This window comes from Rosa chinensis, chromosome 2 (genome assembly GCF_002994745.2).
Source record: "Rosa chinensis cultivar Old Blush chromosome 2, RchiOBHm-V2, whole genome shotgun sequence".
In the NCBI taxonomy this organism is placed as follows: domain Eukaryota; kingdom Viridiplantae; phylum Streptophyta; class Magnoliopsida; order Rosales; family Rosaceae; genus Rosa; species Rosa chinensis.
This window is the reverse complement of record NC_037089.1, coordinates 56,312,974-56,456,345: the sequence shown is the minus strand read 5'-3', so window position 1 is coordinate 56,456,345 and position 143,372 is coordinate 56,312,974. Positions and strand designations below refer to the sequence as shown.

The following is a 143,372-nucleotide window of genomic DNA, read 5'->3' as shown; positions in this document are numbered from 1 at the left end:
ATGACCTCAATGTTTTGATTATTTGTTCAGGCTATTGTAACTGGAAAGGGACCTGTTGAGAGCCTCTTTGACCATGTTGCTGATCCAGCGGCTAACAATGCATGGTCTTATGCCACCAACTTCGTCCCCGGAAAGTGAAGATATTCGTAACTTGATGGCTTGTGTTGAGGTTCTCTTTGTTTGTGCTCCCTTGCTTCTGATGTGAATTATTAGTAGAAACTGCTGTATTGAAATGGTTGTATCCTGTACCCATGCCACTATCCAGTAAAAATTCCTTTGCGGTTGAGTTGCTTATTTTTTGAAATGTACTGAACATTCAAGTGCTTTCGTTGACAAATGCATGCTTTGCTGCAATAGGAGGTATATCTAAACCATAAATGACACAAAAGGCTACTTCATTACGCAGTTAATAACCCACAATGAAAAAAATTTGCTTCTTTCGCTCTGTAGACTTTCTCTCTAGAAAGAGGAAACTTCCTTATGCTCACAGATCCATCAAATCCTTGCTATTTGAACAAATGAAGAACTGTGAATAGTAATGGAAAAGAGGCACTCAAGTGTTTGAAATTTATCCTGTGCCAGCAATTTAGTTCCTGAACACACCATTCGTGGGCCTTGTCTCTGTGATTTCAGGAGTAAAGAACGTGAGTTTATAGAAATTGAACTTACACTAGCTTATACATGCCACTTGCAACAGCAGCTGCCAACTCTCCCAGCCATTGACACTCAACACACCAGCAATCTCAATATTTGGTGCTTACTGCAAAAAGACCTCTACAGCATTACCATTGTATAGAATTGCAAAAGGATCTCTCTCTTCTCTTTTTGATACACAATGTTTAATAGATTCAAATTATTAAAGAACTATATAAACAAGAAGAAGAAGAAGAAGCACAGTGCAGTTATATATTTGATTCAGCTATAGTGAGCTACAATTGCTTCTGTTTTATGGCATGTGCACTTTTTACAGGGACCTAAATCAAGTAGAAGATGCATATACAAATGAATATATACTATTAGTACTAGGAATAAGTCAGAAAACGCACCGGATAAGGGATTTGGTCACTTTGGAATGAGTGAGGCCTGGAAAAAAAGCCTCAAATTGATCCCCTCTAGATACTGCAAAAGAAACTTAAGGTGGCGTTCGGTAATGTTTTCAAGTCATCTTTTCCATTTTATAAAATGAAAATGGCTTGAAAATGTGTTTGTTAATTGGTCTGTTTTCAAAAATGCAGAAAATAAAAATTGAAAATGTGTTGTAGAGAATTGGATAACTGTATTGTATTCATCTCACCATGAGGTTTATATAGGGTTACATCATGTATACAAAAAGCAATACATAATAGCTATACTAATCAATCGCACATTACAAGTATGTCAATCACATACATTACGAGTCTGTCAATTGCATACATTAAGCAATACATATTGCATGAATAGTCATTATCATTTACAATACTCCCCCTTGGATATTCCATGTCAATAGTGTTGCATCTGCTATGCGCTTCTAAGTTGTCTCGTCAAAAACCTTGCCAAGTAATAAAAACCCTGTGGGAAAAAACAACCTTGGTCGAAGGAGAAAAAGAGCACAACACTCATGAATGTGGAGTAGTCGACATCCTTCCACACTCCCCCTTGTGCAGCTCAAACTCGGTGATGGCGTTTTTGATCGTTGCCTCACTAAAAACTTTGCCAAGTAATTAACAAAAACGCTGTGGGATAAAAATAACCATGGTCAAAGGGCAAAAAGAGCACAACACATCCTTCACTTTTCGAGATCAAACATGTAGACATCATACCTCCCCCTGATGTCAAGGTCTCCCCCTAATTTCTACAATTATGGGAGTTCGGATAACTTTCTTAATCTGGTGCTCTTCACATGTTTCTCGAAGGTGGATGTAGGTAACGACTTGGTAAACAAGTCCGCTACATTATCCTCTGAACGGATTTGATTCACTTCAATATTTAGAAGTGTTTGTTGTTGCTGATTGTAAAAGAACTTAGGCGATATATGCTTGGTGTTGTCGCCCTTGATGAAACCTAACTTCATTTGCTCAATACAAGCTGCATTATCTTCATAAATGCATGTATGTTCATCTGTGGTAGACTTCAAACCACAAGTTCCTCGAATGTGTCTAACTACAGGCCTTAGCCATATGCATTCTCGCACGGCTTCATGTAGAGCGATAATCTCTGCATGATTTGAGGAAGTAGCAACAAGAGGTCTTCTTTGTAGACCTCTAAGATATCGCAGTGCTTCCCATGGTAAAGACATAACCCATTTGGGAGAGCCCTTTGTGAGGGTCAGAGAGATACCCTGCATCAGCAAAACCCATCAAGACATCGTTGCCATTTTGATGGAAAGGAGGAGGAGCACGGAAGGTGGTGTTTTGCCTTGTGGAGTCTGATCCCACACTTCCGTTATTTCTTTTCTCTCTGTAGGGATAGAACAAGCTCATATCAATCGTACCTCTCAAGTATCGAAATATTGTCTTTATGCCAATCCAATGACGGCGTGTTGGCAACAAGTTCACTGCGAATGAGATGTTCGATCTTGTGCATTGAGCTAAGTACAATATTGCGCCTATTGCACTTAGATAGGGCACTTCAGTCTTCGTCCTCATCCCTTGGAAAAAACGGATCTTTTTCAGGCTCAAGACTACCACCAATCATGGGAGTACTCACAAGCTTTCCTTTATCTTCATTAAATCGCCTTAATGAATCATAATCCCTAAACAAGTATATGTTGACTGATGGATCATAATCCCATCACTATGGTGCTCGAGTTCTAGTCCGAGGTAAAACCGTGTTTTCCCAAGATCTTTCATTTCAAATTCGGATTTCAAGTACTTAGCAGTTTCCTTTAACTCATCTAGAGTTCTAATTAGGTTCATGTCATCGACATAAATTGCTACAATTGCAAATCCAAAACTTGTCCTCTTTATAAACACGCATGGGCATATTTCATTGTTGACATATCCCTTCCCAATCAAGTAGTCACTTAGACAGTTATAAAGACGCATGTGGTTAACCGTCCGGATTGTTTCAATCCATATAGTGAGCGTCTCAATCTTATTGAAAACGCGCTCCGTAGTTTAGAGCCACTTGACTTGAGTAATTGAAGTCCATCTGGAACCTTCATATATATCTCTGAATCTAGATCCCCATAGAGATATGTTGTAACCACATCCAGAAGCTGCATGTCAAGTTTTTCGGAAACTACCAAACTGACAAGGTAGCGGAACGTTATAACATCCATTACTGGAGAATATGTCTCTTCGTAGTCGATTCCAGGGCGTTGTGAGAAACCTTGCACCACAAGGTGGGCTTTGTATCTAACAACCTCATTTTTCTCATTACGCTTTCTAACAAAGACCCATTTATGACCAATAGGCTTTATACTTGGGGGTGTCAGCGTTATAGGCCCAAATACCTGTCTCTTTGTTAGTGAATCCAATTCAACCTGGATTGTATCTTTCCATTTAGGCCAGTCTGCTCTTCGTTGACATTCCTCAATGGAGCGAGGTTCGATATCATCGTGTTCTATAATTCCTTGAGCAATAGAATATGAAAACACATCATCAAGGATAATAGAATCTTGATTCAACGTCTCATGTACACTAGTGTAATTCATGGAGATCTCCCTATTCCCTGGAATTGGTTCTAACATTGGAGCGTACCCAATGATGTCTCTTGGATAACCATAATCCGGAATATCTTCATGAGACGGGTTATTTATGTCGATGATTAATGGATCTTTCTGTGCCAAACTCGCTTTCTTTCTCAGGCAAGAATCCATCGAACCTTTGGGCCTCCCATGTTTCCTTGCTAGGAGCCCGGCCTGAGCCACATTGTCATCACTATTAATGGTGGAGGCGCCACGCCGAATAACCCTAGGGGTCGCGCCATGTCCATGATTTTTAGGGACATCAATCCTTGCAGGCACGTTTGCAGCAGGTATATGTGATATTGTCACTTTAGCGATATCAGAAAATGCATCAGGCATAGAGTCTGCTACGTTCTGAAGATCGAGAATTCTCCGTACTTTAATTTCAGAATGTGCGGTTCGGGGATCAAGATGAGACAAAATGGGGACAGACCACGACAATTCATGTCGTTCTTGTTGAACATTATTGTTCCTATCTCCCCCTAACGACGGGAAGACTGTCTCATCAAAGTGACAATCCGCAAATCTAGCTGTAAATAGATCGCCTGTCAAGGGTTCTAAGTAGTAGATAATGGTTGGAAAGTCATATCCAACATAAATTCCTAATCGTCTTTGAGGACCCATTTTGGTGCGCTGTGGCGGCGCAATTGGCACATAAACTGTACACCCAAATATGCATAAGTGTGAGACATCAGGCTCATATCCAGTAACCATCTGGGACATAGAAAAGGGTTAAGTAGTAGTAGGCCTCAAACGAATTAGCACAGCTGCCTATAATATTGCATAGCCCCCAGCAGAAACAGGGAGATTGGTGCGCATAACCAATGCTCTAGTGACCATTTGAAGTCTTTTAATGGCAAATTCTGCGAGACCATTTTGGGTGTGAACATGAGGAACAGGGTGTTCAACCTCAATCCCAATGGACATGCAATAGTCATCAAACATTTTTTTATGTAAACACTCCAACATTGTCAAGACAAATTGACTTAATGGGATGATCAGGGTGGTGAGCCCTTAATTTAATGATTTATGCTAGGATTTTAGCAAATACAGCATTTCTTGTGGACAATAGCATGACATGTGACCATCGTGTCGATGCATCAACCAACACCATAAAATATCTAAATGGTCCGCAAGTTGGTTGAATAGGTCCACAAATATCATCTTGGATTCTTTGTAAGAATGAAATATTTTCTTTAGTGTCCTTTGCATAGAATGGTCTCGATCCTAATTTTGTTAAAGAGCAGGCTTTGCAAAATGAAAGATGGGCTTTAGAAGCAACCAGGGAAGTATCCGGTTGAGCCACAAAGTCACAATTGACTTTAGAAGTAGAAAAATGAACCAAGGAGGTATTGGTGGCGTCAATACCACTTTTGGGCCGCAGGGGGTAGGCGGCGCCAGCCCTACCTTAGACCGAATTTTAGTTCTGACTTCTTTTCGTTTTGAAAAATGGATGTCCGTGTGAAGTCTTTAATATACGGATCATCATATCACGACCTGGGTGTCCCAAATGGTCATGCCAAAGCCTATATGTGTCAGAATCCCATAAGTCATCTCTCATGACATGGTTGGATTCAATAATTCAAATAGTGGTTGCATACAACCAACTAGATCGACACATAAGTTTCTCTAACACTCGTTTATGTCCGTAGTCATTAGAGGTGATGCAAAGGAACTCTTGTCCATTCTCACAATGTGTTTCCACATGAAAACCATTGGCTCTTATATCTTTAAAACTCAATAGGGTCCTTCCAGCCCTAGGAGCATATAGAGCTTCGGTGACATTAATACTTGTGCCATTTGGCAACATAAATTGACCTGGTCCTCGACCATGAATCAATTGTGATGGTGCAACCATCGTAGTCACAGAAGATCGACTAGGCATCATCCATAGAAATAGTTTTCTATGTCGCAATATAGTATGTGTGGTGCCACTATCAACAAGGCATTTCAACTCTCTAGGAAACATACTGAAAAATAATAAAGTTCGGAATTAAAACATGTCCATGACATCGAATAATAATATGATACTTTATTAATAAAGATAGTCAATGATTACATCAAATGTCCCAAAAAGTCTAATCCAAAATAAAAGCAAACTAAGACACATTGTAGTCACTCTATCCGTTTGGTAACTCCAATAAAATATGACCAGGAAAGTAGAGAGAGATGTTGGTGGAGCGATGCTCTCTTAAGTACCATTAATCTCAATGACTTTCCTAGACATCATATTTCATTCGGTTCACCACATAAGAAAGAGTTTAATACAATTTTCATTTATTGACTAAGGCATATTGCCATAAATTCTTGGAAAATAAAATGACTAATCTAATCAAAGTCTGCGGCATCCTTGTGCACTTCATCATCAGCTTTGAAGTCATCTATGGTGAGATGGATGTCTCCACCATTTTCTTCTTCTTCTGCAAGGTACACTTCTTGCTCCCTCAGGTCCCTGTATGCCCTGTATCTTGAAGCTAGTTGCTCGCTTGCCTTGCATTGCTTGAACCAATGCTTACTTGATCCACATCGATGACACATGTCATTATGGTTGCCTCCCTTTAACTAAGGTGCACATTGTGGGCGTTCCCTATAAGGGTTGGTATCACCACCACGACCCATGGCGCCTCCACCACGACCCATGGATACCACGACCACCTCTCCAACGTGTGGCATTGCCACCACGTGTATCCGCACCAAACCTGCGGTTTCCTTCCTTGTTAGGGCAGTTATATAGACCCATACGTCCCTCATATTCCTTATTCTTAGGGTTCCGCTCCTTGCGCCCTCTTTCGGGTGCATTATAATTCGCCTCATGAACGCTTTTAGTTCTAATGGGCCTTGAATTATAATTCCTCACGAGTATATATGTTATCATGTTTCTCAGCTACAGATATGAGATTGATAAGCTGATGAAACCTCGTGATCCGTCCAACATTGACTTCAGTGCGATATTGCTTTGATACCACAATGGATGAAATGGGGAAGGTGGAGAGAGTTTCTCAATTAGCTCTTGCTCTGTGACAGGTTGTCCAAAAAACCTCATCATGGACTGTAAGCAAAGAGCTTCTGAATTATATTCAGCAACAGACTTGAAATCAGCAAAGCGTAGATTGTTCAATTGAACTTTCAAGTCAGGGAGGAGGGAATTTTGGACATTGTCAAAGCACTCTTCTAGCGCTACCCATAGATCTCTTGCATCCTTGATCGACATATACTCCAATCTGAGTGCCTTGTCCATATGGCGTCGCATCAAGATAACTGCTTGAGCATGTTTTGTATGTGTTCGCACGAACACACGATCCGGTTTAGGTGCCTGGATTATAGGTAATATTCCCTTTGAAGTGAGGTGGTTATGAACATCGGTTACCCAACTGTGGTAATCCGAGCCAGTTGAGTCAAGCATGGGAAAGTCAAGTCTAGGTTCATTCGACATCCTGAAAATAAGAAGAGAAAATATATTAGTTTCGGAGCTAAACTTCCACGAAAACTAAAATAATAAGATTTTCGAGCTATGCTACCAAGAAAACAATTTCCAAGAATCTCTTTTAGATTAGACCAAACAATAATGTTTTAATATGGTCACAATTTGATGCTTACGGACGCTCTTAGTCCGAGCATTATGAACACTCTTAGTTCATACGAACACTCTTAGTTCGTTAAGCGTGAATCCCCACAATTCCGCTTTATTAAATAATCGAACCCATTTTCGTATATTGAAAATCCTGCAGAAAATAAAGGAATTTAAAAGATAAGAAAGCAGGAACTTTAATCTTTAAAACATGTTGAAATTCGGAGCAGATTTTCTTCTAAACAGCTCCCACTTCGAATGGTATACAGATCTCAAAATGACTCCAATAGGGCTAAAATTTTGAGGTCATATAGAAGAGGAAGAGACGAACAACTTTGATGAAGGAAGGATTTTAAATCTAAGATCCCGATAAAGATGTTTCAAGGCTTGCAAACAGGCTGATCTGCACAGGAACCAGCGTGCTGCTGTGTTGCAGGGGCAGCAAGCGTGCGACAATGCTTCAGGGGCAGTAGGAGTCACACGGGTGCTCAAGTGTTGCAGGAGCAGCGCACAGTATGGCTAGCAAGGGCTAGGAGCATGCAGCAGGTTTTGGTGAAAGAAATTTCAGGTGTTAGGGTTTTTTTTTCTGACTAGGGCTTGGGTTAGAGTATCATGCTGATAACGTGTTGTAGAGAATTGGATAATTGTATTGTATTCATCTCACCATGAGGTTTATATAGGGTTACATCATGTATACAAAAGGCAATACATAATAGCTATACTAATCAATCTCACATTACAAGTATGTCAATCGCATACATTACGAGTCTGTCAATCGCATACATTACGAGTCTGTCAATCGCATACATTAAGTAATACCTATTGCATGAATAGTCATTATCATTTACAACAAAATGATTTTTTATTTTACTCGTAAAACAGGAAAACGACAAATAGACATTTTCACCTTTTCATTCTCATATTTTAAAAAACATGGAGATATATTTTCCAAAACAAAGAAGAAAAAGAACGTGCTCTCTTCCATATTCTCATGTCGCTCTCTTCTTCTCAGGTCTCTCTCTCATCTCTAGTCGCCATCTTCTCTCGTTGCTCTCTTCTTCCATCACCAGTAGTCTTCATCAAAAATCTTTTTATATCAATTACTTGTGATGTTTTATTTTTATTTTTTTTATATACATGCAGAGAATGATTTGAACTAGAAGAGCTAACACTATCGTCGTCTTGCTACGGTATGTATTTCTTAAGTAATCAATCGAAGCTCTTATAAGAATCTCTATAAGTTTGTATTCAAATCTGTTTGCTGTCTAGAAAAAAATATATGAGAGTATATGTTTTAGGGTTTAAGTTTTGGAATACCTACATATGATTTAGGGTTTAAGGTTTATCGATTGACAGTGTTGATCTCCATTCAGTTTGGTTATTCTTTGTTCTTATAATTTGACTTGTGTTGTACGATTTTTTTTCCCTTGCCGTTCGCTTTTATTTGCATTTGTTTGGTCTATTATATGAAGGTCTTTAAATTGCATGTGAAGCTGGGTTATACTAATGCTTAGCTTGGCCATAATTTGCAATCATGAATCCTGTAGGTTTTATTTAAATTATAAAGTTAGGTTATACACTAAATATTGAAAATTGAGATTTTAAAAATACTATAACCGAATACATTTTCATTTTTTTTGTATTTTCATATGGTAGTACCAAACGCGTTTTTGCCGTTCTCGTTTTTGAAAATTGTTTTTGGAATAAACTACATGACACATTTTCGGATCTCAAAAATCCAATGTTCCTTGGGCCCTTTGGGTCCCCAGCTAATCCACAAAAAAAAAAGGGTCATCAGATCATCCATTCTATGCTTCTTCCCTCACAATTTTTGCACCAACAGGATATTTCTTCTCTCCCTCCCTCTCTCTCTCTCTCTCATATCTGTCTTTTCCTTTAAATCATTCAATCATCCATCCAGCTTCCCATTCATTCTTTTTCCTACCCAGAAACCAGAAATCTTGGGATTTTGGGATTTTTTTTATAGCCATTCTGGGATTTGGTAGTTCTAAACATTGCATGCAAAAGTGGAGTCATCAATGGAATAGGATGCTTGGGTCAAATCAGCGATGAGATATTTGAGTTGCCCAGAAAATGCACTGTTGCTGACAGTGAGGGAGAGCAGCAGTTCGCAGTTGCAGCCTTTGATTAGAAGAAATTAGGCGGCGTCTATGCCATGCAGATGGTGAGGAGCATGGTGGCGAGTGCCTTTGAAAGCTGAATTTTGCAAGATTTTATCAATTTTTGAGATGGGTAGTTTTGTTTTTGAGATTCAAATTATGGGTCTTCGGTGATTTGAAAAACTTAATTGTATCTCGGAGTGTTTGAAGTGATGTTTCAGCTACAAGCCTCCATCTTCAGAGCAAAAAAATTGAGTGTGTGTTTGTGGAATTTGGTGTGTTATTTGTGCTTACACTAATTGTTTTTCTGAGAATTATGAGACGGTTTTTCTGGGTTTCAAATTCGATGTGATGAGTTCTTGAGGTATGGGGGATTGGTCTGAGTCTGCTTTGCTGAATGATTTTGAGAGTTCATGATGACGATGATTGATGATGAACTGACCATAGAGAAGGAAGGAGGAGAAAATAATCATTAATAGCTCCGTGTTTTTTAAGTTGCCTTCCGCAAAAGCCATTTTCAAAAGCTACTGAAAGTAGCTTCTGATTTTCTGCTGCGCGCAGAAGCGCTTCTGCCTAAAAGCATTCTGGAGTTTACCAAACAGCATCAGTTTGCACCAGAAGCGCTTTTGGTCCAAAAGCAGGCTCCAAAAGCAATGCCAAACTAAGCCTTAGTCACTTTCATTGTAATGTTGATATGTGGTTATTTTGTTTAGCTTTTTTTTCATTCATTTATTTTGTAAATAATTTGTGATTATAGATCTGTTTCATCATTTCCTTTTTTTTTTTTTTCCGATAGTAATATTAGTGGGGATCTTTTTATTTTTTGAATAATAGTGGGGAGCTTTAGAATTTTTATTTCCTGAAAATTTCTGCTTTAGTCACTTTCATTGTAATGTTGATATGTGGTTATTTTGTTTAGCTTTTTTTTTTATTCATTTATTTTGTAAATAATTTGTGATCATAGATCTGTTTCATCATTTCCTTCTTTCTTTCTTTTTTCCGATAGTAATATTAGTGGAGACCTTTTTTATTTTTGGAGGTTATTTATATGTTTTTGTTCCCCCTGTTTTCAGAGTCTGGGTGGCGCCACCTCTTGGTCATGTCAAGGTTAACTTTGATTGTGCCTGGCGGTCGTTAACCAGGAAGTGTGATGCCTGCATTCTGGCCAGAGATTCCGACAGGGGCCGCTTAGCTGTTCGTGTTGTTTCTCATGTTTCTGAGAATATTCTGGATGGTCTCTGCTATGCTGCTGTTTGTGGTTCGTTCATTTTGGAGAGCCAGTCTGCATCATTGTACGAGGCTGTTGACTGCTGCGTCAGCTGCTCGTGTTGCACACCTGCGCTCCCTTCATCTGAACTGGTCCTTGGTGGGTAATGCATAGAACCACGTTGCTCATCGGTTGGCCTACATGTCTATGAAGGAGACATTGCCAATTAACTGGGCCGAGCAACTTGAGATTCGATATCCTGCTTGAGTAGTTTAGTGGGTATTGCTTAGGTTTTTTTTATTTTTAAAATGTGTATTAAGTAAATGACATTTCTAAGACCTTTCTGAGTAATTCATCACCAATCGATTAACTCTGGTTTCCCCAGTCGAAAAAAATCCCTATTTGCTCCTTGAGCAACAAACCTGACAGGATGATACTGACTTAACTTACTCCCATAGCAAAATAAAGAGTCTGATAACTTGCAAGTCATGTGTGGGATATTGGCCCTGCCCTTGTGGTATCAGCACTGAAATCATCCCCATTAATTCAGTTATCCTTTCAATAAATCATGCTCCAGAAGCAATGTGTCACCTAATGACTGTAATATCAATAAATTCAGTTCGATCTTCTCCAACAAACTCAACAGAAGTCCCAGTCAACGTGCTCCAAGTAATAACTACACAATGCTAATGTTCATTGGCTCACAACTCCCCTGCTGAAATATAAGTTTGATGTGAAGCTATGCATTTATTGAGCAACTTGTTTATGAAACCATGGATCAAGGTGCCCAACATCTTTCTCAAGAGAGAAAAGGTTTAATGCTTCAATGGCAAACTTACTTCAGTCAGTGAGATATATATGCACCCTCGATAAATTTATAGATAAGATGAAATTGATTGAATTGGATAAAACTTCAGGAACATGAAAAAATTTATGTACATGTTAGAACTATAATCAAAGGTGGGTGTGGTGAAAGGTCTGTAACATATATAATCAACTTCCAGTGATCCAACATTAATTTCCTAGTTATGACTCAGTTGGAGCCTAGTAGTGAGCATGTCAGAAGACGAGAAAGCTGATCTAAATTCAACAGAGACTTTCCCTTTCTAACAGTAATCATTACTACATTGAAAAATATTTTAAATACTCATTTTCTTTTAGATATCGACAGGATCAGCACATCTTCTCTATACTATTCTAACAGTCATGAGTGAACATAGATTGAATCGTTTGCTCTACAGAATGGCCGATTAACTTGACAATGTTGTTGGAGTAAACTGAACCAACAACATTTATGATTTTCTACCTATTGCATTAGGTAGAGAGTAATGCAATAGGTAGAGAGTTATGAATCATAGATACTCTCTACCTATTGCATTAGACAGATGTCATAGAATCATAGATACTCTCTACCTATTGCATTACTCATTTTAGCTCCTATTTTACAGTCGAAGTCATGGTGGAAAGCAGATATATGATGAGCAATATGTAGAATTGTCAAAAAATATTCATTTCATCAGTCTCTAAGGGGAAGTTTCGAGGCAATTAATAAACGAATTATGAAACTGGTGTTTTAAATTCCTTAGATAAAACTCAACATTGAACAATTCGAGCAAGCAGAAATAATGAACCTGCGGAATAGCAGAGAATAGAAAAACGCAGCAATAAAACCTGCAGAATAGCAGAGAATCAAAAAAAAAAAAAAAATTGGACCATTGCTCGATTTATGCGTGTCATCCTTGCGCAGGGGCCATGCTAATCTTCTCTGTATCGTTCCAATTTTATCAGATGTCCCCAAAGGGACAAGCTAATTTGCGAGCTACTTTTATAAAAACGTCTTGTGCTGGCATTACTTCACGATGTGGGACTAAGAGAGATTTTTCCTAAAAATGGTTGGTAAATGTTTATATAACTAACCTATTTTAACAGCTCATATCATCTACTTAAGTCAGTAGTTGTGACCAATCATTATATCAATCTGAAGGTCTTGTTACATGCTTCAAGGTGATTGTAATATTATGTAATGATTTAAAGTTTTTATAAACTAAAATTGAACTTGAAAAGTCGTGTTAATACACTAATAAAATCATGTTTTTATCTCGTCTTCCTTCAAATTTTCATTCCATAGACTTCCCTTTCTTTAACAGCTCACTACTCGTATCCTTGTCATGCTCACCACTGCATCAAGTCATCATAGTGCTCTTCTTTGGTCCTATGAACAATTTTTTGTCTTCCCCCTCTTACGAGACTAAGGAAGGATGGTGACATGGAGAACTGAACTTCAAGAACAATGAAAATAGGGTACTTGACCAAAAGCACCAAAATAAGCAATAATTATCCCACTTACCCCAGCAACAGATTTTTATTCCCACATACACAATCTAACAGCAAATGACTATTTTGCCCTCAAAAAATTAAAAAATTACCAACATTCCCACTCTGTCTCTCTCCTCCATCTGCAGCAGCGATCTTCTCTCTCTTCCAGAAAGCGCCGACCCGTGGAACTCCATCATCACCGCCGCGGCCACCGGCGGCCTCCTCCAGATGCGACCTCCGACAATCTGCTCTCTCTCTCTCTCTCTCTCTCCTCCATAAGCCTGCGATTCCGATTAAGATTAGAAGAGTAATCTCCTTCTTCGCCGAGATTGATCTCTGTCTTCACCAAGATCGATCTCCGTCTCCTCCGAGATCGAGCTTGTCCTGGCTATATAAAATGAAGACTGTGATTGTGAACAGATTATGATGGAGACTATGATTGTGAAGTAGAACCAGAAAGTGAACGAGCTTTGAACATCTTGGGGTGATGTTGATGGTGGCGTAGTCAGAGTCGGAGTCGGAGACAATGAACTGACTGTGATTATGAACAGATTATGATGGAGACTATGATTGTGAAGTAGAACCAGAAAGTGAACGAGCTTTGAACATCTTGGGGTGATTTTAATGGTGGCGGAGTCGGAGTCGGAGACGACGAACTGGGTTTTGATTTTTTTGAAAGGTGGGTTGGTTTGGTGCTTGGTGAGGTTTGGGGTCTCGTTTTTGGTCGTCTTCTTCCTCTCTGATGATCGTCGGCGCTCCGAAGTCAAGCCCATCTGGGACTCCGCCAATTGCAGAGACTCCCGAGATTGCGGCAAACCCCATCTTCCTCGAGCACTCCTTCGTCTGAAACTCCGTCAGAGTCGCCGACGATGTTCTCATTGAGCAGTAGCCCACCAAATCCGACGCCGGCAGGTTTATCGCCTGAGGGTGCTTTGGTCTTGGGTGCCCAGAGCATTTTCTGGGTGCCCAAATCATTTTTTGTTGTTGTAAATTGTGGGAAGAAATCCGAGAAGGAAAGGAAAAAAAAAGGAAAAAAGTTGTATTGGGGGGCAAATCAAAATGGTGCTACTTCTGTTTTGCAACATAAGGCCCGAAAGGAAAGAAAACAGGAAAAATAATATTCTATTGCTCTCTAATAGACATCTATTGGGGGGCAATATACGTCTATTGGGGAGCAATGGACATTTGAATTGATGTAATCTACTTATTTTTTGCTTAATCAAAGTTTTATTTATCTAATTTTATGAAGATTAGTTCCAATTTCCGGAGATTGGAAGTTCTATTGGGGGGCAATAGATGTCTATTGGGGGGCAATAGATGTCTATTGGGGGGTAATACATGACTGATAGTCGTCTATTGGGAGGGTAATACATGGTTAATAGACGTCTATTGGGAGGCAATACATGGTTGATAGTCGTCTATTGCCCCTTTATTGGGGGGCAATAGACGTCTATTGGGGGGCAATACATGGCTGATAGTCGTCTATTGGGGGGCAATAGACGTCTATTAGGGGGCAATAGACGTCTATTGGGGGCAAAAAAACTTTCCGGTGGGTGGTAGCCGGTGATCGGAATCCGGCGGCCGGTGACCGGATTCCGGCGACCTCTCACCGGAATCCGGCGAAGTTGGCCGGAATCCGGCGGCCGGTGACCGAAATCCGGCTGCCGGTAATCGGACTCCGGCGAAGTCCCCTATGGTTTCTCTCTCTTCCATTCTCTCTCTCTCTCTCTAAGTAACAAAGGTGAGGGTAAAATGGTATTAAAAAATAATAAAAACAAAAAAAAAATCTTAATGGGGTATTAGGGAAGATCTCCTTAGAGTGTTGTGGGTAAGAGGGAATTAAAAAAACTTAGTGGGGTAAGTGGGAAAAAAATCTCTAAAAATGGTGTAAATGGACAAAAACCCATGAAAATAATCAGCAACCATCTCGCATACATACTTTAGATATTTCACCAAATTGATGATAGAACCTTCCAGTAAAGCATTCTCCACTTCCAATAAGGAGACTGGAGAAAGCAGCAGTTAGACAGCTAAGGAGGTCTTGCTGCAAATTTTGAGAGAAACTTAGATGAAGATCATAGACGTAGATCTAGGTTGAGCAGTAAACAGTTTTTGAAAATAGGTATAGCCGTATAGCAATCTCCTTCATAACAGAGTTTTCAGTTCGCCAAACATCAATTTCATCATTCAAACCCACGGGGAACAAAGGACGTGCAGCATCCTTCTTGTTAGGTTGTGTGGGTTTTTAGGTGTAAAATCCTTGTCAACTTAATCCAGCTATTGCGATAACAATGTCATAATATTCGAGAAATATGCGCCTAATTTTATGAGGAAAAGGGGCCAACAAGACTGCAGATTCAACGTTCTTGGGACAAAAGTGAGACCTTAACCAATTCCTTCGGCCTATTGTTCTTTCAAAATTCCGGTTACAAATCACCAAGTAATCAGTATCATATCCTATATCATAGTTTTTGTAGACCAATTTGTATATGTATCTATAGTTCATCTTTAGCAACTTCATCTTTGGCTTTCACATGTTTGTTGATTGATGTGGCCAGGTCCTTCAAGCTGGTTTTCGTAGAAAGCTTGATCTGCAAATTTTAAAAGAATTTCATATATAAAATGGTCTTTTATGGTTTGAAGAGTAAGTAACAGCAAAAATGGAATATGTTGTGACTGATTACCGGGTTCTCTTTATTATTGGCTGCATAAAATAAGAGTGTTGGATAGTCATCTACCTGCAATTGCGAACAATCAAAACACACACTAGCATCATATCATCTATAAAGTTCATTGTCATTTGATTTTCATCAATAACATGTCAGGAATTATTGAATTCATAAGAAATAAGGACTAACTTGATGGCTTGTACTATTTCTAAGGCACCCAAACAAGGACTAACAGAATGCCTTGTACTATTCTAAAGGATCCAAATAAGAACTAACAGCAATGATTGGATTGCACCAATCACAAAGCTATTAAGGAAAAAAGATGAGCAGACCTCTAACAGTAGCACAGCAAGAGTAGACAATCTAAATTACTGAAACAAGGTTTGCTCAGAGATAGTCCTCACAGCTACGACCACAAAGTTGTAATAAGTTCACATCCATATCTCTTTAATGCTTATCCGACATCTAATCTCCTAGATTCCATGAAATGCTAGGTTTTCAATTAAATGTTATAAACAAAAACATGATGCCAAAAATAACACATACTTTCAGTTTTGGATGTTCATTTGCAGAAGCATCTATCTTTGCGAAGAATAAGCTATCCAAATTTTTGAAATGCTTAGCCAACTTCTCGACGCGCTTGCTAGTGGTCTCACATGTGACGCACCATGGTGTGAACACCTGTTTCACAACAGTGATGAGAATTATATGTGAATAGGCAATATAATCTGTCTCTATAGATAATATAGGAATTCTTTAGACAATTAAGGTCGTTTCTTCCACTCTTTTTTTTCTCTTTCTTTTTCTTTAGGAAAATAAGCGGGAAGGGCTTGAGTGATGAAGATGTAAAGCATATTCCAAAAATGTATGTTATTTTGAACAACTCTATACTTTGTTTCAAGTTGGTCATCTTTTGTTTTCAGACATACGGTACTTCAGCTTAGATGATAATAGTAGAACATTAGCAGGAGAATAATGTACATACCTCTAGTAGAACATTCTTGTGGTTATTCAAAACCAAGTCATCAAATGTCTTTCCAACAGCGACATGGACGGTTTCATTGGCCTGCAAATTCACAGCAGTACAGAGTAGTATAAAATTTAGATACAGGATGTTTTTCATAAACTGTCTAAGAAAGAGTTGACGATTCACAGCTTTTGAGCGACTTAAACCAACAATTTGCATGTGATAGATCTATCAGATTATGAAATTAGCATTGAGATTATTCATTGTTTCATTGATTCTGCCATAAAATAAACTTATTCAGGTGAAAGATAATGTAACACACAAAGAAGCAAACTATATAACTATTGTCAAAAGCATAAAAGAAATTTGGAAGCTTTCCAAGACTAGTTTATCATCTTTGATCCAAAAGCTTTTAAGGGAAAAAAACTACTCACGTTATTAGGTATTGCTTGTGATTTGAAGTATGGAGACAAAGTGCCATGCAGAAGCCCTGAGCAGAACTCCTACAAAAGCCACACCAGAAGTTTTAGGTACCAACGTACTTATTTTTCATAAGGAAAATATGGTACATGAAGAAACTGTTACCTCTATATTGCTTGGTGTTGGATTTGACTCTAATAGATATTTAGAGTTGACTCGGACATCAAAAGCAGCCACCTGTGCAGAAAACAAACAAAACAAGATAAGTTATAGCCTTGGTAAATATTATTTTGCACAGAGCAAAACTTCATAGCCAACATGCATGTCATTCACAAGTTGAAAACTAACCACAGTGCTCTCTGCTTCTTCAAGCCCAAATAACGTTAAATAAGGCTTGGCAAGGTTTTCATCTGTGATGTCTATATATATAAACATTATCTGGATCAAGAAAGTGATAACGTCATCAGTCGATCTACCCAATTCATTCAACAGTTTCAAATTTAGTCCATTTATGTACCTCTGACTTGAATTGTCGAGCAATATCCTGAAGAGGCTCCAGAAGCTTCTTGAATTCATCTTCTTCTGCAAAGACAATGACCTAGGCAACAATGAAAATGAGTCGCTAGATCAATAACCTTTAAGTGTTTTCCCACTTCCACTTATATTGGCTTCACAAAAAGTACAATTCTCAACAGTTAATCTAAGCCCAAATATAGTTGTTTGATATATAATCTGCATATTGTCATTTTAAGCATCTTGAATTACTGAAAGAGTGAATGGAGAGAAATATGTCCCTAATATTAAAAGATGCACAAATTGTTAGAAAATCCTAAACTTAATTATGGATTATTGTTTCTAAAATAATTAATTTCAAGAAGGTCTGGTTTCAGTTTATTTAAGTTATATTCTGAGTCAGATTTATATATGATGACATTGATTCAAGCAGTTCTAAGCAGCCTCCCAACATACTATTTATCTCTATTCCAAATTCCAGTGGGAGTGGCAAAGAGATTAGAATCTCTTCTGAAATTTTTTTTTCTGGGATGGAGTCGGAGAGGGTAAGAAGAACCATCTAGTTCGTTGGGAGATAGTGTTGAAAAGCAAACAAAGAGGAGGGCTGGGAATCGGGAATCTACTAGCAAAAAATAAGTCTTTCCTAGGGAAATGGCTTTGGAGATTTCCTTTGGAGAGAGAGTCCTTATGGCATGCTGTAATAAGGAGCAAATATGGATATGATGTGAATGGGTGGGACACAAAGCCAAGTTTGGGTGGATCAAGTAGAAGTCCTTGGAAGGATATTTCAGCAGGAATAAGCCAATATTATCTCTGTCATAAACTAATTGTGGGCAATGGCAAAAGAGTGAGGTTCTGGGAAGACTCTTGGCTAGAGGATCAACCCTTAAAATTCTACTTTCCAAGGTTGTTCAGACTATCAAGACACACCAACTATTCAGTGGAAAGGTTACCTATCCCTCTCAATTTTCCGATGAGCTGGGACTTTGGGTTCAGAAGAAGCTTAAATGATCAAGAGATTGAGGAGTTTGCCTCGCTGATGGTTAAGCTAGAATATGTCTGATTAGTGGAGTCCAAACCAGATGAAAGGAGGTGGAAGCTTGAGCCTAATGGGAAATTCTCTTGCAAATCTTTCCATAGCTTCTTAATTAGTGGTGGATCAGATCCAATTTTTGCTCCTGCAAAGTTTATTTGGAAGGTCAAGGTCCCTACTAAGGTGAAGATTTTGGGATGGCTTGTGGTACTGGGGAAGACGAATACATGTGATGTTCTTCAAAGGAGAAGACCGGGAAGTTGTTTTTCTCCTCACTGGTGCATTTTATGCAAATCTCAAGGGGAAAGTGCTGATCATGTCTTCGTGCATTGTGAAGTGGTTAATTTCTTATGGAAAAAATTATTTAGGGAGCCAAGAGTGGACTGGACAACTCCATTAGAGAGAAATGACTTGCTAAGAGAAAACCCCATAGCGTTTGGTAAAGGTAAAAAGGCCAGAACCCTTTGGGGTTGTGGGGTGCTAGCTGTAGTTTGGGTGGTCTGGATGGAAAGAAATAAAAGATTATTTGAAAACTATGGAGGGGTGGAGAAGGAAGACCTGTGTAAGAGAGTCAAGTTCTGGGCATCCTTATGGGTTTCTATTTCTAAGGAATTCAAGGATTATAATCTTTCTTCCATTATACTTAACTGGCAAGCAGCTGTAGCATAAGCCCCAAAGCCTTGATTAGTATTATTAGACGAGATGCTAGGCCTATAGCCCTAGCTGCCCTCTTTAGATCATTAAAGCGGACTCCTTGTCCGCCTCCCTGTATCTCGATTTTTGCTTTTTTAATAAAAAGCTGTTTCTTCTAAAAAAATGATTTATATATGATCTATCTTTTCTTTTTCAATACTATTTCCCAAACTTCAAATTTCTATTTGTGACAAGGTACACGGTAAAGAAAACTAAATTAAACATACACATATTTATGTATCTACATATGTAAGTAATAAAATGTTGAAAGAGGTAAGTATATCATAAGTATCAGAAACCTGAAGTTTAAGAGGGCTGGAGTAAACTGTGGCAGAATTTGATTCAGTCAGTTTGTTAACTAATGGAAACTTGTTATAGTCCAAGAACTTCAATATTTGCTCCATCTCAAATGTCCCTTCTGCAAACCAAACAAATTAACAATTACATCATCGAATTTTGACTCACTGGCATAATTTCAGGAAATGTGAAAAAGGAAACAGTCAACTATGCAAGTTAGCAATACCCAGTTCAGCCTCGTTACATGTTTTCACATAATATAAACTCCAGTTGAATACAGATATATGCAAGGAAAAGTCAACTTTCCTCACCTATTTTATGTGTAGGTGAGGAACAACAACAATAACAACAAAGTTAAGCTAGACACAGTGCAAAATTCTGTGAAAAGAGTCGGTAACAAATAAAGGTACCTATTTGCCAACTCACCATACGCAGTGTATCTTTCAGCCTCAGATTTCACAATTCCAAGGAAAAGATTAGCTGGTTTTACATTCGGAAAGAGAACATTGGCAACACCGATGTCGGTTACTTCTACGAATTGAATTGCATTGTCAGCTGTTGCTGCTTTTACAAATTCTTCATAGTTTGACCCCTAATTCCATAACCAAAGAAAAGGCCCAAAATGTCAATAATATGCAAACAGATCGACAATCAAGGCAGAGACCACACAAAACATCCCATACAAGAAACCAGCATGTACCTCAAATTTTTCAAACAAACCAACAACAAACATATGATGCTTCTTGAGAAATTCTTCTGCCGCTGGCACCGAGCTTATCCTAATAACAGGCTCACCAGTCTTCTTCCTTGCCCATATCACTATTTCTTCCCTGAATCAAGATTTGCCCCACAAACACATTAGTATGGCATTTAGGTCTAAGATATTCATAAATTGATTTCTATACATACCAATGAATGCAAATTGTTTGAAGACAAGTTGAAAAGTAGGCAGCAAAAAGTGATATTCAACCGCTACTGATAGAGTTACTTGATTGAAGTTGAACACATATATCCAATACAAGAGACAATAACAAGCACAAAGATTCCGGCAATGACAAGAGACAGTGATATAACTGACCAAACTAACATTCATTTAGCTAATCCCAATTATTTTAACACAAACATATTCACAATTGAACAGTTTTGGCAAAAGTTATAAGCCCACTTACGCAGAAAATCCACCGGTGTACACTTGAGATGTGCCATTGACAAACAGAAGCAGGGTAGGGAACCCTTTGATCTCAAGCAGTGACGCCGTTTTGGGATACCGCTCTGCATCAAGCTTAGCCATCACAAGAGGACTCCCCAATTCACTGAGTGAAGTTGCAGCCTCAGCAAATTGAGGCATAAGCTCAGCACTTCTGGCACACCAAGGAGCATACCCAAGAACCAGAACAAACTCATTCTTGTCAATCACCCTTTTGGTATTGTCATGGTTAAGCTCAAGAACAATCCTCTGGGCTTTGGTTAACAGCTCTGCCTCTGAAGACCTCACATTAGGAGCCCCTCCTTGCTCTTCTTCTTCTTGTTCCACTTCATCATCTAATGCTAGTAACTCCTCCAATTCATTATCTTCACTTTCAGAAGTGGTGGGTTCAGAGGCTGTGATTGAAGCTAGGAAATTGACTAGTAGGAGAAGGGTGAGGGCTAAAAGGATGAATCTTGATGTGGGTTTTGGTCTAAACATGGTGGTGAGCAATGTGTGAATGTGGGTTTGTGAGATCTATGGAGTGAAAGATAGGATCTTTGTAGAACAGGGAAAAGGGGTGTGTGTGAAAATTGAAAGCAGGATCTAAATGTGAAGGTCTAGTATCAGTCAAAATATATTGGAAAGGTCGTGCAGTCTACCGCCTTTAATGCCTTGAATGATGCTATTGCGTAATATATTGTGATGTGTATTACGATATTACCTCATTTCATTTTTGGAAATGAAAAAATTAAAAAATGGACCGTCTATTTTTGCATAGAAGATTGATGGCCATGCGTATCGTGGTAGCCACTACTACAACCTTGCCATATTATTATACTTGGTTGAACTTGATAATTGAGTTTGTTCATAACCCAACCCCTCTTGTTTGTTGTCCTATAATCCTATATTACCGTGAAACTTGTGTTTTACATGGCTCGCTTAGGAAAAGAAAATTCATGTGGAGTTTGGTTGCACTGTCTTTGTGTTTGCTTGTGAAGATGTGTCGTGTAGTTTCATCCTCTTGTTATTTTGATCAATGCGCTTTGCTTTGCCGATATAAATTTTTTACATGATGCGGTTGCTAGCTTGACTATCTCCTTGGAATAACCATTTTGGTCTCCTATTTGTTTTGGGCAAGCCGTATGATAATTTGATCGAAGTATGTAGTCCTCTAACAGATGCAATTGGTCCCGTTTAACAGATACATGAATTGGGATGCATTGCCCTTGAGAGTCCCCCATCTTTTATACTGTTGTACATGTATATGTGGATTCATACATTCACAACATATATGGTAGAAACAATACCATCTCATTCATGTAACGTACGTTTACACAAGTTCAACCTATTTACATCCATTTATTTGCACTTTTGCACAAATGCATTACACAAAAGCAAATTATCAAAACTAGTCCTGCAGTAACAGATTCTCAAAGTAGGGTTGTTGCTTCAACAATGATGCTCATTGAGGTATGGACTATAGATATATGTCAGTCGTAAGTGCATGAACTCTGTTTCAACTTGAGGGCTTTGGTGACAGTGGGATCTATAACCAAAGGACATGAGATTGCCCTTATGTGCTTGGTTTTCACTAGATGTCCAACGACGTAGCCTCGAGACTTGATTTCAAAATTTAAAGTTACTGGAATTGGAGCCAAAGCACCAGTCGAAGAGTATTTCAAACTTGATCCAGCCCCATACAGAGGAACCTTGGTTCCTTCAAAGATCACTGATACTGTTCGGGAGCTCTTTCTTGGCTGGTAGTATTTCTTTAACTTCAATAACAAAAGTAAACGAAAAGTTACTTACCATGATGAGCTTCCAATGCAATTGGTTTAAGAAGCTTTACTAGTGGGTTCAAACCCGTGACGTATGTTAATCCTAACTATATGTGTACAATTCAACCCTCAAGTGAACTGGCCAAATTGAAACCTTTAGTATGGCTAAAAAGGGTTTTGGTTTTTGAAATCAATTAAACCCTTTAGTGTGAACTGACCAATTATATTTCGATTAGTTATGAATTGCTTGATAATAAATGGAGATTCAGGGCGTAGAGAGTTTCTAACCTGACCAGTTGCAACAGAAATGTCTGAATAGAGACAGGGGCGGATCCAGGATTCCACCTTCGGTAGGGCTTGGATTTCTTAACAAAGTGAAGGAAAAAAAAATAGTAGAGAATCTCGACGGTGCGAGAGAATTTTATTAATTGAAAAAATGATACACCTAGTCAGGGGGGACATAATGAGCCTTACCCCTCTAATGCATATACAAAATTAAAAAACAAACTCAATAATCAAATAAACGTGCAATGCAATATAATACAAGAGCATAACCTAACTAAATCTAACTCTACGAGTACATGAAGCTTCAAACTCTTTTATCACCTCATCATTGTCAATAGATTCAGCATACTCTTTCTCAATGTGAAGGACCATACAATCACCAAGAAACTCATCTTCCATTTTGTTTCTGAGTTTATTTTTAACAATGTTTATAGCTGAAAATGCTCTTTCAATGGTTGCCGTAGAAACAGGAATGGTCAAAATCAAACAAATCAATCTATGAAGCATAGGGAAAAATCAAGTAATCAACATCAACTCAACAATTCGTAATCAACATCAACTCATCAATTCGTTTCTGCAATTATATCATTTCTGCAAATCTGCAATTTTTGCAATTATACCAAATCTGCAATTTCTGCAATTATATCATTTCTGCAAATCTGGGAATTTCTGCAAATCTGCAATTTAGCAATTATATAACTACCCAATCACTCAATCAGTATCATTACCTTTATTAAAATCAAGTAATCAACATCAACTCATCAATTCGTTTGTGCAATTATATCATTTCTGCAAATCTGCAATTTCTGCAATTTCTGCAATTATATCATTTCTGCAAATCTGGGAATTTCTGCAAATCTGCAATTTAGCAATTATACCATCAACATCAGTATTCAGTAAGACAGTAGCACCAAGTCACCAACCGAAATCGAAACCATTGGCCATTACCCATAACCCATCCCATTTCAATTTTCAATTTTCAAGTTTTCAACTATAAACCTTAAAAACCAACAAGAACTCAGAACTGATATAGACATATAGATTAAATGGAAGACAAGAAAATGAAGAAATCAAGAATCACAACTTCACAGTTCACAAGATCAATCATCAAATCATTCAAAATTTCAAATGGAAATCAGAACTTCAGAAAATCAGAAATCAGAACTAGGGAGAGAAGAATGGTGAGGTACCACGGTCCACGGAGTGACGGAGACAACCAGAGGGGTTGCTGGTGGAGTGGTGGGCTGGAGGCGCCGTGGCGGTGCCGCGGTGGGGATCTCGGAGCCTCGGAGACCGGATTACCGGAGATGGGTTGCTCAGTTGCTGGTTCCAGGCTTCCAGCCTTGCACTTTTGCAGATCGCCGGGTGACCCGGGTCGCTGAGTGAGTCAGATTGCTCTGCCGCCTCTGCGCCTCTGTGCTCCAGCGGCCAGCCTCCAAGAGTCCGAGAGTCCAAGTCGGCAAGACGGCAAGTCGCGGCTGTAGCCTGTAGGGCTTGAAACGAGATGACTGGTACAAAAAAAAAAAAAACATATGTATATACCTAATTTTTTTTTTGGGCCCAAAAAGTCCGGTAGGGCTTGAGCCCTACCAAGCCTGTGGTTGGATCCGCCCCTGAATAGAGAAGATTGATGGGTGTGGAGCTAACATGAATGCCAAAAATTGAAGCAGGGTTGTGTACAGTGAATCTTAGTGAGCCATTCACTGTCAGCATCTTTGTTGGAACCCCTGAAAAGTCTGAACCCTCGCCAACGTAGACATTGCTAACTGTCAAGCTCTGCACATTGAATCATAAATTCTTCGTTTAGGGATTGATTTTCCGCAGAAAAAGATAACAAGACAGAAACCAGTGTGTGCAAATAGGTAAAACCGCCCAAGGAGCTTCAAGGGCAGGGGTTTGTGTTCCAGTACACGTAGTTATGTCAAGTCAGTAATATTGCTGTTCCAAGCTCCCCAAATAGACCATTCAATCTTAACATATTAGCAACAAATCACTAAATACTAAAGCATAAACTGAATACCATCATACATGTAGGCATAAGCCTTGGAACTGCATGCGTAGTCTTGAATGTACGCACAATGTCAACACATAAAAAAGCAGCATAATATCATATTCACTTTCCTTTTTGCTAAATAAACCAACTTGCGAGGTATTTAAAGAAGGAAACCTAAAATGTCCAATACTTACAGGCACCTCTTAGCATCACTATGTGTCTATGTAGACCTTGGAAAAAATTCACCAAGAAATTTTCATAATGACTTGAACATTTTGGAAAACTTGAACTAAAAATTAGACAATAAGTTCTCAATTAGCATACCTTGACTAAAACCTCAGCTTTGAAAGGCTTGCTTGCTCCCCAAATGATTAAGCAGAAGATAGTAAACAACACCACAAAGCCAAAGAGAGCAATCAAGATCTGCATACGCCTCGACAAAGCCTTATCAAGATCATCATAATCCCCTTCTTCCATAATCACTTTACACTCCGGCCACCCCTTGTCATTGTTCCTCTGCTGCTTCCGGCTGCCTTTCCTCCCTGAGGAGGACCTGAAAATCCCTGAGAACCGGCTCGCGGAGGAGTTCCTTGAGTGCCGGCCGAAGGAGGGGTGGGAGGGTGACTCCATAGGGCTATTATTGTAAATTGGAGTGGCCTGCATTGAGGAGGACTTGTCTCCATCATGTGAGACTTGTGAATCCCTTGAAGGGCTTTGAACATAGTACACAGGAACCTTTGGGGACCTTGATGGTGATGATGGAGCTAAGCTAGTCATATCGGACTCTGACTTTGCTGAAAGCATGATTGCTTGTAATAACTGAATGCAGGAAAATCACCGAGTCTCAAAATAGTTGGAAAGGAACAAGAAGATACTAGTAAACTGAGTTGAATTTCACCAAAGGTCTTAGTATCTTAGCAGATTCTCTGATAACCTGAAAAGGTTCAGAAAGATATCAACATCTTTCCATGCTATAGTGAGAAATTGAAGAACTAGACCAAAGCAGGGAACAGAAATTTGAAACTCTTTATGAAACTTACAAGACAAGCTTTGAAACGGTTCTGCACAGATTCGAAGAGCAAGAAGATACAAGTAATTTGAGTGAAAATTCACACAAAGTTTCAATCTTTCAGCATATTCTCAGACACCCAGAAATTGTTTTCAGAAGATAGTGAACTAAAGTTGAATTCTGTACTAGAGAAAAACTGGAAATTCCCTGTACGATACTCTCTATCGCAGTGAAAGGACAATAATCAAGAGCTATCTACTTTCTCGATCTCTCTGTCTCTGTCTGCCCCTATGTATGCAAAGCAAAGAGAGCAAGTGAAGTGAAGCTTTCCATTTTCTCTCAACAACCAATAAGAGAAGCCAAAGGAAGTCCCACTTGACACTCACCACATCTTGTTCTTTAGGCTTTAGAAAAGACCATGCCACCAGTTGTATTTGGAGCCTGCTTAAGTGTCGGCAGCCCTCAAATTTTCATATAAAATTCATAATTGACAAACTAGTTTAAATGAAGAGATAATATAATCTGTGGATGTGTGACAACGATGCTCTAATGAGACTTATTTGTTAGATGGAGGTTTTGACAAAGTACCTACCAAGATTCGAGCATGGCGGTGCTCGGTGTCCTCTTCTTCTTCAACATGTTTTAATTAAATGGAAAAATTGGTTAGTTCTCTTGTATGGACGTATGGTCACTATGGTGTTTCACGTTTATGACTTTTTGTGGGGTAGTACATCTGGAAATGTGAATTTATATGTGCATTGTGTTCTAAATTTCTAATCATGACATCGAGCTCTCATAAGAGCTATGAGACTTTATGAACCACATAACCAGGTACGTCTGTGCAATTGTGCAAATGCCAAGTACTTACTCTTGGCACGTGCGAAGTCCGCATGCCGTGGACGATGAGGATCAAGTTCTAGAAATGCATTTCACGAAAAGATTTAATTGAAACAAGAAATTAGGGAGAATAATCTTGTAATATGCAATTACAATATTGTATAAAATTTGACCAAGTTTTTCTAAATGCAAAAAAAGTAGTTGGTTAAGGGTAGAGAGAGAGAGAGAGGTAAACTCAAGAGTTCGCAGACACAAGGCGTTAATGATTGTTTTGTTGTAGTCTCCAGAGTTAGCAACGACGTCTTCGAGTTTGATTATGAAGGTCAAAGATAGTGATGATACATATGCACTTGTTTCCAACAAATTAAGGTGTTTGAGTTCGCGTGTTGACATTAAATCGCAACGTACTTGCAGTTGTTCTACACAAAGTGAAGGCAAACCTTATATAATATTTGGTTTTTAAAGTTGCTTATATCTCTAGAAATCAACTCAGATATTAAAAATATTAAAAATTAACTAAATAAGATAAATTCAAAAATTGTTATTGTTTAATTTTTTAGTATTGTAGTATTAAATATTGAATGTTAATGCTTTTGTGATTTTTCATAAATTACATTCTTTTTTCTTTTCTTTTTTTGAGAGTAATTGTCAACCATTTTATTAATAATAAAAATAATAATAATAACTATTACAACTTATAGATGTAGAGACTACATCAAAATCAAAAATAATAGAAACAATAATAAATGCAACAAGGCATCGGAAGTAAAACCTAGCGAGGATAGTAATGGATGCTAAAAAGCATTTGATGAGACCCCGGCTAAGTTTTAGATATTTGTTACATTCATTTGATATTTTCTAAAATTTTTGACATATTTGTTAAATTAACTTAAGATCAATTCCCAATCAAACTTAAATTAAGCTTGCAATTTTTCCATAATCGAGCCAAATTAAACTGAGTCAAGCTCGAGCATATTAAAAAAGCAATCAAATCGAGCCGAGCTTGATCAGCTCAATATTCAACTCAGCTCAACTCGTTTACTTCTTACGTTCGAAAATGAATCAACAACAGAGTTAGATTAATTTATGGTGAAACGCAATGACTTGCTTTTATTAAGGTTTAGATCAGTGATAGTGTGATACTAAACTTATTAAAATAGTTAAACCAAGACTTTTAAGTATGTCCATATCAATTTGTTGAATCAAAACAAAATATAAAGTGGTTCAAAGGCCATTGCCGTCTCACGTGTACACGTGATTGTCGAAAGCCCAAAATATAAAAGGGGGAAAAAACAGTGGAAGCCTTTCTCTAATATCAGAGCCAGGTTTCGATCCTGGGACCTGTGGGTTATGGGCCCACCACGCTTCCGCTGCGCCACTCTGATTTGTTGATAACATTCGCTATTCATTCATATTTGATCTTTATGGAAAGAAAGTGGGACAAATATCTAGACAGTCTTTTTCTTTTCTGTTCTTTTCTTTGGAGTCTGGCATGCCCGAGCTAAATTTAGTTTTAGATACTTGACTATAACCTAGTCCTTCACTCATGGTCAACGTCTCCTTCGAAAAACACCCAATATAATTTTTTTTTTTTTTTTATGAAAACAGCCAATATAAATTACCCTCCAACAAATCACACATTCTCTCTACAAATCTGCATTAAAGATTGTCTAAACTGAACTTAAAGATTGTATAGAGAACAAACAGATCACTTCTCATCCCTCAAGTACTACAACATCCTTGAAGCTTCCGGATCAAATTTTCAATTTTTTAAATAATCAAGCACATAAATATCATGACACCACTCTTACTGGAAACTATAATTCATATTTAAGGACTGAAGGGAAAGTTGTTTGTGACCAAATCAGTGAGGTAGATGAACGGGGCGATTGAGAATACGGAATATTGTGATACAATGAAAAATGTAACTTTATATAAGAGAATATTGTGATACAATGAAAAATGTAACTTTATGTAAGAGTTTATGATTTTCTTTTTATGATTAATTTCAGTTTGTCTCCTCTAATTTAGGATAAAAAATTATGTTAGTCCCTAATTTTTTTTTTTTAATCAAGATCATCCCTACACTTTCCAAATTCATCTTCCGTGTCCAAGTTAGACATTAAATGGCTTCCGTATCTAAGTTAGACGTTAAATGTTAACGTGACACTGTCAAGTTGGCACATTTTTCAGCAATACAACCCACATGAAGGGCAAAATGGACATCTCCTCCCTGATGAAATTTGGTGATCAATCTTGTTCCTCTTCCCTTTCCTCCTTCTCTTTCTCTTTCTTTTATTACCGAGCAAATCGACCATCCACTCTTCTGCAGTCACTGGGATCCAATCCTCTTCTCTCTGCACCCACCGCTGGCCATCTCTGGTTATCTCTGCAAGACACTACAGTCACACTATTTCAATCCGCCGGACACCCTTGAACTCTACCTTCTTCGTGGAAACCTAATAAGGGTCTAAACCCAGAACAGAAGAAAATGAAAGTTTGCAGAAGAAGAAAAGATAAGTTTCAATATATTCCATGATCCACCAAATGAATACAGCCAAAACATATATAGGTGAGGAAATGGTGACTGACGGGAAGAATTGGACACCTGTCCCATTCTTCAATCTCTATCCAAAAAGGATCCAAGGCAATGACAACTCACACTCTAATTACATTCTTTAAAATAATAAAAGAAAACTATTAAAAAGTAAACACAGTGTCCTAATATCCCACCCCCCTTCACTAACAACTTGACCTTTAACCCTTGAATTCTGGAAGTCTGATTTGAAAATCTTGAGCACTCTCCCAGGTAGCATCATCAGCATAATCATTTTTCCATTGTATCAACCATTTGACTTCTGGTGCATTTCTCTTCTTAAACATTGCCCTCTCTAGGATCTTGTCAAGTATCCAGTTTTCCTTGTTTGAGTCAAATCTCGGAGGCAAGTTTGGGCAAGAAGTAGCTAAATCTCCAAGTTTCTTCTTTCTTCTTGAGCAAAGACACATGAAATACTGGATGTACTTTAGTTGTGGGAGGCAACTTTAGCCTGTAAGCCACCTTGCCCACCCTTTCAAGCACTTGAAATGGACCAAAGTACTTTGGTGATAGCTTATGAGACTTTCTTGTTTGAACAGATTTCTGTCTATAAGGCTGCAACTTCAGAAAAACAAAATCTCCCATTTCGAACTCCCTTTTTGAATGATGCTTGTCATAATAAGATTTCATCCTCATTTGTGCCTGTTGCAAATTGGACTTTAAAAGAGATAACAGCTCATCCCTTTTTCTCAAGATCAAGTCCACTTGATGCACGGCTGTAGAACCTGGTATATAAGAGTGTATTTTGGGATGAGGTACACCATATAAAGCTTCATAAGGAGTCATCTTGATTGCTGAGTGGTATGTCGTGTTATACCACCACTCAGCCCAAGGTAAGATCTCAGGCCACTTCCCTTTTTCTTCACAAATCACACCTCTCAAATACTGTTCGAGGACCCTATTGAGGCTTTCAGTTTGACCATCCGTCTGAGGATGGTAAGCAGTGCTCTTGCATAGTTTGGACCCCTGCAATTCAAAGAAGTTCTTCTAAAATGCATTAAGAAAAAGGGGGTCCCTGTCACTTATAATATTCTCAGGCATCCCATGCAATCTAAACACTTCTTGAACAAAAGTTTCAACCACAGTCCTAGCTGTGTAAGGATGACTAAGACAAATAAAATGCCCATATTTAGTCAATCTGTCAACTACTACTAGTATAGAGGTTTTACCTGAGATATGAGAGAGACCATCAATGAAGTCTAGCGAAATATCTGTCTAGAAACCAACAGGAATGGGATTTGGTTGCAACAACCCAGGAGGAGCGATAGTCTCGTAATGTATCTGTTGACAAACATTACATTCAGCTACAAAATTTCTTACTTGTTTTTTAATACCAGGCCACAAAAAACTTCTTGAAATCCGCTTGTATGTCCTTAACCACCCTGAATGTCCTCCTTCTTTCCTACCATGAAGATCTGTAATAATTCTCTCTCTCCAATCATCAAGGTTGGGAACAAAAAATCTCTTTCTGTACATCAGATGACCATTTAGTAAACTAAAATGTTTTGGTGAGGACTTTCCATTTTCAATGTCACTAATCAATTTACTTGTTTCAGTATCCTTTTGGCAAGCAGTAGCAATATCTACCATAAAAGTCAGCATAGGGCTCAAAGTCCCCGTCAACAAATTGAGTTCAGATTGTCTAGATAAAGCATCTGGAACAATATTATGATTTCCAGATCGGTAAGCAATACTGTAGTCATATCCTAATAACTTCAGTAACCATTTTTGTTGAGCAGGAGTAGTTATTAAATTGATTCAGAAAGTACTGAATGGTGCGATGATCAGTGAGAATGTTGAAATAGTGTCCCAAAAAGTAAGGTCTCCAATGTTGAACCACAAACACTACTGCCATCATCTCCTTATCATAGACACTCAAGGCCAAATGTTTTGGGGCTAATGTTTTGCTAAGATAAGCAATTGGGTGCCCCTCTTGAGACATTACAGCTCCTAAACCATGACCTGAAGCATCACATTGTACTGTGAATTCCTTAGAAAAATCTGGTAAAGCCAACACTAGAGTTGAAATCATCGCTGCCTTCAAATCCTCAAAAGCCTTCTCAGACTCTGGAGTCCATCTGAAGCTATCTTTCTTGAGCATATTAGTCAAAGATTTAGCTGTGATACCATAGTCTTTCCAAAACTTTCTATAGTATCTAGATAATTCCATAAATCCCCTTAAACCTTTCAAGGTCATTGGCTTTTTCCAATTTCTAATTGCTTCAATTTTCTTTGGATCCACTGCCACACCCTTATCTGAAATTATATGGCCTAGATATTCCACACTCTTGGCCCCAAAAGTGCACTTGCTCATCTTGACCTTCAAGTTATTCTCCTCCAGCCTTGAGAAGATTAATGAAAAATGTTGAATGTGTTCTTCAAGAGTTTTGATGTAGATCAAGATGTCATCGAAAAACACAAGTGCAAATTTTCTAAGGAAGTCTTGCAGCAGATCATTCATCAATGATTGGAATGTAGAAGGAGCATTGGTTAACCTGAATGGCATGACGACAAATTCAAAACGTCCTTGATGAGTTCTAAAGGCAGTTTCATGAACATTATATACTAGGATGCATTCGAATTTGATGGTAGCCTGATCTGAGGTCTAATTTAGTGAAGTAAACAACTCCATGCAACTCATCAAGAAGTTCATCTACCACATGAATTGGGAATTTGTCTTTGACAGTCAAGGCATTAAGAGAGCTGTAGTCCACACACATTCTATTACTCCTATCTTTTTTCTTGACTAGAATCACAGGGGAAGAGAAGGGGATGGTACTTGGCTGGATTGCCTTGCTCTCTAACAACTCAGTGCAGATTTTTTCCACCTCATTTTTCTGAAATTGTGGGTACCTGTACCATCTTACACTAACCGGTGTAGTTCCAAGCATCAATTCTATCTTATGATCATGTCGTCTGTGTGGAGGTAACCCAGCAGGTTTGTCAAACAATGAGGCAAACTTATTGACTAAAGTCACAATAGCAGGGTCCACATTTTCCAAGCACTTATTGTCTTCTAATGTAATTGCGATCAATTGAATAAACATAGCTTGCTTTTCTTGTCGTAAAAGCTTGGTTATGGTGGCACAATTAACCATTGCAGTATCATTCGTCAAAATTCCTTATAAAAAATACTCCTTACCTTGCAATGAAAATTCATGGTCATTTTGTCGTAATTACAAACTATGTCTCCAAGTGTTCTCAACCATGAAGCTCCCAAAAGAATCTCGCAACCATTCACAGGTAACACGAATGCCTCAGTGTTGATTGGAGTATCTTGTAGTTGCATTTGTAGCTGGAATTGTCCCGAAGTGGTGACATGAGGACCGCTAGCCACTACAACCTTCAGTGTATTGTTTTGATCAATCTATTGAAGATTGTTAGCAACCAAACTCGGATGGACAAAAGAATGAGTAGCACCTCCATCAATTAAGACATGAACTGTTTTATTATTGTAAATCCCCGTCAATTGCATAGTTCTAGGATTGTCAAGACCACTAACGACGTGTCAGGAAGCATTGGGTTCTTCATTTATACTGTCATTGTTGGTGTCTTCTGAATCCCTATCATCACCATCAGTAGGAGGTGCACTATGATCACATTCTTCTGGTACCCCTTCAATAAGTAAAGTTCTTCCCTGACCTTGTGTTTTTTACAAACATGTCCCCCTTTGTACGGTTCATCATAGAAGAAACATAGTCTATTGGCCCACCTTTCATGATAATCAGCTTGAGACCATTTTCTATCAAAGGAACTTGCATTTGAAGATGCTGAACCAGATCTCTATACTTGTCCTGAAGAGAAATTTGGTCTATGTAGTGGTCCCATTAGATTTCTGCGAGTAGGTGAGGAGAAAGAAGAACTTTGCTGATGTGACTTGACATTAGAAGCTGGAGGTCTATGAATATTTGACCTCAGAGTTCTAGAACCCAAATGTCTCTTTTCAAAAAGTATAGCCAACTCATATGCTTGATATAGCGACGTAGGCCTCATTGCTCTGACATCCACCCTGATATCTTCCTGAGACCACTCAAGAAACAAGCTAACAGAACATCATCTGAGAACCCTGGTGCCCTTCTAGCTTATTTATTGAATTGAGATTTAAACTCACTAACAGTACTTGTTTGGGAAAGCTTGGTAATCAATTTGATTATGTGAGCCAAATTCCCTCATAATAAGTTCAGCAAAACCAAGCCAAGTAGCTGGATAGTGATGTTTGAATAGATGCCAAACATCAGCAGCTTCGTCAATGAGATGCATTGCCGCTATCGCTACCCTTCTCTCTTTAGGAATTTGATACAGTTCGAAATACTGCTTAGCTTTATTGAGCCAATGAAGAGGGTCACCACCACCAAAGGTTTGGAACTCAAGTCGCATTTGTCTCATTGTTGGTAAGTTAGGATCCATGTCAGGTTGCAACTGAAATTGGGATAATTGATTCACATGTGGCTGTTGAATATGACTCTGAGGCTGCGATGCTTGAAACTAAGGCTGTGATGCTTGAATTGTCAAATATGTTGGTGGAGCTTGAGCTGTGATTGTTTGTGTTGGTATATGAGTGGTAAGATAATGGTTCACAGCAAACGGCAAAGAGGGCCTACTCTGAGTCATGTTATAGCTGCCTGGCATAAATTGCCAATGTATAAATTACTACTTCTAGGATTTGCTTGCCATGGGAGCACATATGGTTGATAACCTGAAGGACCCATACAACCAGAACCACCATACATAGAATTGCCAGAGGTGTACAATAGATTATGGAGAGGCACATAAGGATTGTACCCTTGATAACCCATGTGTGAATCAGGAATATTAAATGATTGTGATGCATGATGTTGTAAATTAAAATCAGGAGCAGAAGATCCAACATTATGCTAATAAAATTGCGATGGGTGTTGCCAACCCTCCCAATCTTCTCTATTAACTCTATCTCTGCCTTTAAATACACCATTCATCAACTTACTATCACCAGGGATATCACTAACATCAACAGAACTACCACTAGTAGCAACCATTTTACCACACAATATACTAGAACTAGCTTCAGAATTAACGTGAGTATGAGCAGGAGAATGAGGTATAGGCAGAGTAGTAGCTGTCGAAGAAGCAATCATACCTGAAGAAACTTCAGCATGAGTGAAGCTTAAAACACCCAGACCTTGCGAGTAAATAGGTAGAGGCGCTGAACCCGTACAATTAGAAGATTCAAAAGAGGGAACAGTGTCAAATTGTAGCTGGGTAGGAGACATCGGAGCTGGTGAAGAATGAGTCACCGAGGTAACCCGAAGAGCTCAAAGTTCGTCGAGCAGTTGAGACCGAAATTCAACGTTTTAAGCTTGAATTTCAGCTTTCTCAGAATGCATATGCTCATGAGCAGCACAAATCTCGTCGACGGAGTCGCTAACTGCTTGAAGTTGGCCTTCAGCCACCGTCTGTTGGGCCAAATAGTCCATCTCTATCGTCGAAAGATCCTTCGACGTGTGATGGGTGGTGCCACCCTTGCTCCCCGGCCCTATGAGACCGACGACTTTGATACCAGATAATAAGGGTCTAAACCCAAAACGGAAGAAATGAAAGGAAAATGAAAGTTTGCAGAAGAAGAAAAGATAAGTTTCAATATATTCCATGATCCACTAAATGAATACAGCCAAAACATATATAGGTGAGGAAACAGTGACTAAAGGGAAGAATTGGACACCTGTCCCTTTCCTCAATCTCTATCCAAAAAGGATCTAAGGCAATGACAGCTCACACTCTAATTACATTCTTTAACATAATAAAAGAAGACTATTAAAAATTAAACACAATGTCCTAATAAAACTGTCTTGCCCGACGAACGATTCCCACCCATTGAACATCACCACTGTTGTGTTCACCGGTCACCACACTCAGTTCATCTTCTTGCTTCAACACCAGTCATCTGCACACCCATCACCTTTTTCAGACCAAAAGATTAGCATCGACAAAGCAAGGCCCCATTGAGCTTGGTGTTGATCGAGGTGGGGTTTGGGGACGGTAGGGGGTTGGGTGTCACCGTACAAGGGCATGTGGAGGTTTAGGGTTGAGAGGGGTCTGATGCCGAGGTTGGAGATGAGGGTGAGTCGATTTGGGTTAATTTGGAGGCTTTAGGATATGAATAAGTGCTGTTGCGAGATGGAAATATGGGAATTTTGCTCGATTTGATGCTTTAGGATTTCGAGGGTGCTGGTTATGTGTTGAAATTCAGGTTTAGGTGTTGGCTCTGTGATTGTTGGTAGAAGAGGAAAAAGAAGAAGATGAAGATAAATGGGTGTAATAAGGGAATTTCGACTGTTCAATGGGAAAATTTACCAGCTGTGTAAGGCCACGACAGCATTTACGTCCAATTTGGATGGAAAACTAAAAATTGGACATGAAAGATGAATTTGAAAAGTGTAGGGATGATCTTGATTAAAAAAACAAAAGATTAGGAACTAACAAAAAGGTTGGAGGTGGCAAATTAAAATTAATCATTCTTTTTAATTAGTTACAAGCTCATACCATTTTTCAATTATTATCTTCTTTTTTTTGTAAACAATTAAATTTCATACTTAATGCTGATCTTTGACATAACAAAGTTAAATTGGGTATTTGAAAGAGATTTAGTAAGAAAATTGTACTTTTTAAAAAGTAAATAGGAGAAGTAAAGAGCATGATAGGTTAAGTAAGTAAATAAATTCCTTATATGGTACCTGAGGTATGGCCAACTGAACACTTTGGTACCTAGTTTTCAAAAGAGGACAATTTGATACCTGAACTTAGGCTCCGTTTAACACTTTGGTACTTCTATTAATTTTTAAGTTATATGTAAGGATAAAATTAACATTTAGAATATATGTATAAATACAAACTAAAAAACATGAGTTTTGTGGGCTGATGGCCATGATTCATCATTTTATGGGAAAATCTTAGTAAAGAAAATTTTACTTTTTAAAAAGTAAATAGGAGAAGTAAAAAGCATGATAGGTCAAGTAAGTAAATATGAAGGTCCCAATATAAAAACTTTTTATTATTAAATTGGCTTCTTCTAAATGTCACTCCTTTATTCAAAGCGAGTTTACAAGAGGAAAAGATTCTCTAATCACTTGAACAAATAAATGAAACTGTAGTAAGCAATGTACTTTTCTTTTTTTTGGCTGAAGTCAAAGGTTAAGAGAGGCAAGGAGCCACCTTAACCTTTGAGAATTTATTAAAGAAGAAAGAAAAAATACACAAAGGGAGGGGGAACAAAAACCAAAACCTCCCATACCAAACAGAAAACAGCTATAGGAAAAAACAACTAACAAAAACCGAAATTCGGCATTCCCAAACTGTCACTCTGACAATGTCTGTCAATGAAAGGAGGAGCTAGATCCCACCAAGTAAGATCACTAGAAGTCGCACCGTAATTCTCTAATGCATCTGCAACGCAATTCCCTTCCCGAAAGATATGTGAAGATCGGAATTGCATTTGAGAAATACGATATAAGCAATTACCCCACTCAATACGAAACTGCCAATGCACTAAATCCTGGGACTGCAGAAAGTTTAGAACTAGGGAAGAGTCAACTTCTAGCCATACATGTTTCCAGTCCCTTACCCAAGCTAGCTCAATAGCCTTAATGACAGCCATTACCTCTGCCGCTATAGAACTAGGAATGTTATGATTAGAAGCAAAGGAACCAATGAATTCTCCTATGTAGTCACGAAAAATGGCTCCATAACCACAACGGCCTAAATCTTGCTTCCAAGCACCGTCAGTATTTATTTTCACCCACCCAAAAGGAGGAGGGAGCCAATTAACCTCAATAACTGATGGAGTACGGCGCGGCTTGCATTGAACTCCGAAATGCTTCAACACTTGAAGATCAAGAAGAGAGTTGGCCATATAGCTGAAAGCAATGCGACTTGCAGCTTGAACATGCCCTACAATTAAACGACAATGTACTTAAATATGTTATGATTGAAGATTCTTCGATCAAATAATTATTCAAAATTTTCCGTACTAATTTAATTTAGGTTGATGATATATAAATATAATCTTCAAGCTTCATAGGTAATTAATTAGGAGCCTCCCCTCTTCCGAAAAGAGACCTAGGGTTTTCCCCTTTTTCTATCTCTGTGTCTCGTCAGGCGGCTCTGCCCATGGCGAGCCTCTAGCCTTGTCGGGGGTGGTGTGCTGTCAAATGAGGTTTTCTTGAGGCTATTGTTCGCAGAGATTTTCTTGGGAGGGTTGTTGCTCCATGCTTTAGCATGTTAGTGGAGGCTGTGAATTCCTTATGCACAACCTCTAAATGTGTGGTGGTTTTACTATACAATGGCGGAGCTACATTGATGGTATCCTGAACTCGTTGGTGACTGGGATTGGGGCTGGCAACGTGGGTCTGGCAACGTAGGTCGTGGCTTAACGGCTCAAAGCATGCCGCATGGTCTTGGTGATCGTGTGGCGCAGGCGTAGCGGCTTGGTCATGGAGGGATGCCTGTGGCAGCCTAGATTGGGAAGCGATGAAGTTGCTGACGTTGCAATTGTGGTGTGGAGGAGATTGGAGCTAGGCTTGGGTCTGCGAAGCTTGTTGGGCTGGGGTTATGACTTTCTTTGGGCTGTCCTCTTGGGGCTTTTTTTTTTTTTTCTAATAATTAGTTTTTTTACTTTCTAATAATTTTCTGTTTTTTCTAAGAAGCTATGCACTTTTTGTGTTTGCAATGTGCCTATTTACTATGAGTTCTTCATCGGTATAGACTCGCTTTTCAGTGAGCGCTAAGTTCGAATATAGTATGTTTATCCCTATGTACCACTGTAGTCTTTATCACAATTCCTTGATTTGGCCTCAGCTCGTCAGTAGAACGGTATGTAATGACCAACTTGACATGAGCATGAGTTTTATTAATGAAATTATCATTTATTAAAAATAAAAAAAAATAATTAGAGGATTTTTTTTTATATATATAGAAAACTCACTAAATTTAACCACCAGGTTATGGTGGGGGTGGTAAAGTCTCCAGGTGTGGAACCCCCACACCAGGGTTCCAGTTTGAGGTGGAATTTTCCCCATAAACGTACAGTGGATTAGTCTGGCTTCAACTGGGATACCCTACATGGGTGTGTGTGTGCCACTAATTTACTAACACTGACCCCAAAACAAAACAAAAAAAACTCAATTTGTTGTAGGAGAATAGAATGGTGTGTTATCATTGATAATAGGAGCCCTTTAAATAGGGAGTTACAAGGTACCCAAAAGGTAATAGAATCCGATTACAATTGAATACCTAAAACACATTCCTATTACAACTCTAAACCCTAGTTTGTAGAGGCACACATTATGTCGATATCCATCAACACTCCCCCTTGTGCCGCTCAACCTGGGTGATGACGCTTTGATTGTTGCCTCGTTAAAAACCTTGCCAGGTAACAAAAACCATGTGGGACAAAAATAACCCTGGTCGAAGGACAAAAAGAGCACAACACGTCCTTCACTCTTCGAGATCGAACATGTAGACATCATGCCTCCCCCTGATGTCAATATCTCCCCCTGATTGCTACAATCATGGGAGTTCGGATAACTTTCTCAATCCGATGCTCTTCACATGTTTCTCGAAAGTGGATTTTGGTAACGACTTAGTAAATAAGTCCGCTACATTATCCTCTGATCGGATTTGGTTCATTTCAATCTTTAGAAATGCTTGTTGTCATTTAGATGGAGGGGAGGAGGAGCACGGAAGGTGGCATTTTGCCTTGTGGGGTCCGATCCCACACTTCCGTCATCTCTTTTCCCTGTAGGGATAGAACAAGCTCATATCAATCATACCTCTCAAATATCGAAATATTGTCTTTATACCAATCTAATGGAGTTGCGTTGGCGCGGGGCTATATCTAGCCAACAAGTTCATAATAATTGAGGTGTCCGGTCTTGTATTGTGTTAAGTACAATAATGCGCCTATTGTACATAAGTAAGCACTTCTGCTATTAACACGTCTTCCTCATCATCCCTGGGACGAAACGGATCCCTTTTAGGGCCAAGACTACGGACGACCATGGTGCATCTTTGACTTTATCAAAAAATGTCTCTTGACACGGTATACAAGTTCTGAATTTAGACAAAACCGTGTTCTCCCAAGGTCATTCCTCTCAAACTCGGATTTCAGGTGTTCAACGGTTTCCCTTAATTCTCAAGGGTTCCAATTATGTTTATCAACATAAACCGCGACAATTGCAAATCCGGAACTTGTCATGGAAACGCGTGGGCATAGTTCATCATATCCCTTCCCAATCAAGTAGTCATTTTAGTGAGTATTTCAATCTCGTTGCAAATGCGATCCGTGGTCTAGAGCCACTTGACTTGGGTAAATAAAGTCCACAAGAACCTTCATTATATTCCGTATCTAGATCCCCATAGAGATACGTAGTGACCACATTCGTAAGCTGCATGTTCAGTTATTTGGAAACTACCAAACTGACAAGGTAGTGGAGTGCAATGACATCCATTACGAGAGAATATGTCTTCTCGTAGTCGATTCCAGGGCGTTGTGAGAAACCTTGCGCCATAAGGTGAGATTGCCATCTCTTTTTCTCATCACGCTATCTAACGAAGACCTATTAATGTCAATAGGCTTTATGTTGAGAGGTGTTGGCATCTCAGGCACAAAATCCTTCCTCTTCGTTAGTGAATCCAATTCAACCTGGATCGCATCTTTCCATTTAGGCCAATTTTCTCTACATTGGCATTCTTCAACGGAGTAAGGTTTGATGTCATTGGTCTCAATAATTCCACGTCCTCATGTACACTAGTGTAGTTCATAGAGATCTCTATATTTTCAGGGATTGGTTCTAACATTGAGGCGTCCCCCAACGATGTCTCTTGGACATAACCACAATCCAAAATATTATCATGAGACAGATTATGAGTATCAATGATCAATGGATCAAGTTGTGCCAAACTCGCTCTCTTCTTAGGGCGAGAATCCATCGAACCTATGGGTCTCCTACTCTCTCTAGCGGAACCCATGGCCTATGACGCCATTATGCCACCTTTGTGGCGTCACCATACTACCATTCATGGTAGTGGTGCAGTACCCATCTTCTCTGGGTGGCACCATGTCCTCTTGTGGGGACATCAATCCTTGCAGGCATGTTTGCAGCAGGTATATGTGATCTCGTCACATTTAGGGGATCAAGATGAGACATAGTGGGGACAGACCACGACAATTCCTGTCGTTCCTGTTGAACATTGACGTTCTAATCTCCCCCTAACGACGGGAAGACTGTCTCATCAAAGTGACAATTCGTAAATCCAGCGAAATAGAGATCGCCTGTCAAGGGTTCTACATAGCGGACTTATAGTTGGAGACTCATGTCCAACAAATATATATATGCATTCGTTGCAATGACTCATGTTGATGCACTCTGGAGACGCAATTGGCACATGAACCGCACACTCAAATATGCATAAATATGAGATATTAAAATCGAACCCAGTCACTAGCTGTAACGCAAATAAAAGTTGAGTGGCTGCTATGAGTCGTAGACGAATTAGCATAGCTGCATGCGTTATTTCATAACCCAAGCGGAAATATTGGTGTGCATTACCAATGTCCGGGCTACCATTGTAGTCATTTAATGGTGGCTTTTCCGCGAGACCAATTGGGTGTGTACATGGGAATATGATACTTGATATCAATACCCAATGATATGCAATAGTCATCGAAAACTGTCGATGTAAACTCTCTAGCATTATCAAGTCAAATTGACTGAATGGGATGATCTGGGTAGTGAGCCCGTAGCCATATGTTATGTGCTAGGAGTGTAGTATAAGCAGCATTACGAGTGGAAAATGGCACAACACGTGACCAGCGTGTTTGCGTATCAACCAACACCATAAAACATCTATATGGTCCGCAAGTTGGTTGATCAAATCCATAGAATTCCCTTAGATTCTTTGTGAGAATGGAATTATTTCCTCAATCTCCTTTGCATAGGATGGTCTCAATCCTAAATAACAGGCTTTACAGAACGAAACATGGGCTTTATAATCAACCAATAAAGGTTTTGGTGAAGCCATAGTGTCACAATAGACTTGAGAAGTAGAGAGAGGAGTTTATGGCGTCAATGCCATGTATTTGCCGCAGGGGGTAGGCGGCACTGGCCATGTATGGCCTGTCAATCATGGCGCCATGAGGCAAATGTGCAGCTCCTCGAACCAATTTTTGGTTCTTACTTTTCTTCGTTCTGAAAATGGATGTCCGTGTAAGTCTTTAATACACGGATCATCATGTCAAAGCCTATATGTGCCAAAATCCCATAAGTCGTCTCTCATGACATAGTTGGATTCAATAACTCAAATAGTGGTTGTATACAACCCACTAGAGCGACACATAAGTTTCTCTAATACTCGTTTATGTCCGTAGTCATTAGAGGTGATGCAAAGGAACTCTGTCCATTCTCATAATATGTTTCCACATGAAAACCATTGGCTCTATAAAGTTCGAATTAAGGTATGTCCAAGACATTAAGTAAAAGAATTGACACTTTATTAATAGCCAATGATTACATCAAAGTTTCCAAAGTCTAATCCAAAATAAAATCAACTAAGACACATTGTAGTACTCTATCTGTTTGGTAACTCCAATCAAATATGACCAGGAAAGTAGAGAGAGATGTTGGTGGAGCGAGGCTCTCTTAAGTGCCAAGAATCTCAATGACTTTCCTAGACATCACATTTTATTGGGTTTGCCACATAAGAAAGAGTTAATACAATTGTCATTTATTGACTAAGGCAAATTGCCATTACAAAAGTTCTTGGAAAAATAAAAAGGACTAATCTAATCAAAGTCTGTTGCATCCATGTGCACTTCATCTTCAGCTTTGAAGTCCCCTATGGTGAGATTGACATCTCCACCATCTTCTTCTTCTTCTGCAAGGAACACTTCTTGCTCTCTCAGGTCCCTATATGCCCTGTAGCTTGCAGCTAGTTCCTCGCTTGCCTTGCATTGCTTGAACCAATGCTCAATTGATCCACATCGATGACACTCATCATTGCGGCTGCCTCCCTTTAATTGAGGTGCACGCTGTGCACGTTGCTGGCGTTCCCTAGGAGGGTTGGTGCCACCACCACGACCCATTGAGCCACCATTACGGCTAGGGATACCACGACCCCCTCTCCCACGTGTGGCATTACCACCACGTGTATCCGCATCAAACTTGCGGTTTCCTTCCTGGTTAGGGTGGTTATATGGGCTCATACGTCCCTCATGTCCCCCATTCTTAGGGTACCGCTCCTTGCGCCCTCCTTTGGGTGCATTATAATTCGCCTCATGAACGCTCTTAGTTCCAATGGGCCTTGAATTATAATTCCTCATGAGTATGTTATCATGTTTCTCAGCTACAGATATAATATTAATAAGCTGATGGAACCTCGTGATCCGTCCAGCATTGACTTCAGTACGGTATTGCTTTGATACCACAATGGCTGAAACGGGGAAGGTGGAGAGAGCTTTCTCAATTAGCTCTTGCTCTGTGACAGGTTGTCCACAAAATCTCAACATGGACTGTATGCGAAGAGCTTCTGAATTATATTCAGCAACAGACTTGAAGTCAGCAAAGCACAGATTGTTCCATTGAACCTTCAAGTCAGGGAGGAGGGAATCTTGGACATTGCCAAAGCGCTCTTCTAGCGCTACCCATAGCTCTCTTGCATCCTTGATTGACATATACTCCAATCTGAGTGCCTTGTCCATATGGCGTCGCATCAAGATAACTGCTTGAGCATGCTTTGTAGATGTTCGGTTGAACATAAGATTCGGGTTAGGTGCCTGGATTATGGGTAATATTCCCTTTGAAGTGAGATGGTTCTCAACATCGGTTACCCAACTGTGGTAATCCGAGCCTATTGAGTCAAGCATGGGAAAGTCGAGTCTAGGTTCATTCGACATCCTGAAAATAAGAAGAGAAGATATATTAGTTTCGGAGTTAAACTTCCACGAAAACTAAAATAATAAGATTTCCGAGCTATGCTACCAAGAAATCAATTTCCAAGAATCTCTTTTGGATTAGACCAACAATGATGTTTTAATATGGTCACAATTTGATGCTTACGGACGCTCTTAGTCCAAGCATTGTGAACGCTCTTAGTTCACACGAACACTCTTAGTTCGTTTAATTACGAACACTCTTAGTTCGTTAAGCGTGAATCCCCACAATTCCGCTTTGTTAAATATCAAACTCAATTGGCAACATATATTCCAATATTTGTAGAAAATAAAAGGAATTTAAATACAAGAAAGCAGCAACCTTAATTATAAAAACTTACGTGATTGGCTTTAAGACACGCGCGTGTTGATGCAGGCGTGTAGTTGGAATCTGGTCGGAAATTGGCAGTTGGTGGCTGCCCTTCTCCCTTCCCCCTTTTTTTTTTCTTCTTCTTCCTTTTTGTCTTTTTCTTCTTCTTTTTTTCTTCCTTCCCTTTTTTTTCCTTCGGGCCCAAGCCCGCTCCTCCCTCCTTTCCTTTCTTTTTTCTTCTTCTTTTTTTTTTTGCCGGCCGGGTCCCTCTATTTTTCTTTCGGTTTCTTCTTCTTGCTTATTTCTTTCCTCTGTTCTTCTTCTGCGTCTTCTTCTTCTGGTCTGCAGCAATGGGAGGTCTGCAGATGCTGTCCCGGGGCGCTGGAGACGGGGGGGGGGGGGGGGGGGGATGAGGTGTAGGCGTCACCGGCCGGGCTGGGCTGCTGCAAGCAGGTCGAGCTCGGGTCGGATGTGCAGGGGCTGCGATTGTGCTAGGTTTGCGGGGGAGCGTCGCCGGCCGGGCTGGGCTGCTGCAGGCAGGTCGAGCTCGGGTCGGATGCTGCAGGCTTGCGGCTTCTGCTGCTGCTAGTAGGCCTCCTTTTTTTTTTTTTTGGGTTGGCGGCAGAGAGAAAAGTTTTTTTTTTTAAGCTAGGGTTAGAACTCGTACTGATAACGTGTTGTAGGAGAATAGAATTGTGTGTTATCATTGATAATAGGAGCCCTTTAAATAGGGAGTTACAAGGTACCCAAAAGGTAATAGAATCCGATTACAATTGAATACCTAAAACACATTCCTATTACAACTCTAAACCCTAGTTTGTAGAGGCACACATTATGTCGATATCCTTCAACACAATTTAAAATAAAATAAAATAAAACTTGGTTCAAAAATGTACATGAAAAATTGGAGGGTTTGGCTGCCCTAACTCCTTAACAACTAAGGCCCAAATATATCACTTTGGTCGTTCAAATATTACACTGTCAATCACTTTAGTTACTTTGTTAATTTTTTCATTAAAAAAAATACTCATTGGGCGACTAAAGTGATTGACAGTGTAATAGTTGAGTGACCAAAGTGATATATTTGAAACTTGAGTGACCATAGTTGAGTGACTATTTGTGGAATATATATATATATATATATATATATATATATATATATATATATATATATATATATAGGGCCCTTCTAATGAGGGATCCCTTTTTTTGGTCATTTCTAGGGATAGGGCATTAGACCAACTTTTCGATCATATTTTCACATCTCAACCGTTCAATTTTTAGGTTCTAATGTACAGATCACTTCTGCAAATTTTTAGCCAATTTGATGATCGTTAAGGCATTCAAAACTGCAATTTACCATTATAAACACGAACGGTTCCGGTTCGACAGATTCGGTCCGTTCTTGTAAATTGCAGTTTTGGATGCATTAACGATCACCAATTTGGCTGAAAATTTGTAGAAGTGATCTATACATTTGGACCTAAAAACTGAATGGTTAAGATGTGAAAATATGATCAAAAAGTTGGTCTAAATCATAAACCTCACTAAGCATTTTATTCACATAGAAGATAATAAGCAATACATGGGCATGCCCAATGAATCTAAGCCACGTACATAGAGAACTATGGGGAATTATCAACCAAACAAACTGAAATGCTGGTTTTTTTCCTTTTTCGTTGGAGGCAGACAATTTAGAGATAAAGTCTCACCTTCAAGCTCAAAGAGGAAGGGTCCATGGAACCCACCCCCTTCATTTGAAATTTTATTCAAACTTAAAAAGAGTACAATACAATTGGCATATATGGTACCGAAACCAAAACCCCAACGACAAAAATGAAGTACCAAACACAAAAAGTTTCCTAATACTAGACCTTTCTCTATGATGGCATGGGAACCCAAGCTGACACCGTCTCGGATAAGTTCTGGACACTCGTGCTGAGAGCTCCGCAAGTACATAAGCTATAATAATGTGTACAAGCAGCACAAAATGGAAACCAGTCCCAAAACCCAGATTCATGCAAAGAGCTAGCTATATATATTAAAGTCATGTAATTGTTTGGCTCCCAAAACCAGTTGGCATGCAAACTGTCTCTTTTGAGCGTGTGCGCAGGCGCCAGCACCGTGGGGTGCAGTCGTCGGGGGAGTCCCTTGACCTAACTTCTCTTTCAAGCGTTGTGGACGAGGAGAGCACTAACCTTGCCACATGATTCTTCTCTAGCCTTTCGAGAAAGGACTTTTTGCCTTACGGATAAGGACTTTGGATGTGATCTCTTCGGTCACCAAATCGATACTCAACGTTGTAGGTTGAGCAGAGCAATCACTAGGAAGTTCTGAGAAAGCACAGGGTTTGCTAAAGCGTATCTTTAGCTTCGCTGGGTTACGAGGGCGTTACCCTTGCTTCGCTGGTAGTATCTGTGGCAGTGGTACTGGCAGTCGGCTCGAAGAGACTAGGACTGGAAGTACGGTTGCCGGGTTTCAACAAGGTTGAAAGTTTGCTCCAGGGAGGCTTTGTAATCGCTGGGATTGATTGATTCGAGAGATGTCCTTTACTTTGCGGCTTAACCCTGTATTTATACACCTAGGGTTTCGACTGCTCCTTGCCTTAGAAGGATTATTAATTAAAGTTTCCTATTCAATCTCTGCTACTCGATCCCAATAAGGTTTCGTTTCCTTATGGATCACGGAATGGGCGAAGCTATACCCCAAACCCGAGTAGGCTTATTTTTGGGCCGCAGGTATCGGCCCACTGGATCAAATCCACCAAAGGATCTTGCCAAAAATACTTTTGGGCTCAAACATTGCCCCCCAGGCCCATGAAGATGTAACTGATTGAAGGGGACTAAAACGACGCACTGATCGCTCGAAACGATGTCATTAATGAAGGTTGCGTCCTTTCGCTTGCGAAACACCTTTCTGTCGTATCGTTTCCCCCACAAAATTCCTTATTTAAACCAGCGGCCGCATAAAACCCATCACATCAGAAACCCTTTCAGTCTCCTAAACCCCAAAAACCCACTTTCTTCCGACATCTCCTTCGCAGAACCCATAAATGGCTCCCCCAAAGAAGATAACCATCGATCAAGAAGAAGAACTGAACGAAAAGGTTGCCCAAACTTGGGGAACCAGTATCGGTGCCTGCATTCATCTCCACACCTCCATCCATAGGCCCTTGCTCCTCCAATTCCCAAATAATCACACCGGACTGGGGCCAGCGCCGCAAGACTCTATTCCGGCCGACTCTATTGCTTTCTACGGCCTGCCCGCTAGTCGGCCCATTCCAGTCCTCCGAAGGACTCCTAGAGATTTCGTAGTTGGGGTGCCCAGAATCATCAAGCCAAAATAGGGCACTGGCCGTCCTCCATCAGCCCGGCAGAACTTTCTTGGTATCGTGAAGCACGGGCGCGAGATCTGGCTCGATGGAACGCAGCAAGTATCACCCATACTATCGATCTCTGTTTTCGTCTTCGGCGCAGTGGCAATAGTTCGCCACTCGCTGCCTTTCTTTGTTTCTGGAATACCGCCACAAACACTTTTGACTTTAGATTCGGTCAAATGAGTATCAACTTGCTGGATATTCATGCCATCATTGGCTTATCCATCGATGGTGAGCCTTATTTACATGGTCAATTCGACTCTGTCACCTTCACCTCGACCATGGCCCAACATGGTTGCAGCGCTCACAGTGGCTCCTATCCACGATGGTTGTCATATTACAGCCGGGAGCACAATGCGACCGGCGGAATCGCTTTCTTGGACTATTGGCTCTGTAAATTCATCTTCTGCACTTCCTCTTGCAAGCCCACTGGTACTTGGACTCTTCTGGCGATGACCCTCTACAACGGCCGCAGTGTTGGGCTTGGGCAACCGGTGCTAGGAGCCCTTTATCGTACTTTGTATCAGGCCACTATGCATCCCTTTGAGACTAGCATATCTGGCCCCTTTTGGATCTTGGACTTCTGAATCCAGACTTATTTTCCATTCTTCCGTCGCGATGACATCCCGCTGCTTCCGCCGGCCGACCAACTCTTGGGTCAATGGTTCAGCCGCGAGGAAAGGTACTCATCTCCTCCCTACTCCAAATGCTTTACCTATCTGTACCTCCTGGATGAGATGCCATACTGCGATATAATATTGGGTAGAAGATTCCCAACTCCGCTTGAAAACGGATTCCTCCCTAGCTCTTCTCGCTACAGCGATCGCGCGATCTTGGCTTTAGTCGCGCGATCTCCTGTTCAGATATTAGGATCGCTGCCGAAGAAGTTAGTCATGACCTTTACGCTCCTAACCACTTCGCTAGCCAATTCGACCTTGTCCAATTAGTGCCATTTCCTATGTACGATGCCTGGAACTATAACACATCTTGGAGTAGATTTGGGCCCCCTTCCGGGCCTTTGCCGACACAAAGTATGCTCGCGCTGGTTGATCTTCCCAATTGGGCTAAGGTCATCAACGCCGTGGACGGGACTGAGGAAGGATACAAAGAATGGTGGGAAGAAGTTTCCGTCAATTGCTGGACTCAGCGGGATGACGAACTCTTTGCGGTCATCTTCGGAGAATTGAAAAACCCCTATGCTGCCGACATGGAAATGCTCGCTCGCTTTTCTGAAGATGCTGCACGATCCCTGCCTCCTCCGGCAAGACAACCGGTGCGAGCCCCACGTCAGGCCCAGGCTGGTATCGTAATTCGCGAGCCCCCTTCCGAGGTAAGTACTTTAGTTTATATTTCATCCCTTCCTTCACTCCTCCCATTTTACTCACTCTTTGCTGCGTTAGGGAAATGTGCCACCTTCTGGCAGTCGCGTAGTCAGTGCTTTCCCAGCCACTGGCCAGTCTGGAAAGCAGAAAACGGCGATCGCGGAGCCTGAGGTTGAAGATTCTTCTTCCGATGATGATAATCCGCAGACGGTAAGAACCCTTTGTTTTTAGAATCATGCTTTCTCCCTGAGCTAAGTCTAATCCTTTGATTCTGGCAGGTTGCCGCTGCCTTGGCTCGCAAGCGCAGTCGCTCGAACCCTCGTACTGACCAATGGGAAGAGGACGAACCAATCGCTGATCGACTGGTACGAAATGGGCAACCCACATTAGCATTTACTCCCCATTTCGTCCAATTCCTATAATTGTCCTCACTCGCAGGTTCATCGCCGGTCCTCCAGACAAGTTGGGGAAGGCTCTTTAGTCGCTGGTGAAGGGACATCTGCCTCGCAGGCCCAAGTGCCCACGGATTCTGATAATCCTCCACCTTCTGCCAGCATCGCGAGTGACGTATAATTGGTCTCAATCCCAGTGCAGGTCATAGACGACAGCTCACCTGAACTGGAAGAAAGAACCACTCCTTCGAACGCATCGCCTGAGGAACTGATCGCCGCACATCCCCTAGGACAGATAGCACTTGGCCCAATTCCCGGAGAAGCGGCTCAAGAGCTTGTACCAATAACAATCCTTCACCAGCCTCCGGCCGCAGAGGTACATTCTCTTAACAAGCATAATGCCTTGATCCTTATTTTATTTTCTGTGCACTCTAATGATTCCTCCTTAACCACAGAATCTTGGTCCTGTCGAGGAAGCGTTCATCGCTGCAGAAGTACTTGGCACCAATCCTGCTAGCCCAGCCGATGAAGATATGGTGAACCAGGAGCCTACCCCCCATGCTCCTGAAGCGGGAGAAGGGATGAATGCCGAACCGGAGCTGGAAGCGGCTCCTGTTATGGTGCCTCATCAAGCTCATGCCACTGCTGCTGCCCCAGATCCACTGCCTGAGTCCCCTTCCAGACTGGAAAGGCTAACCCGCGTACTTGAAGTGGCCCCTCCCGAAGTTATAGACGAGGCCAGAGATGGGCTCCAACGCCTTCTGAGCCCCGACATCCTACTGCCTGGCGCATCCGCCAGAGCTCTAGAGTACTTGATGGTTCTTCGTCGCGAGCGAACTATCACCGAGAACGAGTTCAGCGAGATATACAAACTGCTACAGAATCTTCCCCAACGGATTAATGAAAGAGCGGTCGCGACTGCGCAAGCCAGGCAAGCTCAGGTCCACTATCGGGGCCTCGCACAACAAACGGATACCTCTCGCGACTTCTTAGGAGATAGGGCTATCCTCGTTAGAGACTTGCGGATCACTCAAAATCATCTTCGGACCCAAATCCAGGAACTTCAATCCCAATTGACTGCGGTGACGACCCGGATTGAGCATGAGGAACCCTTGCTAGAGCAACCCCTAGCGGCCTTTGAAGCATTGTCTAAAAACCTAGCTTAAGCTTGCGAAGCGGCCCGACAAGTGGAGCGAGCTGCTGCAGATGCCAGTGTCCACTTGGACGAACATTTACTGCGTCTGACCCATGAGGGCCGAAAACTTTAGGCCTCCTATATTAGGCCCCTTTTTTTTTGTATGAACAATATTATTATTAACAAGTCAAATATTTAGCCCACTTTGTTTGGCCCAAATATCACTTCAAATTCTTGTAGTTTATCACCTCTTTATTGACATCGAAACTGTTGAAAGGATTATTCCCAATTGGGCGGTTACCTCCTTGGAGACTGCCCTGCTTCCCACGCGTTTTCAACTTCCTTCATTTCCGAGATTCAAGCATTCAATTCCATTGATATTCTTATTGATGGTGTTGAAAGTACTTCAACTGCCCCTCACGCGGTTGAAATTACTGCGACTGGAACTATAAATACTTGTACTTGGGGAAAGTATGAAGCCAAGCCACCATGTCTTTTCCATAGATAACTTCGCAAGCCTTGCTGCTCTTCCTTTAGTTTCTAAAATCTTCTTCCCATGATCTCACCCTTAGCCACAAATTCATAGGCTTCATGGCTTAATCTCAAGACCTGGGTAGGCCTCATGGCCTAATCTCAGGTCCAGTGGCATGTCTTTGGCCTCTGGAAATCTGGATGAAATTCGCCGGTTTCAGTTAGGCCGAAGAACACGCCACGCTCCTAACATTGCGGAACCAGATTCTAAGCGATCCGTCTCCTCCGATTGTCCGCGTGGAGCAGGAGGGGGAGAGGCGGAAGGCCAATTTGAGGCCGACCTCTCTTCTTCCGCGGTCTACCTCCGGGGTCCGACTACGAGACTTATGTTTTTCCCCTGGAGGTAGATGTGGTTGTGAGTCGCGCTCGCTCTAGAGACCATCTCCATCCCGGAGTATAGTCACCTGGAAGGGGTATAATGGATTATTCCCTTCCTTCTTCCTCCGGTACAAACGATAGCAGCTGCGACTCAGATCGGAGGAGGATGTGGGTGAAGAGAAGAAGAGCACCAACAGTACTGCCCACATCCTCCTTGCCGCAACCAGATCCAGAAACTTCTAAAATCTGTGTCTCTTTCTCTTACGATTTTCAAAGCCACATTTGGCCTTATAATTGCGAATGTAACCATGTTGGTTTGTTTTTGTACTGACTTTGGCCGCAAAGCCACTTTATGCATGAATGCACAATGCAAACAAAAATTGTTAGCCTGAATAAAGCCTCATGTATAGGCTGTCATGTACATTCTTAACACAATTTGTCAAGGATAAACACGTATGAAAAAAAAAAAAAACTTAAAATTGGATAAATAAATTGCATATGGCCTCACCTAAGGCCTGAATATATATAGCGTTGCCCCCCTAATGTTCATAGGTGAAGCAAATACACGAGTCGGAGGCCACAAGAAAAAGGCCTGAATATATATATATATATATATATATATATATATATATATATATATAGAGTTGATGCGAGCCGATGAAGATTATGTGTGCCCCTCTGTCTGGGAAGAAGGTTGATCAAGTGGATCTTCAAACTCCCACACACTAGGGTAGTATTTCTTCAGAAACCGACCATTGATGGGGTTGCGATGGATATCGCCATCCAAGTCTTTGAGGTGAAAAGCTCCACGTTCCATGATACTGTGAACGACAAAGGGTCCCTCCCATCGCGGAGTCCACTTACCGCGGCCGGTTACTTTCTCACCAAAGGGTAAAACAGCTTTCCAAACAAGATCTCCTTCTTTGTAACTACGACCACGCGTCCTCTTATCATAGGCACCGGCGATGCGCTGTTTCTCCATTACCAAATTATCCAAAGCCGTTAAGCGCTGCTCGCTCAAATCTTCATGTTCTTGCCACATCGCCTGGACGTAATCTTCACTGATCAAGTGATGCTGCTCTTGGACGCGTAAGGAATGAACGTTGATTTCTAGGGGTAAAACAGCATCATGGCCAAACATGAGTGCATAAGGTGTCGTAGCGGTGGGATTCCTCTTGGACATGCGATAAGCCCAGAGTGTCTCACACAAAGTATCGTGCCACTGTCGAGAGTTTTCCACCAGCATTTTCTTTAACAGGGTAATAATAATTTTGTTGCTAGCTTCCGCTTGACCGTTGGACTGAGCATAATATAGGGTGCTATGGATGAACTGGATGCCAAAATCGTTGACAAGTTGCTCGACAGGACCTCTTATGAATGCTGCCCCTCGGTCTGAAACGAGCACCTCGGGGATACCAAACCTGCAGATAATGTTATGAAAAATGAACTGGCGGATGGTGGCACCGGAGGCCTCCTTCAAAGGTTCGGCTTCGACCCACTTGGTGAAGAAGTCAGTAGCCACAATGATGAACTTATATTGGAGAGAAGAATGGGGGTGAATCATCCCAATCAAGTCCAATTCCCAGCCTCGCCAGGCCAAGGCTTAATTATAGGCTGCATGGGAATGTTAGGGACATGCTGGACTGGACCATGTGCTTGACAGTCTTGACACCCTTTGGCGAATGCAATGCAATCCTTTAAGATGCTGGGCCAATAATAACCGTGTCTCCTAATGAGCCAGCCATCTTAGGTCCCGCTTGATGGGCTCTGCATATCCCTGTGTGTGCTTCACGCATTAATCTTTTTGCTTCGCGGCCATAGACACATCGGAAGTCTATGCCATCTTCCCCACGTCGTCGCAGCTCATCACCCCTGAGGAAGTAGTTTAAGGCGAGAAACTGAATCTTCCTATCGGCTGTGGGGCCTGGTCGCTTGAGGTAATCGATCAGCGGGATGCGCCAATCAACATCAATAGGTTCTAGTACCGCGACAACTGGATCGTCAGGCAGATCAGGTCGCGCGAGCCATGAAGGTAGTGTGAGACGCTCGACTTTCAGAATACGCTCGCGAACCCCATACTTCAATGTAATGCCTGTGGCTAGTTAAGCGAGTTCATTGGCTGCGAAATTGCGCTCGCGAGGGATGTACTCCAAATCAGCGTCATCAAATTGATCCAAAAGCTCAATGGCGCGATTGAAATATGGTACGAGCAGCCAGCTTGCACATCTATATTTTTCTTGAAGCTGATTGATTACGAGCTGAGAGTCGTCGTGGATCTGAACGTCCCTCACTCCCAATTCCAGTAAGACTTCTAGCCTGATAATAAGAGCTTCATATTCTGCCTGGTTGTTCGTACACTTAAACTCCAGTTGGAAAGAATAGGAGAAACGGTCGCCCGCTGGATTTTCCAGAACAATCCCTGCCCCTGCTAATGTTTCAGTTCTTGAGCCATCAAAAAATAATATCCAGGGCTGTAAGGAGACTGTGGCTTGATACCATACTGAGTACTCCGGAAGGCACGCCAAATCTGGTCGAGTTGTAGTTGCGGTCGTTTTTTCTAACTCCTTCATTGTAGGTATATCCAACATAGGATGATGTGCCAGAAAGTCCGCGATGGCCTGTCTCTTTATAGCTTTTTGAGGTACATACTATAGCGAAAATTCAGAAAGGGCTAGTACCCATTTGCCACTGCGGCCTCTCAGAATAGGTCGCGACAACATGTATTTGACCAGGTCGGTTTGGGCGATGATGCAAGTAGTAAAGGATAACATGTAGTGCTGCAGCTTGCACGCTGAGAAGTACAAAGTAAGACACAGCTTTTCCATAGGAGTGTACCTTATCTCGCAATCCGTCAGTGTCCAGCTGAGGTAGAAAATAGCGTGCTCAATACCTCCCTCATCATCCTGAGCGAGTAGACTGGCAATGGAAGCTTCAGCTACTGAGATATATAACTTCAATGGAAATCCGGCCCTTGGAGGAACCAGCACTGGCGGGCTCGCCAGGTAGGTCTTAATTATGTCGAAAGCCTCTTGATGTTTAGGCTCCCATACAAACTCGTTCTGTCCCTGTAACTTCAGCAATGGCGAGAAGGGATGGATTTTACCAGCATAGTTAGAGATGAAGCGTCTCAGGAAATTGATCTAACCTAACAAACGCTGTAATTCCTTCTTCGTTCGCGGGGGAGACGCGTTGATGACTGCGCTCGCCATGTCTTCAGGGACTTCAATTCCTCGCTGATGAACAATGAATCCCAGAAAATCTCCTGCTTGAACCCCAAAAACGCATTTAGCGGGATTCATCTTGAGCTTGTGTCGTCGCATGCGCTCGAACACCTTTCTGAGATCTGGAATGTGGTCCCCTCTCTTCCAAGATTTCACCACTACGTTATTGATGTAAACCTCTAAAATCTTCCCTAGGATATCATGGAAGATTAGGTTCATGGCTCTCTGATATGTTACGCCCGCATTCTTCAGTCCAAATGGCATGACCACATATTCAAAAACACCCGCGAAACCGGGACAATGGAATGCGGTCTTATGTCTGTCTTCTTCAGCGACCGGAATTTGGTGATATCCTGCGATGCCATCCATGAAGAACAACAATTCATGTCATGCGATGACTTCTACTAACATATCCGCGACCAGCATGGGGTAAACATCTTTAGGTGTAGCGAGGTTAAGGTCTCTGTAATCTACGCAGACCCTCATCTTGCCATTCTTCTTTCGAACGGGCACTATATTAGATAACCACTGATTGTATTTGGCGACCTTGATAATGCCTGATTTATGCATCTTTTCGAATTCCTCCTTGACGAGGACTTGGGTTTCTGAATTCATTCTTCGCGGTTCTTGTTTCACGGGCCTCTTGTCAGGGAGTGTTGGTAGTTGATGGCAAACCAAGTCCGGTGACAGGCCGGGCATGTCTTTGTATTTCTCCATGAAGCAATCTTTGAATTCTAGTAACAGATCAGTGAGCCTCTATTTCTCACTAGGCTCTAGGTAAGTGCTGATAGCCACTTCCATAGGCTCGTCTACTGTTCCCAGGTTAACCTTTTTAGTAGGATCTCTGACTTTAGGAGGCATATGGTCTAGCGCTACCGGAGCAAGCTGAATATCTATTTCATCCGCTCGCTCCTGATCAGAAAGCTCTTCATTGACCACCTCCAAGGTCTCGATTCGATCGTAGGCCTCTTTTTCCACCAAGTATGATGACAATCGTTCGTATAGTGAGTGGAAGGCCTCTATTCCTTCCCCTGAGAGGTCGTAATCAATTAATCATTCAAGGGTTTGGGCACAGCGTGGCCAAGCCTCTCTAAGCCTTCTTTTGCGAGCGCAAGCCCCCACTGTGCCAATTCAGAGGCCGTCACCCCTGTGGGGCTGCCTTTATCATCGATGCCACTAACCTATAATGGAGTAATAGGCTCCAAATAGTACCTGGCATCTACATAATTCGCCGAGACTGGGAATGGACGAGGATTCGCTTTGATCACCTCCGCTGTATCTGTCTCCCTGTTCTACATAATTAATTCTTGATGAAGAGTTGACGGCACGCAGTAACTCCTGTGGATCCAGTCTCTGCCCAGAATAGTGATGTAGGCCTCATAGAAATCGGTTACAAAGAAAGCATAAACCCCCTCTGCTGGGCCAACCTTAATGCGTAAGAAAAGCAACCCTAAGGTCTTTGTTACTGTTCCCACAAAATTTTTGAGCGTGAGGAATGTAGACTGGATCCCGAGTAAGTGCATAGTCCTGGTAGTGACGACATTAACGGCGGCTCCGGTGTCAATCATGATCTTACTAACTTTGATACTGCCAACCTCTGTTGTGATATATAGTGGTCTCTTGTGTTGGACCATAGCTAGCGTCGGCTTGGAGAAGTTCATGAAGGGCCCTTTATTCTGAGCCTCCTCCGTCTCATAAAGGGCGGCTTCTTCCACCGGTGTCGTGGCTGCCGATGTGATCTGCAACGGCTGCGTATTCTCTTCTTCAGCTTCCACACAGTCCTGAGCAGCGACTGGTAGTGCATACCTCGCGGGGAGCACATAAACCATATTGCAAGAGGCGTCAGTCATATCTGTCTCCTCCATGTCGTCTTCCAGGTTAAGCTTGGGTTCCTCGACAGAGGTATCGATATGGAACTGCTTAGCCAAACAATCCACTAGTGATCCTTTTGTAAGGCCTTTGACCTCGCACTGCTCGTGTCCTTGAACCACGGAAGCCTGCTTAGGGGTTTCCGGTTTTGGTTCCCTTGTCATGCGCTCATCTGAGGCAGCGACGACTATACTTTGGACCTTCTTGGGTCTCCACTGTAAGGTATCGGTCGTCTTATCCTTGCCCCCCAATCTCTCAAAGACTAAAGACTTGGCTTCTGGTTCGTCGCGAAATAACTTGCGCCTGACATGTGGTCGCCGAGTTGGCGAGCTCTCCTTTCCCGCAATCGGAGGTGTTCTCGCCTCAGTAATCCTGCAAAAAACACTGGGCTTAGATGCCCCTGTTAGCGAACTCGCTTGTTTTCCAATATTGCGGGTAGCCATTAATGGTTTAGCAACTAGTGCCTCCATTTCTCTCTGATACAGCTCAGGTGACTTGACCAGTTGTGAAGGCTTAATCAGGCCCTGGTACAGAGCCTCTAGTGCGCGCTTAGCTTCCCCAAACCTGCGTTGTAATTTCCTCTTCTTGGAAGTGCTTATTTCCACAGCCTTTCCCTTTTCCCTGGTATACCATTTACCTTCCTTGATAGTGGTGGCTGATGCAGGTGGGATGTAAGGTTTGGTCAGTACGTCTTTGTGTTTGTTTGTGGCCTTCTCTTCTTGTTTCTGATCAACTGCAGCTGCCCTCATCTTCTTGAACAAATTGGAGTCCTTTGGGGATGGCGGTAACTCCATCTTTTCTTTCTCTCTTGGGCTAGAAGGCTGATAGTTCCGCGATGACGAAGCCCACTTGACTGGCGGTAGAGAGCCAAAGCGAAATGTTTGCTCGACTTCTTCATGCGATACTTGAATGCCGCACTCTTCTTTGCACTGCGAGCATAGGACCACGGGCGAGGCTTGACTGATTGATTTAGCTTTCTCCTTTGCAGGTGCTTCGTCCGCGGCTGACGTTTCACCTCGCTCCCTTGAGCTCAAATCCAAGGTCGGTTTCCTTTGCTTTTGCTTGGTCCAATTCACATCGACCATATTGATCCCAGTATCAGGGAAGGGGTCTAGGTCTACTAGTGCTGCCGCCGTGACTGGAGCTTCCACCTGCAAACTGCCATTATCAAGCCATACCTGAATTTGGTCTTTGAGTTTCACACAGTCCGTGGTGTTGTGATTCCACAAATTGTGAAACTTGCAGTACTTCTTCCCTTTCAGCTGTTCTGGTCGAGGAAAAGGCCCAAAATCGGTCTTTACCAGCGACCATTTAGTCTAGAATCTCATGCGCCTTATTGGCATCATATGTATATGTCGCGAACTCAGGTTTGGTGAAGGCCACCGATTTGACAGGTTCCTTGAAAATTTTCAGTTTCTTCAAGGCCGGATTCTTTCTCCCGGTTAACTCGTGGCAGCGACATCATTCTCCTCCTCCCCGTCGTCGTCTTGGACCACTTCTTCATTGTTGTGATGGTAGTAAGGGGTCATAGGTAGCCGGCTGGTAGCTCAGGGCCACTACGGTACGATGCTTCCCTGGTACGTATGTCCCTCTGGATGCATTCTTCCTTGCGTCTGTCTCTCTGAGGAGATGTTCGAAGCTACCCACTTCTGTGATGAGTTCTCCCATTGACTGGATCATGCTGCCATGTTGCTTCTTTCGTTGGCGAGGCTCCAAACCCTTGACCGCCAGCTTGACTAACTCTTTCTCAGGCAGGATGACGTTCAGCTTGGCTTTCTGAATTTGAAATCGCTGAAGATAGGCCACAGCAGATTCTGTAGGCTGTTGAGCCATCTAGGTGAGAGAAGCCAAGTCTACCTCAAGCTCGATAGTTCCGAAAGTTTCTCAGAAAAGCAATTCCATCGCGGGCCAATCCGCCACTATTCCTGGTCGAAGCTTGGAAAACCATCTAAAAGCAGCCCCTGAAAGAGAAGTACCAAAGATTCTGCATTTAAGGATATCGTCATTCTGGTATTGGCCACATTGTACCCTAAACCTGGCCAAATGGGTCACCGCATCCTCGGTGTCTTCCCCTGAAAAGGTAGAAAATATGATATTCTTATAGCCCTTGGGAAAAGGTGCAAGCATGATATGTGGTGGGAAAGGTCCCTCATAGACCCTATCTAGCTGGGCCCTAGGGTTAGCCAGTCTGATCATCTCCTAGCCTCTACCTCATCACGTCTTACATATTCTGGACTCGGAGGAGGGGGTGGTGTCGCCACAGTCTGGCGAGGAGCCTGCAAAGGTATTGCTTGGTTTACAGCCGCCGGACCCTCTCCTACATGTATAACACGAGTTGTAGCCTGTTGCTGAAGAGTCACTGCCGGCATAGGCGTCTCCTTTGACAAGGCTGTGATCTTAATCGGGTTGCCGGAGTGGTCAATCCCGTAATAACTTCCTGGCAGTTCCTGGTACACATTCTCTACACCATCGCTGTAGTACTGAATGAACGTAGCAGAGTTGGACGTAGTTCCCGCAACTTTCGAGGCCTGATGCTTCTGTTTAGTGGTCTGTCCGCTTGACGAGGTAGTCTTTTCCTTGCTGCCTCCGATAACCAAAGCTTGCTCTTTATTCTTCAGTGGTGTAGTAGCAACAGTAGCGGAGGGAGAAGCAGTGTTGCTGCTAGTCCTCTCCCGCTGATTTGGCGACACGTACTTGCCCGAACCAGATGGCTGGCCAAGAGAACCAAGGATAGCGCTAGGATCCCCTAAAGCCTTGTTCAACACTTCTCTCTCTTGGTTCAATTCAGCTCTTTGCATGGCTACCTCTGTTGCGAGGTTAGTACCATCCTTGCGAAGACCTGCCATATCTGACGCTGTCTGCTTACTTTGGTTCGTGATAGCCTCCATGATTTCTCTCTGACACTGATTCTGCTCGCTAGCGATACCTGCGGCATGAGCCCTTACTGCATTCTCTGATTGTACGATCTGTTGTCTAGTATCCTCTGCATGTCGGGTAATGCGCTGATATAGTTCGCGTATGAGCTGATCTGTCTTCGCGGTTTTCCTTTCAAAATCAGCGGCTATCTTCTTGCGATGATTTTCAATATTCTCCATGATGATCGCGAACCTTACCTCGGAGGTCGCTCCTTCTGGAATAGGCTTCGGAACGAAAGCCTCTCTTTCTCCACTCTCCACTCTCCACTGTAGTGGTGACAGTGGTGGGGATAACAGGCTCGCTGGCCTTATTAGTATTGACACTCTGACTCTCAGTAATGGTCGGGTGATTCTCTTCCCGTTCAGTTGACATGTTGGGTGATTGGGACTGACGAGAGAATCTTTGAGTCACTTGTTCTTCAGAAATACCACGACAGTCCGTGCGAGAATGCGGTCTGTAACTGGAGGTCTTATGCTTTGAGCAGTTAGCGTAAACCTTTTGGTAAGGGTTTTCGCTAGACTTCCTAATGGTTACGTTCACGAAAAGACACTATTGCAGGTCCCACTGGGCGTGCCAAAATGTTTGGCTCCCAAAATCAGTTGGAGTGCAAATTGTCTCTTTTGAGCGTGTGCGCAGGCGTGCCAGCACTGTGGGGTGCAGTCGTCGGGGGAGTCCCTTGACCTGACTTCTCTTTCAAGCGTTGTGGACGAGGAGAGCACCAACCTCGCCACAGAATTCTTCTCTAACCTTTCAAGAAAGGAATTTTTGCCTTACGGATAAAGACTTTGGATGTGATCTCTTCGGTCACCAAATCGATACTCAACGTTGTAGGTTGAGCAGAGCAATCACTGGGAAGTTCTGAGAAAGCACAGGGTTTTCTAAAGCGTATCTTTAGCTTCGCTGGGTTGCGAGGGTGTTACCCTTGCTTCGTTGGTAGTATCTATGGCAGTGGTACTGGCAGTCGGCTCGGAGAGACTAGGATTGGAAGTATGGTCGCCGGGTTTCAACAAGGTTGAAAGTTTTCTCCGGGGAGGCTTTGTAATCGCTGGAATTGATTGATTCGAGAGAGGTCCTTTACTTTGCCGCTTAACCCTGTATTTATACACCTAGGATTTCGACTGCTCCTTGCCTTAGAAGGATTATTAATTGAAGTTTCCTATTCAATCTCTGCTACTCGATCCCAATAAGGTTTCGTTTCCTTAGGGATCACGGAATGGGCGAAGCTATACCCCAAACCCGAGTAGGCTTATTTTTGGGCCGCAGGTATCGGCCCACTGGATCAAATCCACCAAACAATCTTGCCAAAAATACTTTTGGACTCAAACAGTAATCAATGTAGGTGGTATCGAATGCCGGCAAATGGGACAATTATGATTTCTTCACAGCCAATCAACAATGCAATTTCGATGAAAAATGTGCAAGCAAGGCAATTGACTAGCATCACGTCCAACGTCGAAGTCATCCATGCAAATAACACATGTCCCATGTCTCGTGCTTTCAATATAATCAAGTACTCTATTTTCTCCTTGCTTATCACTAGTTTCGTGCACAATCATAAGCCCGTGCCCGTCAGATAAATGAACATCAATATAATAATTAGGAGCAGGTAGAGGAGAGTCGATAGAGTTCTGAACTAATTCAATTGCCTAATCCACAATAGGAGACCGCTTTTTTCTCTTTGTAATGGAGGAAGCTCGGAATGAGATTGCTTAATAGCATTGATATCCCCGTTACATAACTCAGAAGGATGGATGGTGATGAACTTTTCAGTTTGAACGATTTCAAATCCTTCATAGACATTTCCACATGTTCCAAAAGCATGTTGGGTTCCCTTGCAAAATAGAAATCTCATCTTAAGCACGTCATCGCTCTGTGGAATCTCGGCCCACTTATCGACAGAGCTGCATTGTACATTAGACCATCCCATTATGCTTCTATAATAACGGAACATGGTAACATTTGACTTGGAGAATGACATAACTGTAACTAACTGGGGACAGCGAATGACACGCACTTTCTGATGCACCTCTTTCGTTCGACTTATTTAGCTTAATTATTGGCAAATACTGGTTCCTTAACCAAAACAGAAGTTATTTTTTATTTAACTTGCTGCAACGCTTATATGAGCCAAGCTAACAATATATATAATCAATTGCATGTAACCAAAGAGTACACAACTTATCAATCTCCTCTGTTTTGGGATCGGACACACAAGTGAATTGGACGTGGATTCTTAATCTCTCTCTGTCTCTCAATAACGTTTCTTCTCTTCATATATGGTGAAAAAGTAGGACTACAAGTTGGACTCGGACTACTAGTTGAGGGCAATCTGCTTTACTGCTTGGACACGGAGTCTTTTCCAAAAGAAAATAGATTGTACATAATTATAGAAAGAACTTCAATCTTAGTCTCGTGAACTGGATCGCAGAATCCAGCAGCCCAATTGTTTCATGTTATTGAACCTCTGAAACTCGATATTCGACGGAGAGGAAAATTGATTGTCTTCCAATTCTGAGGATTCTAGATACCGTATAACTGCTTTTTCGATCTGTTAAAAAAAAAAATTTAATTCATGTTTAAGTAAAAGAGGATTTGAGAGAGATTGAATAGAGAATTGTATTTCATTATTGAGAATAGAAGCGCTATATATAGGGATTACAAAGTACATGTTCTAATGTTACAAGGAAAACTAATCCGAGTAGGACTATGAATTCTAGAACATTCTCTCATATTACTACTCATAGTTTGAATAGGCACACATAAAACTGATTTTCCTTCAACAATTCCTTCATTCTTTTTGGATAACGCCAAGGAGAAAAAGCTATTTTACTTCGATTGATTTGACCATTCTAAAATGATTAATGAATTTTAATTTTTACAATAGTGGATCCTACAGTAATTATACTAATTGATAATTAAGTAACTGCATCATTTTCATGAGAAGCTGCGGGATCTAGGAATATTGATGAGTCCAACAACTCTCGTGAGTTGTGACCAATTCTCGACATTAAACTAGTAAACCATATAAACATGATCGACTTGTGTAATATTTTACGGGGGAGGATTCAGTGCACCTATGTGCACTTGCACCGACATAGATGAATAGTTAGATTATATTAAATACACTCTTAAGTTATTAATAAAAATATTAATTATAAATATCAAGAGTTGAGATTATTTTATAAGTGTTTGGTCATTTGCACCATCAGTACATAGAATAATTTCCAATATTTTACCCACTCTTATTTGTACTTTTGGAGAGAGGCCACCCTCCCCGTTTTGGAAGGTCAGTCCAAGTCCCTGAGTCTAGACTGCCTCGTTTTCAGGAGGACATGCAGTATTCCCAGATTGGTCTGTACCTTTTTATGTCCAAGAAAATTGGGTCTAATGGGGAATGATGAAAATGGCAATAGTAAATTAATTTGGTAAGATAAGAGCAAGTCCACCCGTAGTCAAGAAATGTCAAGGTCGAGAAGTCAAAAATTCGACCGGTCAAGTTACTATTCACTGCCACTGGACACGGGTTTGCACCCGTTGTTTTTCTTGCCCGGTCAACACTGTTCACCTTTCCACTGTTCACCCAAAATTACTGTTCATTCGTGTTATTTAATGTTTTAAATTCACTGTTCACAGCACTGTTCACCCCAAAAGCTATTGACGTCAGCCACGATCCCTCCATCTCCTTGCTGGCTTCTGGGTTTCATCGGTCATGAATTTAGTCATCCTTGTGACTTATTTCTTGGCTGTAGTCAAGAAAGCCAAAAACCACCCCAGTCAAAAAACCACCGGTGGAACTACCAAATTCCTTCTGAAGGTCATATAGTCATGTTTTTCATGACTATGCCCAGTCAAAAAACCACCAGTGGACTTGCTCTAAGAGGTGACGAGGTAGCCAGTAAATAGGAATGACGTGGCCATGACTCATCCTAGAATCACATTAAAAATTCAAATAAAAAATTAAAAGTTAAAACAAGCCCATTAAGTGAGGAGAAAAAACACTATTAATTGGATTATGTGCCAGCTTGGAATCTCCCTATTTAAAAGCCCTTGTGTCCTCCTGGCTTCTGTATCTATTGTCCCTGCCATTTCTTCTTCTACTAAAACAGAAAACTAATCTTCCTTTGCTTCTTGGAGATAAGAAGGAAATCCGAAATCATAATTCAGCAAATCCCAACTGGCTTTTCTTTCATAATCACAGAGAGAGAGAGAGATAGAGAATGTTGGAAGGCAAAGCTTTGATACAAGACACAGACATGCCAGTGAAGATGCAGATTCAAGCCACGGCTTCTGCTTCTCAAGCTCTGGATCTCTATGATGTCTTTGATTGCAGATCCATATCTGCCCACATTAAAAAGGTACAATCTTTCACTTTCATGTCATCCAAGTTTCAAATTTAGCTTTCTGGGTATGTTTTAAAGTACTTAAATTTGTGGTTTTGACATCAATGTCTTGCAGGAGTTTGATAAGAGATATGGATGTGGTTGGCAATGTGTGGTGGGTTCCAATTTTGGGTGCTTCTTCACACATTCCAAAGGCACTTTCATCTACTTCACTCTTGAAACTCTCAGTTTCCTTATCTTTAGAGGGGTTTCTTCTTCTTCTTCCTGATCTTAGTCAAGACATGGTTTGGTAGAAATGAACAATTAAGTACTTGAGGAAGGCATAGAATGAGCCCGCAAAGCATGTAAATTTTCCTTTTCCTTTTTACCCTGAACTGGAGGAACTGGGTTTGTTTAGAAGTACCCAGATGCCCAGCTTTGTAGTGCTTTTTCTATGTAATGGATAGCTCAGCTTAGCACTTTACTCAATCTTAGGGTCTGTTTGTTTGGAAGGGAATGTTATTTCTGTGACATTTTCTATTTTTCTGAGCTTGAAGGAAAGTAGACGATAGACCCAAAACAGAGGAGGACTTTGTTTTTGCTTTGTCATTTTTCACTGGTTTGAGTTTATCTTTTTCCTTTCTGATAAGATGGTTTGCATTTATCTTGATGATGTCAAGCTTTTATTCAAATGTGTTGGCGCATTGAAGAGAAAGGAATTTGTCCTAGACCTGGACACAGAGCAACAATAGGAAGTTGGCATTTGCCAAATAAAGACGCGTCTCAAATCCTTAGAACTTGATAAAACTTGGTGCCCCATTAAACTTCCAACCAGTTCTATCTCCATGAGAAATGGTAGTTCAATTTTCTCTCTACTCTTGGAATAATCATCTGTTTTAACCAGAAAGTTACTGTAAACTTCAAAGGTTGTCCTTTTAGTGGGAAGACAAACTACTCTTATCATTTTTGCTCACCAATTATCGAAAATTTGAAATATTGCACAACTTTCAATCGGAAGTCGGAAGCCACTGGAAATGATGCCATATTTTGGTGGCTTTCCTCTGAATGTTAGATATGAAAATGTAAGAACTTGGGCAGTTATACTGTTAGCTGATTTTTGTAAGGATTTTGTTGAAACTTTCCACTCTAAGTGTGCAACATAGTTTAAATTTTTAAAAAATTTGTAGAACGCGTACGTGCCAAATATGGAGTTGTAAAATGAGAAAAGATTAAAAATTATATACTCTTCGTTGAATTTAAAAGCATTGTATGTAGTAGTCTTCCTCTCTCTCATGAGATTTATCATGTCCCTTTCATCTCCCTTCCCCTATAATTCTTTATCAGAAAGTAAACATACCAAACAAGAACTAATATCCTTCAACTCAAAAAAAGAAGAAAAAGAAGAGAACTAATTTGTTTCATATATATTTATGAATCAACCAGCTATCATATATATTAATTTGCTATATGGTCTAACTATGCAGATGCTATAGGACACTGTCAAACAAAGGATATATAACTCTTCAATCGTTGAGATATGTAGACTTGAAGATTATCCTCAAGAAATTGACTCTTCCCATTCCCCATGGGTATAAAAAAAGAGGTTATGCTCGTATCTGCAGAATCATTCCAAGCAATTGCATACATTCCTAATCATCCAACCTTGTGCTATTCACTAAAAATGGTAAACTTTAAGTATGAGTATGTCTTTGGTGAGATCCCAGAGTGTGGTAGACCCTTCTCCTTTGGGATTGAGGGTGGGACTTGTTCCCTACATCATCTACCTCCCAGGAGCTAAAATCGCCTAATCCCTTATCAGTTTTATATATAAAAAAATAATAAATAAATAGTATGAGTATGTCTTAATGTGCTGTTGTAACCTAATTAGTATTTGTTCATTGCAGATCATCATTCGATTGTGCTTCTGTATCTGCAGGCATCCTAACTTTTGATTATTCTTTTATAAATTTGATGACAAGCAGGTATGGGACTATGAAACTAAAAGTTGTGTGCAGACTCTAGAAGGTCATATGCACAATGTAACAGCTAAAAGTGTACATCCCAAACTTTCCATAATAATTACTTCTTAGGATTGGGATGATCATATATCTTAATTAAGTCTTCAGATATTTCATCTTCACCATTTTCTTTTGGATAATCATCTCCACTATTTACAGCACAGAAGAATAATATTGTTTCATATATCACTAAAAGCTTAAGCATCTGAAATACCAAGACACCAAGTGTTCACTTCAGGAGCTTTTGCTCTGGTGTATGTTCCTGGCAGTGACTCAGTGAAGTCGTGCATTTATATAAAAAAGAAGCGTTCACTAAAATTCAGAAGAAATCAACAATACAAAAGTATCAGTGGTGTTCTGAGCAAAGTACCAACAGAACACTACGACAAAGTCAAATCCTAGAACTTGAATTTAGATTTTTTAGAGCATGCATTATATTCTTCTCACACCTAAAATCACAACTTGTATATGATTCCAAGTGTAGGAAGAATTTTTTACGCTTGGGGTGTGAAGGAATTCATTAAGCGAAGAGCTAGTTAGAAGATTAGGATACATGAGTGCACATGTGCTCAAACCACAAGTACTGCTTCTGCTCAATCTTTGTAACCATGTGCGCTATGCCTACCCCTCCTGTTCAGAAACAAAATGCTTGTAAATAAAAATCTATATCTTGGCCTTGAAATGAAGTTAAGAAGTAAAAAAAAAAAAAAAAGTGATCCTCATATGTAAAATTGATGCATACCTAATGTGAGTGCACTCACAAATATTGTCAAAGATAGAATGAAGATGATCAGAGATGCTCTTCCTAATACTTTGATTACTTTTCCTACTACATGTTGCCCTATGATGGCAGAAACAGTAGCCACACCAGCAAAATAGAGAGCTGCAGAAGAATCAGAACAAAAGAAGTCAATACTAATTTGAAAACATAAAGTTGTATGCAAACATTCATCATCAATTTATTACCAGAAACGTGAACGCATGGCTAGGAAAGTTACCATAAGGAATGGGAAATCGGTTTAGGAGGTAGTATTCCACCACAGACATGGATGAAGAGAATGTCATGATAAATGTGGCTGTGGCACTTGACACCTACATATGTAAAAGTTCTTACCAAGTTGCTTTGTGTAAATTTGAGGATTGTAACCAAAACCAATCAGTGATAGGTAGACACAACAGAGTTATGCAGATAGTATAGTAGTGTAATTAATTGAATCCTGTTTCTCATCACTTCTGAATATTGAAAAAGGTACCTGAGGAGGGATCCCCATTTCCAAAAACATTGGACCCATAATAAAGCCTCCACCAAGACCAAGCAGTCCACCAGCTAGCCCAGCTGCTATGCCACAGACACAATAAGAAACAAGCTTGTAAACTCTCCAGTTTGCACCTGTTTCTGATCCCTTTGATGCAAGTATTCTCTTCCCTTGGGACAGTTTAATTACCTCATATGAAGTTACTGCAAGAGTCACAGGAATCTGATTGATTCAAGAAAGGAAGATATTAATAGTTCTCTTAGTAAGGGTGGAAGATTGTTTTCTTGTTACATGAAGCCATGGGAGTTACCTGTAAGAGATCTAGTGACCAGTATGCCACCGAGCATTTTGCCTCATAATTCTGTTCCAACAAGCAAGTTTCCTATCAATTTGATTTTTTAGAGCATAAAAGTGAAGGGAAATTTCAAATTAAAAGCTTTTAAGGAAAATCAACCACAGAAGTACTAGTTCTGTAAAAAAGACCTTAGCAATTTGCAATCCAAGAATTATGACCCACACAGTAGCAATAATTCCAAGTTGCCTCCAGCCAACATTTTCAAGAATAGAAACCTGTTGGGAGGGTCATAGAAGTCAATCCCTAATCTTTCATACAAAAGTATAAGCTTTAGAATAGTGACCTCTCTTCTCTTAGCTTGCTTGGTTTCTGTTGGCTCATTGGTTGTACCACTAGCAGTATTTTTCTCTTCAACGTCTCTGATGCTAACACCTAATTTAAACAGCATATTAGCCAAAGATATCTAGGAAGTGAAGAAATAACCCCACCCCAAATCCTATACCCTAAACCCCTAAGATATCTATCTGAGTTAGAATAGATGACAGAGATTTACCAGAAAGTGAAGAATCGACCTCACCTTTTGATTCCAAGCTTTTGGAAGCGTCCAGTAAATTCTAAGAGCAATGAATATTCTCAGCATTAGATGGATTTGAGAAGTGTAGAAGACAAATGAGCTATCTATGGGAAGATCACCTTTTTGGTTTTAGTTTCTTTCTTCCATGTCTCAACACCTTTGAAGAAGGATCTAGTTGATGTACCTAAAGATAAACAGAAGGAAGTTGTCCAAGTGTGAATGTGGAAGATTGCCGAACTTTAGACAAGAGAAAAGTAGTGTTACCTAAGAGAATAATAATTAGTAAGATGGTGATCATCCAATCAGAAAGAACAACATTCAGGGAAACTCCAATACTGATTCCCAAAACTAACATTGGTTGGAATAGAACTGCAAGATCATAGTCAATAATTGGCAACTCAAGTGTTGGATGCCTCATCCTTAGATTGTATAACACAGTGGCAGCTGCTCCGCCAGTGATCATGCCTAGAAAAGCATCCAAACATAAACATGTAGAATTGTATTTGGGTGTTCAAATGGAAAAGGAAAAAAAAATTGAAAAATAAAAAAGATCGAACAACAGAAAAATTATTGACTGATGCTGTGATACATTAGGTTAAATATATTAATTCTGTCCAGAAATATATTGGATTTGTTAACAGACCCTATAAAGTTCCATGCAGTTCACTGTATCAAAAAATTAGAAAAAAGGTTATATGCAGCAACATACAATAAGTAAACAATACTTACATTTTGAAATTGCAGTTGCTGATTTCTGATCAAAGCCAATCATGAGAGTGAGCATTGGAACAAAAATGCCACCCCCTCCAACACCTCCCACACTTCCAAATGCTGCTCCAAGGAATCCAATTACTGTACCAACCACAATTTTCCAGCCAAATCTTATTTCCTGTGACCAATTTTAATTGTTACTAAAATCTGACCAGAAAGCATATGGTTCTTTTTTGTTAAACTGTATAAGAGAGGAGAGTAAAAGAAAACAAAAGCGATGGAAACTGAAAAGGGAAAAAGTTTAACATGGTTTATCATTCTTGGACAGCATTTGCTTATCAAACACATTTCAAGTCCACACGCACTATCAAATTTAAATTACTTCAAGACAACATATATTCAACAAAGATGATGTGAAATTGGACTTACAGGCCAGACATGCTTATAGCCAAGGACTCCACCGGTATGCGATTTTGACACGCTGACTAAGTAATTAGATTCAACCTCTTTCCCATGATTCTGACTAGAAGAATCTTGTTGCTCCAAACTTTCAGTTGCTGAAACAGATGCCACTAAAACAAGAAAACAAATCCCTACCTTTGCTATCAACCTTAGCCTCCACCAATTTGATGATCTGCTCCATGCCATCTGATACCTAAGATTTACTTCCACCGATTCCTCCTCAACCCCGAAACTCGAAGAATAACATAGGTCTATCAAAAACTAAGGGTTGAAGACAAAACCATGTTCTTCATTGTTACTATTTAAGGTTCTGCAGAATTTAAAAGTAGTGTCAGTGGAATAATATCTAGGCTAAAATGAATCGATACCCATGCATGTTTCAGCTTCCTTGGGAATGTATTCAGTTGGAATATACTTTTGCTAATTGTCACCATCATAATAAAAGAGTGATTTAGCATTCCCCTTGTAAATAGTTGAAAAGGAGTGGTACTTTTCCTCTGTCTAAAGTTGAAATAGAGTGGTAGCCCATCCAGGCCCGGACACATAAGTCTCCCTCAAACACAGTCAATAAGAACACAAAAATTCATGTTCAGATTGCAATATTATTGAGGAATGCTAGTTGCATCCATAGACTGCATATGCCATGAATGAGAAAGAAGCAAGTTTGAGCTGAGGGTGTCGACTAGGATAAGAAAACGAACAAGTAACAACAACAAATCTGTCGGAAAAATTAGTCAAGATAATATCTTGACATTATTTGTGGTGGAAGTCAATCATTATTTAGACACCAAATAATCAATATATGGGATGCCCACCGAATAACAATTTCTGTGGTGACTTTAGGCTTTTCCTTTTGTGTGGAGTAAATTATAGATATTGGGATTTTGGAGGAACTGAAATTTGGTATTTTCTCAATAAATTGGCGAACGTGGCTTTATGAAGTGTTCTAGTGGTTTGAAGTCATACGTAACTAATTTGGCCTTTCGTTACTTTGAATATATTTAATTTGAATGTATAGTAATGGTGAAAGGGAGAGAAGAATATGCAATTTAGCTCTCTCTGGTAAGTTGAACATACATAGACAAAGAACAATAAATGTAAGAATTGAAAGCTCCAAACTTCTGTCAAATATTGCTGGTCCCTTCTTGGCCTGGTGACCTTTGCCTTATTTGTGAAGACAACTAGGTCCAAGGATCGACCAGCATCACCAAACAACAAGAACCAAAACTTTTGTCAAATATTACACATCTATTTGCCCCCTTAAGCCTTAAGGTTCCTTTTGGTTTCACTCCATCTGATCCTAATACTTCTTCTTGCAACCTTAAGCCTTAAGCCTTGAGGTGCCTTTGGAACTAGCAAAGAAGAATGGGGATTGTACCTTTTGATCCGCCTGTAAACCAAGAACCTTTATATCAGTTGAATAACCAGTGAATTTGAAAATTTTAGACTGTTAGAAAACAAGTCAATAATGTATGTCAAGGTTAGACCTAGTAAGGACTTTGTGATGACCGTGTCCATACAGTGGCCATTTTGAGGGAGATGGTTCATGGTCGTGTTATATCGTATTCTTAGGTTAGGAAGACAGGAGCATCAGTTGACAAGCTTGCTTAACTAATAACTAAGAATTTATTTAAAGATGCAACTGTCAACAGTGTGAAATATCTGAACCCACCAAAATTGCTCACATGTTCAAGTTTCAGCTCCGGTGCCTTTAACTAGGTGGTTCGAATTTGATTAAGGAGGCATTAAAAAGTTAATATACTACTTACACATTTAAATGTATTTTCATCGATACTTTAACAACATAACATATATTTCGGAATATTTGTTAGTAACTCACAACAAACTCGTGTAGCTTGCAATGACTCATTCTTTTTTAGTTACGTAACTTGGGTACGTATGTCACTACACTAACCCCTGTTTGCTTTTGTATCAAAAATTCAAAATAGTTGGCCTCGCCCCTACTCCAGTCAAGCGATATATAATCACAGACGACTAGCTAGTCAATGAAGACGAAGAAACTTTCTCTTCGGCCGCCTTTAGTTGCTGAATAAAGAAATGGGCTGAAAGAAATATTCATAATTGGTTGGATATAATGACCCGATAATAAATCATTTTATGTAGTTGATGATCATTCATCATTAGACTATCTATACCCACTTGAAATTAAAGCACTAAGGGGGGTGTATTGTATATGGAATTAGTGGAACTTTTAAAGAAATCTATGAAATTGAAAAGTCTGAGTGTATTCAATATAGACTTTTAACAGTCCATAAAAGTCTTGAGGTATTCAATTAGGATTTTGAAAAACTTCATGAATTCCACCAAAATCTAGGGGTATTCAATTAGGACTTTTAAAAATGAATAAAAGTACAGAGGTATTCAAAATATCATTCATACTTATGGAATTAGAAATCATGGATAATCATGGACTTTATAGTGTTAACTATTCATACCAAACTCCAATAATTTTCCAGCCTCCAGACCAAAGATTTCAAAAAGTCTATCAAAGTTTCATCTTCAAAAAAAAAAGGTCTATCAAAGTTCTTCTCTATATGCACGAAGAAGTTTGTCCTTTATCATCTCTGTTTCTTAATTTTTTGTCTTTTCTCTAATCTTTTATGATATCAACCTTTTTTGATACCCAACATGTTCATTGTATAGTTGTTGAATGATTTTTTTTGTTTTTGTTTTTTTCAATTGTGATACTACGAACCCTAATAGCAATAAAAATGATTTATGAAACCCTAAAACTCAAATATTGTGGTCTAACCCTAAGACCTTGAACCATACTAAATTTTATCTTATTAATTAATTATTCTCATTAATTTGAATTTATATTATGGTTCAAAACAAAGTTGAACAGTTGAATTTCAATTGATTGATTATAGATCAAGACATTGACCAATATTGCAACAATATATGTTAATCGGCGAAAACAAAACTGATGAGAATAACTAACCATAAACATCAAGTGATATATATTGTATATTTATGTTGTTGGGAGATTAGGAATGAGAACAAACTCGCTAGACAGACTAACAATCATTTATTTGAGTCAATTTCTATTAGAAAATACTGGAGCATTGAAGAGACAACAAGTTATTATTTTGTTTTGTGTTTGGACTGCATTTGTTTTATTTTTTTTTTCTTTTTTTGTTTTTGTTTTTTGTTTTTATATTTTGTACATCTTAGGAAATCTGTAGAAGTCATGCATAATAAAGTATATAGATTTTCAAGAATCAATAAAAGTCTGTTGCTAAAATCAATGGTTTTAAGAAATCCATAACAGTCTATCAACTTTTTAAAGAGTCTGTGGACTTTTCATAAAGTCTATCATTTAAAAAAAGTCTGCACAAATCCAAATACAATACACCCCCCTAAGGCAAGTTGTTCGATTCTTCTTCATCAGCAAAGCACAGTAGCGTATGATATATGGCATGGGTCGTGTTTAAGTTCTTGTCCATTTATTAACATGAACGAGCCAGGCATATATATATCAAAATGTCAGTGGACATTATCAATTTATTCATTCGCTGATAACAGTGATCCACCAAATTGCTTTAGTTTTTCCCCACGTTTAGTTATATGGATTTAGACAGAACCCCATTCATATTAGAAGCACTAAAGAAAAATTAAACATGTTCATATTGCTATATGTATTATGGAAGAAAGGAGGCAAATAATGAACGGCAACTGTGTTTTCCCACGTATAGATAACAACAGCTACAAGAAAACAATCTAATCGATGTCAACTGCTTTCATTCCACATGGAGCCAAAGAAACTTGGCTGATGATTTCACATACCTTGATTAAATTGTAAACAGAAAACTCTTATATATGATCACCACGAGCAATGTTATAATACGGAAATGAAAATTAGAAGAGTGCATACTTTAAAGCCACATTACATGCTTGACATTCAGTATCAAAATCAAATATAGATGAAAAATCTTCTAGAGTCCTAGATCACTTCAGCAATTTAGTACCCTTAGAACTACCTCCTTAACTTTAAGCCACCAGGCCACATCCAAGGTAAACATTCAGGCAGTTGGTGTTACGCATGAACATGGCTTCAAATAGTTGAGCAAAAAAGGGTATCGTGTAATCAAGGGTTAGAATTTAAAGCTAGCTGGCAGAACTGAGATTAAAATGAAGAGAAGAACATCACATCAGGATGTTTTCTTCACATGGAAGAATTGCAATGCCGCAAAAACATATGTAACTGTGGTGTATATAAGACCCAAGATGATCTCCACATCCACCCTCCAGAGCTTGAATAGTGTAAGACATCTGAAGACAAGTCCAATTAATATCACTTGAAATGAAGAAGATTGGACCTTTTTTATGTGCTTTTGCTTACCTTGATTGAATATGAGCGTTACTATTTGTTAAGAGGGAACTGAAATTAGACAACAATCGTACAATTTACGTAATTGTTTGTTGGCTGTTGTTGATTATTTGAGCCAAGATTTAGGCAACTTACCATGCACAGTCATCCTTCATTTCTGAATATTCGTTGATTCGAAACCCATGCACGTGTGCTACAACTCTTTCATGTGAAAAAAATCTTGATGTGCTTCCCTGATCACCTTCATCTTAATGCTGCTAATTCTTACTCTAAGCTACGTATGATGATACCACTTATAGTCTTATATATCTTATGCTAAACTTAATTTGAAGCCTTGCCATGTTCATGATAGCACCAAATGTATTCCTTGGAAGCGGTGGAAGGATTGATGCCAAAAAATGTGTAGGCCTACTGAAATATGGTAGTTTTCTGGCTGCAATTGTGTCTTCTGCAGCTAAATCTGCATATCAATGAGATCAGCAAAAGGGAGAAGAAGGCTCTTTTTATGCCTTAACTATAGCCTATGTACGTTGCTGGAGCTTTAGCTGCTTTTGCATGGACACTTTGCTACACGTCACTACATACAGATCTAATGGGAGGAATGCACTATCAAGACCATATGATCATGCTCATCACGAACTGCACCAAAACTCGAAATAGGACATAAACTGTTGTAGTATATATGAAACATGTTGTATTGTTCATAGTATAAAATGTCTATGTCATGTATAAGATAGGTATTTTAGGTATAATGATTTGTGAGTCAATCTTTATGCCAATGGGGAACAAGTGTGGCAATCATCATCATCACAACCACAATGTGAAGCTGCAAATGAAGAAGCCACAAGGAGAGGCTACAATTGAAGATGCCATCAAGTTGTATCATTATTTACTTCAAAATGTATCCCTATAAATACCTCCTTTGAATGAAATGAAAGACACACTTAATCTCTATTATCTCTCTCTCTCTCTGTCAATTTACTTATCCTTAAACACGTTATCAGCACGAAATTGCTCTAGAATTAGGATCGAAGTTGAGAAGAGAAGAGGTAGTTCATAATCCAATCGAAGCCATTTTCTCAAACTTACAAAAAACCTCCAAACCCTAGCTCATATCAAAGCCCTTGATTCCAGAAGCCCAGAACCGGTTTCAGAACCCCCAGAACCGGCCGGAAACCGCTCGAACCGGCTGCCGGAAGATCTGAACCGCTGCCGAACCGCTGTCGAGTCCTGCCGAGCTGCTGCCGAGACCTGCCGAGCAGCTGCGCAGAAGGCCTGCCTAGCATCTGCCGAGGATCTGCCGAGCTGCTGCCGAAGACCTGCCGAGCAGCTGTCGATACCTGTCGAAGGGACCTGCCGAGCTGCTGCCGAAGGCCTGCCGAGCCCCTGCCTAGCTCCTGCCGAGAAGCTGCCGAGCAGCTGCCGAGCCCCCTGCACAGCACCTGCCGAGCTGCTGCCTAGCAGCTGCCGAGTTGCTGCCGAGCATCTGTCGACACGACTTTCCGACAACTTTTCCGGCAACTTTTCCGGCGACTTCCGGACACTTTTCCGGCGACTTTCGGACACTTTTCCGGCGACTTCCGGACACTTTTCCGGCGACTTTCGGACAATTTTCCGGCGACTTTTCCGGCAACTTTCCGACACTTTTCCGGCCACTTCCGGTGACTTTTCCGGCCACTTCCGGTGACTTTCCGGCTATTCTTGGGCAACTTTTTCGGTCATTTCCGACAACACTATTTCAAGGTATTCTTTACTAAAAGTTCCCGCTTTTGAGTTTTATTTATTTATTTTTCTCCTCCTTTTTCTTTTTGGGAACTTACAATTAAAAAGCGGAATTATAGAAATTCACGCTAAACGAACTAAGAGCGTTCGTAGTCAATGAACTAAGAGTGTTCATAATATTCGGACTAAGAGCGTCCGCAAGCATCGATTTATGACCCTATTAAACATCATTGTTTCGGTCTAATCCAAATATTGATTTCTTGGTAGCATAGCTCGGAAATCTTATTATTTCGTGGAAGTTTTAAACTCCGAAACTAATACATCTTTTTCTTCTTATATTTCAAGGATGTCGAATGAACCTAGACTCGATTTTCAAATCCTTGACTCAACTGGTTCGGATTACCATAGTTGGAGAACCGACGTTGAGAACCATCTCACATCAAAAGGGATATTGCCCATAATCCAGGCACCAAACGCGGGCCTTGTGTTCCAACGAACACCCATAAAGCATGCACAAGCAATTATCTTGATGCGACGCCATATGGACAAAGCACTCAGATTGGAGTATATGTCCATCAAAGATGCAAGGGAACTATGGGTAGCGCTAGAAGAGCGCTTTGATAATATCCAAGATTCCCTCCTCCCTGACTTGAAGATTCAATGGAACAATTTACGCTTCTCCGACTTCAAGTCTGTTGCTGAATACAATTCAGAAGCTCTTCGGCTAAGAGCCATGCTGAAGTTCTGTGAAAAACCTCTCACAGAAGAAGAACTGATTGAGAAGACTCTCTCCACCTTCCCCGTCGCAGCAATTATACTATCAAAGCAATATCGCACTGAATATAATGCTGGACGACTTACTAAGTTCAATGAACTTATCAATATTTTGTCGGTAGATGAGAAGCACGACAATATCCTTGTAAAGAATTATAATTCAAGGCCCGTAGGAACCAAAAGCGTTCGTGAGGCGAATTATAATGCACCCAAGAAAGGGCGCAAGGAGCGGTACCCTACTAATAAGGGGCATGTATACCCTAACAAGGGACATGACGGACGCATGGGTCCATACAACCGCCCCAATAAGGAAGGAAACCGCAACTTTGGAGCGGGCACACGTGGTGGCAAATCCACACGTGGGAGAGGAGAATATAACAACACCATGGGCCGTAACACTATGGGCCGTGGAGGTCGCATAATACGCCGTGGTAGTAGCAGCAACAACCCGCCTAGGGAATATCCACAACGTGCACCTCAAATAAAGAAAGTCAACCACAATGACGTGTGTCATAGGTGTGGATCAATCGAGCATTGGTTTAAGCAATGCCAAGCAAGTACACAACTAGCTGCAAGCTACAAGGAGTACAGGGAAATGAGGGAGCAAGAAGCTCACCTTGCTGAAAAAGATGATGGTGAAGATGTAATTCTCACCATAAAAGACTTCAAAGCTGGAAATGAAGAGCACGAGGATGCCACAGACTTTGATTAAAATAGTCTTTTCTGTTTTCCAATAAAACGGCAAATGTGCCTTAGTCAAATAACAATTGTATTGACTCTTTCTTATGTGGCGTACTCAATGAAGTATGATGTCTAGGCAAGTAATTGAGATCATGGTACTTAAGCGAGCCTCGCTCCACCAACATCTCTATACTTACCTGGTCATATTTTATTGAAATTACCAAACGGATTGAGCAATTACAATTTGTATAAAGTTTGATTTTATATTGGAATAAACTTTGGAAACTTTGATGTAATCATTGACTATTTTCCCTATTAATAAAGTATCGCATTATCAATGTCATTGACATGTGTTAATATTCCGAACTTTATTTTTCAGTATGTCTCCGGGAGAATTGGAATGCCTTCTAGATAGTGGCACCACACATACTATATTACGACATAGGCAATTATTCTTATGGATGACGCCTAGTCAATCTTCAGTGACCACGATGGCAGGACCATCTAAATTGATTCATGGTCGTGGACCAGCTCAATTTCTATTGCCGAATGGCACAAATATTAATGTCGCCGAAGCTTTATATGCTCCAAGGGCTGGAAGAACCCTATTAAGTTTTAAAGATATAAGAGCCAATGATCTTCATGTGAAAACACATTGTGAGAATGGACAAGAGTTCCTTTACATCACCTCTAATAACTACGGAAATACACGAGTATTAGAGAAACTCATGTGTCGCTCTAGTGGATTGTACGCAACCACTATTAGAGTCATTGAATCCAACCATGTCATGAATGAAAATTTATGGGATTCCGACACATACAGGCTTTGGCACGACCGTTTGGGACACCCAGGTCGTGATATGATGATCCGTATATTAAAAACTTCACACGGACATCCATTCTTTAAAACAAAGAGGAATACGAACCAAAAAGAGGTTCAAAGAATTACTTCTAAAGCATATCATTCGTTTTGCAAAGCTTGCTCTTTAGCAAAAGTAGGATCGAGACCATCCTATGCAAAAGACATTAAAGAAAATATACCATTCTTGCAAAGAATACAAGGTGATATCTGTGGACCTATCCATCCAACTTGCGGACCATTTAGATATTTTATGGTGTTGGTTGATGCATCGACACGTTGGTCACATGTCGTGCTCTTATCCACAAGAAATGCTGCATTTGCTAAACTCCTAGCACAAATCATTAAGTTAAGGGCTCACCACCCTGATCATCCTATTAAGTCAATTCGTCTTGACAATGCTGGGGAGTTTACATCAAAAACTTTTGATGATTATTGCATGTCCATTGGGATCGAGGTTGAACACCCTGTCCCTCATGTACATACCCAAAATGGTCTCGCAGAAGCTGCCATTAAAAGACTTCAAATGGTTGCTAGGGCATTGGTTATGCGCACCAATCTCCCTATTTCTGCTTGGGGCTATGCAATATTACATGCAGCTGTGCTTATTCGTCTAAGGCCCACTGCCACCCAACCTTTTTCTGCATCCCAGATGGTGACTGGGTATGAGCCTAATGTCTCACATTTACGCATATTTGGGTGTGCAGTCTATGTGCCAATTGCGCCACCACAGCGCACTAAAATGGGTCCTCAAAGACGATTAGGCCTTTATGTTGGCTATGACTCTCCAACCATAATCCGCTACATAGAACCCTTGACAGGTGATCTATTTACCGCTAGATTTGCGGATTGTCACTTTGATGAGACAGTCTTCCCGTCTTTAGGGGGAGACATGAACATAACTAATGTTCAACAAAAAGGACAAGAATTGTCGTGGTTTGTCCCCACTTTGTCTCATCTTGATCCCCGAACTGCACAATCTGAAAAAGAAGTGCAGAGAATTCTCGATCTTCAGAACGTAGCAGAATCGATGCCTGATGCGTTTTCTGATATCGCTAAAGTGACAAGATCACACATACCTGCTGCAAATACACCTGCAAGGATTGATGTCCCTAAAAGACATAATGCCGTCTCAAAAATACATGAGAATGGCGCCAACGTTCCCTCTATGGGTGACACATTGGCTAGGCCCACGGCTCCTGCCAGGAAGCGCGGGAGACCTATAGGTTCGATGGATTCTCGCCCAAGAAAGAAGGCGAATTTGGCACAAAATAATAATCCATTAATCATATATATGAATAATCCATCCCACGAGAATATTCCGGATTATGGTTATGTCCAAGAGACACCATTGGGGGACGCTCCAATGTCAGAACCAACTCCAGAGAATAGAGAAATCTCCATAAATTACAATAATGTATATGAGATGATGGATAGAAATTCTATGGCAATTGATGATGCGTTTGCATATCATGTTGCAAAAGGAATCATAGAATATGATGATATCGAACCTCGCTCTGTTGAAGAATGTCAACGAAGAGCGGATTGGCCTAAATGGAAAAATGTGATCCAGACTGAATTGGATTCACTAACAAAGAGACAGGTATTTGGGCCTATAATGCTGACACCACCAAATATAAAGCCTGTTGGCCATAAATGGGTCTTTGTTAGAAAACGTAATGAGAAAAATGAGGTGATGAGATATAAAGCCCGCCTCGTGGCGCAAGGTTTCTCACAACGCCCTGGAATCGACTACGAGGAGACATACTCTCCCGTAATGGACATTATAACGTTCCGCTACCTTGTCAGTTTGGTAGTTTCCGAAAAACTTGACATGCAGCTTATGGATGTAATTACAGCATATCTCTATGGGGATCTAGATTCAGAGATATATATGAAGGTTCCTGATGGACTTCAATTACCAAAATCAAGTGGCTCTAAACCACGGAGCGCGTTTTCAATAAAATTAAGACGCTCACTATATGGATTGAAACAATCCGGACGGATGTGGTATAACCGTCTAAGTGACTACTTGATTGGAAAGGGATATATTAACAATGAAATATGCCCTTGCGTGTTCATTAAAAGAACAAGTTCCGGATTTGCAATTGTAGCAGTTTATGTCGATGACATGAACCTAATTGGAACTCTAGATGAGTTAAAGGAAACTGCTAAATATTTGGAATCCGAGTTTGAGATGAAAGATCTTGGGAAAACACGGTTTTGCCTCGGAATAGAACTCGAGCACCGTAGTGATGGGATTATGATCCATCAGTCAGCATATACTCAAAAATTACTAAGGCGCTTTAATGAAGATAAAGCAAAGCCTGTAAGTACTCCCATGATCGGCCGAAGTCTTGAGCCCACAAAAGATCCGTTTCGTCCAAAGGATGAGGACGAAGAATTATTAGAGGCTGAAGTACCCTATCTAAGTGCGATAGGCGCATTATTGTATTTAGCACAATGCACAAGACCAGATATCTCATTCGCAGTGAACTTGTTAGCTCGACATAGTTCTGCGCCAACACGCCGCCATTGGATTGGCATAAAGACAATCTTTCGATACTTAAAAGGTACGATTGATATGGGCTTGTTTTATCCCTACAGAGAGAAAATAAAAGACGGAAGATTGGGATCAGACCCTATGAGGCAAAAAGCCACCTTCCGTAATACAGACGTCGGCAACACCATCCATGGTGACCGACGTTCTCCTCCTCCCCTCCATCAAAATAAAAATAATGTTTTGATGGGCTTTGCTGATGCAGGGTATCTCTCTGACCCTCATAAAGGTCGCTCCCAAACAGGTTATGTCTTTACCATGGGAAGCACGGCGATATCTTGGAGATCTACAAAACAGACACTTGTCGCTACTTCCTCAAATCATGCAGAGATTATTGCTCTACATGAAGCTGTGCGTGAATGCATATGGCTAAGGTCTATAAATAGACACATTCGAGGAACTTGTGGTTTGAAGTTAACCACAGATAAACCTACATGCATTTACGAAGATAATGCAGCTTGTATTGAGCAAATGAAATTAGGTTTTATCAAGGGTGACAATACTAAACATATATCACCGAAATTCTTCTACAATCAGCAACAGCAAACACTTCTAAACATTGAAGTAAATCAAATCCGATCAGAGGATAATGTAGCGGACTTATTTACTAAGTCGTTACCAAAAACCCCTTTCGAGAAACATGTGAAGAGTATCGGATTAAGAAGATTATCCGAACTCTCATGATCTTCAGGGGGAGTCTAAATCAGGGGGAGTATCTAGAAACAAACTCCACACTCAATGCGCATTGCACTCTTTTTCTCCTTCGACCAAGGTTGTTTTTTCCCACAGGGTTTTATTACTTGGCAAGGTTTTTAACGAGGCAATTTCGAAGCGCACGGCTTAGACAAATACTATCAACATGAAATATCCAAGGGGGAGTGTTGTAGTATATATGAAACATGTTGTATTGTTCATAGTATAAAATGTCTATGTCATGTATAAGATAGGTATTTTAGGTATAATGATTTGTGAGTCAATCTTTATGCCAATGGGGAACAAGTGTGGCAATCATCATCATCACAACCACAATGTGAAGCTGCAAATGAAGAAGCCACAAGGAGAGGCTACAATTGAAGATGCCATCAAGTTGTATCATTATTTACTTCAAAATGTATCCCTATAAATACCTCCTTTGAATGAAATGAAAGACACACTTAATCTCTATTATCTCTCTCTCTCTCTGTCAATTTACTTATCCTTAAACATAAACTTCATTAAAATTCAGGTTTCAGAACAAAATCCAGTTCTCATACTTATTTACTGACTCGATCATGCATATTTGGTGTTGGGAATTTAATTGTATTGGTGTATCCATAGAAAGTATAGCACTAGCTCTCTTTGTCTGAAGTTGAAACACAGTGGTAGAATAGCTAGCATCTCTCAAACATTCATGTTCAAAACTTCAAATTGCAAGCAAACTTGAGCTGAATTTACCCGAGTCAACTAGGACGACCTTAATCTTGTATACTCAATAGCTAGATGGTCGAGTGAAAATATATGACTTTCTGTTAAGACTGTGTTTGTAATGATATGAAAAGTAGTAAACAAATAAGGGAATATCGAATCATGTCCTGGTGGAGTTTTTATAGTACGTCTAGTGTGTGTGATTAGGATTCCTATTCCAAATAGGGTTAGTATTCCGAGTTGGATTATTTTTATTTCGTATAGTTTTCGAGTCTATTAATACCTCTCGAGAAGAATAAGATCTTAGAAGGGAACTGTGATTAGATTCATTTGTTTCTCGTTATACATTAGAAGGGATATTTTTTGTCAAAAAAGCAAACCAGAGGAGGAAGAAGAGAATGGATGCCCCGCTACAAGAGGTGCACCTGAACTTCGATCTCTTCATAAAGGCATTTGAACAGAAAGATTTCAATGCATGCACCGAGCTCCTCCCGAAACTCAAGGCCATGATAGCACAAATGAGAAGCCTCCCGCCGATGTATGAAGATACATCTAATGCGGCGGGAGAATTAGCAGTAGCAAGGGACATATATGAGCATGCTGTTGTTCTTAGCTTGAAGACAGAGGATGAGGAAGCATTCGAGAGGGATTTTCTTCAGTTGAAGCAGTACTATTACGCCGGTTACGGTCTCCTTCCACCGTCCCCTCAAGAGGACCTGATTTTAGGTCTCAATCTGCTGAGGCTCCTTGTGCAGAACAAAACTGATGAGTTCCACACCGAGCTGGAACTGCTTGCATGCCTGTCACCCACTGCATTGGACAACCCTTGCATCAAGCACGCGGTGGAGTTGAAGCAGTCCTTAATGGAGGAGGGAGGAGCTTACATAAGTGTGTTGCTTGCTCGGCAGACAATGCCAGATGACATTAGTACTTACACTAATGCAAGATATTTCATGGATCTTCTTGAAAAAACTATCAGAGATCAGGAGGCGGACCCTCCCGAGGGGGATGTAAAATATGATGCCGCATTTTTCGAGAAGGCAAAGGAGTCTGCACCTTGCAAGGAGATACCTTCTCTGCAGTTCATCAATCAAATGCTCAAAAAATTGGGTCAGATTGATGGTTCAGAGAATGATAGCTAGTATCCTACACGGCATGTTGGTTTTTTGTCCTCCACAGATCATATCGCGCTTCTTCGGATCTGCTTCTCAATTTTAGTATGTTTCCTAAATAAATGTCAACAATATTTGTGGCAATATTTTTCAGGTTTAATTGACATTGCCATTCGATCATTAGTTTCAGGATTAAACGGAATTGATGCTAACTTGCTAACTATCAGGAAGTATTTTTCTCCATAATAATGTTGGTATTTTTTACTTGGTAGATTCTCACAGCATTTTCTATATGGTAGCCTTGGTGTTACATCAGCAGCGTGGCCGCCTTAGTGCTCGTGTGCCTTTGATCTCGAGTACTAGTGGGTGGTTTTTCTATTCGACAGCGTGCAAGGGTTGCTTCTTGCTAGCATTGGTCTGGTTTGATTTTTTCTTTTTGTTATGGTCATTCAGATCAGTGTTGCAAGGATTCCCAGTTGAAGGAGAGTGGTGCATGCTGTGCTCGTTTGAGCTGCTTCTTACATTCATTTACACATAAGCACACGCCCGCGCACATACACACAGCAGGTACACAAATTATTTCATAACTTAAAACAATAGAGAAGATGAATCAGGAGAATATTGTTGTGTATTTCATTCACAATAGGATTCTGTACTTATAATGTTAGATCAAATATGGACTTAACACATATCATCATAAAGTAATTGATGATTAGCTAGATGTCAAACTTAGTTTAACATAGGTACAAACTGTAAATCAATACTAGTTAGTAACTTAATAAACCAGTGTATCAATTCATTAAGAATAGTAATCCATTGCTTAGTCTACAAGAAAGGCTACAAGATTGTGATACATTAGGAATCTAACTAGGAAACCTAATCCCATAAATAATGCTAATGGGAAGCTTCTTGAGGGTTAAGTCACCTATATATATATATATATATATATACAGATGAATTGGTCCCTGATTACTACCACGTTTTGCATATTGTTCTGTGCATTAAGAAGCAAGTTGGTAAGTAACAGAAGACCATATTCAGTGATCGTGTTTGCAGCTGCAGAGATGGAATCCATGCTTATGATTGCTGAAGGTAAGCCTTGATCCTTTTATGATTATTGTCGTGTTGATGTGCATATGTTGTGAGCATGTATATGGTTCTAACAATTGGTATCAGAGCATAGGCTCACAAATATCAAAATCGTTGAAGGGTTTTGCAAAACAAACACACACACAAAAAAAAGGATGTTTTTTGCTTTACGGGTCAAGTAACTGACCAAGTAACTGGTCAGGTACCTGATCAAGGTAAGTTACTTAAGTCGATTGTTGCATCTGGTTAATTATCAAATTCACGCTTCTGCTGTGATTTTTAGCAGCAAAATTGGGGAAAAAGCAAAAACAGGTTTTTTCTGTGAAATTGATTTCGATTCATAGCATGATAATTGAGTTTTTGATTGTGCTTAAGAACCCTAGTTGCATTCCCGGCATGCGTTAGGTTAGAGTAGATGGTGACCGGATGAAATTTACAATTTCTTGATTGTTCTGTGGTTTCTTGGAATCGAAACAATTTTGATTATGCTTGAATATGCATGATGAATTGATTGATGATATGGTATTGTATCTGTGATTGTGTAAAATTGCATGAAGAACAAAAATCTCCCAGAAATTGTTTGGATAACTTGTGTCTAAAGATGTGGATAAATTTCTTTGGATAACTTATTTTCATTGAACATGGTATATTGATAAAGAACTCCAGGATGTTATGCTTCTGCTCAAAAGTGTTGCTTAACATTGTTTTTGTTTAGGTTTTCTGTATGTTTTTGTTTAGGTTGCTTAAAGCTTAATAAAACACAGAAAACTTAAAGTTATTTTCTTTACAAATTGAGAACTCACATGAATTTTTGTTTTGCTCCTTAGGTAACTCTTACATGAACTTGAACAGTGTCTTGATGCTAATTGGAACCAACTATAGAGCTTGGCTAGATTCTGTAGAGAACTATATGGGAATGCATGAGAATATAGATTTTTGCTTTACTGATGATAAGCCTGAAGAGTTGAATGAAAAGAGCACCAAGAAAGAAACTGACCTTTACAAGAAGTGGCATAGATCCAATAGAATGGCTAAGAACCTCATTCGTACCTCTATGTCCAAGACTGTCAGGGGAAGTATAGAAGGACCTGAGCTAGCATCAGATTTTCTGGAACTCATAGGTGCTAAGTTTAAAGAAAGTGAAAAAGCATAAGCAGCTAGGCTAACCAAGGAGTTTCATGATTTGAAGTACATGGGTTCAGGGGGAGTTAGAGAGCATATTATGAAGATGATCAATATAAATGGTAGACTCAGGGAGCTCTTGATGGGGGTTAGGGATGAGCAGGTAGTGCATTATGCACTACATTCCTTGCCTAACAGTTTTAGTCATCTTAGGACGAGTTACAACTCTCAAAAGGGTAACTGGACTCTAGATGAACTTATATCCATCTGTGTGGATGAAGAATTCAGGATCAAGGAAGAAAAGGAACCTGCTACAACCATTAACCTCATTGAGAAGCCTAAAAGGAAAAAGCCCCAGAATAAGCTCAAGCCTATCAAAGCCATAACTAAGAGTTCAACAGCTGCAGTGGCCAAGGAAAACAGGCCATTTAGGTTCAAGCGCTACTTTTGCAAAAGAGTAGGACACATGAAAAAGGACTGCACTGGCTATAAAAATTGGTTAGCCAAAAAGGGTAAGATTTTTTCTAATACAGTTTTTTCTTTAGAAATTAATCTTATAAATGTTGAACCACAATCTTGGTGGATAGATTCAGGCTCACCTATTCATATTACTAATTCTTTGCAGGGATTCATAAGGAGGAGAATCCCAAAAAGTGATGAAGTGAACCTGTGTGTAGGCAATGGCATGAGAGTGGAAGTCAAGGCTATTGGAACCTTAAAGCTCGATTTAGGATTAGGAAAATTGTTAGTTTTGGACAATGTTTTTTATGTACCTTCCATGAGAAGGAATTTGGTTTCAGTTTCTCTTTTAGTAAAATCTGGTTGTAGACTTGTTATGGATAGTAATGGAATTCTTATTTCTAAAAATTCTGTTCAAATTGGTTCTGGTGTTATTATGAATGATTATTTACAGTTAAATTGTTCAATGGCTCAACAAGAAATTTTACTTGTTGAAAACAACACAAACAGTACTAGCACTTTAATAAGTGTTAAAAGAACCAAACTAAATGAAAAGTCCGCATTTTTATGGCATAGAAGACTCGGCCATGTTTCAAAAGAGAGACTGAAAATTTTGGTGAAAAACAACATCCTAAATGAACTTGATTTTTCTGATCTAACAGACTGTGTTGAATGTTTTAAGGGAAAAATAACTAATACTAGAAAGAAGACTGCATATAGAAGTCAAAATTTATTAGAACTCATACACACAGATATATGTGGACCATTTAGGCATCAAACTATCTATGGGAATGTGTATTTTATCACATTCATTGATGACTTTTCTAGATACAATTATATTTATCTACTTTCAAAAAAGGCACAAGCATTGAAAGCCTTTCAAATCTTTAAGTCTGAGGTAGAAAATTAACTAGAAAAGAAAATCAAAATAGTGAACTAAGATAGAGGGGGAGAGTTCTATGGAAAGTACACTGAATCCGGCCAACAAAAGGGTCCATTTGCCTTGTTTTTGCAAGACAATGGAATTAAAGCTCAATACACAACACCCTATAATCCACAACAGAATGGTGTTGCAGAGAGAAAGAATAGGACTCTTTTGAACATGGTTAGATGTATGATGTGTACAACTGGTTTGCCTAAATTTCTGTGGGGTGAGGCTTTAAAACCTGCAAATTATATTTGCAACAGGACACCTAGCAAAGCCATAGAAAATATTGCTTTTAAGGTTTGGTGTGGCAGGAAACCTAGTCTTCATCACTGCCATGTTTGGGGATGTCATGCAGAAGCTAGGATTTATAATCCAAGCTTGAATAAACTTGACCCTAAAACTGTTAGTTGCAATTTTATAGGTTATCCAGATAAATCTAAAGGCTATAAATTATATTATGCTCATCATTCACCTAGAATTTTTGAAACACATCAAGTAAAGTTTCTAAGTGAAAAAGTTCACAATACAAACCTTGAGGATTTAACCTCATATTTTGAGGAAATTGTGTCAGATGAGAATGTAAGTGTAGCATTGCCTTTAGAACAAGATGTAACTGACCATGTCACTGACCAAGTAACTGTACCAGGTCGAGTAACTGACCATGTCACCGACCAAGTAAATGTACCTCGTCAAGTAACTGACCAAGTAACTGGCCACGTAACTGGTCAAGTAACTGAACCTCAAAATCCTCCAGTGTCTTAGCCTAGAAGATCACAGAGAGCAAGAAAACCAACTTAGGGGGGGGGGAGTGTGTGACTACATTGTTTATCTGCAAGAAGCAGAAATTGAAATGGACTGTGCAGAGGACAATGGTCCAACTACATTTAATCAGGCCATTGAAAGTAGTGAATCTCATCAATGGCAGCAAGCAATGGAAGTAGAAATTAATTCCATGAGTCAAAATGCAGTTTAGGAATTAGTTGAACCTGACCCCAACCAGAAGCCTATAGGTTGTAAATGGGTTTTCAAAACCAAAAGAGATGCAAATGGCAATGTAGAGAGACATAAAGCAAGATTAGTTGCCAAGGGTTTTACACAGAATGAGGGCATTGACTTTACTGAGACTTTTTCTCTAGTTTCTACAAAAGACTCGTTTAGGATAATCATGGCTTTAGTGGCTCACTTTGATATGGAGCTGCACCAGATGGATGTTAAAACAGCTTTCCTGAATGGTGAACTACATGAAGTGATTTATATGAGGCAACCAGAAGGTTTTGGGAAAGTTGGAAGTGAAAACTTAGTGTGTAAGTTAAGAAAATCAATTTATGGCCTTAAACAAGCATCTAGATAGTGGTACAAGAAATTTGATTATGTGATTTCTACTTTTGGATTTACAGAAAATCTTGTAGATGAGTGTGTTTATTTGAAGACAGTTGGGAACAATTTTATTTTTCTGGTACTCTATGTGGATGATATACTTTTGGCTAGCAGTAACATTAAATTGCTTAAAGATACCAAGAGTTTTTTGTCAAGGAATTTTGACATGAAAGACTTAGGAAAGCATCCTATGTACTAGGTATTGAGATTAAAAGAGATAGGGCACTGAGACTACTTGGTTTGTCTCAACATAATTATATTACCAAAGTTTTAAAGAGATTTGGTATGGAGAAGTGTGCAGCTGGAGAAGTTCCCATGTCCAAAGGAGATAAGTTAACCAAGAAGCAAAGTCCCAATAGTGATGTTGAAAAGGAAAATATGGAGTCAAAGCCTTATGCCAGACATGTAGGAAGTCTCATGTATGCACAAGTCTGCACTAGGCCAGACTTGTCTTTTGCAATAGGGATTTTGTCAAGATTCCAGTCTAATCCAGGCCATGAGCATTGGGTAGCTGGGAAAAAAGCGTTGAGATACCTGCAGAGAACTAAAAGCCACATGCTAGTTTATAGGCAAGTGGAGGATTAGAAACTCATTGGATTCTTAGACTCGGATTTTGCAGGGAATTATCCAGGTTCCAAGAAGTCGACTTGTGGACATATGTTCATGCTTGCAGGAGGTGCTATTGCTTGGAAAACCATGAAACAAACACTTGTTTCAACTTCTACTATGCAAGCTGAATTTATTGCAGTTAGGGGTCATCATTTGGCCCGCGGGCCTAAAAGCGCCCATGGGCACCCGCCCGGCCCAGTGGGCAAAAGCCCGGCCCGGCCCGCAGAAAAGCCCATCTCGGTCCTGCCCATTGGGCACGAGGCAGGGCTAGGGTGGAGGGTTCAAAACCCAGGCCCGGCCTGCGGCCCGGCCCGTTATATGCCCATTAAAGCCCTCCTGGTCCGGCCTTATAAGCCCGCCGAAAGCCCATTCAATTTTTGTATTAACATATTTTTATGTAGTTATATTGAACTAATTATTGCATTAGGCCATATGTTTTTTTAATTTTGTATTTTATTTTGTTCAATAATTAACATATCATCATTTTTTCATAGGTTTTTGTATTTTTTTAACAAAATAATATGACATAAAAATATAATGGGCTCGGCCCTGCCCACCCAAAAAAGCCCGACCCGGCCCTAAAAAGGCCGTAAGGCCCTGGGCCCATGGGCGACCGTGGGCCTTGATTTTTAAGAGAAGCCCGGCCCTGCCCGGCCCGAAAAATAAAAAAAATATGTTTTGGCCCTGCCCGGCCAGGCCATAGACCATTAATTTTGGGCAGGGCCGGCCCTGCCCTGCCCATTGACGACCCCTAATTGCAGTATATGAAACTGTGTGTGAAGGACTTTGGATTAGGAATTTTCTCATGCAGACCAAAGTATTGAGTCACATTGTGGCAGACACACTTGTGATTTATTGTGACAATGAGGCTGCAGTTTTCTTTAGCAAGAACAGTAAAAGGTCAAATAATTCCAAGCATATTGATCTAAAGTATTACAGTGTTAGAGAAAGAGTAAAGCATGGTGAAATAGCTGTTTTGAGTATTAACACAAATTCACAGCTAGCAGATCCTTTCACCAAGGCATTGTCAGTGGTTGCATTCCAGAAGCATACAGCAAGCATTGGAATTTTAGCCAATTTAGATTCTTAGGTTCAGTAGAGAGTTAGTCCAGTTGGAGCATTTAAAATTGGGTTAAATACTGCTTACTCCCTATACTTATAGGGTTTCATCGTTTCAGTCCCTGACCTTCAAATTTCACCTCAAAAGTCCCTGAACTCCCAATTTCCTCCAAATTGGTCCCTGCCCTTAAGCATCCGTCAAAAACTCCGTTATCTTCCCATGAAAAGTCTATTATACCCTCATTTACTTAATATATATATATATATATATATATATATATATATATTTCTCTTCCTCTCTCTCTCTCTTTTTTTTTACCTCTTCTTCTTCTTTCGGCTCTCTCGCCTCCTTCTGTCCATCTCCTCATCAAGATGGTTCCAATCCATAGACTTCAAATGGTGAAATGAAAAAAAGAAATAAAAGAAAGAAAATAAATAAATTTAAAAAAACAAAGTAAGTGAGGGCATAATAGACATTTTCGGCAACTTTAACAGAAAATTTTCACAGCAGGGACCAATTAGGAGGAAATTGAGAGTTCAGGGACTTTTTAGGTGAAATTCGAAGGTCAGGGACTGAAACGATGAAACTCTATAAGTATAGGGAGTAAACAGTATTTAATTCTTTAAAATTCTAAGGTTTTTTGAGTTATTGTGTTTTAGTTGTGATCTTTTATTTTTGTTTATCACAACTTATTTGTAATGACAGTTTTTATTATCAATAAAATTTTGAGGTATTTCCAGTTATGATTTTGCTGCAGCTTTATTGTTTTGTTTTGGAAATTATCATCTTGTTTTGAATATCATACTTGCTATCAGGTGGCTTAAATCATGTATAGCATGATGTTAAGGTTCAAGCAATGTTTTAAGCCATCAGTGTTCAGTAAAATTGCTTGAGTTTTTGGTTTTAGTAACATACAGTAGGACCTAATATATGTTTACTTGTATCAACACATTAACATATATTGTATCACTTCTGGTTTGACATATGTGGATTGCAGGAGCTTGTGTTTGTGGTTTTGAAACTCTGCATTTTTGTTAAAATGTATACTGTTTCTTGCTCTGCATAAGTAACTGTGATCTGACCATGTTGGAATGGATTTTCGATTTGAGTTTGTCATCTGGGGCGCACTTCAGTAAGTTAAATTAGTTTTGATGTTTTCTGGTGCAAATCATCGAGCATGATATGTGTGAGTCCAAGGGGGAGATTGTTAGATCAAATATGGACTTAACACATGTCATCATAAAGTAATTGATGATTAGCTAAATGTCAAACTTAGTTTAACATGGGTACAAACTGTAAATCAATACTAGTAACTTAATGAAGCAGTGTATCAATTCATTAAGAATAGTAATCTATTGCTTAGTCTACAAGATTGTGATACATTAGGAATCTAACTAGGAAACCTAATCCGATAAATAATGCTTTAATGGGAAGCTTCTTGAGGGTTAAGTCACCTATATATATACAGATGAATTGGTCCATGATTACTACCACGTTTTGCATATTATTCTGTCCATTAAGAAGCAAGTTGGTAAGTAACAGAAGACCATATTCAGTGATCATGTTTACAGCTACAGAGATGGAATCCATACCTATGATTGCTGAAGCTAAGCCTTGACCCTTTTATGATTATTGTCGAGTTGATATGCATATGTTGTGAGCATGTATATGGTTCTAACATATAATCCTTAATCTAAGATATCGATAGGATATCTATAAGAATATTAGAGCTCTATTACAATTAGGTTAAGCAACCTCGTTTGGTAGAGAGGCACATTAATACTCAATCTTCTGCAACATGCTTTTCATTTTTCAAGTAACAATGAGGAGAGTGGAGAAGAGTGATTAATGATAATAGAAATAGTAACATTCACATTATCATGATATTTGCAACAAATACTCATTACTAAATCAATTATGTAATAATTATAATAAAGGTAATTTAAATGTAATAAAGGTGATTAAATAGCACAAGATAATGAAATGTATGTCAAAACATAGGCTAAAATGAATAAACAAACAAAGAGAAATAGAAAAATGCCTAAACATAGGTTTAAAATTAATCAGGGTCAAGAACATCGTCTTTGATCATGTTACCAGCATGTTTTCCATTATCCGAAAAAAGAAGAAGTTGATTTTGAGTGGAGTGATGTCCAATGACACAGATTATCCCAAGGGATCTGATTGATCAATATAATTGATTTCGGCTTTATTGCCTTTGAGAGAGGCTTGGTTAAGTGACACTAAATGTTTGGACATGCGACACATGTGCAAAAAAAAATCATTACCGTAACCATATCTACAGCCATATGAGGATTCATAAGTATTAGAACTGTATGTACTATGAAAAATCATAGAAAATTCATATACGAAACAGAGGTTTCGAAGTGTTCATAAATATGAACATTGGATCCCATAGGGAAAACAGTCAAAACACGAGAAAAACATTCGTGTGATGTCTATAGAACCGTAGGTTCTAAGACTACTCAGTTAGCGAACTCGAGTCTTAACTATTGGAACATGTAATTCTCAATGTCATATATGAAATATAAATTTTCAACAATTATACATCAAATATCTATAAATTATATGATTGCATAAAAATACTTGATGTTCATCTAGGACAGAGAAAAAAAACTCATACTAGAAGGCTTACGGATCATTATGGACTTCAAAATGCTGATAACGTGTTAGAAACTAGAGAACCAGAGAGAGATAAAATAGGGAAACATAATATAAGAGGAGGTAGAAGTGTATGTTTCATTCTCATTAGACCCTTTTATATAGGAGTAAAGTTTACATCATAAGAACATAACAATTGAGTATTTACGGATATACATAATATTTACAACAACTATAACCATTTGAAACAATTTTTTCTTTCAAATTGAAACGCAAATTCGCTATGTTCTTACTCATTTTCCTTCACATTATCTTACCTTAGAAATAGAAAAGGAAAAACGTGAGCCAACATCTTGAAGTAGTCTATAGATTAACCGTAGAACCAGCTTGGTCGAAAAAAGTCATCATTCAGTCCCTACTATACTCGAAGTTCTACAATTCTGAGAAAAGAAAAAAAGAAAGAGAAAAAGGAAAGCTGTTAAGTGCACATGTCTTCAAATCCCATATACTCGTTGTTCTCAATCTCTTCAATCATATTCGCTATGCCAACCCCACCTGTGTCAAAACAAAGCATCCTTCAACCATTAGGAGAAATAAAAATGGGAAAGAAAGAAAAAAGAAGAAACGAAATCCACATCATGGCCAGGACACGAAAGTTCATCGAAGTGTTGTTTATACGTACCTAGTGATATTGCACTGACAAAGATTGTTGCGGCGAGAATGAAGATAATTATAGACGCTCTCCCTAGTATTTTAATAACCTTTCTCACCACATGTTGCCCTACGAGGGCTGAAACGCTTGCCACAGCAGTAAAGTAGAGAGCTGCAAGATATATTAATAACACAAAGCCAACACGCAATATCTCTTCTTAGAATTCACCATTTTATCAACAGAAATCAGAATGGCTAAGAAAGTTAATTACCATAGGGAACTGGAAAACGTTTGAGGAGGTAGTATTCAACAACTGACAAGGATGCAGAAAATGTCATGGCAAATGTAGCTGTGGCACTCGACACCTGCAAAGAACAAATCATTCATACAGTGAAGCGGTCCATGTGTTGGATATAATTTTAGGTACAACAAGTAATACTAAAAGATGAAATCACTAATCACTTAAAACATCGTGCTTCCTAGTGGTAACGAAAAAGTGAAAGAAAGGAACAGAGTAATGTGGATTCAAAGGAGAATCACAAAAGCTATATGTGGTGGGAGCAATGATAGAGTTCAAGCAAAGCTTTCAACTTAGAAAAGTCAGCTGCTCTTGATGGCTGGAGGACTCATTCTTATACATGCTTGTCCTCCTGCCATCTTGATCTACATACTATGCAGACAACTAAACTTCCTATCGGTACATTTAATCCTTTAGATCGTATCAATAGGGAATTTCAATGGGGAGATTTAATCTCATGTGAACCTCCCCTAGAGAGATTGGATAAAGTCAGCATTCCCAAACATGCTAGTGGTCCTAGAATAAAAAAATCTTAAGCTATGAATACAGTTCTCCAGTAAGTGTGAGCAATGGGAAGAGTATCAACCTTTGGTTCCATAGTTGATTGGGACCTCATTACCTTGTGAGTTCATTCTCTATTTCTTCAGGTCCTTTTAATATTAATGAGTTAGTTGCAGATTATATCATTGATGGAGAGTGGTACACGCAAGCTACTAATAATGATGCTATATATCACATTGCTACTGCTACCATCACAGACAGCTAAATTTCCTATTGATACATGTATTGCTTTAGATTGTATCAATAAGAATCCTCATCGGAGGTGCAACCCTCTGATACAAAACCCCATCCTACTTATAGTAACATGGGATAGTCTACATTTTGACTTATAAACTGATTGCTGTGGGTATACAGGTAGGTAATAAAGAACTTAAAAGCCATGACCATAGCCCTCCTTGCAAAGTCTTTCGGGAGAATAGTTACTGGTGATAAACAATCATGGGCAGAAATGCTCAGGAAAAAAGAATTTCAAGGGTACTAGTTGTTTTAAATATATAATGATGAGTCTTCCTGTGGTTGCAGTACTTGGAAGGGTTTTATGTTTGGTAATGTTCTTCAGCAAGGTTATAGATGGAGGATTGACAATGTGAAGAATATCAACATTTGGTTTGATAATGGGTTTGGACCAGATTTCCCTATGAGATCATTTTTTACATCTTCTGGACCAACTAATCCTAATGACATATTTAAAATTATATTTTTGATGGAGAGTGGATGTATTCAAGCTATAATGTTGTTGATAATAACCCTAAACCATATGCCCCTCTAGAAAGGTGATCTGTTTCTTAATGGAACAACTGAATGCTACAACTACATGAAGATATTTAAGAAACACAACCTCAACTATTTCACATTTTCTTCGTCAGCAAATATTCCACTTATTAATATCAAAAGGAAGTAAAATATTTACCTGAGGTGGGACTCCCAGCTCCAGAAAAAGAGGACCGAGAATGAAGCCTCCACCAAGTCCAAGCAAACCACCAACTATACCAGCTATGATACCGCAGCCACAATAAAGAATAAGATGGTGCACTTTCCAATTCGGGCTTGATACTTCCTGGGATGAAATCACTCTTTGTCCATAGTACAGTCTAACAGCCTCGTATGAACTCGCTCCAAAAGCCACAGGGATCTAAGAAATTTTTTTTGGAGAAAAAAATTAGCGAAAAATGATGTTTTTGAACCACAATTCAGCAATTGAAGATCACAATGAGGCTTGTATTTCGCACTTAAAATTCTTGCTTTCTGATTATGTAGGACATGGAAGGTACCTGCATGAGGTTCAATACCCAATATGCTACCGAACAAGTTGTGGTATAATACTGTGCAAACCAAAAAGATTCCGTCAATGCTAACCCTTGATGCATAAGTTTTCAAGGAAACTCAATCACTGTGAGAACTAAGAACCTTAGCAATCTGCAACGCAAGCATTAAGATCCAGACAACAACTAGAAGTCCAAGTTCCTTCCAGCAAATATTCTCAATAATAGAAACCTGAGAAGGATACAGAAAGTCAGTCCGTACAACACTGTGTCAACTGAAATTCAGGCTGCAAAACGATACCTCTTTCCTTTTAGACTCATTTGTTTCTGATAGACTATTGTTGGTTGGAGCGCCAGGTAAAGGTCTGTATTCAACTTCTTCACTACCATTAGCTTAACAAAAAGTAAATTCTTTATTAGCCTCGAGAAGACCTATTAGGCATCTGAATTTGGAGAGGTAAATGGTGAAAGACCACTGCTACAAAAGGGAGAATTATATATCTACTCACCATTTGACTGCATTAGTCTGGCAACTTCCTGAAAATTCAAAACTTGTGAGCCAAAATGCCAGGGATGGATCAAGTTAATCCTAATACAAAATGAACCTAATTAATGAGCAGAGTTTAAGATGACCTTCTTCAGTATAGTTTCTCTTTTCCAGGACTCAACTCCCTTGAAGAAGGCCTTAGTTGATGTGCCTGCAAGTCATCATTAATAATTCAAATAAGTGGTCCAACTGAGAGAAGAAATGTCTTGTATAATTCGAACCGTACCTAAGAAAATAATGATTAGCAACACTGTAATCATCCACTCAGCAAATATTACATTCAAACAAACTCCAATGCTAATCCCAAGCATAAGCATCGGTTGGAAAAGAAGCGCAAGGTCATAGTCGATGATGGGCAAGTCAAGAGTAGGATGCCTTAACCTTAAGTTGTAAAAAACAGTTGCAGCTGCTCCACCCGTGATCATACCTAAGCAACCGGACAGAACCACACCAAATTGCATTCAGGTACATTTGAAATGTGAAAGGGTAGATTACACACATCAATATGTGAAAGCAACAGAGAACCTAATTGAGACTTGGAAGTTAAGAACCCAATTTCACAGGCAGTCAAACTCAAATGATGAGACATACACATCATTTGGTGGAACTGTAGAAGCAACAAAAAGACCAATTGAAGTTTAGGCTCTCAAGCTCAACCTACCTCCCCTCAAACAAATAGTCAAACACCACTAATGCATAAAATCAACAATCTTATTTCTATTAACAGCAGTTGAGGGCTGAATGACCAATAGGTTTCATTTCAATATTTCATCAACATACAACACTTGAACTTTCTAGGTGCCTAATCAAGTCTGAAGATATTTCATCCTCTATTGCAGGTGAAAATTGAAAAAGCTGCTAAAGAACAAGAGAGAAAGAACTTACACTTCGATAATGCTGTTGATGATTTATCATCGAACCCGATAATCAAAGTGAGCATAGGAACAAAAATGCCACCCCCACCTACTCCTCCCACAGTCCCAAACGCAGCTCCAATGAATCCAATTATTGTTCCCACCACAATTCTCCAACCAAATTCCATTTCCTGTATATCCAACAATACACTATAAAAAAACAGCATTTCAAAATCATTATAGAAACAAGAATAACCGATCAAGAAGGCAATGAAAATGAAACTTACAGGCCAAACAGCCACATAACCCAATCGACCCGGTCGCCATACAAAGCTTAGCACTCTGTTTAAATAACCAGATTGGAACTTTTCCGTCCCACTGTAAATTGAAGCATCTTGTTGGAATGTTTCTTGTAGTGAACCAATCACTAAAGCCACAACAAGAAAACCAGCCACAACCATTCCCATACTCCACCTCAAACCACACCATGGTAATCCAACTTGAGCCATTTGATTCCTTCGAAAGAGATCCAATCTCAAAGGTGAAGAAGAGCTCCTAGCCAAAACCCAGTTCCTATACGAAGCAGGGCTAGCTGCTGCGTCTTTGTGTGTATATATTGTTTTCGTAACTTAATGAATGAATGACTGCTAGTGCTAAAGGATAACTGTAACACCCCTAATGTCAGAAATGAAAGTACAAAGAAGTTTCTCTCCAAAAGGAACCCAGAAAATAAGGTCTGTTCTGTCACTCATATAGGCTCTGCTTTGCTCTCTACCTGTCGTTCCTCCCCAGGTCGACCCCTAACTTTGTTTTGTTTGGGTTATTTTCCTTTAAACCCATAATAAAACCCTCCAATCCCAGCCAACTAATTATATAAAATGACAATTATACTCGATCTTCACTCTGTTTTTCCATTGGAAGCCGTGCAGATTAGAAATTTTGACAAGAAAATCATTTTCAATTGGATTGTGTATGATTTTCTTAAATCTCATCGAACCATTGTTTTATTCGCATTACAACCAGCACGTGAAAGTAAATCTACCTGATTTCATTTGTCAACGTGAGAAACAAGTTGTTGGCACTCTACATCAATCATCCATCTTTGATTCAACATTTAGGCCCAACATTTATGGATGTGCGTCCAATTTTGATAGTGAAGTATGGGATGAAATCAGCTGTTCATATATATGAAATGCCATCAACCAGAATGTCTTTCATTGCGAGTTCATTGAAACTAAATCATACTCCACAAACACGCACAAGTATGGACCTCCAAGTTGCCACTTTGCATTAGCATAGCCAATCATATTTGCAACCATGATTTTCACAATCTAATTACTTCTCACCAGCCCAAATGAAAAAATCTTAATCTTGATTCAACATTTATGTACATGCGTCAAATTTTGACAGTGAAATTTATGAAATGCCATCAACCAGAATGTCTTGTTAGTTCTTTGAAACTCATTCATACTCCACCAAACACACAAGCATATGGATCTCCAAGTCGCCACTTTGCATTAGCATAGCCAATCATATTTGCAAAAGCCACCCATGATATCACAATCTAATTCATTCTCACCTACCCAAAAGGCCAAAAGAGAAAATCCTTCATCACAATCAATCTGCTGGGACTAGCTGAAGTTGAAATTCAATATGCAATTTATAAACCCATGGCAGTGATTCAATATATACATTACAGAAGAAGCAACAACATTTGAAGGTAAAACACATTACAAAAAGCTAATCAAACCCAGTAAGACTAAAATCTAATAAATGGGTTTAAGCATAACCTCCAACCAAAATAGGTCCCTCATCACTCTTATCCTCATTCTTCTTCTCTTCAATCTCTAACCCAACCAACCCATCAACACAAGCCTTCTCTCCACCAACCTCCCTCACATCTTCACCTCCCACAACCACCTTATCCCTCTTCTCCTCCTCACGGCCCACCACCACTCCATCTCCGCCGCAAGCTCCCGGAGGATTCCCCTCCGTCTCGGCTCCGACCACCGCGTCGGGACGCCCCTCCGCCGACGGCCAGGGATCTCTGACGCAGTCTTCTTCGTCGTCGTCGTCGGTGAAGAGGGAGGTGGCGCGTGACTTGACGGCGGCGGCGGCTTTGAGGAAGGCTTGCTTGATTGAATCGGGGGGGAGGGCGCAGTCTTCGAGGCCGGCGTCTTCGAGGCGGGGAGGGAGGATGTGGCGCACTAGTGTTCCGGGTTGTTGTTCCTCGGAGGCCTCCATTGTTTGGATCTGAGACAAACCTAGAATGTAGGAGAAGATGTTCGAACTTAGGAGGAGGAGGTTGGGTTTGTCCAAACAATTCGAAGGAGATTTGTCTAAAAATGTATCTCACATGTTCATTTCCGTTTTATCGCCTTGCTTTTACACGTGTCATCTATCCAGGGGGTGATGGTGTTCACTACGTGTCAAACAGCCACTTCTCGTTGCTCTCTTGGTGACTGAAATAAAGGTGTAGAACTAGTTAATTGTAATTTGTCGGTAATATAGAAGGTGCCCAAAACAAGGCCCAAGTACAAATAAACCCAATAAGGAAAATTACAATTCAACCACAATTTATAGGGAGAAATATCACTTTGGTCATCGAATTATGGCTCGCTCGACACTTTGGTCATCCAACTTTTAAAAACTTCATTTTGGTCATCGAACTATATCACCGTATATCACTTTGGTCATTCCGTCAGTTTTCTCCGTTTTCTCTGTTAACTCCAGGGGTATTTTGGAGATGAAATGTTTTACCCGCCATTTTTATAACTTAATCTAATTTTCCCCGCCTAAGCATAAAACTCCATCCAATTTTGCCAACTTTTCCTTCCTTTTATTCATGCATTCATCATCAATAATCAAAGCATGCAACAAAGAAAAATAATCGAGTCAGAGAATGATTCAAAGTGAGGGAATATAATAGGAAGAAAAATATTGATTAAATAAATTGAGGAATTATAAAAGGAGGGAAAAGTTGGCAAAATTGGTTAAAGTTTTATGTTTAGGCGGGAAAAGTTGGATTAAGTTATAAAAATGGCGAGTAAACCTTTAAATCTCCAAAATACCCTTGGAGTTAACAGAGAAAACAGACAGAATGATCAAAGTGATATGTGATGATATAGTTCGATGACCAAAATGAAATTTTTAAAAGTTGGATGACCAAAGTGTCGAGCGAGCCATAGTTCGATGACCAAAGTGATATTTCTGCCTAATTTATATGGATAGAGAAAAAGAGTGCAACTCTAAAAATTACATAAAACATCAACTCCTACAATACTAACGCAGCCGCCGCCGCTTCTAGAAACTAAGAGGATGCGAGAAGTGCTAAATCGAGGTGATGAGTACCGAATAACCGTTGCCAGAACAATCCCAAAATGCATATCCAGTCAAAACCAAAGTTAAGGGGAATGAGAGAAAGGAACCAAAACCACACATTGACCCTCTCTTCTCCACCGGAGAGACTCAAACTGAGAAGGGAACAAAGCCACCAAAATGGGACAGAAGCCAATAGCAAAGAAAAAATTTCAGTGGTGAATGGGGGGTGAAACACCCATGCGTGAGCACCCATACTCCTTTTGGTAAGTGATTCTCACTTTTAAGAGGTAGCCACTAAATCCTTCATAGAGCAGGTCTTTGGTAGATGGATGGGAGCTGGTGTGAGGTGATAGGTGAGGGAAAACATGGAGTTTTTTTTATCTGAAATTTTTTTGGGTTGATCGGCAAAGAAATGAGGAACAAAGTCCTCTAGAACTGGACATGAGCCAACAAAATCACCACAAGATGGGTTTAAATCACCACAAGGGTGTGAGAAAAGCAAGAGAAAAGGATGAAGAACAGAGGAACTGAGAAAACAGAGAAGCCAAATGAGAGAGGTCGCCCCCAACTCTCAAGCCTTCGATCTAGATCCGGAGGGATCAAGATCTGGCAAGAGAAAAGGGGGAGGGAGAAAGGTGTTTTTTTTTTTTTTTTTCAGATATGTTTTCTCTCTCTAGGTTTTAGAGAGAGACGCTCTCGTTGAAAAAACAGTTGGTAATATAGATTTAGTTCAATGTAAAGGTAGACTAGTTCAATACATAAGGTCATATACATATCTTATCTTATATATAATTAAGCTAAGTTTTGAGGGAATGGTTAAATTTTTGAACCATCACATATGTCATCACATAATATAGATATTAATAAATAAATTATTTTTATTTGAGGATGAGAGGGTCAATAGACTATATCATCATATCTGAAAAAATTGTAATACTTTCCATGAAAAAAAAAGAGAAGCTTCCCAAAATCGAGAGAGAAACTGTTGTAACTTTTTTAATTTTAAAAAATAAAACATCATAAAGCTATCAGGGTTAGTTTTTCACACTTTGTAATATGCACTGTTGGGGTGAACATGTTACAATAAAACTATCTTGTATCTGTTAAGGAAATTAGAATCCCCCGTCAAGCGCGCGCCACTACTAAAAAAAACTTCAATTGCTTCGCCTTTTTACTTCGGCAACAGTTGCCGTCGCAATTGACGCCCTATTGCTACGGAAAATGTTCTGTCGCGATTAAGCCTTATCATTTGCGACGGAAAATGTTTGCCGTAGTAATTTTGTACTCAATTGCGACGCCTTTTCCACTTGCCGTCGCAAAACTTATTTGTATATGTACTTTACAAAAAAAAATGTATTGGAAAGAAGCATGGTAACACATAAACGTCACCGTATTAGTCTTGGCGCTAACCCAAATAATTTTCCCTCGATTTTTTCTTTTGTTTTTTTTTTGCCAAATGTCCTACTAACAAAACACTCACCAGCCCTAATTCTTTCCCTCTTTTTCCCAAAGTCCCAAACATCACCCCGCTCTCTCTCTCTCTCTCTCTCTCGCCCAAACATCACCCTCTCTCTCAGCTCCGAAACCTCACTGTTCCCGCCATACTGAACATTTCGATAACTGAATTTTCTTCTCGCCGGCAGCTTACAGGTGACTCTTTGCTTTTCAGCTTTCGATGTATTTTGGCTATTGGTTGTCTTTGTGTCCTGATTTTGGGTCTGGATGGGATGTGATTGGGAAGAAGATCTAGTTTGTTGATTGCAAATTACAGTAGCTTTAGGAGCTACCTGGTTGGGTTGTGGATCTTGGTTTTTGATTGTGTATGCTTTGCAGCTCCTCGAACTGGAACCTACCAAGGTAATTGGGCAATGGCATGTAGGCCTATTTCTCCTACCGAGTAATCACCAAGGTAGTTTTACTTGATTTCGTCATTTTATTTTGCTGTTAATTGTAGATTTTATTGGATTTAGGTTTGGGGCTCGATTTGGTTCTGTTGATTGCTTAGTTGACAATAGATACTTGGCTGATTGTTAGCTTAGAGTATGAATTTTCATTGAAAACTTGGCTGATTGTTGATGGTGAATGAGAGCGACTTTCTCTATTCTCACTCTGTTCCTTGTTAAGCGACCCATTATATGTAGGTTCATTATTCTTTCCTACCTAATTTTGATCCGATATCTGAAACATTTTATTGGACCAATCTCTATACCATAGAATATGATGAAAACAGGCACCACACCTTTGTCTTTCACTACTCTAAGCCTGCTCTAATAGCATGGAGTTATTTATATTTATACTCACATTACACATATATTAGTTCTGGAACTTCTCTTTTTAAAATGATATATGCAGCGACACAACTAGAGGGTTGGTACAGTTTATGGTTGGTGCATCTTGTGATGATCATGACTTTTTGTCTACTGTTCCAGTTAGAATAGGTTGTGAAACACAAAAGAATGACAATAATTGATCCTCACAACATAAGCTTTTGTTTTGCCTTATATTGTCTGTTTACATGTCTGCCTCTATGTATGTCTTGGTGTATTGGTGGAAGATGAACTAGCGTTACCCCCTCCCAAGTCCTAACCATCCACTTTCTATAATTCAGGTTTGTAAAACAAAAGCATCTTATTGATGTCACTGAAGTATTCAGGGTTCTTAATACTGAGAAGAAGTGTTGGCTTGTTAAGCTTGCTGTCTACTTTTGTCTCCTCACTATAATCATTATCAGGTTTGTTCTTAACTTTATATATAGATAGAACTGTTCTATCTTTTATTGTAAAATATAGATTACCCTTTGCTTTATTAATTGGTTTGTTAATTCTAATTACCTGTGTCTTGCTATTTGGTTATAGAATTCTCACAAGTGCCTCGTATCTAATAAGGTGATATGTCTGATGCCATATACGTGTTCAGTTAACCGCTCATGCATGCTAGCTCTGCTATATATGAATACATATAACATTAATTGGTTACCTATGGTTGGCTGCATGCACTGTTTTTATTAGCTATCAACACATATTTAAATTCATTATTGAATTTAATATGTGAATTCTGTATTGCCAGGCTACCAACCAAGTTATAGCACAGTGAATAATCAATTGACATGATAATTTTGTATATGCTTTGTGGAAATATCAAACTTTTGATAATATATTTTAAGAACTAAAGTCTTTTATCACTTATGGCTTGTAACCAACCTCTATCTTCTAAGTTTTCATTGATATTCCTTGGAATATGAAACTACAATTTGAAATTCTAGTATATGAATTCAGTTGTATGGACACATAGCCTTATAAATATACAGCTCTTGCCCTTGCTCCCATGCTATTGCTTTAATTAACGAGGGAAGTGTCGAGAGACTGGCATTATTTTTTTTTTTTTAATTTTTGTATGTATTTGCAAGGAGCAGGCATTGTTGTTATTTTGATTATATTCTCTTTTCTTCTTACAAGCTCAGGCTATGCGAAGGGGCAATACTCCGGCACTAGCAACTTTTGACATTTCTGATATCCCTCCCGACCTGGTAAATCCAAGTGCAGTTGAATTAGCTTTGGACATCAGAAAAGAATATGCCAAAAACTTGAGCAGGTAAAATTTCCATTTCCGTAACCATGCTTGGTATGAGGTTGTGCCAAAGTTTGACCATGCTGAGTAGTTGGGTGTGGCTTAATTGACATTTGACAATCTCATTGCTTGGAACTTACTAGATAGAATATGTTAGAGCAGATGAAGACACAGTGATCTGATTAAGCCAGATGACTATGTCTCATCAGGGACACATGTGCCTGTTGTTGTGGCACTGTAATTCAGATCCTCTTTTCATTTTTGATGGGGTACATAATTGATGTGGCAGTAATTTTACAATCCATTACTTAGTGTAATGTGTAATCTGGTACTTCAGTAGGACTGTAGGAGTGAAAGAGTGTTGCTAAATTTATACCGTCCGCAATTTCATATATGATTACAGGTCAAACCAAAACAAAATACTTTTTTTTGGTTTGCCTTTAAAATCATGAGATCCCCACATCGCAAATGCGTGCATTGGAATTTTTGAAGTGGTTGCTTCATGCAACTATGTTAAGGGTTTGAAGAATTTAGTTACCCTGTTCTGACATAACTTTTGGGTGATGGATTCTTAGTCAATTGTTGTTGTGTATGTCTACTGAGTATCATCTAAAAGAAGCTTCCTTTTTTGACATGATTTAAAAGAGATGTTGATCCCCATTAAGGAAACAATGTCATTGAAGGGATACTTCCAATCCTTTGTTCTTCTTACTTTTTGCCCTTTTTTTCTCTTTCCCCTTCTAGTTTTTTTTTTTGGAGTACAATATCTCTACTAAGTATAATATCCACTAATTAATATTAACATGGTCTATTTATACATTTTTTGTGCATTATCAGAATGATAGGTGCTACCTTATGTTCTACAGCTAGTTTATATATTACTTTATGTTTATGGTTTGTTTCATGTCTATTACTTTATGTGCATTATCGAATTTTCCACTCTTTGATGGGAGATGATGGTCATGGCTATTGTCGTACTTTTGGAGCTGGTGTGCCTCGTAGTCTAGTATATTCAAAGGAATCAAACATATCTCAAAGCACAGATGATCTCGTACAAAAAATTACTGAACAAGTGCGTCAAGAGTTTCACTTGCAGCTTCAGCAACTACATGCTCGAATTCATTTTCTGCAGAACAAGGACAGTAGTACAGAGTCTCCTAGACAGGTATCGGTTGAGCACAAACTTAATATGCAGATATATGGTTTATAAATTGGACTTTTGTCAATTGTATTACTACTTGCACTAACTTAAGTTTAATTTGTGTATATATACGTATTGTATATTTCTTAGGTTGCTGATGCAACCAGCGGGCAAGAAATTTTGAGAGTCTATAGGAGATGAAATAACTCCGAATGCAAATAGTGACCAGCCATTATTGGAGCAGAATTCTCCAATAACATCCCCTTCACGAAATGGATCTGAAAGGGTAATTCTCCTATTAATTTAGGCAATTTCAACAATCTTCTTATATTAATTTTTTATATTGCTCTTACATATTGTATTTCTTGTTGATGCTTGACATTATCATCAGCATGAGTTATAATTGGCTTGCTTGCAAATGGTTGTGTTGTTTCAAGCTAGTTATTGGGGTCTATACTTATGATTTTTTTATGTCCTTTCACATGGAAATTAGTTCTGTTTGTATTGCAAATGTTTGATTATGTATTTGTTTGTGACTTTAAGCTCTATATCTTATTGTGGCTTTCACCGAAGGATATTGATGAACTTGTTTTTGCTATAAGGTTGTTATGTATGATTAGATCTGTGGGTTTTTTTAAAGATTGTTAGTTCGTTTAAGTTGCTTTACTGCTAGGTCAGCTTGCTTTTACCTTTTTGAAATTTACAGTTTTTGTAAAGAAAATGATTTCCTGATGAGGAAAGTTATAAACCTATATGTGGATGATGCAGGAAGATATGTTTTGAGTTGTGTTTTTGCAACTGTTTTGTGGTTTGGCTTTCAAAATTTAGATGGTCTTTTTGGATTGTGCTTCATTATCTAGTTTGTGGATTTGATTAGTTCCATGTGACTATTACCTTGAAGCCATATTAATAGGTGTTGCTTTGTTGATATATTTATCTCAACTGGTTTGGTTGTCTATATGGGTAATGATGAAGCAGCTATATTTTTTATGATTCCAGCTACCCTGTAACTAACCTTAGCCATATTAATAGGTGTTGCTTTCCCTTTCCATTCATGAAATGCTTTTCATTGTTTAGGTTATGATAGATTATTGTTAACAGCCCCTAGTTTGTGTTATACTTCTTGCTAAAGATGATATAGAGTTGAGAAGTAGATGCTCAATATATGGGGGTTAGTTGTTTTGACTATCTTGCCTATGGACATTAAGCTAACATTGGTTTTCATATGTTGATATTACAGGTTCTCATAGCAAAAAGAGCAAAGCAAATGAAAGCAAGTACAAAGCTCACAAAATGACAGTGTAAAATGATGCACTTGTGATTGTTGTTTTATTTTAAGAGTGCTTATTATCATGTTCAATACTTAGAAATGACATTATTTTCACTTTAGTATTTGTATTTGAATATAGTACAATGAGTCAATGGATATGTTTAAGCATATTTTTCATGAATTCATGTTAATTTCTTATTTGATTTAATAGATCCAAATATTTAATGGCTTAACTATTATTATTATTATTCATTTGTTTAATTTTGTGTAAATGGGCTAAATAATAATAAATAAATAAAATTGGCTTTTGTGATGGCGATTTCAGCGTCACAATTGGTATGAAAATATATAATTTTATCTATTTATTAAAAAAATTAATAAAAAATATAAATATATTTGCAACGGCAAACTAACCGTAGCAACAAATTTGGCGGTAAAGTTTTGGCGGTTATTTTGAAAATGTACACATTGCGACGGCATCATAGCTGTCGCAAATACCTCCACATGGACTACCCTGATGCGGACTTTGCGACGGAAGCTTGCGTAGCAAATTGCCGTCGCAAAATAATAACTGATGCGACGGCAACAATTGTCCGTCGCAAATATTTTTTGTAACGGAAATTTACCGTCGCAAATGGATCTTGTGACGCCACCTATTGCAACGCTAACATTTCCATCGCAAATGCTCAATTTGCCGTCGCAATTGAGGTTTTTTTTAGTAGTTAAGGCTCACAAAGTAGACTAATACAAAAGTAAGCAAACCACAAGACAAGCGACAAGAGAACGCCGAGATTTAACGAGGTTCAGCATAAATCTATGCCTACGTCCTCCCGAGAGATACCTGTTCTTCACTATGAGAATAATTACAGTACAAGATACAATTGAGCTAAATCACCATAACCAAAACCCATAACCCTTGTACACCCACACTCATAGAATTTCCCAAGAACTCACTCTCACCCAAGAGCTGTATTCACTCTTGACATCTCTGCTCCCTTACCCAAGAGATATACACTCTCTTGTGGATAATCGCATGCACCTACCATGCCTTGGTTTACTACACATGCCCTCTATATATAGGCACCCGAATTATAATCCAATTGGTAGTAGGAAAACCAAACCTTCTTGTACAGGAGAAAAGATCCTATTCCTGATAGGAATAAGCTTTGACATCAACCATGTCCAATTAGGAAGACTAACCAAGTCCAACTAGGACTTGCCTTTCCTAATTAATTCTCATCACATCCTAACAATCTCCACCTTGATGAGAATGCCATGAAAATTACCTTGCACCATCTTTAGCCATTGGCCTTTTTTGTACCAGTAACACATAGCCTGAATCAATTGTGGTCCTCCCTGATTCGTAACCACCAATCCTATGTGTAACTACACCGAGTCAACAATCAACAACTGAATCTGAAGAGGGACCTCAAAACAACCCCTTCCCTAGTAGGATTTCCCTCTCACCATCATCTGAACTCGGAAACTTGTCAACGACTTCTTTGTTGTACCGGAAAACGGGACTCGCTTATGTGCACTCCTGTTTCCTACTATCCATCGAGGTCTAACATACCAGATGATACCTACCACACTGTTCTCCTTGTATGAGGACCGTACAGCCATGTGTGATTTTTTTCCGGCTCCACCTGCTATAAACACTTATAGCCCTTGGAAACCAACTAGCTCCTGAATATCAAATTCCTGTGTAACTTTGGGACATCGTCACGCCACCCAAAGTACGCCAATCCCAAATCTAATATCCAGTCAAAGAACATGTGTTACCTATGGAGATTGTGAGGGCATTTCCATATGAAAATCGGTTTCTGCTACAGCAATGCCATCCAAGCCTTTTGCTTCATATAATCCTAGTCACGACGCTAGTAGCATCCCTGCCTCTGGATTTAGACCTGCTATGATCACTAAATCCCAGACAGTTTTCCATGCATTATCCGCTGTCTTCTGTGGTTTCACATCCTTTCCCTTCAACACTTAACTAAGCCCCGTCGAACTAGGATGTCTTTCACTCACTTATACCCAAAGAGTGAAACTTCCTTTTCTGTCAAACTACTCCACCTCAAACTATGAGGCAATACCTGAAGCCACGACGAACAACCACGATCAACATGCAAACCTTAGGCAAACGAATACCACAAACGATTAACAAACACGATCGTTGACACCACAAACCACCTTGGTGAGATATACACTCTTACCAACCATCATTCCCTTGAGTCATATCCTGGTCTCTTGCAACTCCACCTTTGATAGGATTTTTCCTGAGTCTGGTTTGCACCACCTAGCATCTGAGTCACTCCACCTATCGACTACCTTCGATTAGGACTTTCTTGTGTTTCTAACCCGCTCCACATTGCTAGAAATTTTCCTCGAGCTGGCTCCACCTAATGCACTTTTGAGTTAATACCTTAACCATCTAACTGACTCCACCTTGAATGATGGGGTGTCCCAGCTGAACCTTCGGCTCTGATACCACTTGTTAAGGAAATTAGAATCCCTCCCGTCAAGGCTCACAGAGTAGACCGATTGAAAAGTAAGCAAACCACAAGACAAGACAAGAGAACACTGAGATTTAACGAGGTTCAACATAAATCTATGCTTACGTCCTCCCGAGAGATACCTGTTCTTCACTATGAGAATAATTACAGTTAAAGATACAATTGAGCTAAATCACCATAACCCAAATGCATAACCCTTGTACACCTACACTTATAGAATTTCCCAAGAACTCACTCTCACCCAAGAGCTGTATTCACTCTTGACATCTCTGCTCCCTTACCCAAGAGATATACACTCTCTTGTGGATGATTGCATGCACCTACCATGCCTTGGTTTACTACCCATGCCCTCTATATATAGGCACCCCAATTATAATCCAATTGGTAGTAGGAAAACCAAACCTTCTTGTACAGGAGAAAAGATCCTATTCCTGATAGGAATAAACTTTGACATCAACCATGTCCAATTAGGAAGACTAACCAAGTCCAACTAGGACTTGCCTTTCCTAATTAATTATTATCACATCCTAACAGTATCTACACATCAAAAAAGAAAAAAGAAAAAAAACTAGTCTACCAATGCTCGATGTCAATTCATTTATGTATCAAACTATTCAAATTAGAGATGGGAAAATTGTCAAAATTTGAGAGGATTAATTTTGGATGCCACGATGGCATTCTTTCCCGCCGTTATTCCCTCTACCGACACCGATGACTTTGAGGTATGTTTATTAATGGGTCTTTCTAAATGTACCAAGAAAATATCTAAGTATACCCAGCATATTTTTCACACCCAACTAATTTCCAATAATACCCTTGTTTGTAATTAAACCCGGCAAAACCTATTACACCCAGCAAAACCTAAATTATTATTGAAGATAAACTCCACAAGTCCACATAAAACAAATCCTTCGTTCTTCTCAAATGTTGACGAGGAACAAGTCCCAAAAAACAAGACTTCCTCAGCTCCAGTTGTAGTTGATGAGAACAAGTCCAACACCAAATTAATCTTCTTGTGCAGGAATAACATGGAGCAAAGACGATGAGATTGTTATTTTGGGTGATCTGATGATCTCGTTTCAGGGAGATGCAAGAGAATATAAAGCAAGGACTTTTATGCAATACATAAAGAATCGCCTCAATCGTGGAGATTTGAACCAAGTATAAGAGAGTAAGATATCCCTTAAGAGAGATACATGGGGACGCAGAATCAAATTCTTTTTTTTTTTTTTTTTGGTGCTTTGAAACTTCCCAGAAGGAGTGTTCCCATGAGATGAAGGTATTGAAATTGTCCAAAGCATATTGGGTACATACGTCATACTTAACTCTCATATGTTGTCGCTAATGCATTAGCTAATAATTGTTTGTTAAGTAGCAGGGTATATTTGATGACAAATTAAGCAAGGGGAAGGAGCAGGAACAGGTGGAAAGTGATGGCCAAACAATGGTAGTGCAGTTGGCCGACAATTAGAAGATGAATGCTGATGAAGTGATGATCAGAGCAAGTCGAAGATTAGTGGAATTCTTGAGTTTGGGATTGGTTATGCATCCATGTTAATTTAGAATCTCAGAAGAACGAAGGATTTGCTGGGTATATTATTCTTCACTCTAATAAGGTTTTGTTGGGTGTAATGAGTTTTGTTTTGAATTAAAAATAAGGGTATTATTGGAAACTTGTTTGGTGTAAAAAATATGCCGGGTATATTTAGATATTTGCTGGGTACATTTATAAAGACCCTTATTAATTAATTAATTGATAAGACTACTGCTTCTTGCAATGAGGCTCTCCTGGTTTCTCTACCGTGGAGGATGTGGATTATCTTAAAGTTTCCCTCGAGTTTTTGTAGTTTTCATGATAAGTTGATGGTTGATATCGCGTACAAATGTACAATGTGGTACGCAGCGGCGGATTCACGTACAAGGCTATTTGGACTACAACCCAACTCAAATTTCTCCTGTAAACTTTAACATATCATGGAAGGTACTTCCTTTACATTAGTTTCCCACAGATCAAATGGTTTAGGCAGTGGTATTTTCATGCTTGGAAGGTGCCTTCGATATTCATTCTGAAAAGGGAGGTATTGGCGTTGTGATTTGAGACCATGAAGTCGTTTTTGTGGAGGTAAATCTATGAGTACAGAGCAGGTTTTCTCGCCGGCCCAAGTGGAAGCGCTTGCTAGTTGTTTGAGCCCAAAATAACATTTTTTCCCGACGAAGGGAACTCGAAGAGAATCGGGCCAATATCTGTGGCCCAAGCCATATATTTGCGATAAGCTCGGAATATATTGTTTAGAGGCTAAATAAAGCCTACTTGGAGGCCAAGCAATCTTGGAGCAAATCTGAATATTCTTTGATTTATTATCAAGATATTTGATAATTAATGGTGATTTGTTTGCTTGATTGCCAAGTACTGTGCAAGCGAGCAGATTGGGTTGATCAATTAAGGAAGGGATATGATTATCCTTCGTTGTCCTTCAGCACCAATATACATGCAAATAGTTAAGATTCTCATGCAATTGATGGCATGGTGGACGTGTAGAAGGAGCATGCAATGGCAATAATCAAGGAGTATATATAATTGCTAGGTGGTGGGCCAACTGAGGAATATATATATATACATACATAATTACATATTGCATGGCAGATGGGTCAATTAAGGAGTCCCCGTGACGAGTGCTCGCGACGATATATATATAATTAATGCATATCTACAGTTCGCTGAAGAGGAAGATTGCATCCAGGATTCTAAAAGGTAATTAACTTTGCCTAAAAGATTGCTACGACAGAGTCAATCTATTATTACTTACGATAATATCAAAACTATTAAGAGTTTTGATTTGATTCAAGGCCAATAACTGTGGCCTAAAATATAGTATTTCATTCCTATTTGGAAAGTGAATCTGCAGCAGCCTATATATAGAGGCTAAAGACGATACAGAAAGGACCGCTCTTTCATCAATCAATCCCAGCGATTATAAAGCCTCCCCGGAGCAAACCCTCAACCTCTTTGAAACCCAGTGACCGCCCGCCAGTCCTAGTCTCCTCGCGAGCCGACTGTCAGCCTCACCAGTTCAACCCGGCGACCGTACTTCCAGTCCCAGTCTCCCCAGGAGCCGACTGCGAGCACAACCGCCACTGTTACTTCCAGCGAAGCAAGGGTAACGCCCTCGCGACCCAGCGAAGCTAAAGTCACGCTTTAGCAAACCCGTGTTCCTCTCAAATTTCCCAGTGATTGCTCTGCTCAGCTCTCAAGTTGAGTATCGATTTGGTGAACGCAAAGAGACCACAACCAAAGCCCTTACCCGCGTAAGGCAAGAAGTCCTTTTCCGAAAGGCAAGAAAAGAACCCTGTGACGAGGTTGGTGCTCTCCTCGTCCACAGCGCTTGAAGAAGAAGTCAGGTCACGGGACTACCCCAACGACTGCACCCCGCGGTGCTGGCACGCCTGCGCAACCACTCGCCCAAAAGAGACTGTTTGCACACCAGCTGGTTTTGGAGCCAAACACTGGTGTTGAGGCTAGGGGTACGTGTAAGCTAGTTCTGGACCGGGGACTCTCTCTTGTTAGGCTGGAGTCAGATTATCTCCTCCTAGTTCTGTAGTTCAGGTTGTGCACTTTTTGGATTCCTCTTCTGTCAACCTACGCTCTCTTTATAGTGATCAATGACTCAATGTTCTTGCTTTGTTTCACAAATGCCGGGTAATATATACCTTTACTCATTTGTTTAGAAAAGGTGATATGATAACTCATAGTTTAGCAAAGTGGGCATTAGCTAATTGTCCCACTAATTCTTATTTGCCAGTTGCTCCTCTTCTGATCAAGGAAGCTTTAGCTCATGATTCTACGTAAGTTTTTGTCTTCAATAATATTTGTTTCTTTTCAAAAGAAAAAAAAAATAGACGAACCAGAGAATGTAATGCCACAAAAATTTAAAAATAGAGTCAAACTTATAAGTCACAAAAAAATATCTCAATTTCAAGCCATTGAACACTTTAGTACTTCAATAATTTGAGTCCATTGGCGGTGACTATGGGTCGATCCATATCGAGGACAAGGAAACACATTTGTCACGCTCTGTGTATGGGGGCTTCTTTGCTTCAACTTGTTTTGGAATCATAGCCAATCTGCAGTCATAGCTTTAATACGAGAGACTAGAGAGGGCTTCGTGCTCTCGCTGCTTAATCATAATTCATAAGCACAGGATCTGAGTGGCGCTTCTTCCAAGCATCATTGCCATCACTTCTTTTTCAGAAATTTCAATGCCATTAAAATGCTGCTGCTTCTTTCTTCTGACAACTGATCGTATGGAAAGTGAAAACCCTCTTAGGATTTACTTGTTGGCCAGAGTTTACTTGGTCTGCAAGAACACCAAATTGGGAATCATATAATTACTACGTAGAAATCATTGAGATTATACCTTGTTAGACAAAAATATGTACTCCACGTACGTATTGTTTACCATAGATAGTTCTAGTGTCAAATCCATATTTTGTTCCATTCAAATTAAGTTAAATCGATCATAATAATTTCAGACTTTAATTTTGTAATAATTAGCGGAATTCCGGATTACTTATCTGTCAAGTAAATCTGGGTCAAATAAACCAATATATATAAGTCAAAGTTCTTGACCATAGTAAACCCTAATAGCTTTACCTTAATTCGTCTCTGCTTTGCGAAGCTTAATTTTAACTTTCACAACGATAATGAACTGTCTGGTGCTGTTTTCTCTGACCCTCTTGTCAACTTCGATTCGGGTGATGCTGTTGAACAGCAAGACCTCCTCGAGAACATGGCCATAGCGAGGCTGCTCAACTTGGTGGACTTCGTGTTCGTAGTCACAATCTTCTTCAAGCCTATGAAGTTTGGGACAGTTGTTATTGATTCACTTCTCATGGGTAATCTTTATCTTTTCTATGCATCCTTAATTAGGTTTAGGGGCTTTTCTGTTATTCGTATACTCCTTAATTAGTCAGAAGAAGATGCTATATTATAAGCCAATATTGCATGCTTGCTTTCACAGAGAATAGCTAAAGATAAAATTGTAACTTAGGGGGAGTATTGTATTTGGATTTGTGCAGACTTTTTTTAAATGATAGACTTTTTGAAAAGTTGATAGACTGCTATTGATTTCTTAAAACCATAGATTTTAGCAATAGACTTTTTATTGATTCTTGAAAATCTATATACTTTATTATGAATGACTTCTATAGATTTTCTAATAAATAAATAAAAAACACAACCAATGCACTCCAAATGCAAAACAAAATAATAACTTGTTGCCTCTTCAATGGTCAAGTATTTGTAGTAGATATTGACTCAAATGAATGATTATAACTGTGTCTAGCTAGTTTGTTCTCATTTCTAATCTTCCAATCAACTTAAAGATACAATATAGATCACTTGATGTTTATAGTTAATTATTCTCATCAATTTTGTTTCACCTATTAACATATATCATAAAAATATTGATCAATGTCTTGATCTATAATATCAATCAATCGAAATTCAATTGTTCAAGCTTTCCTTGAACCATGATATAAATTCAAATTTATGAAAATAATTAATAAGACAAAACCCAGTATTTCATAGCAACACTATTCAAGGTTTTAGGGTAGACCACAATATTTGGATCTTAGGGTTTCATAAATTATTTTTTATTACTATTAGGGTTCCAAGTATCACAATTGAACAAAAAAAAATATATCACATTCAACGTACAACTACAATGAACATGTTGGGTATCAAAAAATATTAATATCATGAAAGATTAGAGAAAAGATAAGAAGAAACAAGAAAGAGAGATGATAGATAACCAACCTCTTTGCGCGCAGAGAGAAAACTTTGATAGATTTAAAAAATAAAAATAAAATAAAAAAATCTTTGATAAACGTTTTCAAATCTTTGGTCTGGTGGCTAGAAAATTATTAGAATTTGGTATGTATAGTTAACACTACAAAGTCCATGATTATCCTTGATTTCCTTGATTTTCTAATTCCATAAGTATGAATGAAATTTTGAATACCTCTGAACTTTTATTCATTTAAAGTCCTAATTGAATACTCCTAGATTTTAGTGGAATTAAGAAAGTCTTTAAAAATCATAATCGAATACTCCAAGACTTTCATGGACTGCTGAAAGTCTATATTGAATACACCCAGACTTTTAAATTCCATAGATTTCTTAAAAAGCTCCGCTAATTCCATATACAATACACCCCCCTTAATTTGTGTCTTCCAATTCACTGTTTCAGTAGTGCTGTAATTTTGAGGATGAAACATAGTTTTTCTCTTTTAAAATCCTACAATCGTACATTTATCTGCAATAAGCAACAGCCAATCTCTCTTTATCTTGGACTATCTAGTAATGTGTCTCCAGATTATCTGTTTATTAACCCCATGTGAGTTTCGTGCTTGCAGGATTGTACTGCTCCCTTGGTTTTAAGATGAATGGACTTTGCCAGAACATCAGGAACCTAAACGCTGAACTTGAGTCCAAGGCAAAAGACGTTAATTCTGCAGAAGCAAAGACAAATTCCATGAGGAAGCAATCTGAAGAATTGGTTCTTGAGCGTGATCGTTTACTTGAGTCATCGGGCACCAGACTCAAACAACTGGAATCTGAGCTCGAGACCAAGACGAGAGACATTAGTATTGCAAAAGCCAATAATACCGCTCTGAAGAAACAGCTTGATCAGCTTCTTCTCGAGTATGATGTTTTACTGGAGAGAAACCAAATTATAAAGAATCAGTCGGAGTCATTGAACACAAGAGTCAAAGAGCTAGAGGCTGAAGTGGAGACTAGGACGAAATATGTTATAGTTGCAGAAGCCAATCACATTACTCTAAGGAAGCAACTTGAAAAGAGCCTCCTCGAGAATGACCGTCTATCTGAATCAAATCAAGTTTTGAACCACCAGTTGCAGTCATCGGGCACGAGACTTCAGCAACTAAAATTTGAACTTGAAACCAAGAGGAATGAAGCTAATGCTGCAGAAGCCAAAGTTGTTGCTCTAAGGAAGGAAAAGCAAGATTTAAATATCCAGTTGCAATCATCCAGCACCAGTCTTAGACGTAAAGAATATGAACTCGAGACTAAGACAAAGAATGTTACTACAGCCGAAGCGAAGAATTTAGATCTAAGGAGGCAACTAGGATCTGCAGAAGCCTTCAGGAAAGAAATCCAAAGCTTGAAGGACTAGTTACTACTCAAGCAAGTAGAATATGAAGAAGCAAGTCAAGCAACCACTAAGGCTCTAAAGAACCAGTTACAGTCATCGAGAACAAAACTCAAACAACTAGAATCTGCAAAAGCCGATGCTGATGCTCGAAGGAAGGCACTGGAAACAAAACTCGCACAAGTAGAATCAGAAAACCAAATTTTAAAGAACAAATTGCAATCGTCAGGAACAAAAAGCGTAAATGAAGCAAAAGCTGGCACCGGTGCTGCTGAAAAATTTGGAAGATTCCTTTTTGACCAGTTTTAGAATACCAACCTCCATCCAGTTAAGCAAAAACAATTTCTAAGACCCTAGTAGTTCTTATTTGGTTTGGGAGTTCTAAGTTGGGTATATCTATTAATTTTATTTCTGACATACATGAGAGTGGTATTCTTCAATAGGATGTCCAACCATGTTGAATAACCTTCATTCACAACATTCAAGTACACTTTGAACCAAAACACACATGGATATATCTCATACAAAGGCCTCCTGAACTTTTTTATGAAGATTGTCCTGCCAAAGCAATCAATCAACTCGGAACGTATTAAGTTGAACTGAAACAGCTATAGTAAATATTCAAAGGCAAAGGACAATAATTAAATATAAACAGTATCAACACAGAATAAACAAATTGACTTTTACCATCCACTTATAATACAAATAGAATTTAAATTGTATCCTCCCTATGTCATGCCTGTTTTAGATTACTGACTTTTTAAATCACCAAATGTCACTGGTAATAATTGGAATCTGCAATCCACAGGAACAAGCCCATTCATCCAGTCTTTCAACATTCACAACCAGTAGATCTTTGCTGCCTCCCTCCACCGGCAACATCGATTGTGTCAGGAAGGTATCTTTCGTCATTGACAAACAAAAAGCATAAGTCAGTACTAACTATCCATGAGAATTTGGTATTCATATTAATGGAAGAAAAGCTTACAACAAGTTTATCAAGTATACAAAGTCAAGTGCTTGAAAACAACAGAAGGTTCCTTTATTACTAAGATTGTTGCAATATCGACACTAATGAAGAAACTTTTGCGAAGAGAATAGACAACACAAAGCAAAATCGTAACAACTACTTTCTACTAATATTAGTCAACAAAAATGAAGGCACAACCCACCTTTCATTTTTGACACACAGCTCAGTCCCTAGTACAAGACACTAGTCTAGAACATACCATGTCATCATGTCGATGAGGTGGGTCGTGGGCCTAACAACTCAACAGAAGCCACTATTAATTTATACGATGAAATAGTAAGGTTTTCCAATGAATATTGTGCATTGAAAATGATAAGCATCGTTTTATTTTTAAAAAGTGACATTCTTTGAGTGGTTAGGCCCACAATGTCAACACAGTGACATGGTATCCAACACAAGTGTTTCTATTGGAAAGGCTTCCTGTTCTTTTACAATAGCTGTGGCATCAAAAGCAAACTATTCTGCACTAATTATTCAAGACATGCATTTTGGTGTAAACTAGTGTTTCTCCTATTGAAAAGGTTTTTGGTTCTTTTCAAATAGCTGTGAAATCAAAACCAAACTATTCTGCACAAATCTTTCAAGACATGCCTTTTGGTGTAAACTAGTGTTTCTCCTATTGGAAAGGCTTCAGGTTCTTTTCAAATAGCTATGAAATCAATACCAAACTAGTGTTTTTGGTGTCAACTAGTGTTTACTATGGCATTTTGGTGTAACTAGTGTTTCTCCTATTGGAAAGGTTTTTGGTTCTTTTCAAATAGCTGTCAAATCAAAACCAAACTATTCTGGAAAAAAAAATTTCAAGACATGCTTTTTGGTGTAAACCAGTGTTTCTCCTATTGAAAAGGCTTCTGGCTCTTTTCAAATAGCTGTGAAATCAAAACCAAACCATTCTGCACTAATTTTTCAAGACATAATTTTGGTGTAAAGTCTAATAGCACTGTGAAACTTTGTGAAGGTTATTAGCTTCCAATACCAGTGCTATAATCAGAACTATTCCCTGGGCCCCCATAGACAAAGAATATAATAGTCAACTACCGAATGATTGATCTAAAGGTAGTGTAAATTCAAAGAAAAATGTGGGTTAATAATCTCTACTCTTCATTCATGGCGAACCAGTGAACAATTAGTTTTATAAATATAATATGAAAATCCTAGAGTTTGTGTAAACTATCTGTTCAACTAACTGAAGAGGAACTAAATTAAATGCTGAGGGGGGAGTGGGGAAGGGAGGGAGCACAAAAAAAATGACATTCAGCAACATAAAAACTTACATTTCTTCTTCAGGTTCATTCTTCAGTGCGTTTTTCGCTATACATTGGAAGGCATCATCCACATTAAAGCCTTCTTTTGCAGAAGTCTCAAAGTATGGTATGTTTCCCTTGGAAGCACACCAAGCCTTCGCTTTCTTTTCAGAAACCTACAACCAACAAAGCAGAACCATATGACAAAAAGAGCATATGCATATACATCCCTAGAACAACAAAACAAATCCAACATACTTGGATGACTTACCACTCGACTATTTCCACCATCAACATCAATCTTGTTCCCCAACACAACGAATGGAAAGTTCTCGGGATCGGATGGACTGGCCTAAACATCAGATCCACAGCACAAAACTTCAGAAATGTTTCATTATCATTTTTAGAGTATCTAGGAAGTTGATCTATTGGTAATTACCTGAATCAGAAATTCTTCTCTCCAGTTGTTAAGATTATCAAATGATTTCATGACATTCACATCATACACAAGCACACAACAATCTGCACCACGATAGAAAGCCACACCAAGACTTTGAAACCTTTCTTGTCCAGCAGTATCCCAAATCTGTAATAAGGAGAAAAATGTGTTAACCTTCTAATCTGCAAGTGAAAGTACTTAAAATTTCTCTGTCAGATGAAATTTCTGTTACAGTTAAACTCAATTTCTGCAATCAAGCATCATTTTCCAAGTACAAAGTTATCAGAAAACAAGGGAAACAATTCAAGACTTGTTCTTCATGTCACTTCACATTACTTACTGAATCTGCTAGCTAGGATGTCAATACTACAAGGGAGCATTATATGTAGAATTTATCTTTTCTAATATACAAGGTTGTATATGGAACAAATAGTTTCCAGAACTAATGGAAAGGGCAGAATTTGCGTCCCAATTAATTTTTCTGTTCTCTTTCGAAGCAAACTTCTTTTAATTAGGTGATGTATTTAAGTCAGTCTTTCCCTTTTAACATCAATGACAAAGAAATGGATAGTGGAAAGTATTCTCATGAGTATGGGAACCCCACAATTCCCCCAATCTTGAAAACAACCTTGATCTTAAAAAAAAAAAAGGAAAACTCAAGTTTGCATCAAAACTTGAAATGTGTCATCCCCTTAGACCATTAAAGTATAACTAAACCACATTTGGCAGGTCCCTATGTCTTAATAAGGATTTAATGACAGCTAAACCAACCAAACAGCGAACAAGTACACAGTACGATCACTATAGCTGAAATATTCACTTGATCTATTCAAACAATAAAATAAATGAATGCTGAGAGCTCTGTCTCACCTGCAATGTGAACAACCTATCTTCAAACTGAACCTCCTTGGTCAGAAAATCCGCTCCGATTGTCGCCTTGTACTGATTACTAAACTTACGATTCACATACCTAAAATTGAGAAAAGAAAAAACACACAATGAATTAACAAATCAAGAAACAGAAACAAATCACTACAAAATCCATGATCTACATTTCGGAACGCACTGATTCATAAGCGATGTCTTCCCCACCCTGCCAAACAAAACAAAGCAGATATCAGCACGCAACGCATTTCCGATTTCAACAAAAAGATATGATCAAGGCCCTCGCATCAATTACAAGCAGAGGTCAGTTTTCAATTGCATGAAATCTAGACCAGAGATTCATAACATTTCCTTTTCTTTTCATCTAAATTCCATAACGAATTCCTAAGAAGGCGAAATTTGAGAATGAAATAAAAAGAAGCGAACTGTAATTGATGTTGTTTAAAGCAAACTGACCCGCTGTCGCCGAGGATAATGACCTTTAGAAGCATGCGTCTGCGAGAAGCCATGGATCCGAAGCCTTTGAGGAATTGAAATTAGGGTTTCGCGGACAAAGATTTGGGAGCTTTTTCGAAATTTTGGATTTGAAAGTTTCAGAGAGAGAGAGAGAGAGAGAGAGAGAGGAATATTCTTAGAGCTGGTATTTTGAGACCGGAGCGCTAACTGTTTAGTTTTTTTTGTACCAATTGAAGTGCGACAGCCTGGACATGCTTCCACTGGAACAGAACGGAGAGTATCTGATATCCCAAAAGTACCCATGCCTTTTAGTCAAAATAACTATTGCTTGGAAAATCAATTATTCGGTGCTTGACAGAGAAGACAATGTTGAATTTTGTTGCTGGTACCTTTAGCAAAAGTTGTTGTTCCGCAAGTCATTTGTTATGGTTGGAATTATGCACTTTCAACAAGTTTATCCAAAAGGGACGTAGAAGTTTTGAACCACACAACAAAGTGACAAAATGAAATGAAGCACTTTTACAAACTAACTGTGTTACGCACTTAATTTCGACATTTTAATACTATGAATGATATGTAGATGGATTCTAGAAGTCTGAGGTTCTATGCGACCACACAACCTGCACCACCTTCAGGCCAACTTAAACGAGTGTTGTGGGAGTTTTAAGTTGTAATTGGTTTTTGTTATAAGAAATTCATGTCTTTTCTTCTTCTTTTCGTTCTTCCTGCCCAAAAAAATCAAAACACAACGACTAAACGAATTTTTTTCTTAGTCTATGCATAATTACATTTGTAATGGAATCCATACCATCCGCAGATGAAAATGAGTATATGAGGACTGAGGTGGCTAAAAAAAATAAAAATATAAACGAGAAATGGGAGGAAATGAAAAGGTCAACACCTACTTTCACAATCTGTACTCCTCCCCATCACCATAGGTGGCACAAAATGATCAATAGGGCATGTGCAGGGGCACCAATCTCGGATTTATGGCCACAGATTTTTTTCAATCCATAACATAACATATACATAAGAAGCTAGGAATGCAGAGGAAATCATATTCACATATTCTAACTTTCTTTACATGTCACCCTCATGTTCTCCGTCTACTCCTCCATCATAGAGACCCTCCCAGTTTCATGCAGATGATACAACCAAATAGGTTCCAGCAAGTCCTTGGCTTTTTCCAGTGTTTCCCTTCCATCTTCATCACACTCTTCCTCAATTTCTCTCTCTATCTGAGGGTAGATATCTTGCAGAAATGCCAACATCAAATCACCCCATTCTCTATCATCATGCTTGAATATCTTCAGGCATACAAACCGCAGAAGTCCAAAAACCAGCCCAAAATTTTTCTTTTCCAGCCCTACTGTAGCGCCGATCATGAAGATTGCCCCTAACACACCCTGCATGCTGAGATTTTCTTTTAACAATTTGACAATCATTGTAAGAAGTTTTTTGAAAGCAGGAAACTCCTTAGGTTCAGAGTCTCCATCATCTTCTGGCCGGACTTCACTAGCTTCAGAGAGCTCAGTCTTGGCTAAAATTAAGAGCCATGATGGAAAGTGGACTCTGATGCGATCAGCTGGACTCGTTTGACACTCTTCTCCTATAATCTGTTTCATAATGTGCCCAGATCCTAATGCCAAAATCAAGTCAGGAACCCAAGGCTTCACTGCTGCCACCACATGTCCAGCATAGGTTGAGCCCAAGTATAATTCAATCGAGATAATTAAATCAAGCATATCGTTGGCAAGATCAGAAGCTTCTGCTGGAGGTGGTGAAGCTTCAGTAGCATCTTTAAGAGCTAGATTAAGTAACTTTGCTGCATAGGTGGAGGAGCTTTTCAAGCAGAGAACTACATCCTTCAAATCTTCCTCCTCAAAATCAATTTGCTCACGAGGTTGTTGCTCCAAAGTAGATATGACACATCGTATATAACCTGATGTGGATCTTAAGCACCGTTCCAGAGTTTGAGGAGCAAAACCTATTGTAGCAGCATCAACCATGAACCTTTGGACTGCAGTAAGCATCTTCACCTTGTTCGCCAACTTCTTTGGTTCAGTATATACATTTCCTGCATAAATTGTTAATTATATTGTTCAATCATGAGGAAGTCAGAAGCTTATATTAAACACTACTTGTGTGAAGCAATTATATATATTTATCATAGAAAAAGTGGTTATGCTTTGCACACTCATTGTTTAATTTCAAATGATATCCAAGAAAAAAGACTGTAACCTTGAACAAATAAATATCAAGCTATGCAATGTGTAATAGCGCAGAAGATCATGTCGAATGAACATAGATAGTGCCTACTCAATCATTGAAGACTGAAAGCTAATTCAACATTCAACTTCAGTGATCTCGCATATGTAATTTGTGCTCTAATTACTTACCACTATCACTTGCAATGGAGGCATGTGTTTGAGGTTCTCTGTGCCTTTTTTCACGACGACTCGCAGACTTATCACTAGCATGCTTAGATTCTGAATAAACTCTGCTAGACTGTCCAGAATCGCCTATTCCACATAGCTTCTCTGTACAATTAAGCACATGATCCAATGCCTGTTCCAACTCGGTCTGCTGAAAAAGAAAACAAAAGCAGAACTTTAGAAGTGAGTCATGGCAGATGGATTACTTTGTTTTTAAAGCAATGCTCTTCAGAAATTACAACAAGATGGAAGACAAGACCTAGTATGAATATCAGGTATGTGAGACCAGTAAATGTATATAGTACATGAGCATATCCCCAAATCAAACTCAGAAGTCAGAATTGAACATATATCAGAATCAGTTCACAAACACAAAATACAAAATAAATGACTGGTGCAGCAAGAAACTTGAATGAGAAAATTACTAGAAAGAAGAGCCACAACATATTTGTACTAGACAAGTCAAAATAATCTCTTGCAACGCAAGGTGAATGATATGAATGAGTTTGACGTAGTTTTCTCAATGTTGAACAGCTTTCAATGAGCATCAACACAATATGTGCAGGGTCTTATTTGTTTGTCTATGCCCTATAATTTGTAAAATTCTGCCAGAAGTCTCACAAAACTCAATACATTTGAGAAGATCAACACCTTGAATTTATGCAAGAAAAAAAAAATCCATTCAATTCTGTTAAGTTACCATCATTTCACAATTGAGGAATTGATCTTCCAAAATTCTAATCATGGCTGTGTGAAGATTAACAAGATGAATGCAAAAACTATTTCAAATAAGATAAAACATAATTAAGACAATGAACAGCATGGAATTTCAAAAGAACTTAATGTGAAGAAAATGACTACAAAAGAGCACATGAACCAAAGGTGAGACAGTAATACATGTGAGAGAAACTCTAGATTAGATATGTTGAACCATTAAAAGATGAACAGAATCACTGCTGAGAGATAAGGCACTTACCTCCAACGTAGACCCTGATGAATCGGTCCCGTCATTCTTATTGGAAGAGACATTTTGAAGCGACAAATGCAGCGCAAGAGCTGTATATGCTGAAACAGGAAATGTGTCCACATATTCATAATCCATGCACTGCACAATGCTGACCTCAGAAATGACCTTTAGACATATTAGTAAAGATTCTAGAATTTGAGATCCCAATATAGCCTTCTGAGTATTGACAGATACAAGCAAGTCCCTGATTTGCCAGGCTATTCCTGCCGCGACTGAATAATCGTCCTCAAAACTGGTGACTTTTTTTCCACTAACATGTTTCTGTCGAGCTGAAATTTTGCCAGAGGACTTTGATTTCTTTCTTTTCGCAGAGAAAACACTTAAGTTCTTAATTTCACTGCCATATTTAATATGGCAACGATAGGCTGATTTCTGCAGAAGTGCTGTTAGAGCTTCCAGCATACCATCAATCGCATCACAAGACAGCAACAAATTGTGAGCAGACCTCACTTCAGATTGCTTCTCCACATTTTTGGATAAACCACTACAATTAGTCACCAGATGCATACATTCATCAAGAAGTCCAGCCACATCATCAGGAGAGACAGTTGAAACAATGTTGAATACACAAGACTGAGCAGGCCCGGTAGGTGCGGCAGCAATCAAGTACTTCAACTTTTCACCATCAAAGAATTCTTTAAGCTCCTTCTTGAAAACTGGATCACCAGCTAGGGTATTGCAAAGGTTGGAAGAAGAAGTAAGTAAACCCTCAACTTGTTGTTCATCCAGATTATTAGGTGGAAGGACCAAAGTAATCATTACCCTAACAAGTTCCATCAGAGACTTAAGAGATGCCCCTTGGGAAGCAGCAAATTCACAAAACCTTGCTCCAGCCATCGGAGACCTTTTTACAAGTGTAGTACAACGATTGCATGCTGTTTCAACAGTTTCTTTTGAGGGAAAGTATGATGGCATAAGCAACCTTGTAATTTTCTGAGCAACTTGAGGTTGATCATTTTCAAGGGTAGATAATAGTACATCTAACTTCACTACCTGTTGAAAGATGGAACAAGGTAAACAAACTAACAGATACTAAGGAAGGCATCAAATGTAACAAAAGCACTTATACGAAGCATAATTCTGAGAGTGCTTTGTACCTTATGGAACTGGAAGTTTTGAATATCCCTTATGAGAAGGAGGAGATCTACCATGGCAACTCTTATTGATAGGACATTGTCCATCATCAAATGCCCCAATCTGGGTAGAAGCACATTGAGAAATTGATGACATAGAGGATTGCCAAACAAATACATAGTGCCATTCAGTGTGGAAAGCCTAACCTCATGACTTGTATCATGTGACATATCATCAAAAATTCTAGTAACTAACTTTGTGATGGTAGGCGAAGGGATTACTTCCCAAAACAGATGAAGAATACGACAAGAACCTTCCACTGCAACCACTCTCACCTCTGGACAATCATCTACAAGTAATTTCCCCAATAAAAAGAACTGCTTATCAAGCAATGAATCCTTAACCTCTTTAGTCGAATCAGGATCTTCAAGAGGGAACAAGTCCAAAAGTAAATGCAGCGCATTTTGACGAACATTAGAATTCGCAACCTACCATAACAAACCAACCATTCAAAATACATACCAAAAGTACAGTCTCTGATACCACAAATTAAACCTGTTAACAAAAAAGCTACCTGCAAAGAGCGAAATATGACAGGCTCGGAGAGCTGGAAAAGAAGCTTCTCGACACCAGCAGTGGTCCTCTGGTTTATAAACCCTCCCAAAACCCTTCTAATAGATGCAGCAAATGCTCCAGAGGTGGCGTGTATAGCACCCTCAATCAAAACCTGCAAGAACCCGTTCTCAATCTCACTCCTCAGCTCCCCCTCTGCCACTTTCCAAGCCCGGAACAAAACGTCACCGTAGGCCTCCAGCATCGACTTCCTTCCAAACGGAATCTGAGACTTGATCACAGCCAAAACCTCCTTCAACAGCTGCGAACTCAACCCAAACAGAAACGCCAGAAACTTCCTCCCCTCCTCTGTTTTCAGAAACAGTGGCGAAATCACGCACCGGATTAGCAACAGCTTCAAGTCCTCAATGCTCTCGTCCTCGAAATCGAAGCAGGTGAACGCCTCGCGGAGGGCGTAGACTCTGTGGATGTCTGCCTTCTTGTTCAGAGTGAGAGATCTCGAGAGCAAGAAAGGGAGGGACTGAGAAATCAGCGATTCCCGGCCCGGCAACTCCTCCTTCCACCACTGCTCGCACAAGCTCGCAATCGCCGATACCAGCGCCGAGTCCGACTCCAGAATTATCAGATTGTCGTGAAGCGCTTGAACTCCCGGCAACAAATCCAACGGCGGGAACGCCTTCGCCGGATGCCCAGCGCATAGTTGCGCTATACAGGCGAGAATCTGAAGCTTCGAGAGCAGTTGATGCTTATCCTCCTCAGGATTCGGGTCCGGATGGAGGTCTGGTTCGGGTTCGCGGTCGGGTCGGGTCTTGGAGCTCCGGCTGGACCTGCGGGGGCGCTTGGTGGGGGGAGAGCGAGGGGATCTAGGGTTAGGGTTGGGGTTGGGTTGCAGAAGAAGGGTCTGGAAGGAGCGGATGGCGTCGGAAATGGAGTGGGAGAGAGAGATGGGGAGAGAGGAGGAGAGGTCGGAGGAGGGTTTGATTTTGTGGATTAGGGTTTTGAGAGAGGGCTTTGAGGATTTGAGGCTGAGCTTGGTGGCGGAGGTCAGAAACTCTTCGGCGGAGGATTGGAGAGAGGAGCGGAGCCGCTTCTCCATGACGACGGCGGTAAGTGTCTGTTTTCAAAATATGAAACCGTTGCCTTCGGGTTTGGGATATACAGATACAAGAGAGAGAGAGAGAGGAGCACCCGTCTGTGAGGGAGATAATCTGACAGACAAATCAAGATATAGTGAGTAATTATGAGCAAGGCCAGTGATTTGTCTGTTGTATATGTAGAATAAGTTCAGGTTTTTCAATTTCAAATTGTTTTGGCGCTCTGTCATTTAAGTATTTAACCTTCAATTGCTTCGTTGTTTATCTAATTGAGTAATTGGTCAAAGGAAACCTTTCCCCATGGGAGTACCCCTTTGGTATCATAGTTTAATCCAATATTATTTAGACAAAATCATCCAAATAGTGTCTGAATTTTTTCATACTATTAATTTTCATACCTTATACTTTGAAAAACATCAAGATGGTACCTGAAGATTTTACCCTGATCCAATTTCCATACCTAGCAACAATAAAGTCGTCAATTCCATTAAATTTTTAGGGGTAAATCTGACACTTCTTGTGGTTTTAATCATATGCGGAGCAACCCTTTACCTAGTGGACAATACGTAGACAAGCTTCATAAGCAGACCAATCATTGTTTGCCACATGTTCATTAAATTAAATACAATTTTTTTTCTTTTCTCAAAATGAATAGCAGCTATCAGCTGCCTCTTTCCTTCATCAACCTCACAATCTTAGGTGGCGTTCGGTAACGTTTTCAAGTCATCTTTTTCATTTTATAAAATGAAAATGGCTTGAAAATGCGTTCGTTGGTCTGTTTTCAAAAATGCGGAAAATGATTTTTGAAAATATTTTTTTATTTTGCTCGTAAAACAGGAAAACGACAAATAGACGTTTTCACCTTTTCATTCTCATATTTTAGAAAACACGGAGATATATTTTCCAAAACAAAGAAAAAAAAGAACGTGCTCTCTTCTTCCATATTCTCACGTCGCTATCTTCTTCTCAGGTCTCTCTCTCATCTCTAGTCACCATCTTCTCTCGTTTTTGAAAATTGTTTTCGGAATAAGCTACCGGACACATTTTCGGATCTCAAAAATCCAATCTTGTTTTCTTGTTTTCATTTTCAAAATCTATTTTTGAAAAATCATTTTTAAAAACGTTACCGGACAAGCCCTTATCTACTACCATCATTCTTCTTCCCAAGCACCCTATCACCTTGATCTTGGGCATTGTTGCACTTTTTATCTTTTGATTTTTTTTGTTCAATAACATATGGGGCAATTCTGATTGAAGATTAAATTGAGAAGTTGCATATTTTGGCACTAATGGTTCTGCCAGATTTTTTGGGTTTGCTGTCAGCATGATCTTGGCCCCATTACTAATCTCAGACTTCCCCCGTGTCATTGCATCCACCAAAAGCTTCCCTATCACCATACAACCAAAACCCACAAAATCAAATCAATAATCAAACATTTAATCACTACCCATTTCTTAGAAACTCAATCAAATTATATAGAAGAAAAAAAAAAAAAAAGAGACCTTGGGAGATGAAGTAAGCTTCATCTAGGTCATCCTCTTCATCCTCGCAGGGATAATAATCTTCAAGATCATCATATGCATACACATCTTCACGATCCTCCACAACTAGCTTGGGACATGAGTAAAATTTCAAGCTGCATCAATTTGTTTCTTCAAACCCAGAATTGTGAGTATGAAAACATAGCATTGAAGATCAGTGGAGTCGGGTTTTGGGTTCAATTTGGTTCTTCAAACCCAAAATTTCAAGCTGCATCAATTTGGTTCTTCAAACCCACAAAATCCCACTAGGATTGACTCGCCGGCGCCTTATGATGTGGTCAGTGCTTCAATGTATGAAGAGCCAGGTTCTAAAAAACGTTAAGCGCTAGTCGGGCGGAAGGCCGGGGACTAGCGCCTAGGCTTCCGCCCGACTAGCGCCTAGGGGCCTAGGCGGGGACTAGGCGGTTTTTTTATTTTTATTTTATTTTTATAACATATAATTATATAAATAAAAATATAAAAGATATTATAATGTTTGAAATAGTAAATAAATAAATAAAAATAAAAGTGATTAAATAAAAATATCATTGAACATTCAACAACCATTTCTATATATGCAATAAAGTTTACCAAAAGTCCAAAACAATGAAACCTGTCAAGTGATTACCAAAAACTCAAAAAGTCCATAACAGAGCCACAAAGCATAATTAATCTGACTGATACAAGTACACAACACTTCAAGTATACAACCTGTCACAGACTCACAGAAACTGTCCAAAAGGACCAAAACATAACAGTCCAAACAATCAAACTTAAACTCATGATTCTCATCAACAACTGAACAAGACAACAAGAGTTACAATACAACGGAAACCATAAGTCATCTACTCTGACTACTCATCAACAACACGGGTTATCAGTTCATCACAGTTCAATACAATACCCAGCAACTTAACATTCACAATTTATAACATTCACAGAATCACAGTTTGATACTTTGAGAGTTGAGACAATGACTCACCACAAAACCCAGAAATCACCGAGCTTGCTGAATCCAAAACCCAGAAATCGAGCTTCAACAATCAGTCAATCACCGAGTTTGAAGTTTGAACCCAGAAATCAAGCATGAAGAATCACCAAGTTTCGAGGTTGAACCGAGCTTCAAGCCTTGAACCCAGAATTCCCAGAAATCGAGCTTGAAGAATCAGTGAATCACCAAGTTTCGTGGTTGAAGAATCACCGACCTTGAAGCCTTGAACCTAGAAATCAAACCCAGAAAATTAGAAATTGTGAGATTGAAACCCAGAAATTCGATTGAAATACAAAAACCCAGAGAAATTTGATTTACCGGTGAGCAGGTGAGTTAGAGAGCTGGCCGGAGACTCGGAGAGAGACTGAGAGTCTAAGAATCGACTGATCGAGGAGTGGCGTTCCTTCTTGATTTTGAACCCAGAAAGGGAGAAAGTGCCTAGGCGCCAACCGCCTAGAGAGGCCCAGCCCCGCCTAGGCGGCCGACTTTATTCCCAGCGCTCAGCTGGCTCGACTAGGGGAGAATTGGAACGGTATTGCTTCGCCTAGCTCCTAGGCGGGGCTAGGCACCGATTTTTAGAACCTTGATGAAGAGGATGTGTACATTAGTCAAATCTGGATGCCCCTAGTCTGTGGAAGTGGAGACGAGCTTGAGGGTGTAGACAACGCAAGTGACAGAGACGAAGAGGATGAACCAGACGAGGAGTTTTGGGGTGGCTCGAGGAACTTGAGAGCCAGAACTAGGTAAAAGGTTCATTGTGGAGCTCCGCATCTGATTCTGATCCCAAACCACATGAGCGGGTTGTGTGCGCGGACGTCATCCTCGATTTCTTGCTGGGCGCGGCGGCGCTAGTTGAATTTCTTGGTGTTGGCGTTGTTCCACCACGCGAATTGGACCTCCATGGGTGGGCGGTCCTTGGTTTGACGAAGTAGGAATTTGAAGAAGAAGAAAGAAGGAATCAGTTTTCATTTTTTTTTCTATTTTTATTTCTTTTCCTGAATACATGAACTACCAAATTACCCTTCAAAATTTAACGGAGTTGTCGACTTTACTATTGCTAGGTACGGAAATTGGGTCGGGGTAAAATCTTCATGTACCATTTTGACATTTTTCAAAGTAGAGGTATGAAAATTAATAGTCTGGAAAAATTCAGACACCGTTTGGACGATTTTCCCTATTATTTAATACAGTAAATAGACTGAGCTTAAGAGTCTCGATCTAAATCCGAAGTCATTTATTTTGAAAACAGAGATTCATATTGGAGACTATGAGATTCATATTGGAGGCTTAAAAGCTCTTATTCAAGAAACCGAAGAATGAAACAAAAAGCTCTGCCGTGATTGCGAAGAAATGTGGAAAAGAGAGACACATTTGGTAGAAGATCATGGTTGCCTAAGTTGTCTCACCTTAAATTGAGGTAATTTTAATGAATGAAATTAACCACCAATTTGGACCTCAGTAAAACGTTGGTCAATTTCAGGATTTTTCCATCTCTTTTAATTAGTTTATAACTAAAACCCTAATATGTATGGAACTATGGTTGGTGGTGGATGACGAAAAACAAAAAATCAAAATACTCATTAGAACAAAATACTAAGGTAAAAAAAAATATTGTATTGACAAAATTTTTTATAAGAACGGATCGGATCATTAACAGATTGGATCAACATAAATTCATGTTTGATCCGTTAAATAAAGGGTTTAATGGATTCGGACCATTAATTGATCAACGGATCAATTTTCAATCCAAACAAACCAATAACCACAGATCAGGATCAAAATCTGGTCCATTAACAGAAATCAGGATCATCCTCCATATTCTGACAGTCATTCATACCCACCATTTGTTTCTAACAAAGAGGAAGATGATATTTGAGAATTACTCATGGTTGAAAATGGACACAAAGCTGAGATTAAACAAAGAGAAATGAAAAATGAAGTTATGAAAATAGTGATAGTGTTGAGTACTTGAGTTTTTATATAACATTTAAAAGTGACAGTTAATTAGCCGTTGGTATATTTGAAAAAAAAAACATTGCATGTTTTTTTTCCGTTGGACATAATTATTAGTCGTACAATTTTAAAATATGGCTTATGGTTTATGGTTTATACCATATGGTGGTAACACTTTTTTCATTAAACAACATATTTTAGGGAATGTCTTTATCCTTGTCATGCCACATCATTGATTACATGGAGTTTTTTCCTTAGTGAATTCATTATTTGTTTATCTTTCTAATAAAATAAAACTAAAGTGATAAATAGAAAATAAATTCAAGATAAATAAATGAACTTTTCCAGAAAGAAGCATTCCATTGCTGCTGTGATATGTAACCTGATTAATTCCATGCATCAATAATTCATTTGCTATTGCGACTAAGATATTTTGAACTTTGATCCTAGATGGGTTCCAACTTTTCAATTGTGTAAGATAAGTTTAGAATCTTGCAAGATGGGGCTGCATGGCTTCAAAGAATCATATATATGATGCTGGAATTTCTGGTATTCTTCCGAGTTCCAAGGTGATTTTGGGGTCAAATTCCTCTTAATTTAGATATACTCTCTCGCAACCGAATTGAAGGAACATTGTTTCTGAATTTGATACTAGAAGGATTTTGAGATTTTAATCTTGTCAGATTCCTGTATTTCAAGTGATAATTAAAGAACTTACAAATAAGGTTTTAGAAGAAACTCATAGAGGCCAATGAATTAGGGTTTCTATTTTTAAAAAAATATTTATAAGAAAATAATTGTATTTTGTAATTATTTTTAGGAATCCATGTCATTAAGATTTGTAAAAAAGAGTGTTGATGTGCCATCCGCCACATGATTTTGTATTTATATTTGGTAAAAGAATTTGTGATACGTAGTACTCTTAATACTGGCATTGGTTACACATCTTTAATATAAAAATTTGATTGTTACATAATTAATATCAATTATCTCACCAATGTGTTATGCGTGGCAAAATAATAGTTGGTCTACTGTTGTAGACCAGATTTGTAGTAGTGATGAAAAAGCTCAATAATCGTTCTCAATGACAAAACACAGCTTTTTTTTGCTTGAATTCAAACTTCAACAAGTAGATTTTTGCAAGTTAAATATCAGCATATATGCTCTCTCTCAGGTCTAGCCAAATTTGGGTACCGCTACAATGTTGAAAACAATATGAAATCTTCACACTTGTGGACATATCGATTGCCTAGGAGGTGGACAGTGTTGATGTCAAAATAATAGTTTCTACACAAAATTTATGAAATTTTTTTGATGAAGATGTGCACCAATACAACACTCAAGGCACTCCACGCTTTGTTGGGAAGCATGAATAGACATTGCAGTCCTTCGTAAGAAAATCAAGCATTTAACATCAGATACTGGACAAACTTGGCTCAAATATAGATGAGCAACTCCTTCAAGGAATGCTCTCTTATTCTCATCTCCTACTTGTGAAAAAGTTCCTTCGGATATGTGTCTCTTAAGAAAAAATTGTGAAACATGAGACTTCATGGTGCGGATACATCTCTTTGCAATCGCACATCTTTTGGCAAACTCTAGAACCTTAGGGTCATTGCAAGACTTCAAAAGCTCTGCACATGTTTCCCAATGCTGATAAAGTGCTGATACTTCAAGATAGTCTAGAGTTTGTTGAATTAGATATGGTCATCCCCTAACTCCAGATATTTAGCCGCAAAGAGGAAATGAAGAGATGTTGAAGTCTTTACTGGACCTTTGATGATGGTTACTCCAAAATCATTTCAATTCCGCCATAATCAAAGCCAAATTTCTAGATTTATTGAAAAACATTTATAATATAACCTAGAAACTATTTGATTTAAAACATCATTTGTTGAACCAATATGTTTTATATTGAAAGTTAGCTACATACATGATATCATCAAATCAAGGATCCAAGGCCGAAGCAGATACCTAATAGGCCCAAAGCTTAAAAAGATGCAAACAAACAAGAGAAGAAAAAAAAAAAAAAAAAAAAAAGACCAACGATGAACGATATATGATTTGTGCAAATACCTAAAATTTAGTCATAGTTTGACCTCAATTTAGACCTAAATTTCTCTTCATCAATTTGATTCATGAATCGCTAGTTTATAAGGCTTTAACTCTCTAAAGTTGCAGTTAATGGCACAAGCACATTAATCATATGAAATGATGATATATATAAGGTTTTGTAACAACAAGTCTCGAGACATTTAATTTTAAGTTGTGATAAGCATAGATCATAAGTAATAATATGTCTCGATCCATTTCATTTCGGTCGAAAATTTACGTTTCAATACCTAAATCACACCTGAATGTCCACTGACGAGTTTTGATTGAATATTCTAACTTAATATGGGGATTGATGCATGTTTCAAATAGGCCGTTCAACTCAGATAAGCTTGAGTTTGCTTTTGGGGGTATGAAAATGGGTGGGACAATATTAGGAAACTGTTTGATTGGAGCATAATTAGGGTACATCTTGTTTAAGATTTGCCGCAACTCATTTCTGGCTTCATCTCTTTCTTTATATGCAACTTGTAAAAGACTGAGTCTCTTGTTCGCATTTTGTTTACTCTCAGCTGCTAAACTCTTCAATGATTCTAGTTCAAGGGTGGCGCTCAAAATCTTTTGCTCCAAGTCATATGTGCTCTGTGAATTCAAAATAGGTAAATGGGAAAAACAACCGGTAATATACAATACAGAATTTCAATTTTGAAATATACTGAACTGAATATAATTACTACTACAAAACATCATAAAACACACTATTGAAATATAACAAAACGATGGAGTTTTGATCCAATTGCTAGCCAAGCAATAACCACGGCAAAAAAAAATTAACAAACACGTCACTTTAAACAAGAAATGATAGGAATGACGCACCTCTTCACAAGTCATCCATAAAGAACTCAAATCCTCCTTAGTATGTGTGATTGAGTATATCACCCTCTTTGGTAAGAACTTGAGAAAGGTAGAAAGAGAGGATATAAAAGAAAATGGGAGAGTGTGAGTTTCGACCAAAGGTCAAATGTGACTCATTTATAGAAAATCCAACGATGCATAATTTATCATTAGAAGAATCCAAGAAAGCATTGTCGGAGTCTATTAAGACAGAAAATTTACAGGTTTAATTTTCAAATGGGGTCCTTATTCTTATAATTTGTTTAAGTGCTTTGACAAATAAAAGCACAACACTTTTAGTAAGAAGTGGTCAAACGGGATGAAATCTGCAGAGGCATATAGCCTTGGGACACTCTCAACCAATTCGGTGGCTTAGGCCATTCAAAAATTCAAATTGCTATCAGCTCAAGATACAAAGAAAATATGATCAAATTGGACTCTATTATATTCAACAACTTCGAGGAAGACTGGTGTTGGATAATCTCTACCTAGCCTCTTGCACATTCAAAAGTAGGTCAAGGTTGTTTGTTCAAACAAAGAAGTAACCCCAAGCTTTACGGTGGTTGGTCATCTTATTTGAATTAGAGAGTCATCCACATATTGATAAGGATTGATTCAAATTTGAATTAAACCAATCCTCATGACCAGCTGATCCTTAAGTCTATAAAAGAAGGCTTACAACGACGAGACGAGGGGAGAAATACAAAAGATACACGTAGCAGAGGAGGAAAAAGGCTATAGAGCTGAAATACAGAGAGAAGAAGAGAATACGCAGCACAGAGAGGCAGAAAAGAAAGGTCCAACTACGAGTTTTGCTACCGGGGAAAGAAGAAAAGCTACAAGTATTCCATGGTTATTCTTTCCTACATAAGATTTTACCAATGATGCTTATGACAGGGAGAAGAACTCTGCCTTCCTCCCTGGTGCAACTTTCATATGGTGTTAAAAGACTTTAATAGGCCGTTCATGCAACGACCCCAACCATTAGAGCCTTTCCAGGCCTCTTTGCTGCTCTCTAAAGCTTAAAGCATCGAAACAAAGTGGTTGTTCATGAACAGCCAAGTTTCGTGCCCAAAACTCCTCCAAAAAGGTGCTGCTCCTGCAAGAGTTAATGCATATAAATGGTTGTTCATGAACAGCCGTTAAAATGCTAAAAACTTCCTCGAAAGTGACACGACCATGGTCGTCCTACAGAATCTACGAGAATTGAGGTTGTTCATGAACACGACCAAAGTTTTCTCCATAATCGACCAAAGCTTTCAGTTGATCATTACTTGAAGCTGACAAGAAGTTAATGCTGATCATAACGCCACAAAGAGAAGAAATCTGCAGTCAAGTTGTTTCTGCTCCAAGCAATACATATGAGGTCAAAGAAATACCAAAACTGGAAGGAGACAATATGTGTCTCAACACCAAAATGAGATTCTCCAAAACTAATGACATTGTGGTGCAGAAAAGTAATACAAATGGTTGGAACTTTGCGGTGAAGAATAATCAAAGTCTGCATAAAGAAGCTTTAACATTAGTATATTGCTATTGCCAACAGTATAGAAGCAAGACAAGTTCCAGAGGCTCAGAAGCAAAAGAAAGAGCAATTTCTTTTTTTTTGCTTTGTTTCTCGAGGTGGTGGTCTGATCAACAAGAAAACAAAACCAGCCTTGCTTAATTGATGGTGGTTTGATCAATAAGAAAACAAAAATGGAGGCCAAGCTGAATTATTTAATTTGAACAAGTATTCAATGCTTCGTTTAATCGAAGCGGTGATGCAGCAACGAAATACATGGTTAATAACAAAGCAAGAAGCAAGTTAAACTTAATTGTTCCATCTTGAACTTGCTGCATCTCATTCGCAGGAAGACAAGTGATGGCTACTTTAATTAATCTTTTGAGGCCGTGATTGTGAGGTCAACACATAATGTGCTACACAAATGAAGGGACCAAAGAATGGAAATGGTGGTCTCTGCTTTTAATTAATCACACTCACAGGCAATGTGGAGATAAAACTCACCGCTTCGTACTCGACATAAATCAAGATGGTGCTATCAGAATTGGTCTCCCCACTTTGTCATGAAGTCATGCTTATCACGCCAAAGACTAATGACAAAACAATTGGTTAATTAATTAATGGATAATAATTTTTCATTAATTAATTTAACTTGAAGAATCACACACGTTTCAAAGAAGATCGCATTTGACAGAGTCAGTTTATTGGGCCTCTTACAGAAATGAAAGCAAGCCCACCTGCAAAGGTCCACTTCAAATTCTTAGTCTAAAGTTCGATCCAAACAAAAACAAAGCAACGACTCGGCATGAAGCTCAACTCTTCGCAATGGGTGTCCAAATCGCTTTGTTTACTTGGTCTGCCTCAGAAGCTCGAGCCCGATTAATGTGCAGCTCAAAGCCCATTCCAAATCAAGGCCCACTGCAAATCTCAGTACATCGGGTCCTCGGATCAGATCAGCGGACACTGCCAAATTGGATGTCCAAAAGAAATACATTTGACTGGTTCAAAATATATACATCCGTCGAACCCAGAAGTTGGTACGAACATCAGAAATACAAATTCCTAAAGAACTACAACGGTTTGATCCGTCCTCGAGGGTATGTAGGAAATCTAGCGACCCACTAGATGCAACCGCAAGTCCAAACAAAATCTCTGACTCCCCGGTTCATCCAATCTGAATCCCTGACCTCATCAGTCAAATTCTGCCAAACACCAGGAAACGTCACAACCTTTCCAAATAAAATCCATGACTCCCTGGTTCATCCAATCCGAATCCTTGACCTCATCAGTCAAATTCCGCCAAACACCAGGAAACGTCACAACATTTCCACACAAAATCGAATCCCTGGTTCACTTACACCAAATTCATCCCAAACACTACTCTCATTCCAAAAAATCAAAGCCCTCCAATGAGTCATTCACCCGTTGGAACTCTTGAACTACGAGTGGCTTGATCCCTCTCCAAGGGTACGTAGGCAACCCATTCAAATATCCGGGTGCAGCCGCAAAAACAAATAAACACACATCCCATCAATTGGTTTCTTCATAAATGGAATCAAAGGGTGTTTCCCTATAACAAGGGATTGTAATTAAGAGACACATTCTGTCTTGAATGGGTCGAACCCGAAATAATTAAAACTCTATTCGCTAAATGAATATGAGTGAAATTATGTTGGGTGACATTTACGCTCGCTGTGTGCATAATTTTTCCTCAACAGAGTCAAAGAAATTAATAAGAATATTCTCAAAATCATTATGCATAAATTCACGAATAGAATGAGATAACATTTAATATAATTTGCTATAAATTGTATCTATATTTATGGAATGCAAATTAATTTTCCGCGTTTTTACATAATTATATTTATTTGGGGATTGACCACTTTCCATGAATGGCCTATTTCAAATTAAAGTTTCCTTTGGTGGCTGATGAGCGTTAAATCTTTATTTGGCATAATGTTTAGTAATGTTAGCAATAACATCCGTTGTCTTCTAGTAGTTAGGATATTTGGATTTCATCCAGGAGACCTGGGTTCGATTCCTGGCAACAGAATTTTTAAATGTCCCTTTTTATTTTTTGGCTTTTCCATGTGTCCAAAAGGCATGAAAAGCCCACACACTCCACGTAACGATAGATTGGGCTGTGTGACACTTGTAGGCCTAAGCTTCTCTCTAATTGAAACCTAATTAGATTTGAGAAAATATTTGTAGGATGAAAACCAATATAAAAGGAGGGAGAAGAGATTAGAATTTGTGCATCCGCTTCACAACATTTATATCTCTTAAATTTCTTCACATTCTAAGTTCAAAAAGTTCAGAAAATAAGTCTTGCATCGTACCATCATCCCGGCGATTCTTTGCATTCAAGAGAATCTCTTAAGTTGCCTCACCATCTCTTTCCTTTATTTGTTTATGTTTTTTTTCTAATTTAAATTTCTTTTGTGATTGATATTACTATGAACTTTATGGACATGTGGAACTAACTCTCTTTTAGTTAGGGACGAATTCAAATCCCCGGATATGTACAATTGACATTGATGTTTCTCTTTATTTGTTTGTTTTGATTCATGAATGATTTGTTTATTTTTTTTTTTTTGAGTAAATGAAGATTTCATTGATAATTGCAGGCCATAACGGCACATACAAATTTTCCAGAAAACAGGAATCATGCACCATTCACATAAGACATTGAAGCTTACTTAAACAAGGAGCCTAACAAACTACAACACTTCCCTACAAAGAGATAATTTTGTATGAAAACTTTTTTTTGCCAATGGGCTCAAGTGTGGTGCGCCAAAAGATTCCATTATCAAGATGTAAAGAGAAAACATCATAATCAGTAGGCTAACAAAACATAGACGTAGATTGTTGAATGAAGCCACTGGAGTTCCAAATATGAAACCCTAGGGAATAAGAGTCCATGATTCTGGTCCACGAATGAGCCCATATCCAAGCAACATTCCCAAAAACTGAGGATCCCCAATTGGCCATCAGCATTGGTTTAGGCCTCAGAAGTGATATGGGCTTTAGGGTCAGTTTGGGCATCCAAATAGAGTTGGGCCTCCCAATTGATATGGGCACCCATCCTGCCTCATTAGCGATGGACGCCATGTTCACCTCCTGTAATCGGTGTGCGCCGCCTATCACCATCATCCCGGCAAATCGAAGCATGAAATCAATCATTATTGTACATCGAGCCCCGACAGACCAGAAAACCTTAACTCTAAGCGCCCTTCCGCCACTTTCAACACCCATCTAAAATCGACGCAGCAATGCTCTTCTCTTCACCGCTCTCATCTCCATAAGAATACTAAAAGCATTGCGTTGCCTACAAGCCTCAAAGGCCGAGATCCAGTCCACCCTATTCGATGCCAAAGATCGGCGACACCAATTTGATCTTCCTCCTTGAGTCTGTCATAGTCTTTCAGGGCCTTGAGACGCCCTCTTGCTGGTCGCATCCTCCAACCAATTCCCACAAAATCCTCCTTGAACTCAGCCTAACTAGAGGACATGCTCGTGGAGTGCAGGTTCGCTTGGGTGTTGGTCACCCATGATTGATGTTGGAATGCTAACTGCAAAACAGCTTCGAGTGGCAGGGAGGAGAAATCTGCTTTGCTTCGGAGATGGACGCCGATAATGGAATCCCAAGCCATAGCGGCTAGGGTTCATTGTTCTAATTTTTTTTGAATGATTTGTTTAATGATTTTATTTATATCTTTTATATGTTAGCGTTTTATGGTGACCAACATAAGATGTTTTTGTGTATTGGAGCTAGGTTTAAGTAATTCACATAATAGTTTTGTTATTCTTAAATCATAAGTAGTAATCATTATGAACACTAGTGAGAGTTAAACAAACCTAGGCTAATGATAGATGGTGTATCCACTTGAATTGGTTTAGTTAGCAATCAGACTTTCCATGGCTCATAATGATCTTTCTAAGTGATTCATGACTTGCACGCGTATCTTGTATGTTCTTATAAAAAGAATAGTTTTAAACTTAGTGTGTATCATGATTATCTTTGATTGTTATGTATTCATGGCTGAGTAAAGAACTTTGAGAATTCAATCTGATTTATATGTATCCGGTATGTGAAAAATAAGTTTCTATAAGTGCAAGGGTTGAGATTTCCGGCCTGGCCAGGAAGAAAAGCTATGATGGATTATCGGATCAAAGTGTGGTAATGTAGTAAGTACTACTTGTTAGAAAATAAACACCGGCCACACAAGTACTAGTGGTAGAGATGAAAGAAGAAATAACAAGGCCAAGAGGAAAACAAGATTTAACGAGCTAGGTTGAAAGAAAGAGCATCCATCCCCAATAGCTAATTTATAGCCAACATGTCTCAAAGAAAAAGTAATCCCACACCACATGTGATTTGAAGTTTTCTTTGGTCAAAAAGTGATTTGAAGAGATTTATATATTTAATACTACCAGATGATGAGAAAAAGTAGACAGGCGATCAAAATCTAATGTTATGTAGACGTGTCTGCAACTTCTACTTGCGGAATGTCCAGCCAACTTTATGCCTATATCTTCAGAGAGTTTTCATCTTCACTAATGAGAAAATTACATAAGCACAAGATTACACAGCTTAAGTTTATGCTCAACCAGAGCCATTTGTATCCGAACAGATACCACTTGTACAACTTATCTCAACCTAGAAGAGATCACTCTAACGCATTAGCTATTCTCACTCTTGAACACAACTCACCCTACTCCTATACACGAAGACCCGCTCTTGCTCTTGGCTTTCTAGTGCTAGTTTCTGAAACTTCTTCATGTCGTCCTTGTATTCATGAGTGTTGTACGTATTCCATGCTTCCATAGGAGCTGTAGACCATACTTCGACCTGGTATGAACCCTTCATTTAATTCCTCTAGAGAAAGAGTGGAAATGAAATCATGAGATTGGAGATGATCTCCTTCCAAAGATTGAACTACCTGCTTTTAGTAGGTTTGAAAATGAAATCAGCATTTGCAGAGTCAGATTGGAAATGATTAAACATCTTAGTAATGTCGACAATTTTTAACCATACAAGTACACTAGGATAGTTCTACCAAACAGAATCTACATGCATCTGTCTCGAAGCAATTAATGATCTTCTCTTCCACCCTTGTTTATAAAATACCTCATGAATACAGTAACAACACATCTTGACTACCATTTGCACGTTCTTCGAAAGGAAGCTCTTATTTCATGGCTATGCCTAAGTTCTAATATATATGTGTGTGTGTGTGTGTGTATTCAAGTGAAAAACCAAGAAAACCTGCCCTTACACCAGATTGGATGATACTATCGATGTAAAATGCAAGCTAATCAGGTAGAATGAGGAGACATCCAAAGCCGATACGGCCGATACAACCCAACTCCTGAACAACCTTACAAAGTTAAAGCCAGGAACACTTCGCAATATACAGTAAAGAAAGTTGGAATCTCAATGAGCAAACACATAAATATCCACTTTTGAGGCTAGCGATGTATTCCAGACCAATGTTTTCAAAGGAGAAGGCGACTTGTTAGTGCCTCACAAGGCGAGTGCATCAAGGCGTTGAGGCGACCGCTTTTCCAGTAAATATTATAATATTACATTACACAACATTATTCCAAATCATCATCCTCATATCCACCCACAGCCACATGAATATCGTCACAATAATCAATGTTCAATGCATTAGTGCGGGAGGCAAAGTAATATCATCACAATCATCAATGTTAAGGGATTTGTAAAGCTCTTGAAGAGTTGTGGCTGTAGTAATGCACAGAGTCAAGGAATAAACTTGGTGCAAATCAGCAATGAGGCTAAACACACAATAGATCAATCGATAAATAGCAACTTGCGTCAGTCACTTGGCGGGGACTTTCGTCGAGCATGTGGGGTGCATATGATAATCTTAAACATTTAAACTCCAATCCATACAAAGAAATCATTTTCATGTATATTCTGGTGCAACACATTCCGTTATCTTTAGATTAATATAAATTGAAGAGTTCTTATCAAAAAATGAAGCTACCTTTTTCTTTCTGCCCATGACACCATTTTCCAGAAAACTAAGAACACCCTTCCAACATTAGAATAGGACCAGTCGTTTTCTGCACTCAACTTATATCGGTGCTGAAACGACGCCGTTTTGTCAAAATAAATTAATCCAAACGACGTTGTTTTGAAGAAAGAAAGAGGAAAAAAGGAAAAAAAATCTCACGGGTCATCTTCTTCCTCTCGCTCCAGACGCATTAGAGCGCCGCCTCCGCCCAAACAAGCCGCTCCAACGCCGGGGCGGTCTCTTTTTCAGCAGCGCGTCTCATTTTGGACCGGCGAGGCAATTTCAGGCCGCCTCACACCGGAGCGCGCACCGGGCTCGCCTCGGCGTCGCCTTTGAAAACACTGACGGTCCAGACTCACATTAGGACAATTGAATATTTTGAATTTAAGGAGGATATAAATAAGATCGATGGACCTATTGGGTGAGCTCAACTTACAAAGTAGTAAGATAACCTAGCTCATTCGTGCCCAACGTTGAGCAGAATGACGGATGCAAGCAGCCATACAAGCCATTTCACTGGAGATGTAGTCATTCTGCAGCCTCATGTCAACAAGGCTATCAAAGTTGCCCTGATCCAATGCTTGCCTGAACAATGGCCTTGCCTGAATTTAATGACAGTGTCTATAATCCCATTCAAGATCGCTTATTAGCCACACATAGGCCTCATCATATGGCCCTTGGGCCCTAAGCCCGCCCTAAGCCCGGCCCAGCCCTTCCATTAGGGCGGGCCGGCCCGACCCTTTCTCAAATAGGGTAGGGTAAGGGTCATGCAAATGAAACCCGGCCCTACCCTACGGCCCGGCCCGATTGAGCCAGAAAGGGCCAGGCCCGGCCCGACCCTAAAAGCCCAGCCCGGCCGGGCCCTAAAATTTATATTTTATTTTTATTATTTTTCTATATTACATATTTACATAAAAAGAAATAATAAATATGTTATTTTAGAGAATGGGTATTAGATTGAACATTTGAACCCAATTAATTTATGTAAATCTAATTTTTATATCATACACCCCAAAGAGAATGGACACTAATTTTTTTATAAATCTATATTTATATATCATACACTCCAAAGAGCAACCTCTATCAATTCAAAGAAAATGAGAAAATCAACCGTTGGATGTGATTATTACAATAAATTATGCGTGTGGTTAAAAATTTAGTCAATTTCACCATAGTTTCGACCCGATCGGATTGGTCAACCATATTCACTTGTATGTTTTCTTGGTTGACCGATGGCGTGACAACCGCAAAACGTGCCAATTTTTTTACATCACATTTTTAAATATTTCATCAATGGATGTGCGTAGATATAAGATAAAAATTTCAAATTTAATTACAAATATGTTGGTCTATACCAATTTGCCTCCTAAAGTTGTATAACTTATACATTGCATTTAAATAATTGAGGTTACCCTCCATGAGCAAAATGGGGGACGAAATGGAATTTTCTAAAATGAACCACTGGATGTTGTTTTCATATGAATATATGTTAGTGGTAGAAATTTCAGCAATTTCCGCCTTCGGTTGGACCTCGATCTACTCGGTCAACTCAATACCCTAAATAAAACATAAAACAAATATGCTCTTAACCGGTCCTTGGCAATTCACTTTTTTCGATCTTTCAACTCCCACACTCTCATGGGTAGGGGGTCTACTTACGGATGTCAAAATTCCGCAACGTTTGTTCGCGCATGGTGCCGCTCCCCTTAGGGAAGTTTGCTTGTGCAAAGCGATGACCGCTACGTTGGACGCCTTATTCACGGCAGATCGGCCTAATTTCTTTACACAATACCTATCAATGTTGTATAAACATATGAGAATTTTCAGATTGGTCGATTTTCATTTCAAAATTTTTGGACCGCACATAATCCTTATATGCCTTGTAATGTAGTATAACTAGTTTATTAGGCTTGTTACCCTCCATGAGCAAAATGGGGGACGAAATGGAATTTTTTAAAATGAACCGCTGGATGTTGTTTTCATATGAATATATGTTAGTGATAGAAATTTCAGCAATTTCCGCCTTCGGTTGGACCTCGATCTACCCGGTCAACTCAATACCCTAAATAGAACATAAAACAAATATGCTCTTAACCGGTCCTTGGCAATTCACTTTTTTCGATCTTTTAGCTCCCACACTCTCATGGGTAGGGGATCTACTTACGGATGTCAAAATTCCGCAACGTTTGTCCGCGCATGGTGCCTCTCCCCTTAGGGAAGTTTGCTTGTGCAAAGCGTTGACCGCTACGTTGGACGCCTTATTCACGGCAGATCGGCCTAATTTCTTTACACAATACCTATCAATGTTGTATAAACATATGAGAATTTTCAGATTGGTCGATTTTCATTTCAAAATTTTTGGATCGCACATAATCCTTATATGCCTTGTAATGTAGTATAACTAGTTTATTATGCTTGTTACCCTCCATGAGCAAAATGGGGGACGAAATGGAATTTTTAAAAATGAACCGTTGGATGTTGTTTTCATATGAATATATGTTAGTGGTAGAAATTTCAGCAATTTCCGCCTTCGGTTGGAGCTCGATCTACCCGGTCAACTCAATACCCTAAATAGAACATAAAACAAATATGCTCTTAACCGGTCCTTGGCAATTCACTTTTTTCGATATTTTAGCTCCCACACTCTCATGGGTAGGGGATCTACTTACGGATGTCAAAATTCCGCAACGTTTGTCCGCGCATGGTGCCTCTCCCCTTAGGGAAGTTTGCTTGTGCAAAGCGTTGACCGCTACGTTGGACGCCTTATTCATGGCAGATCGGCCTAATTTCTTTACACAATACCTATCAATGTTGTATAAACATATGAGAATTTTCAGATTGGTCGATTTTCATTTTAAAATTTTTGGATCGCACATAATTCTTATATGCCTTGTAATGTAGTATAACTAGTTTATTAGGCTTGTTACCCTCCATGAGCAAAATGGGGGACGAAATGGAATTTTTTAAAATGAACCGCTGGATGTTGTTTTCATATGAATATATGTTACTGGTAGAAATTTCAGCAATTTTCGCCTTCGGTTGGACCTCGATTTACCCGGTCAACTCAATACCCTAAATAGAACATAAAACATAAAACAAATATGCTCTTAACCGGTCCTTGGCAATTCACTTTTTTCGATCTTTCAGCTCTCACACTCTCATGGGTAGGGGGTCTACTTATGGATGTCAAAATTCCGCAACGTTTGTCCGCGCATGGTGCCGCTCCCCTTAGGGAAGTTTGCTTGTGCAAAGCGTTGACCGCTACGTTGGACGCCTTATTCACGGCAGATCGGCCTAATTTCTTTACACAATACCTATCAATGTTGTATAAACATATGAGAATTTTCAGATTGGTCGATTTTCATTTTAAAATTTTTGGATCGCACATAATCCTTATATGCCTTGTAATGTAGTATAACTAGTTTGTTAGGCTTGTTACCCTCCATGAGCAAAATGGGGGACGAAATGGAATTTTTTAAAATGAACCGTTGGATGTTGTTTTCATATGAATATATGTTAGTTGTAGAAATTTCAGCAATTTCCGCCTTCGGTTGGACCTCGATCAACCTAGTCAACTCAATACCTTAAATAGAACATAAAACAAATATGCTCTTAACTGGTCCTTGGCAATTCACTTTTTTCGATCTTTCAGCTCCCACACTCTCATGGGTAGGGGTCTACTTACCGATGTCAAAATTCCGCAATGTTTGTCTGTGCATGGTGCCGCTCCCCTTAGGGAAGTTTGCTTGTGCAAAGCGTTGACCGCTACGTTGGACGCCTTATTCACGGCAGATCGGCCTAATTTCTTTACATAATACCTATCAATATTGTATAAACATATGAGAATTTTCAGATTGGTCTATTTTCATTTCAAAATTTTTGGATCGCACATAATCCTTATATTAGGGGTCGTCAACGGGCCGGGCCGGGCCCGGCCCGGCCCATTCATAGCGTGCTCGGGCCGGGCGGGGCCTTGCCATATTTTTAAATAATTGCGGGCCGGGCCGGGCCGGGCTTTATTAAAAATCAAAGGATCCAAGCCCGTCCATATAAAGCGGGCCTTGCGGGCTTTTTCGGGCCGGGCCGGGCTTGGCCGTGCAGGCTTTTTTGGACAGGGCCTTGCGGGC

At 39.4% G+C, this 143,372-nt stretch overlaps 11 protein-coding genes, 1 long non-coding RNA gene, 2 other non-coding genes and 1 pseudogene across 23 annotated transcripts; 5 read left to right on the top strand and 10 right to left on the bottom strand.

Annotated features, from left to right (window-relative positions):
* The window catches only part of LOC112189705, a 1,474-nt pseudogene extending 1,188 nt beyond the window's left edge, over nt 1-286 (top strand).
* Nucleotides 287-12,263: 11,977 nt separating this feature from the next.
* On the bottom strand, nt 12,264-12,366 carry LOC112191118. The gene has a single exon (XR_002932840.1). It is a non-coding gene; the product is annotated as a U6 spliceosomal RNA (small nuclear RNA).
* Nucleotides 12,367-15,228: 2,862 nt separating this feature from the next.
* Nucleotides 15,229-21,317, bottom strand: LOC112190157 (protein disulfide isomerase-like 1-6). Its single transcript, XM_024329574.2, has 12 exons — nt 20,640-21,317; nt 20,171-20,300; nt 19,897-20,062; nt 19,473-19,591; nt 17,452-17,532; nt 17,283-17,372; nt 17,100-17,171; nt 16,949-17,017; nt 16,533-16,613; nt 16,094-16,228; nt 15,563-15,616; nt 15,229-15,469 (listed from the first exon to the last, which is right to left on the bottom strand). Exons 1-12 carry the CDS (start codon nt 21,155-21,157, stop codon nt 15,374-15,376), a joined length of 1,611 nt encoding a protein of 536 aa, XP_024185342.1. The 5' UTR covers nt 21,158-21,317; the 3' UTR covers nt 15,229-15,373.
* Nucleotides 21,318-21,951: 634 nt separating this feature from the next.
* On the bottom strand, nt 21,952-26,183 carry LOC112189336 (NDR1/HIN1-like protein 13). The gene is made up of 5 exons (XM_024328644.2): nt 25,756-26,183; nt 25,040-25,649; nt 24,336-24,498; nt 22,726-22,748; nt 21,952-22,434 (listed from the first exon to the last, which is right to left on the bottom strand). The coding sequence occupies exons 2-5, from the start codon at nt 25,517-25,519 to the stop codon at nt 22,150-22,152; spliced, it is 951 nt and encodes a 316-aa protein (XP_024184412.1). The 5' UTR covers nt 25,520-25,649; nt 25,756-26,183; the 3' UTR covers nt 21,952-22,149.
* Nucleotides 26,184-27,874: 1,691 nt separating this feature from the next.
* On the bottom strand, nt 27,875-27,946 carry TRNAM-CAU. Its single transcript has one exon. It is a non-coding gene; the product is annotated as a tRNA-Met (tRNA).
* Nucleotides 27,947-51,165: 23,219 nt separating this feature from the next.
* LOC112184580 (protein NYNRIN-like) lies at nt 51,166-52,065 on the bottom strand. The gene has a single exon (XM_024322839.1). It carries the CDS (start codon nt 52,063-52,065, stop codon nt 51,166-51,168), a length of 900 nt encoding a protein of 299 aa, XP_024178607.1.
* Nucleotides 52,066-62,566: 10,501 nt separating this feature from the next.
* Nucleotides 62,567-63,518, top strand: LOC112188655 (dynein light chain 1, cytoplasmic). Its single transcript, XM_024327822.2, has 2 exons — nt 62,567-62,862; nt 62,963-63,518. The coding sequence occupies exons 1-2, from the start codon at nt 62,725-62,727 to the stop codon at nt 63,113-63,115; spliced, it is 291 nt and encodes a 96-aa protein (XP_024183590.1). The 5' UTR covers nt 62,567-62,724; the 3' UTR covers nt 63,116-63,518.
* A 1,615-nt stretch (nt 63,519-65,133) lies between these two features.
* LOC112188652 (sulfite exporter TauE/SafE family protein 3) lies at nt 65,134-68,879 on the bottom strand. Of its 9 annotated transcripts, none has more exons than XM_024327813.2 (12): nt 68,110-68,871; nt 67,699-67,858; nt 67,234-67,434; nt 67,089-67,153; nt 66,949-67,009; nt 66,739-66,827; nt 66,584-66,670; nt 66,411-66,482; nt 66,098-66,322; nt 65,843-65,936; nt 65,587-65,727; nt 65,134-65,474 (listed from the first exon to the last, which is right to left on the bottom strand). In XM_024327813.2, the coding sequence occupies exons 1-12, from the start codon at nt 68,326-68,328 to the stop codon at nt 65,389-65,391; spliced, it is 1,500 nt and encodes a 499-aa protein (XP_024183581.1). In that variant the 5' UTR covers nt 68,329-68,871; the 3' UTR covers nt 65,134-65,388. The 9 variants fall into 9 exon arrangements, 8 of the variants coding, with proteins under 8 accessions (XP_024183581.1, XP_024183583.1, XP_024183582.1 ...); XM_024327815.2 differs by having other exon boundaries at nt 66,973-67,009; nt 68,110-68,866; XM_024327814.2 differs by having other exon boundaries at nt 66,411-66,461; nt 68,110-68,864.
* Nucleotides 68,880-74,136: 5,257 nt separating this feature from the next.
* On the top strand, nt 74,137-75,701 carry LOC121051283. The gene is made up of 2 exons (XM_040513477.1): nt 74,137-74,236; nt 74,561-75,701. Exon 2 carries the CDS (start codon nt 74,562-74,564, stop codon nt 75,699-75,701), a length of 1,140 nt encoding a protein of 379 aa, XP_040369411.1. The 5' UTR covers nt 74,137-74,236; nt 74,561.
* A 5,107-nt stretch (nt 75,702-80,808) lies between these two features.
* Nucleotides 80,809-81,635, top strand: LOC112184579 (26S proteasome non-ATPase regulatory subunit 8 homolog A). Its single transcript, XM_024322838.2, has one exon. The coding sequence runs from the start codon at nt 80,892-80,894 to the stop codon at nt 81,633-81,635; it is 744 nt and encodes a 247-aa protein (XP_024178606.1). The 5' UTR covers nt 80,809-80,891.
* A 9,355-nt stretch (nt 81,636-90,990) lies between these two features.
* Nucleotides 90,991-96,542, bottom strand: LOC112189235 (sulfite exporter TauE/SafE family protein 3). Its single transcript, XM_024328532.2, has 12 exons — nt 95,333-96,542; nt 95,077-95,236; nt 94,418-94,618; nt 94,278-94,342; nt 94,154-94,181; nt 93,946-94,037; nt 93,790-93,876; nt 93,654-93,704; nt 93,293-93,514; nt 91,795-91,888; nt 91,554-91,694; nt 90,991-91,426 (listed from the first exon to the last, which is right to left on the bottom strand). The coding sequence occupies exons 1-12, from the start codon at nt 95,552-95,554 to the stop codon at nt 91,350-91,352; spliced, it is 1,440 nt and encodes a 479-aa protein (XP_024184300.1). The 5' UTR covers nt 95,555-96,542; the 3' UTR covers nt 90,991-91,349.
* A 282-nt stretch (nt 96,543-96,824) lies between these two features.
* LOC112184578 lies at nt 96,825-97,289 on the bottom strand. The gene has a single exon (XM_024322837.1). It carries the CDS (start codon nt 97,287-97,289, stop codon nt 96,825-96,827), a length of 465 nt encoding a protein of 154 aa, XP_024178605.1.
* Nucleotides 97,290-100,091: 2,802 nt separating this feature from the next.
* Nucleotides 100,092-102,016, top strand: LOC112190190. Its single transcript, XR_002932298.2, has 3 exons — nt 100,092-100,275; nt 100,975-101,097; nt 101,827-102,016. It is a non-coding gene; the product is annotated as an uncharacterized LOC112190190 (long non-coding RNA).
* Nucleotides 102,017-114,618: 12,602 nt separating this feature from the next.
* LOC112190689 (ras-related protein Rab7) lies at nt 114,619-118,281 on the bottom strand. Its single transcript, XM_024330156.2, has 7 exons — nt 118,084-118,281; nt 117,809-117,835; nt 117,613-117,712; nt 116,743-116,889; nt 116,575-116,655; nt 116,334-116,479; nt 114,619-114,931 (listed from the first exon to the last, which is right to left on the bottom strand). The coding sequence occupies exons 1-7, from the start codon at nt 118,134-118,136 to the stop codon at nt 114,862-114,864; spliced, it is 624 nt and encodes a 207-aa protein (XP_024185924.1). The 5' UTR covers nt 118,137-118,281; the 3' UTR covers nt 114,619-114,861.
* Nucleotides 118,282-118,836: 555 nt separating this feature from the next.
* On the bottom strand, nt 118,837-124,570 carry LOC112188970. 2 transcript variants are annotated; one of them, XM_024328210.2, is made up of 5 exons: nt 123,194-124,570; nt 122,643-123,107; nt 121,495-122,538; nt 120,483-120,669; nt 118,837-120,160 (listed from the first exon to the last, which is right to left on the bottom strand). In XM_024328210.2, the coding sequence occupies exons 1-5, from the start codon at nt 124,286-124,288 to the stop codon at nt 119,190-119,192; spliced, it is 3,762 nt and encodes a 1,253-aa protein (XP_024183978.1). In that variant the 5' UTR covers nt 124,289-124,570; the 3' UTR covers nt 118,837-119,189. The 2 variants fall into 2 exon arrangements, with proteins under 2 accessions (XP_024183978.1, XP_024183979.1); XM_024328211.2 differs by having other exon boundaries at nt 120,483-120,666.
* Nucleotides 124,571-143,372: the final 18,802 nt, after the last annotated feature.

Bases quoted from the DNA above. Each gene is read 5' to 3' on its own strand.
- LOC112190157 (XM_024329574.2), bottom strand. From the start codon at position 21,157: ATGTTTAGACCAAAACCCACATCAAGATTCATCCTTTTAGCCCTCACC. The intron at 20,063-20,170 runs GTACATGCTGGT...TTATGGAATTAG, and splicing joins GTTTGTTTGAAAAATTTGAG to GGGTCAAACTATGAAGAATT. The intron at 16,229-16,532 runs GTATGTACATTA...GTTGTGAAACAG, and splicing joins ACAAGAATGTTCTACTAGAG to GTGTTCACACCATGGTGCGT.
- LOC112189336 (XM_024328644.2), bottom strand. From the start codon at position 25,519: ATGCTTTCAGCAAAGTCAGAGTCCGATATGACTAGCTTAGCTCCATCA. The intron at 24,499-25,039 runs GTATGCTAATTG...TTCAATGTGCAG, and splicing joins AAGCTGAGGTTTTAGTCAAG to AGCTTGACAGTTAGCAATGT. The intron at 22,435-22,725 runs GTTAGAAACTCT...TTGTTATTGAAG, and splicing joins TTTCTGTTGCAACTGGTCAG to TTAAAGAAATACTACCAGCC.
- LOC112184580 (XM_024322839.1), bottom strand. From the start codon at position 52,065: ATGATTCACCCCCATTCTTCTCTCCAATATAAGTTCATCATTGTGGCT.
- LOC112188655 (XM_024327822.2), top strand. From the start codon at position 62,725: ATGTTGGAAGGCAAAGCTTTGATACAAGACACAGACATGCCAGTGAAG. The intron at 62,863-62,962 runs GTACAATCTTTC...AATGTCTTGCAG, and splicing joins TATCTGCCCACATTAAAAAG to GAGTTTGATAAGAGATATGG.
- LOC112188652 (XM_024327813.2), bottom strand. From the start codon at position 68,328: ATGGCATGGAGCAGATCATCAAATTGGTGGAGGCTAAGGTTGATAGCA. The intron at 67,154-67,233 runs GTAACACTACTT...GTTTATCTTTAG, and splicing joins ACTAATTATTATTCTCTTAG to GTACATCAACTAGATCCTTC. The intron at 66,483-66,583 runs GTCTTTTTTACA...TCAAATTGATAG, and splicing joins TTGGATTGCAAATTGCTAAG to GAAACTTGCTTGTTGGAACA.
- LOC121051283 (XM_040513477.1), top strand. From the start codon at position 74,562: ATGTCGAATGAACCTAGACTCGATTTTCAAATCCTTGACTCAACTGGT.
- LOC112184579 (XM_024322838.2), top strand. From the start codon at position 80,892: ATGGATGCCCCGCTACAAGAGGTGCACCTGAACTTCGATCTCTTCATA.
- LOC112189235 (XM_024328532.2), bottom strand. From the start codon at position 95,554: ATGGCTCAAGTTGGATTACCATGGTGTGGTTTGAGGTGGAGTATGGGA. The intron at 91,695-91,794 runs GTAATTAACTTT...TATATCTTGCAG, and splicing joins ACGTTTTCCAGTTCCCTATG to CTCTCTACTTTACTGCTGTG. The intron at 91,427-91,553 runs GTACGTATAAAC...GTTTTGACACAG, and splicing joins TGTCAGTGCAATATCACTAG to GTGGGGTTGGCATAGCGAAT.
- LOC112184578 (XM_024322837.1), bottom strand. From the start codon at position 97,289: ATGGAGGCCTCCGAGGAACAACAACCCGGAACACTAGTGCGCCACATC.
- LOC112190689 (XM_024330156.2), bottom strand. From the start codon at position 118,136: ATGGCTTCTCGCAGACGCATGCTTCTAAAGGTCATTATCCTCGGCGAC. The intron at 117,836-118,083 runs GTCAGTTTGCTT...TTTGTTTGGCAG, and splicing joins ATTATCCTCGGCGACAGCGG to GGTGGGGAAGACATCGCTTA. The intron at 116,890-117,612 runs GTGAGACAGAGC...TCCTTATTACAG, and splicing joins ATAGGTTGTTCACATTGCAG to ATTTGGGATACTGCTGGACA.
- LOC112188970 (XM_024328210.2), bottom strand. From the start codon at position 124,288: ATGGAGAAGCGGCTCCGCTCCTCTCTCCAATCCTCCGCCGAAGAGTTT. The intron at 123,108-123,193 runs GTAGCTTTTTTG...TTGTTATGGTAG, and splicing joins TCATATTTCGCTCTTTGCAG to GTTGCGAATTCTAATGTTCG. The intron at 122,539-122,642 runs GTACAAAGCACT...ATCTTTCAACAG, and splicing joins AAAACTTCCAGTTCCATAAG to GTAGTGAAGTTAGATGTACT.